General features: G+C 42.3%; 2 protein-coding genes, 1 long non-coding RNA gene, 1 other non-coding gene and 2 pseudogenes across 8 annotated transcripts; 1 reads left to right on the top strand and 5 right to left on the bottom strand.

Annotated features, from left to right (window-relative positions):
* Positions 1–45,034: 45,034 nt before the first annotated feature.
* LOC141425911 (plexin-A4 pseudogene) lies at positions 45,035–58,045 on the bottom strand (annotated as a pseudogene).
* LOC141410560 (U8 small nucleolar RNA) lies at positions 51,669–51,798 on the bottom strand. The gene has a single exon (XR_012435405.1). It is a non-coding gene; the product is annotated as a U8 small nucleolar RNA (small nucleolar RNA).
* Positions 58,046–65,615: 7,570 nt separating the features above from the next.
* On the top strand, positions 65,616–81,568 carry LOC109701404 (MANSC domain-containing protein 4-like; annotated as a pseudogene).
* A 2,980-nt stretch (positions 81,569–84,548) lies between these two features.
* On the bottom strand, positions 84,549–127,002 carry LOC141425756 (uncharacterized). The gene is made up of 3 exons (XR_012450842.1): positions 126,759–127,002; positions 110,174–110,356; positions 84,549–86,693 (listed from the first exon to the last, which is right to left on the bottom strand). It is a non-coding gene; the product is annotated as an uncharacterized lncRNA (long non-coding RNA).
* Positions 127,003–127,635: 633 nt separating this feature from the next.
* On the bottom strand, positions 127,636–131,654 carry Smim41 (small integral membrane protein 41). The gene is made up of 2 exons (XM_074083430.1): positions 130,708–131,654; positions 127,636–130,444 (listed from the first exon to the last, which is right to left on the bottom strand). Exon 1 carries the CDS (start codon positions 131,083–131,085, stop codon positions 130,807–130,809), a length of 279 nt encoding a protein of 92 aa, XP_073939531.1. The 5' UTR covers positions 131,086–131,654; the 3' UTR covers positions 127,636–130,444; positions 130,708–130,806.
* A 1,364-nt stretch (positions 131,655–133,018) lies between these two features.
* Positions 133,019–139,516, bottom strand: Atg101 (autophagy related 101). Of its 5 annotated transcripts, none has more exons than XM_020186931.2 (4): positions 139,359–139,516; positions 138,966–139,114; positions 134,648–134,974; positions 133,019–133,716 (listed from the first exon to the last, which is right to left on the bottom strand). In XM_020186931.2, the coding sequence occupies exons 1-4, from the start codon at positions 139,495–139,497 to the stop codon at positions 133,312–133,314; spliced, it is 1,020 nt and encodes a 339-aa protein (XP_020042520.1). In that variant the 5' UTR covers positions 139,498–139,516; the 3' UTR covers positions 133,019–133,311. The 5 variants fall into 5 exon arrangements, with proteins under 5 accessions (XP_020042520.1, XP_020042521.1, XP_020042523.1 ...); XM_020186932.2 differs by having other exon boundaries at positions 139,007–139,114; positions 139,359–139,389; XM_020186934.2 differs by lacking the exon at positions 138,966–139,114 and having other exon boundaries at positions 139,359–139,479.
* Between the last annotated feature and the right edge of the window lie 4,663 nt (positions 139,517–144,179).

Genomic DNA, 144,179 nt, shown 5'->3' with positions numbered 1-144,179 from the left:
CTTTAAAAACTAAATTCTCCCAAAACTAATGAACCAATAAAGAAATGGGCAAGTGAACTAAACAGAACTTTCTCAAAAGAAGAAATTCAAATGGCCAGAAAACACATGAAAAAATGCTCACCATCTCTAGCAATAAAGGAAATGCAAATTAAAACCACGCTAAGATTCCACCTCACCCCTGTTAGAATAGCCATCATCAACAACACCACCAACAACAGGTGTTGGCGAGGATGTGGGGAAAAAGGAACCCTCTTACACTGTTGGTGGGAATGTAGACTAGTACAACCACTCTGGAAAAAAATTTGGAGGCTACTTAAAAAGCTAGACATGGATCTACCATTTGATCCAGTAATACCACTCTTGGGGATATACCCGAAAGACTGTGACACAGGTTACTCCAGAGGCACCTGCACATCCATGTTTATTGCGGCACTATTCACAATAGCCAAGTTATGGAAACAGCCAAGAGGCCCCAGCACTGACGAATGGATTAAGAAAATGTGGTATCTATACACAATGGAATTTTATGCAGCCATGAAGAAGAACGAAATGTTATCATTCGCTGGTAAATGGATGGAATTGGAGAACATCATTCTGAGTGAGGTTAGCCTGGCCCAAAAGACCAAAATTCGTATGTTCTCCCTCATATGTGGACATTAGATCAAGGGCAAACACAACAAGGGGATTGGACTTTGAGCACATGATAAAAGCGAGAGCACACAAGGGAGGGGTGAGGATAGGTAAGACACCTAAAAAACTAGCTAGCCTTTGTTGCCCTTAATGCAGAGAAACTAAAGTAGACACCTTAAAGCAACTGAGGCCAATAGGAAAAGGGGACCAGGAACTAGAGAAAAGGTTAGATCAAAAAGAATTAACCTAGAAGGTAACACCTACGCATAGGAAATCAATGTGAGTCAATGCCCTGTATAGCTATCCTTATCTCAACCAGCAAAACCCCTTGTTCCTTCCTATTATTGCTTATACTCTCTCTACAACAAAATTAGAGATAAGGGCAAAATAGTTTCTGCTGGGTATTGAGGGGGGGAGCGGGAGGGGGTGGAGTGGGTGGTAAGGGAGGGGGTGGGGGCAGGGGGGAGAAATGAGCCAAGCCTTGTATGCACATATGAATAATGAAAGAAAAATGAAAAAAAAAATATATAGTACCAAAAGAAAAAAAAAAAGAACCAAACAACACCAGAGAAAACAAAAGAATAAATTATTTTCTTGTTCTGTTAAAAAAAAAAAAAAAAAGAATGATCACATTTTAACACGAACCCAACTCATGTGCCAAAACATTACATGGTCCATAATTTCAACTGCTGAGACTCAAATTTGACCTTAACTTTTCATCATGAAACAAGGTCATTCATATGGAATTACAAACAATGATCACACAAGTTTTGCCACAGATCTAAGGAAAAATTTGAGCTATAGTTTACTGTTGATTTAACAACATTCTGAGATTTATATAACTAGTTTAAATGCCTTAAAATATTAAATTATGATCTATTGAATTATGATCTATTATAGTTCATATATTGGGTAGTCAGAAAGATAATTTTCTTTGTTAATTGTATGAATAGGTTTCACTGTGTTATTTCTGTACATCATGTATTATGTTTTCATCAAGTTAACATATCTAGAGGGGTGGAGGATTGTGGGGGATTATGTCTGTGTATGAACATTATACCTATTTGTGAAGGTGGCACAATGAAACCCACTACAAACTGTTAAAACTGTTTAAGAGGGGACCAGGGGGAAAGAAAGTACAAATGGCTCCTTTAAGTGTTTATCCCCCTTGCTCCTGGAATGGAGGGGACAGTCTTTTAAATCAACTTTGTTTAGAAATTGTATTTTATTGAATAATCCATTGTTTATTGTATTACTGATTTATGCTGGTCTGGGATTTATAGACTGTGAGTGAAAGGTTTCATGGTGACTTTTCTATTTCCAGTGCCTGACCCAACATTTAAAAAGTGGCATCAGGCTTGTAGAGGGCAGAGAAGAGTGAAAGCATAAAATACTGTACCAAAAGAGGAAGAGAAGTATTAAATGGTGTATTTGTTTTCAAAGATGTAGTGATTGGTGAGGAGAGCATCACCAGCAGACATGTTTCTACTGGGCCAGAGAAAAGTGTAGACAACAAAAAGAACTAAATATGGGTAGTTGGGCAGAAGTCAAAATATGACAACACTATATGTAACTCAGCGATGCTTGGACATCAGTGTTTTAAACAGTGGTTCACATTCATATTTGTATTGTAGATAGAGCACTCTAAATATGGTGGTGGAAGAATGTGAGGGTGTATTAATAAATGGACCATGATGAATTAGTAGAAGGCAGCATTGCAAAATAAAGATGCTGCTGCACTGAACTGAATGTTTTCAGAAGCAGTTAGGAGATAGAGTTGTCAATGTCCTATACAGAGTGAATGTTTGTTAAATGAAAAATGTACAAAACTTGGTCCCTGGGGAACTAGACTCTGCTTGTTACATAACCTAACGTATCCAATAAAATGTGAAGGGAACTACCAAAACTTTAGTTGTTAGTGTTTATTTTTAGATTTTCTGCTTCTTAATTTCAGTGTTGAAGGAAATCATTTAGATATTTGAAATGTTTGTCTATCATCTCTATTGAAGTCCTTAAGAAATAAGAACAGGGGCCTGGAGAAGTAGATTACTGGTAGTGTTTGTGCTTATTATAAGGGAGAACCTTGATTCAATCCAAGAAAGAGAGAGAGAGAGAGAGAGAGAGAGAGAGAGAGAGAGAGAGAGAAATAAGAAAGGAAAGAGGAAATAGGAAGAAATGAAAAGAGCAAACACAACACTTTTAAGAATAAGTAACTTTATTTATAGCTTGTAGTCATTATATCACATTCTAGGACTTATTGTTAGAGTTCAGATACATGACTGATTAATATCATTGAATTAAGATGGTACCTAAAGAAGAGCCCTCCTTATTTAGATGCACTTAAGACTGGTTGACCTAGTGGAATAAAAGTGCATTATTTTCTATAAAGATGTAGTCTCCTATGGGCCAAGTCTTGTCCAAAACTCATGGGCTTAAGGAACCTAATTGCCTCAGTTTGCCAAGTGTGTGTCAAGGAACCAAGCTCTCCAATAGACATTTTTAAAACATTGACTAAATCCCATAAGCCTCAGAACTCACTTCTGTAAATCCCCTAACATGTATAGGGGATTCCAAAGGAAGGAAATGAGGATAGTAAAACATAAAAGCAGAAACTCCCATGGAGAATGTTACATTTAAAAACTCTTGTTCTTGAAGTTCCTTTAGAAACATATATGCATACATTCCTAAGTAATGCAGAATCATACATAAGAAATTACAACAGGGAGATGGCAGCAAGATGGCACTTTCTGCATCAGGCTGTGTGAATAAGAGTTTGGAAAACAAGAGACTGCATACAGAAAAACCAAAGAGAGGAAAGCACGGGAAAAACATAAAAGAATAATTGGATATCTGGAAAGTACAGCAAATCAAAAAGACACCACAGAAACAGGTTGCAGAATCCCTTGCTGCTCCCCCTGAGGGAAGACAAGCAGAGGTTGAAACAGAACAGCAAAACTAGCTCTGAGACAATATTTACAGTTACTCACAAATCCTAACCCCAGTGCAGGGATTTCACAAACTAATTCCCCCCTATGAGGAAGGCCAGCAGCAAAATGTGACAATCACGCATTTTTTTTAAAGATGTCACAAACTACATTGTAACTTTAATAAGGAAAATACAGAAAAAGAAAACAATATATTTTCTCGATGAGATTGCAAGATCAGAGTGAAATTAGTGGACTTTCATATATATACAATAAATTTGTGTGGGATAAAATATTAAAAATTGTCATTGAATTTTAATGAAAATAATGTAAAAACAATTTGAGACATGTGAATGAATCATTGCTACAATATAAACAAAAAATCACAAATAAAAATAACACTAACTACATAGGCTCTATTTTATCTTTCAAAGAGAAGGAAAAAAAATACCTAGAGACTAGAATCAACTGAAAATACTAAAGAAATCTAGAAATTGTTATAAAAATATGTGGAAATGGTAAAATATTGGAGTGGTTTCAGCTGGCTGCTTAATAAGGTAAAAATTATGATTTGATGATGACTGTATATGCTAATCAAGACATACAATATTTCATAAATTACTCCTGAAATATGGAGAATTCTGGAACTATAGTTAATACTGCAAATGAAAATTAAAAATGAAAAATTTAAAAGTACTCACTTATAAGAATACAAAGTGCCATCTTGAGAGAGTCTATGGAGTGAGTCTGACTTCCCAAGACACCTGGTGGCACAGTCCTTGAACTTGCAGCAAGCTAAGCAGTTAGAGTGCTAGGATAGGGAACTGAAGACTCTGTTAACTGCCTGAGGGAATTCCCCAAAGCAAAACAGCTAGCCAAAGAAAAATAAAAATGGTGTAAACCTGAACTGAGAGAATGCTTTCAGATATATGATCAGATAAAATGATCAGTGCCCAATAAAGAATGAAATTGTATTAAATGAACAAAACTGGGCTCCTGCAGAACTAGATTTCTGGCCATTGGTAACAAAGGTGTCAAATGAAGGATGGGAGGAACTGCACAAACTGTTTTGAGGCTTGCGTTTATTTGTAGATTTTCTGTTTCACGTCTTCCATGTTAAGGAAGCTCATTTAGATGTTTTTTAAGTACTCTGGTCTAAATGCTCATGAAGAAATAAATATGAGCAGGGCTGGGGAGTATCTCAAGGGTAGCAGGTATGCTTTGCATATGGGAAATCTTGGGTGAAACTAGCATGAAGAAAGAGCAAAGGAGAGCGAGAAAGAATAAAAAACAAAATGAAGGAAGGAAGTGAGACAGGGAGGAAGGGAAGGAAGAAAGGAAGGAAGGAAGGTGGTTGAAAAGAAAGGAGGGAAGGCAGAAAGGAGGGAGGGAGGAAGGAAGGAAGAAAAAGAAAAGTAGTGAAAATAAGAAAACAGCAAGCAAGGTAGTTATATGGACAGGTACCTTCTGCTTTACACCTTAAAGTCATTTATATAATATATTCTGTGATTTCTGGTTACGGATCACTTACATGAATGATAAACATCACTCAATTTTTTTGTTCATTAAGCAGAACACATCTTTGATGCACTTAGAAATACATTGGATTTCCCAATGAATTAATTTATTCATTTATGTATGTATCAGGCAGTACTTGTTCTTTTCTAGGTAAGCACTCTACTACTTTAGTCATTCTGCCAGCACTGTTTTCTTCTAAGTAATCTTTGTTTCCATATTATTGTTGTACTGGGGTACATTGTGACATTTACAAAAGTGCTTACAATATATCATAGTTGAATTCACCCCTTCCATCCTTCTCCTTTATCCTCTCCCCATTCCTGGAATAGTTTCAAAATGTCTCATTTTCCATTTTCATACATAAGTACATAATATTCCAATCATAATCACCCTCCTAAACCCTTTCTTTCTATGTTCCCCCCTCCCACTCAGACCAACCCTCAGACAGGCCCTGTTTTATCTTCCTGTTCTCTGTTTTTTTGAAGAAAAAATAACTCTTTATTTGTTTAAGATAGCTATACAGGGAGTTTTATTGGAACATTTCTGTGTATATATGTATTATAACCCAAATTAGTTCATCTCTATTTTTCTCCTTTCTACCTTAGTCTCCTCTTCTTATGGTGATTTCAGCATGTTTAAAAATTCTATATTCATTCTGTACAGAATTTATGCTTTTCCCCAGACTGGCCTTCTACTTACACTTCCCACATACTTGGCAGTCCAGGCATGCACCACCAAGCTTGACTTACTTGTTCAAATTGGGATCTCACTAAGTTCTTTGCCCAGGCTGGCCTCAAATCATGATCCTCCATATCTCTACTTCACAAATAGCTGGGGTTACAGTCATGAGTCCCTGTGCAAAGCACGAAATTGAGAAATAAATTTTGCTTTGTGTCCAATCTAGTCCATAACATCTAGGGACAAGGAATTTCTTGCCTCCATCCCAAGTAGCTGGGACCATAGGTATGTGTCAAGGCATCTGCTCTCCAATAAATATTTGTATAAATCCCTACATGTACAGGAGATTACACACTGAAGATTTGATGGGTCAGAAACATAAAAATGGAAACATCTGCTTATAAATGGCTTTTTACAAAAGCATGGCCAACAACATTGACACTGCCATTATTTATGTCAAATCATCCCATCAACTTTGGGAAAAAAAGAATAAAGCTTGGTAGAGACTGTGGGGATTTCAAATATTTAGATATAGTTCTTTTCAGAGTAATTTTTATTGGAAACTTAACCTGATTCAAATAGCTGTACATCTGTCATTTCTACTGCTGTTTTCATAACAGAATCTTCTATGTTGTTGAATTTGGTTTGCCAGTATTTTATAGAGAATTTTTGCATCCAAGTTCATTAGAGATGTTGGCTTATATAGTTCTCTTTTTTCTTGGGTCCTCGTCTGGTTTTGGAGTGAGTGTCATACTGAATTCATAGAATGTGTGTGACAGTGTTCCTCCTCTTTCTGCTTCATGGAAAAGTTTGAGAAGCGTTGCTATTAGCTGTTCTTTAAAGGTCTCTCAGAATTCAGCAGTGAATCCTTCAGGTCCTGGACTTTTCCTTTCAGGGAAGTTCTTTATTGCTGCTTTAATTTCTTTATTTGTTATTGACATATTTAGGTGCTTTATACCCTCTTGGTTCAATTTTCGCTAGTCACATGTGTCTAGAAATTTATCCGTTTCTAATATTTTTGAATATAGGTTTTTGAAATATTCTGTAATGATCCTATATAATATCCTCTTTCAGCTTCTGACTTTATTAATTTGGGCCTGTTTCCTACTCATTTTAGTCAGGTTTGCTAAGGGTTTATCAGTCTTGTTTATCTTTTGAGGAACCAACTTTTTGTTTTGTGACTGTTTGATGCATGACCCATATTTTATTATTGCTCTCCTTCTACCAATTTTGGGATTAGCTCGTTCTTATGTTTCTAGGAGTTTGAGGTGCAGTATGAGCCTGTTTATTTGAAATAGCTCTGTGTTTTTTTTTAATTTTTATTTTATTCATATGTGCATACAATGTTTGGGTCATTTCTCCCCCCTTCCCTCACCCCCTCCCTTACCTTCCACCCCCAACCCCCTCCTTCTCCTCCCAACCTCCTCGCTGCCCAGCAGAAACTATTTTGTCCTTATCTCTAATTTTGTTGAAGAGAGAGTATAAGCAATAATAGGAAGAACAAGGGTTTTTGCTGGTTGAGATAAGGATAGCTATACAGGGAGTTGGCTAGCACTGATTTCCTGTGCATGTGTGTTACCTTCTAAGTTAATTCTTCGCAAACTAACCTTTTCTCTAGTTCCTGGTCCCCTTCTCCTATTGGCCTCAGTTGTTTTAAAGTATCTGTTTTAGTTTCTCTGCTTTGAAGGCAAAAAATGCTATCTAGTTTTTTGGGTATCTCATCTATCCTCTTACCTCCCTTGTGTGCTCTCACTTTATCATGTGCTCAAAGTCCAATGCCCTTGTTGTGTTTGCCCTTGATCTAATGTCCACATATGAGGGAGAATATACGATTTTTGGTCTTTTGGGCCAGGCTAACCTCACTCAGAATGATCTTCTCCAATTCCATCCATTTACCTGCAAATGATAACATTTCGTTCTTCTTCATGGCTGCATAAAATTCCATTGTGTATAGATACCACATTTTCTTAATCCATTCGTCAGTACTGGGGCATCTTGGCTGTTTCCATAACTTGGCTATTGTGAATAGTGCTGCAATAAACATGGGTGTGCAGGTGCCTCTGGAGTAACCTGTGTCAAAGTCTTTTGGGTATTTCCCCAAGAGTGGTATTACTGGATCAAATGGTAGATCAATGTTTAGCTTTATAAGTAGCCTCCAAATTTTATTCCAGAGTGGTTGTACTAGTTTACATTCCCACCAACAGTGTAAGAGGGTTCCTTTTTCCCCACATCCTCACCAACACCTGTTGTTGGTGGTGTTGCTGATGATGGCTATTCTAACAGGGGTGAGATGGAATCTTAGTGTGGTTTTAATTTGCATTTCCTTTATTGCTAGAGATGGTGAGCATTTTTTCATGTGTTTTTTGGCCATTTGAATTCTTCTTTTGAGAAAGTTCTGTTTAGTTCACTTGCCCATTTCTTTATTGGTTCATTAGTTTTGGGAGAATTTAGTTTTTTAAGTTCCCTATATATTCTGGTTATCAGTTCTTTGTCTGATGTGTAGCTGGCAAATATTTTCTCCCACTCTGTGGGTGTTCTCTTCAGTTTAGACACCATTTTTTTTGTTGAGCAGAAGCTTTTTAGTTTTATGAAGTCCCATTTATCTATGCTATCTCTTAGTTGCTGTGCTGCTGGAGTTCCATTGAGAAAGTTCTTACCTATACCTACTAACTCCAGAGTATTTCCTACTCTTTCCTGTACCAACTTTAGAGTTTGGGGTCTGATATTAAGATCCTTGATCCATTTTGAGTTAATATTGGTATAAGGTGATATACATGGATCTAGTTTCAGTTTTTTGCAGACTGCTAACCAGTTTTCCCAGCAGTTTTTGTTGAAAAGGCTGTCTTTTCTCCATCGTATATTTTTAGCACCTTTGTCAAAGACAAGTTGGTTATAGTTGTGTGGCTTCATATCTGGGTCCTCTATTCTGTTCCACTGGTCTTCATGTCTGTTTTTGTGCCGGTACCATGCTGTTTTTATTTCTATTGCTTTGTAATATAGTTTGAAATTGGGTATCATGATATCCCCAGCATTGTTCTTTTGACTGAGTATTGCCTTGGCTATTCGTGGCCTCTTGTGTTTCCATATAAATTTAACAGTAGATTTTTCAATCTCTTTAATGAATGTCATTGGAATTTTGATGGGAATTGCATTAAACATGTAGATTACTTTGGGGAGTATCGACATTTTTACTATGTTGATTCTACCAATCCATGAGCCTGGGAGATCTCTCCACTTTCTATAGTCTTCCTCAATCTCTTTCTTCAGAAGTGTATAGTTTTCCTTGTAGAGGTCTTTCACATCTTTTGTTAGGTTTACACCTAGGTATTTGATTTTGTTTGAGGCTATTGTAAATGGAATTGTTTTCATACATTCTTTTTCCGTTTGCTCATTGGTAGTGTATAGAAATGCTAATGATTTTTCTATGTTGATTTTATATCCTGCTACCTTGCTATAGCTATTGATGGTGTCTAGGAGCTTTTGAGTAGAGTTTTTTGGGTCTTTAAGGTATAGGATCATGTCGTCTGCAAATAAGGATATTTTGACAGTTTCTTTACCTATTTGTATTCCTTTTATTCCTTCTTCTTGCCTAATTGCTCTGGCTAGGAATTCCAGTACTATGTTGAATAGGAGTGGAGATAGTGGGCATCCTTGTCTGGTTCCTGATTTTAGAGGGAATGGTTTCAGTTTTTCTCCATTAAGAAAAATGCTGGCTGTGGGTTTGTCATATATAGCTTTTATAATGTTGAGGTACTTTCCTTCTATTCCTAGTTTTCTTAGAGCTTTTATCATGAAATGGTGTTGGATCTTATCAAAGGCTTTTTCTGCATCTATTGAGATGATCAAGTGGTTTTTGTCTTTGCTTCTGTTAATGTGGTTTATTACGTTTATTGATTTTCATATGTTGAACCACCCCTGCATCCCTGGGATGAAGCCTACTTGGTCATGGTGAATAATCTTTTTGATGTGTTGTTGAATTCAGTTTGCCATTATTTTATTGAGGATTTTTGCATCAATGTTCATTAAGGAGATTGGCCTATAGTTCTCCTTTTTGGAGGTGTCTTTGCCTGGTTTTGGGAGAAGTGTAATACTGGCTTCATAAAATGTTTTAGGCAGTTTTCCTTCCTTTTCTATTGCATGGAACAGTTTAAGGAGGGTTGCTATCAGTTCTTCTTTAAAGGTCTGATAGAATTCAGCAGAGAATCCATCAGGTCCTGGATTTTTCTTTTTGGGGAGACTCTTGATTGCTGCTTCTATTTCGTTTTGTGTTATACATCTATTCAGGTGATTAATATCCTCTTGGTTCAGTTTTGGATGATCATATGAATCTAGAAATCTGTCCATTTCTTTAAGATTTTCAAATTTATTTGAATATAGGTTCTCAAAGTAGTCTCTGATGATTTCTTGGACTTCCATGGTGGTTGTTGTTATGTCCCCTTTTGCATTCCTGATTCTACTAATTTGGGTTTTTTCTCTCCTCATTTTAGTCAGGTTTGCCAGGGGTCTGTCAATCTTGTTTATTTTTTCAAAGAACCAACTTTTTGTTTCATTAATTCTTTGTATGGTTTTTTGGTTTCTATTTCGTTGATTTCAGCTCTTATTTTTATTATTTCTCTCCTTCTATTTGTTTTGGGATTTGCTTGTTCTTATTTTTCTAAGAGTTTGAAATGTATCATTAGGTCATTGATTTGGGATCTTTCAGTCTTTTTAATATATGCATTCATGGCTATAAACTTTCCTCTCAGGACTGCCTTTGCTGTGTCCTATAGGTTCCGGTAGGTTGTGTTTTCATTTTCATTGATTTCCAGGAACTTTTTAATTTCTTCTTTTATTTCATCAAATACCCATTGTTCTTTAAGCAATGAGTTATTCAGTTTCCAGCTGTTTGCATGTTTTTTGTCTTTATTTTTGTTGTTGAGTTCTAGTTTTATTTCATTGTGATCAGATAGTATGCATGGTATAATTTCTATTTTCTTATATTTGCTGAGGCTTGCTTTGTGTCCTAGGATATGATCTGTTTTGGAGAAGGTTCCATGTTGCCCACATTTCTTACAGCAGTGTTCATGTTTTAAACAAAAATTCTGTTAAATGACTTCTAGAAACTTTAGTTATTATCTCTTATGGGTCTATTTACCATATGTTGTCTTTATTTATCTGAAGCTGCAGGTAATTGGATATCATACTTTGTAGATGACTCTGGGATCCTCTGTTAAAACTAATATAAATAAGGTACTGCATACAATTTTCCTAAATGTTTTTAAGAATATATATACATTTTGAATTTGTAAAGCAATCTGACTTATAAATAAGAATGTTTTAAAATCAGAATATTTTAATACAGAACCTCATACATTGTCTCTGAATCAAGGGTACCTTTCACCTTCACATAGCTACTCATTCTCCAACTCGACCATGGAAGTTGACAGGAAGCATAATCCAGAACAAAATACTTCCTAATGTGCAAATTTCAAATGAGAAACTAATTTCATTCGCACTCTTGTATTCCATACCTTCACTAGTGTGGTTTTAAAAAAATATATATCTAAACAAATTATTAAAAGCAATTGTTACAGGGTTAAAATAATTTATTTTACTTGAGAAGAGAATTGATATGTCATATTCAGATTAAAGGGAACAAATTAAAAGATACTTCATTTAGGTAAACAAGGACATTATTTTTTTTTTACAAAAAAAACTAATTTTTTTGTAAAGAATTACCCACAGGAAAAAAATGTTTGAAAAAAATGGCAAAAATAAGAAAAACTTTTCTTCAGGTTATGTTTAAATAAGGACTTGAAAATCTTAGAAATGGGTAACTCCTTCCCAATTAGGAGAGAACCACATAAAATTACAGTGAACAAAAATTAAAGGGTAAACATAAAAACATTTATTTATCAAGTATCAGGAAAGTACCATGCACTTTATTTGTCTATTTTCTTGTGTATACATTACAAGAAGATAGATGGTTAACAACTAGGATTTCTATCATAATTCTGGCTTCCTGTACACTCCAGGATGTTGATAGCAAAATGATGAAGAGATGTGATCCACTCTTCATTTTTGTTCAGTGTGTTCTTCCCAGACGTCCACATGGCTCACACATTGTCATCTTGTAGTTGAAAGCTTGCTTTCACACAGTGAAATGTTCTGACTATAGTGTTATGTGCTGGTTTAAAGTTTTGCGGGCTGGTGTCAAGGGTCCTTGCCTTCACAGGCCAGAGAACTGGCACGTGAGGCAGCTGATTGACTTGTGAGCCAAAGCCGGGATATGAAGTAGGACTTATTAGTGGGGAAGGAAAGGCTATAGTTACAGCAGTGCAGCAGAGCCTGGAAACCAGTAGCTCGCTGCTCAGGAGAAGGCTGAGGTTTTTATGGAAGTTTTTACTCTAGGTTAGGGAGGCTCTTTTCATTGGCTGTGGATTCTCGGGCTTTCTTAGGTGAACTGGTCTGTTTGCCCCTTATTGGGGGAGGGGAAGCAATCTTGAGAGCATTTTGCTCATCAGCCCTGTGGCAGATCTATCAGACCTGGTATCTCCTCTCAGGATGCAGGAATACAGATTTATAACTCCTCAGGTTGTAGGAATCATAGTGCTCTCCAGGGGGATGGGATACTCACTCATCTGCCTTAAGTCTCCAGACCCAATTCCACTTCCAATCCCATCCTCATCCTAACTACAAAGTCTCTCAATATTCTAACCTATCTTCCTGTATTTTATTTACATAAAAGAACTTTCTGTTCATTGGTTATTTTTATAAGACTATAGCAGAATTCTTTATCTGGGTCTGAATGATTAGAGCACACTAGATACTCAATAGTAGAAATTTATTCCAAGTTGAATCATGTAAAATCTCATCAGCAAGGCCTCGAGCACCAAGGCACAATATTCCTGGAAGATATTTCCATAAATAGGTTCCTGAAACTTGCCACATTGCAAATTAGAAATCTATTTGTTCCTTTCATCTTTTCCATTGTTTTTGACACTGCCAACATTTTATTATTCTCAGGTACAACAAAATTTTCTCTTATGTCTATTAGGTTACTTCATACTCCTGGGATAATTTTGTCTTATATCATACACATGTTTTATATTACACAAAATAGTTTGACTTTTCTCACTCCACTTCTTCATTATACACACATAAGAGGTAGACATTACACCATCTTGAAGATGCAATATCTACCATGATATTCAAGTTGGTTAAATAAATTTTACACAACTCCACAGGCACTAAATGACTGAACCAGGATTTTTTATTTTGTTCAAATGGGTTTTTACCGTGTGTTTCACACATGAACATATTGTACGTTAGTTAGATTAACTCCCTCTATTACTCTCTTTCTCTATGCTACTACTCCCCCATTATTCAACAGTTTGCAGTAGGTTTTATAATTCCATATTCATAAACCAATGCAATGAATTTCAATATTATTTACTCTCATCCATTCTCTTTTCCTCTTCTGCCTCCAACTAGTCCCCTCAGTCCCGCTATTACAAACATGTTAGATACATATACACATAAGTGAATATATATGACATATTTATACATATATCTACATATATATCTGACATGCTTATCTTTTAGGTATAGCTTCCACATATGAGAGAAAACTTGATCTTTGTCCTTTTGAACCTGGCTTGCTTTGCTTCACATGATGATCTCCACTTACATCAATTCACCTGCACACAATATAATTGCATTTTTCTTTATGTATAGTCCATTGTGAATATATACACACTTTCTTCATTCATTCATCATTGTAGGGCATCTGCACTGTTTCCATAGCTTGGCTATTGTGACTAGTGCTATAATAAACATGAGTGTGCAAGTGTTTCTATTACATTTCTTTAGATATATGCCCAGAAATGGTATCACTGTAATGCTGGGTCATGTAACAGTTCTATTTTTTGGTGTTTTGGAGGAATCTCCATACTTATATCAATAGTGGTTGCACTAATTTACATTCCCATCAGTAATGTATAAGGGTTCCTTTTTTTCCAAATATCATCACTAGCATTTGTTGTCATTTGTGTTCATGATAATAGCCATTCTTACTGGAAGATGATTGAATACCAATAATGAAAAGAAATATACTAATAATACACACAGTGAACTGGGTGAATCTTAAGATTATTTGGTGAGATTAAAAAAAAAACTCAGACAAGAAAGTACCTATGAATCCATCTGCATAAAATTGTAGAAAATGCAAATTAATTTATAGTGACCGAAGGCAGGTCAGTAGTTTCCAGGGGGCAAGGGAAATGAACTGCAAAGGAATTCAAGGAAATTTGGGGGGAGCAAAAGATATACTATTTACCTTGATAATATTGATGCCTTCTGTAGTCATCAGCTTTCCATTACCATAACAAAATTCCTCAGGCTGGGTACATCGTGAAAGGTTCTTTTAGCTCATTCTTCTGGAGCTTAGAGGGTATGGTGCTGGTATGGTTGGTTTCTGTTGAGAACACATAGTTTCACAAAGGTAGGAGCATGTGTGAGAGGCACGAAAGGAAGCCAAAGCAGGATGGCAGGGTTGCTGACTTATAACCACCCTCTCTCGAGAATTACCATGCAGGTCCCATGGTAACTACATTACTCCTTCAGAGGGCAGTAACTACAGTGACTTAGTTACTTCCCACTGCACCATGCCTCTTTAAAGTTTCCACGCCACCTCAAACTTCTTTACATAAACCCTGCGGACACCAAATTCAAACCATGACATATTCCAATGTCAACCTTATCCAAGTTCACAATTAAATATGTATAATTTATTGTACACTACAAAACATTAATAATGCAAATTAAAACAACCAAATATGAATAAATGAATGTTAAAACCCCAAAAAAAACAGATATCACTACCCATTTACGAAAATGGCTTTTAACATTACATAAATATGTCAAAGAGTACCAGCAACTGGAACTCACATTTGTTGATAGTAGCAATGTAAAATTGTGCATAGACATTCTTGAAAACAGTTCAACAGCAGCTTCCAATGAAGCTAACATAGACATCCTGTATGATCTAGAAATCTCTCTTTTAGGTATTCACCTGAAAAATATGGAGTGTAAGCCCACATAAAGAACTTACATTAACATTCATAGTAGTCACAAGTTGAAAATGTTTCAAAGGCTTATCAGTAAGTGAATGACTAAAGAAACTATGGCACATCCCCTTCTAAAACAACAAACAACACAATAAAAACACTCAAGAGACTCTTGTGAGACTAGAAAAAGGAAATGGGAAAAAGTTCTTGGGAATTTATAAAGGATAAGAGTATCACATTAAATATTATTCATGGAAGTGAAAGTTATAGTGGTAGAAACACCTAAGTCATTTAGTACATAGCTCTCTGTTTCTGACTTCTTTCATTTGCAAGAGTGCTTTTGAGTTTCACTCTTGTTATTGTATATCTGTAGTTCATTCCCTTTATTATGGAGTGTTTTAGTATATAAAACCAGAAAAAATTAAAATTCAGTAATATATAGCAAAATGATAATTTTCAGCCAACTTTCAAAAGTATCACTCTAACCCTTTAGCATATTCTTATTCTGCTGGAGTAAAAAATAATAATAATAAAATAAAATAAAAGAGCACGGAACACAGGATAAGAGACCTGAAATCTAATTCTATGTTTTGCATTGATCAGTTCTCAGAACCTGGGCACCTTATTGGTAAAACAAAGGAAACAATGAAACTCTCAAAAGAACTTTGTGAGAAAAGAAAATGAAAAAGAATTTTATGAACCATAAAACATGGCATAGAGTTTCCATATTTCTCACTGCATATTCTAGAAAGCAAAAGTTGTAAGGACAGAAAAATACAAATACAGTGATCACTTCATGAAATTAATCACTTCTCAAACATCCTGTCTCTTGTTAGCTATGTGACCTTAGTCAAATCATTTAAATTCTTTGCTCCCCCACATCCTTAGGCTTTTCTGTCTGCAAAATGGAGCTTGTTCATGGTGTGTATCACATTGACAGAATTAAATTAGTAAATGTGTACTTACTATAGTGAATGCTTTGCAAGTTTTAGCTCTGTGGCAAAAATACTGTTATTATTACCCTAATAGACTCAATGCCTAGGTTCCACCCTCCCCAGCTAAGCAGCAGTAGGGTGGGTGAGTCATTACTGATCCAAATCACTGATTCTTGTTCTTTCTTTGAGCAGTGGAGTCATCTGAAGAAAATCTTTTAGAAATAAACTTCTTTGAAAGAGTTTAAGATTTACAGAAGTACTAGAAAGGAAGTCCAGACATGTCCAGACTCCTGGGGTCTAGTTTCCCCTGCTATTAATATCTTACATCTATGGTACATTTGCTATATACAATGAATAAAAACTAGTACATAAAAATGCCCATACTTTATGCAGATTTCTTGTTATTCTGTGGTCTGACACAGAAAGTTAGGAAACCCAAGGGGAAGAGGACGCATAGCTTTGGGCTATTTAAATCCTCTTTCCACATTGGCCAATGGACCAGTGAGCCACCCCTCTCCAGCAGATATGCACCCCATGTCTAACCCTTGCCTAATCTGGCCTCACATGCTACACAGATGAAGCCAGTTAGCACTGTTAACATACAGCATTCGCCACTGGTGAAGATCTGAGATAATCTGACATCTATATTCTCCCAGAAGAAGTCAAAGATCTGAGAGAGATGTTGGATAATCTGTATTAATTTACCATGATCACCAGAGGATTTTCTCAGATTCTATTTAATATATTTGATATCCTCACTGAAATAGAAAACTGTACTTTGGTCAGCCCAAATTTGAATCCAATAGTTTGTAGAGGGAGGCACCTATCATTGTGATTATTTCTTAATCCTGAATCAAGATGATTAGGATCAGAACTAAGAGAGAAAGGAGTCAAGGAGAAATAAAGAGGGGTGGAGAGCTTTCTGATGGAGCTGCAGAATGTTTTCCCTGGATTCTTCTTTTATTGGAAGGGGTTGGAGAGGGAGTTGGTTTTACAGATTTCTGTAAACTGCAGAGATTAGTCTCTACAACAATCCAAAGAGCATTATTCATATGGCACTGTTTACAAAGCTGATTTTAGTCCTGAAAGAAGCAGAAAGCCTGTACACAATGTACATCAGTCCATTTAACCTCCCCTTTGCAAAAACAGATTTAGCTGAAGAATAGTGATATAATGTAACACTATTTACAGGTCAATGTTCCCCGCCAACCAATTTATAGTGTGGTCAAGCAGTATTGCAAAAGAAAATTAACCATCTGTATTTGAGGGCCCCTGGGTCAAACCTGTCCCAGTTTTCCAAGATGCCTCTCAAGGGAAAAATCTGTCAGTATGGATGATGTTTCCAATCTGAAAAAAAGTCAAGGGAACCAACCACAAGTTGCCCACCACACAAAAAGCATCTCCTGGGAAGCATTTCTATCCTATAGCCATGAGAGGGCACTGCAGCTCAGTTTCTCTAGTTATGAGCGAGTGAATCTCTGAGATGACCCTCCAAGATTCTGGATACATGGTATAGCAGGACTCTAGGTTTCATTCCTAGCATCTCTGTTTTTCAGAGCTTTGTATTTGTCCAAAGTGAAATGTGAAAGAAATTCTAGTAAAAACAAGCTAGCCAATTCTTACAAGAATGGACAGGTGTCATCACAGAGGAGCAGTGGGTGTTTCTGATAGCTTGTGGAGTTTCATCTAACTGATATGGGAATAAGACAAAGGGGAGACCTGTGAACTGACTAGGCATTCGCCAGCACAACAAAAAATGTCTGTGGAGAGCAAGCAAGCCATATTGCATGAAGGTTTTCCTTTGGAACAAGGGGCAGAGTGGCAAAAGTCTATCAAAAGCATTAGAGGAGTAAGGACACAGAGTAGAAAGTTTCCAGAGGAAAGGAAATGAGGAGAGGGATTCAATTATTAGGGTACATATTGGAGAGTCAGGATGGGATCTATTGGGTCTTTGTGGAGTCCTAAACAAGGAGAAGAGCCCCATCAAAACAGATCATGAACCAATTTTCTGACTACAGACAGGCAAGCCCAGTCCTGGAATGTAGACAGGGGAAATCACATGTGCAGACCTGGAAGGAGGAGTGGCATTACTCTGACTCTGACTCTGCTCCATAAGATGTCATAGAAAAAATCCAGAGACTTGACTTTGCACCCCATGGAGAAAGGGAGAATGCAACATTTGGCTATGTAGTATGCATAGGAAAGGCAGCAGCATTGTGAAACTTGGTTTCAGATCAAGGTACTCAGAGATAGGGGTGGGTTAGAAATGATAAGGAACAGGGATCCAGGTAGTAAACCAGGGCTTGCAGAGGAAACTCAGGTGGCATTGTCTCAATGCTGATAGGAAAGGGGAGATACAAAATTACCTTCCAGTCATGGATCTGAGTCATGGCAAGAAATGATGTTACCAAAATGCAGTGGAGCAACTTTGATACTTGCATCCAATATGAGAAGAATTCAGGCAAGAGGCAAAACAGAATAACAAAAAGTATAATTAGAATTAAAGTACACTTTTAGAGGTGAAAGGAGGTCATCTCAGAAACAGGTCAAGAATGACATGTCTGCAGGGTGCTATAATCCTAGCTAGTTGGGAAACTGAGATCAGGAGGATTGTAGCTTGAGGCCAGCCTGGAAAAAAAATCTTGAGATCTCCCCCCCATCTCAACAAATGGTTGGACACAGTGGTGCATCCTTTCATTCCAAGCTATGCAGGAGGCTGAGATCAGGAGAATCATGATTCCAGGCTAGCCCTGGAAAAAAAAATGTTATGAGGTTCTATCTGAATTGATAAAAGCTGTTTGCAGTGGTGCATGCCTGTCATCCGAACAATGGTGGGAAGCTTAAAATAGGAAGGTCACAGTCCAGGCTTTCCTGGACAAAAAATAAGATCCTATGTCCAAAATAATCAGAGCTAAGAGGACTGGAAGCATGGATCAAATGGTTGAGTACCTGCCTAGTAAGTATGAAGCCTAATATCACACCCGCACAAAGAAATGACAAATCTACATCAACCAAGGCTTTACTGAAGTTTAAACGGCTTTGAGCCTCAAGTCCCTTCCTTGGAGCAGCCTTCAGGGAGTGGTTGACATGGAAGTTATGAAAGGATTATAATGTCTTAAGAATGATTTTGCATGTGTGATTACACCACCTGAGAAAAACCCACAGCATGAGAAGAAAATTTTTAAATGAGATTATAATGAAATGGTAATAAGAAATGAGAGTTCTGTCAAAGTAGGCCACTTGAATGGTTTAGACCTGAGCGTGGTTGTTTGCTTTTTTTTTTTTTTAACTGTTCTGGTGTTATTTACTTCCAGAAACAGCCACAAGCACAAGCCACCCTGTGAACAAAGACACTACATGAAGGGCAAAAAGCAGGTCAGAAAGCCTTTCTTGGGGCACTGGAAAAAGCTAGGCAATGTCTATGCCCCGCTACTTAGGGTAAAAAAGCTGGCATGGAAACAAGCCAGTGAGGTGAACCAGTTTCAGCTCTTGAGTGCTATTAAACAGGCCAATCCAGAATGCAGACACAAAAATATATGACTGCTGAGCAAACTTTTGGCTAAGCAGGCTGATTAAAGCCCCCAATGTGTGGGCCTGGAGTGGTGGGAGATGAAGTCATTCAGCATCAATGTCTGTATCCAAAAGAAGGGTGCAAGAGCAAGCAGACTGGCTAGCTAGACATTAGTATCTTGGTCTCATTAAGAAAAGAAAGTGGAGGGATTCCAAGATGGCGGATAGAGGGAGGAAGCAGAAAGCGAGCCTCCTATAGTGAAATCTTGGAGAGACGCCAGAGACACACTTTGCAGGCATAATCACTGAGAAAAGGCATAACTTTGACCCCTCCACACCTCCAGCCAGTGCAGAGAATCTCCACTTCATGTTAAACGGAGAAACCAGCAGGGTCCCCAGGCCGCCATTGCCGGCACCCAGATGGCTTGGGAAGACACAGACCAGGTGAGCTTCACAGTACCACGGTACTCCCACAGACAAGCCTGGGCCAGAGCAGCATAGCCCCCTGGACAGACCGACCTCCACCCGGGGAAAAAAGAGAAACTGACTAATAAGCAATAAGAACAATAAAGACATGCAGGAAAGAGGGTGGGGCGCACTGAGCGCCAAAGATTGGGGAAAGAGAATCCTTCCTGGGACTGTAAATAAACAAGCCGGGCGGGCCGGAGAGCCTCTGGCGGGAGCGGGGGCATGCACCCAGCAACCAGGAGCAGGAAAGCTTGTGAGAGTGGCGGAGGGAGGAAAACTCCACAGGAGAGGAGGGAAGACCCACTTCCCACATGAACTGAAAACAAACATGGCGGCCGGCAGGAGCAGCAGCACCACCCAGTAATCAGGAACAGGAAAGCTTGTGAAAGCGGAGGTGGGAGGAGAGCTGCACAGGAGAGGGGGGAAGACCCACCTCCCACATGAACTGTAAATAAACACGCAGGCCTGACAACGCAGATGCAGTGTCACCTTTCCCAGTGCTTGGAAAGGGGAAACCTTGTAGCAGAGGCTCATGCACAGGAGAAATCAAACAAAGCCTGCAGGGCCAGGTGAGTGCTAAGCTCACCCCAGAGATCTGCATAAATAACGCCTCCAGCAACAGCAGGCTGACAGCAGCAGTCAGGCAAGCCACAGTTGCAGATACCATTCTCAGAACTGTCTCCAGACTCTTTTTTTTTTCTTTGTCTCCCTACCTTTGATGAGAGAACAACCGAATTACACCTGCAAGCTGAAAAACTTACTGAAACTGTATTGCATTTGAACTTGGGACACTTGGTGGGTTTTTTTTGTGCATGTGTGTGTACTTTTGTTCTACTTTATGTGTCCCCTTTGATGAGACAACTACAGAACAACATCTGAGGCACCATCTCCAGAATTGGAGACTGAGACTTCACTGCATTTGAACTTGGAGGTTTTTTGATTTTTTGGTTTTTTGGGTTTTTTTAATTTTCTATTTTTTCATTTTATTTTAATACATTTTTATAAATGGATTTTTCTTTCATTTACTTATTTTTTATTTTTATTCTTACCTTTATTTTTTTTTTATTTTTGATTTTCAATCCTCTCTCTATCTCTCTAATGTCTGTTCTACTTACTGTCGATTAGTACACTAAAGCTCCCTGTTTATACCTTTGAAATCTTCTTGTCTGATACCTTGTTCTGTTTTCTCCCTCCAGTCTGTGTATTTGTTTTTCCCATTTCTTTAACTTCTTGCTTTCCATCTCAGCTCACCCTTCCATTCTAAATATTACCATTGCTATTATTACAAGCTAGAAAATACTTAATTGCACACAGTACAGGGACAGTAACAACACCAAAGACAATGACAGGAAGACAGAAAAAACAAGGAAACCAGTTTCCCCACAGCAAAAAATTAGTACAGGAACCAGAGGGGAATGAAGAAAACAGGTACTCAGATCCAGACTCCAACAAAATGAAGATAAACTATGCCAAAGGACCCAATGAAGCCCACAAGAGTAATTTAAAAGAAGACATACTACAGGTACTCAATGAGAATTTTATAGAGATGATACTGGATAGGGTCAACCAAAATGTACAGGAGACACTCAAGAAATTTGAAGACAACAAAAATAGAGAATTTGAAAAAACAAAAGAAGAAATAAAGGAAACCATAGAAGCACTGTATAAACCCCAAAGTGAAAGAGAGAACACAATGAATAAACAGATAAATGAACTCAGGACAAAAATAGACAACATTAAAGAGGAAACCACCCAGGATATGGAAAACCTCAGAAAAAAGAACGAAACAGAACTGCAAAACAAAACGGAAGGCCAATCCAGCAGAATAGAACAAACAGAAGACAGAATCTCAGAACTTGAAGATGAAATGGTAATTAAAAGAAAAACCAAAGAACTATTAATTAAACAACTCAAGATCTGTGAAAAGAAAATGCAAGAACCCACCGACTCCATCAAAAGACCAACTTGAGAATCATGGGCATCGAAGAAGGAGAAGAGGTGCAAGTGAAGGGAATGCATAATATATTTAACAAAATAATAACAGAAAATTTCCCAAATCTAGAGAAAGATATTCCCATACAGATGCAAGAGGCCTCCAGGACACCAAACAGACCAGATCAAAATAGAACTACTCCACGACATATCATCATTAAAACAACAAGTTCAGAAACTAAGGAAAGAATATTGAAGGCTGTAAGAGAGAAAAAACAAGTAACAATCAAAGGTAAACCCATCAAAATCACAGCAGAATTCTCAACAGAAACATTAAAAGCAAGAAGAGCATGGGGTGAGATCTTCCAGGCACTGAATGAAAATAACTTCAACCCCAGGATACTCTACCCAGCAAAACTATCATTCAAAGTAGACAGAGCAATAAAAGTCTTCCATGATAAGCAGAAACTAAAATAATATGTGACCACAAAGCCACCACTACAAAGGATTCTTCAAGGGGTTCTGCACACAGAAAGTGAAACCCAACTTAACCATGAAAAGACAGGCAGCACCAAACCACAGGAAAAGAAAAAGCAAGACAGTAGAGAGTAACCTCAACTTAGGTACACACAATCAAACCTTCAAACATCTAAGACAATTAAATGAGAGGAATCACCACATACCTATCAGTACTAATGCTTAGTGTTAACAGACTTAATTCACCCATCTAAAGGCACTGCTTGATGAAATGGATTAAAAAGGAAGATCCAACAATTTGTTGCTTACAGGAGACCCATCTCACTGACAGAAATAAGCATAGGCTAAGGATGAAAGGCTGGAAGAAGATTTACCAAGCCAATGGTCCCCAAAAACAGGCAGGAGTAGCAATACTATCTCTAACAAAGTAGACTTCAAACCTACATTGATCAAACAAGATAAAGAAGGACATTCCATACTAATAAAAGGGGAAATAGACCAAAAGGAAATAATAATTATCAACCTGTATGCACCCAATGTCAACGCACCCAATTTCATCAAACATACCCTGAAAGACTTAAAGCATATGTAAACACCAACACAGTGGTTGTGGGAGACTTTAACACCCCATTATCATCAACAGATAGGTCATCCAAACAAAAAATCAATAAAGAAATCCAAGATCTAAAATATGCAATAGATCAAATGGACCTAGTTGATGTCTACAGAACATTTCATCCAACCTCTACACAATATACATTCTTCTCAGCAGCCCATGGAACCTTCTCCAAAATAGATCATATCCTAGGGCACAAAGCAAGTCTCAGCAAATATAAGAAAATAGAAATTATACCATGCATACTATCTGATCACAATGCAGTAAAAGTAGAACTCAACAAAAGTAAAGACAAAAAATATGCAAAGAGCTGGAAACTAAATAACTCATTACTTAATGTAGAATGGATCATCAATGAAATAAAAGAGGAAATTAAAAAGTTCCTGGAAGTCAATGAAAATGAAAACACAACCTACCGGAACCTATGGGACACAGCAGCACAGCAACTAAGATAGCATAGATAAATGGGACCTCATAAAACTAAAAAGCTTCTGCTCAACATAAAAAAATGGTCTCTAAACTGAAGAGAACACCCTCAGAGTGGGAGAAAATATTTGCCAACTATACATCAGACAAAGGACTGATAACCAGAATATACAGGGAACTTAAAAAACTAAATTCTCCCAAAACTAATGAACCAATAAAGAAATGGGCAAGTGAACTAAACAGAACTTTCTCAAAAGAAGAAATTCAAATGGCCAAAAAACACATGAAAAAATGCTCACCATCTCTAGCAATAAAGGAAATGCAAATTAAAACCACGCTAAGATTCCACCTCACCCCTGTTAGAATAGCCATCATCAACAACACCACCAACAACAGGTGTTGGCGAGGATGTGGGGAAAAAGGAACCCTCTTACACTGTTGGTGGGAATGTAAACTAGTACAACCACTCTGGAAAAAAATTTGGAGGCTACTTAAAAAGCTAAACATTGATCTACCATTTGATCCAGCAATGCCACTCTTGGGGATATACCCAAAAGACTGTGACACAGGTTACTCCAGAGGCACCTGCACACCCATGTTTATTGCGGCACTATTCACAATAGCCAAGTTATGGAAACAGCCAAGATGCCCCACCACTGGCGAATGGATTAAGAAAATGTGGTATCTATACACAATGGAATTTTATGCAGCCATGAAGAAGAACGAAATGTTATCATTTGCTGGTAAATGGATGGAATTGAAGAACATCATTCTGAGTGAGGTTAGCCTGGCCCAAAAGACCAAAAATCATATGTTCTCCCTCATATGTGGACATTAGATCAAGGGTAAACACAACAATGGGATTGGACTTTGAGCACATGATAAAAGCAAGAGCACACAAGGGAGGGGTGAGGATAGGTAAGACACCTAAAAAATTAGCTAGCATTTGTTGCCCTTAACACAAAGAAACTAAAGCAGATACCTTAAAAGCAACTGAGGCCAATAAGAAAAGGGGACCAGGAACTAGAGAAAAGGTTAAATCAAAAAGAATTAACCTAGAAGGTAACACACACACACAGGAAATCAATGTGAGTCAATGCCCTATATAGCTATCCTTATCTCAACCAGCAAAAACCCTGGTTCCTTCCTATTATTGCTTATACTCTCTCTACAACAAAATTAGAAATAAGGGCAAAATAGTTTCTGCTGGGTATTGAGGGGGTGGGGGGGAGAGGGAGGGGGCGGAGTGGGTGGTAAGGGAGGGGGTGGAGGCAGAGGGGAGAAATGACCCAAGCCTTGTATGCACATATGAATAATAAAAGAAAAGAAAAGAAAGTGTACAGAAGTGATCTGGTCAGTTGGCTACAGCTCTTAACTCACAGGCCAGGAGCTATGTGCCCCTCACCCTCCAAACAACACAGTAAACAGAAGACCTGTGTGGGAAGGGGAAAAATTCATCATGGACTAGCAAAAGCTGCCACTGGACTCCCTGAGTAGCAAAAGAATGGGCTTTGGAAGCAGCAGAGTGCTTCTGACACACTAGCTGTGCTCAGAGACCCACTACCCAAAAGTGCTACCTCAAATACCTAGAACTGACCCACTGAACTCTAGCAGAGCAGCCCAACCCCTGGGAATTGCTGTTAGTTGACAGGAGCAGCCCTGCCTATCCCCCTATTCCAGAGCCTTTCTCCCAGGATACACCTGGTCAATTCAGGGCCCTTAGAGAATACATAAGTAAACACAACAGGACAACTACAGACAGAATATTAAGGACCAGACACTGGAGGAGGGCATCAATTTTCCTGGTAGAGCCCAACGGACATACACACTTCTCCCCAACATGGAACAAATACTGGCTTTTAAAAAATGCTTATCTCTTTTAAATATTACCATTTTTTCTCTTTACTTTTGGTTCTCACTTTCCTGTCTCTTATTTATAAAATATTCTACTGGTGGTTTATTCTAGCTCTTTCTTATATTATTCTTAACCTTTCTATCCTTGGGACATTCTAACAACAGCCCCCTTCTCAACAATAATCAAAATATAGTATTGCACACTAGTATTTTATTAACCTGCAGCTCTCACATTTCACTTCCCTTCTCCCCATATTCTTCCTTTCTTGCTTCTTCCCTAAAACTCTCTTGCTTTTACTTGCCTAAGTTTTAATTCTTACGTAAATAAATTTTATTTTTCAAGCCCCCAAATATACCATGTAAGAGTGCTAGTTCCCCTCATATATAGGTGATTAGTTCTGTAGATAATGTTGCCAATGGTAACATAACATAACTATCTCATTTGGTATTGAACAGGGGAATTTGTTATTTTTGAGTTATACCTCCAGGCCAGTGGTGAGAAATGGCACAGCAACCTGTCAGAACATACAGAATAATTCAACAAATTGACTACAGATGAGCAAATCTTAATGTGGAAGCACAAAAAATATGAAAAAGTGAGGGAATATGACACCTGAAAAAGGCCAACAATAGAAGAACAAAGGATCTGAATGGTAGTGAAGGGGATGAAATCTCAAATTATGAGCATAAAAGAATGATGTTAAGAATGATTGAGACAGAAGACATGTATAAACAACTCAATGATATCAAAGAGAACATGAACAAACAGGTAAATTAATATAGAGTTAAAACATTAAGTACAGCAAACATGTATAGAATACTAAAAGCTGCAAAGGAGAAGTGCCAAGAAACCTATTTATAGGCAAACCCATCAAAATAATTTCTCAACAGAAATTTTAAAAGTAAGGAGGCAATGGAATGATGCATTTCAAGTGCTGAAAGACAATAACTAGGCACAGATTATTCTATCTAGCAAAGCTATCATTCATAACTGAAGGAGAAATAACAACCTTCCATGAAAAAAAAAACTAAAGAAATTTATGAACATTAAATGAATGCTGGAAAAGATATTCAAAGAATACTACACATAGAAAAGGAAAATAAATGTTGCCAAGAAAATATGGGAACAAAAAAATCTAACCAGATGAATAAATAAGCAAATAAAGAGTGTGAAAGAATCAAACAGCAAAATAGCAACAAAACAGCATAAATTACTAGATACCATTGAATATTAACACTGAATATTAATGGCCTCAATTCTCTAATCAAAAGACAAAAAAAATGACAAGTTGGATTAAAAAGCAACACCCAGCCATATGCTGCCTGCATGAAACACATCTCACTGACAAACACAAATATTGGCTTAAGGATGAAGGGGTGGAAAAAGATTTTCCAAGTAAATGGACCCAGAAATAAACCAGGAGTATCTATACTTATATCTGATAAAGTAGACCACCAAAGTTACACACAAGAGACATCATTAATAAGGGGAACAATCCACTGAGAGGAAATCACAGTTGTTTACATGTATGTGTCCAATGTTGATGCACCCAATGTCATTAAAAGTACACTACTAGTCTTAAAAGCAGAGATATATACCAACATAATAATAGTTGGAGACTTTAGTATCCCACTGTCACTAATAAATAGGACATCCAGACAGAAATTTTAAAAATAACACTATAGAAAAGATGGACAGCATATAAACAAAAGCAAGGACAAAAAAACGTATAATCATCTCAATTGATACAGAAAAAGCCTTTGACAAAAGTCAAGATTCTTTTATGATAAAAAGCTTAAAGAAACTAGGAATAGAAGAAAATCACCGCAATGTAATAAAGGCTAAATATTGCAGCCCTGTGGCCAACATCATATTACTGGGGAAAATCTGAAATCCTTTCTTCTAAACTAAGGAATGAGACAATGATATGCACTCTGCCTAATCTTATTCAATAGAGTACTTGAATTCCCAGCCAGAGCAGTAATGCAAGAGAAAGAAATGAGGAGTCCAAATATTGAAGGAAAATGCCAAATTATCCCTATGTGCAGACGATATGATTCTAATGCCTCTATGAAAAACTCATGGAACTGATAAACATTTTCAACAAAATGGCAGAATATAAAATCAACATACAAAAATCAGTAGCTTTTCTATATACCAACAATAAAAAGGCTGAGAAAGAAATTTTTTTAAAAAGCAATTCTCAATAGCCTCAAAAAATAAGATAGCTACATATAAACAATCCAGGTGAAAGAACTACACAGTGAAAACTACAAAACCTTGAAGAAAGAAATTGAAGACACCAGAAGATGAAATACCTCAATGTTCATTAATTGGCAGATTAGTATTATAAGTGTGGGTATACAACCAAAAACAATCTACATTTTCAATGAAATGCCGATCAAAATTCCAATGTCATTCTTTGTAGAAACGTAAAAGTCATTCCTAAAAATTCATATGGAGCATAAAATACCCTAAACAGCGATAATAATTCTGAGTAAAAAGAACAAATCTAGAAGTATTACAATACCAGACCTCTGTAGTATACAGAGCTATAGTAATCAAAGTAATATGTTACTGGCACAAAAACAGAAATGAAGACAAATGGAAGAGAATAGAAGACCAAGATATAAAACCACACAGCTACAGCCACCAGCCAGCTGATCTTGACAGAGGAGTCAAACATTTACTGAAGAAAAGGAAGCCTCTTCAACAAATAGTGCTGAAGAAACTGGTTTTATACATATAGAAATCTGAAACTAGAACCCTATCTCTCACCATGTACAAAAGTCAAATCCAAGTGGATCATACATCTTATGTAAGACCTGAAGGTTGAAATGACGCTGGAAGATACAGGGATAGATATTTATTTTTCTAAATAGGACTCCAATTTCCCCCAAATAAGAGCATGAATTGACTAACAAGATGGCATCAAATTATAAAGTTTATGCATATCCAAAAAAACAATTAACAGAATCAGGATATAATACACAGAATGGTACGGGGAAAAAACCCTTCACCAGTTATTCAACATAAGAAGGATTAATATTCTGAATATGCAAAGATCTAGAAAAAGAACAAATAATCCTATTAATAAACGGGCAAACTGAACAGACAGTTCTCATAAAAAGAAATACAAACACCTAATAAATATGTGAAGCAATATTTTCCATTCTTAGCCATAAAGGAAATGCAAACCAAAACTACACTGAGATTCCATCTCATGGTAGTCAGATTGGCAGTCATCAAACTAACAGCAACAAACGCTGACAAGGATGAGGGGGCCCTCGTGCAATATTGGTGGGAGTGTAATCTGCATGCAATCGCTATAGAAATCAGTATAGACATTTCTCAAGAAACTTTTACCAGACCTACCTTATATCCAGCTAACAAGATTGGGCATATAGCCAAAGGAGTGTAAGTCAATATACAAGAGAAATGCCTGCACATCCATTTATAGTCCAGATCTCTTCACAATAGCCATACTGTGGAATCAGCCAAGGTATCTAACATCTGGTGAATGGGTAAAGAAAATATTATATATACATGCCTATATGTATGCATGTATCTATATATATCCATATATGCACACATATACATTTATGTTATGGAATATTACTCAGCCATAAAGAAAAATTAAATTATGTTATTATCAGGAAAATAGGTTGAACTGGAGATCATGTTGTATAAATTAGCTGAGCTCGAAAAGCCAAATATCACATGTTCTTATTCATTTGCGGAAACTAGATCTAGAATGATGGATGACTATGATAATGATAATAATAATGGGACATGAATGTGAAAGGGGAACACTCTTGGAGGGATCAATAGGTGGAAGAGGAGGAAAGGAAAGGATACCGAAGGGTGAATAGCATTGACATTTACACTACAGATAGGTGTATATATATGTGGGTGTGTGTGTGTTTGTATGAATATATATTCATATATATATATATGAGTGAAAGAGAATTATATATAGGCACACAGAGATGATAGATAGAGAGATGATAGATAGATAGATAGATAATGCATGTACAAAGGCAGCACAATGAAACTCGACAGACACTGCTTGAAAAAGGTGGAAGGAAGTCAGATGCTGGCTCACACCTATAACCCTGGCTACATGGGACCCTGAGATGGAGAGAGTCACAGTTCCAAGCCAGCCCCATGAAAATGGCAGGAAGACTCCACCTCAACCAATAGCTGGACATGGTGGTGTGTGCCTGACATCACACATTATGTGGGAGGCTGAGATCAGAAGGTTCATGCTTCCAGGCCAGCCCAGGCAAAAAGTTTGTGGGACTTGATTTCAATGGAAAACAGCTCAGCCTGGTGGCACATGCCCATCCTTCCAGCTAAGTGGGAAGTGAAAAAAGTCAGGCCTTCCCACTATGTCCATGCTGGCCTGGGTCAAAAATGAGATCCTATTTCCACAGTCACCAGAACCATGGTGCGAATAAGGTTGAGATTAATTGATAGTGAGAAATTGGTGCTAGTTTGGTCCAACTAAGAGAATCATTTTAGAAGTAAGTGAAATAGTTCTGGTTCTCAGATGTAAACTAGGACTAGGCCTAATTTAATAGCTAGTACTAATGATGTCATGGATGATGTCAGTACTTTTTGTTTATATGTAAGTGACCATTGTGTCCTGAATCAAGTGCATTAAGTATAATAATTATAGATAATATTATAGATGCAATTGCATATTGTATAAGGAAATATTTAGTAACAGCTTCTGTGGATAGTGGGCTTCTTTTATTGAAAAGGTAAGTAATAATATCTGACATGCTCATTGCTGATCCTACTGACATGAGTGGTCAACGAGAGCTAAGTATGCCATTTATGGTGCCTGATAAATTTGTTAAGATAATTTTAAAGGTGAGGGGCTTAATAAGTGTGGGAAGAGTAAAAGTCAACATTTTCAGGACAGGGGTCTGCTAGCTTATTTGGCTGACCTTACTATAGAATTTGGTGGATAAAGATAGCACAGAGATTTTTTATTCTTAAGATTAGGTTCAAGTACTATAATTCTAGAATTAAGAAGATTGAAATCTATATTCCATACTATCAATGTAACTATTTTATCATCATATTTCTGCTTATGTGAAAATTTCTGATATGATAATAGAGAGATAATATACATAAAGACAAATATAAGAAGTGCTTTTTGATAGTACATGTGTAAGTTAATCATAGAAAAATACAGCAGTTAGGCAAAGAGCTCTGAGAGTGAGTTGGATGTGTATAATTCTGGTGCTCAAGAATTATGGAATTCCTATTCCTAGGAATATGGTAGTAGTTAGTGCTTTTATTATAATGTTTATGTACTCTGCTATAAAATTAGTGCAAATGCACTGGCAACAAATTCAGTGCTAAATTCTGATGAGTTCAGATACAGCTTCGGTACGGTGAAATGTGGCTTGATTAGTTTTTGCTAGTGTTGAGATAAATTACATGAGAGCTGGAGGTTGTGACGATGTATTAAGTCACAAGGACTCTTGAGCAAAGGTAAGTGTGGAGAGGATCGGGATCCATTTAGTAATAGAATGACTAGAAGAACAATAGCTAGGATTCCTTCATAAGAAATCCTTCATAAGTTTGTGCTACAGTTCAACATGCCTCAACTGAAGCATATTTTGAAGCATATTTTTGCATGCTCTTCCTGATCAAAGGATAGAGGAAATGCATAGGCTGGATGAATGCCTACATTTATATTGATAAGGGTTTGAAGTATGGGCAGGGGAACTCATATAGTTAATGCTAGAGTTAGGGTGTGGGGAGATGCAATAGTAAACAGAAGGAGGTTCTTCAGTGAATAATTTTTATGCCAACAATAAGTTGAAGTAGTTTATAAGGACCAATAATGTTTGGAAGCTGTATATATCCCAATAAATTTCAGTCAATTAGAATTAAGAATGCTATAGCAAGGAGAATTGAGATTAGTAATGTAAGATATTAACTATAAATATAGTTGTTAAGAAGATGAATTGAATCTCTGAAAATAAAGTTTAAAGTCTTATACAAATTTCCGGGTACTACCACTTTAACAAGCCCTGTTCTTAGGAATCACATATTAGATTAATAGTGTACATTATTTATTAGATTGTAGGCACTTTATGAAGCTGGCCTCATTTCTCTTGTTCTTTTGTGCTGGGATCTGAGCTCAGATCTTTAATAATAGAACTAAACATGAGTAGCAGTTATACGGTTAGGTTCTCCTCTTCCAACAGCAAGACAGTTAACCACACTGTTAATGTGGACTCTAAAACAGGATCGTGCTCATATACCTAGGGTAATTTGGTCTGTGATTCACGTCTTTGTGTCAATTAATGATCTTATTACTTCAACCAGATGAGAACCTTCTTCTTGTGTAAACATCATTAAATATTTATTATTGTGGATTAGGAATATTCTCACCATTTTTTGCATTTCTACCTCTTCACAGACTGAATGAAAGTAAGAGACAGATAAACCCTCTTTGAGTAATTCACCCAAATATCTATTTTTTAAGGAACAAATGATCATGCAACTTTTGCCCAACCAGAATAACATGTTCATTGAACATGTCACTGGTAAGTCAGTGCCTTTAGTGCTGGAAATGGTAGTCGTGATGGTTTTGTTTGCTGAGTACCTTTTACTTTTTCAAATCTTTTTGGTTTGTATTCTTGTGTTCTATGTGTTTAGTTTAAAATTTGCTTAACTGATCCTTCATATGTGGACATTAGATCAAGTGTAAACACAAGAGGATTGGACTTAGATCAAAAGATAAAGCAAGATCACACAGGGAGGTATGAGGATAGGCAAGACACCCAAAAAAACTGGATAGCATTTGTTGCCCTCAATGCAGAGAAACTAATGCAGATACTTTAAAGTGACTGAGGACAATAGGAGAAGGGGACCAGGAACTAGAGAAAAGGTTAGTTTGAGAAGAATTAATTTAGAAGGTAACACACATGTACAGGAAAGCAATGCGAGTCAACTCCCTGAATAGCTATCCTTATCTCAACTAGCAAAAACCCTTGGTCTTTCCTATTATTGCTTATACTCTCTCTACAACAAAATTAGAGATAAGGGCAAAATAGTTTCTACCAGGTAGTGAGAGGGTAGTGGGGGAGAGGGAGGGGGCGGGGTAGGTAAGAGAGGGGGTAGGGGGAAAGGGGGGAAAAATGACCCAAACATTGTATGCACATATGAATAAAAGAAAAAAATAATGATAATAAATAAAATTTACTTGATTGACTGTTTGGTCTGATATGAACTTCAAGGAGAAAATATTTCTTATTACTAATATTAACATTGTTACTTATATAGAATTAGTTGATTCATCCAGTTTTATGAAACTCATATTGTTGAGAGTGATCACTTTCTTGATTGATCACTGTTCTTGAACTAACCATGGGTATAAATGAATTTACTCTATTTAAGTTTGTATTCTAATCTAAAGAACTGTCCCTCTTTAAATAAACAAATTTGCAATATGAGTTACGTTCCTTAAGGAAAATTTAAGGTAGCACTAAAGTTCCAGTTTGGATGACCAGTTATCGTGAGATTAGTTTGGCTAAATGCCACCCCACTCTTTTGCTACATAGATGGGTTCATTTTTAAAGTTATGTTCAGGGAACTCGTCTCATTTTGGGATATTTAACAAAGTACTCTTTGCTAAGTTTATTTTAGTTAATTCATTATGTAAAGGGTAAAAAGTTAAATCTTTGTTTTATTGTATGTTTCAGTTCTTCTTTCATCTTTCCACTGTAGTACTCTCTGTTGCAGGAAAATGAAGTGTGGGTGGCGACAGCTGCATCCATTACCAGGCTGGATGGCAGAGAGAATCAATGGAACTGTTTGAGAAAAGATGAACCATGAAGCAAACAGTAAATCAAGACCAATAACAATTCCTTATTCCTCAATCATGATAGAACATTTATGAACATTGTATGACTAAGGGAATTAGAGGTCTATCTACCATTTTATCATATGTTTTATATTTACCATGACTTTTCCCTATTTTTTCTTTAGTGTAATAAGATCTTAACTGCTCTTTTTAACTTCAAAGGTTTTGACCTTTTCATTCTATTGACATTATTTTACAGGTTAATTTAAATTTTTTTTAATTAATTTTTAACATTCATAATTGATTAAAACTATAACAAGAACAATGACAGTCTTATTCTGAATAATTCAGGGATTTTGGAACTTTTTTTTTTCATTTTTCTTTTATTATTCATATGTGCATACAAGGCTTGGCTCATTTCTCCCCCCTGCCCCCACCCCCTCCCTTACCACCCACTCCGCCCCCTCCCTTCCCCCCCCCAATACCCAGCAGAAACTATTTTGCCCTTATTTCTAATTTTGTTGTAGAGAGAGTATAAGCAATAATAGGAAGGAACAAGGGTTTTTGCTGGTTGAGATAAGGATAGCTATACAGGGCATTGACTCACATTGATTTCCTGTGTGTGGGTGTTACCTTCTAGGTTAATTCTTTTTGATCTAACCTTTTCTCTAGTACCTGTTCCCCTTTTCCTATTGGCCTCAGTTACTTTAAGGTATCTGCTTTAGTTTCTCTGCGTTAAGGGCAACAAATGCTAGCTAGTTTTTTAGGTGTCTTACCTATCCTCACCCCTCCCTTGTGTGCTAAAGCTTTTATCATGTGCTCAAATTCCAATCCCCTTGTTGTGTTTGCCCTTGATCTGATGTCCACATATGAGGGAGAACATACGATTTTTGGTTTTTTGAGCCAGGCTAACCTCACTCAGAATGATGTTCTCCAATTCCATCCATTTACCAGCAAATGATAACATTTCGTTCTTCTTCATGGCTGCATAAAATTCCATTGTGTATAGATACCACATTTTCTTAATCCATTCGTCAGTGCTGGGGCATCTTGGCTGTTTCCATAACTTGGCTATTGTGAATAGTGCTGCAATAAACATGGATGTGCAGGTGCCTCTGGAGTAACAGTCTTTTGGGTATATCCCCAAGAGTGGTATTGCTGGATCAAATGGTAGATCGATGTCCAGCTTTTTAAGTAGCCTCCAAATTTTTTTCCAGAGTGGTTGTACTAGTCTACATTCCCACCAACAGTGTAAGAGGGTTCCTTTTTCCCCGCATCCTCGCCAAAACCTGTTGTTGGTGGTGTTGCTGATGATGGCTATTCTAACAGGGTTGAGGTGGAATCTTAGCGTGGTTTTAATTTGCATTTCCTTTATTGCTAGAGATGGTGAGCATTTTTTCATGTGTTTTCTGGCCATTTGAATTTCTTCTTTTGAGAAAGTTCTGTTTAGTTCATGTGCCCATTTCTTTGTTGGTTCATTAGTTTTGGGAGAATTTAGTTTTTTAAGTTCCCTGTATATTCTGGTTATCAGTCCTTTGTCTGATGTATAGTTGGCAAATATTTTCTTCCACTCTGTGGGTGTTCTCTTCAGTTAGAGACCATTTCTTTTGATGAACAGAAGCTTTTTAGTTTTATGAGGTCCCATTTATCTATGCTATCTCTTAGTTGCTGTGCTGCTGGGGTTCCACTGAGAAAGTTCTTACCTATACCTACTAACTCCAGAGTATTTCCTACTCTTTCTTGTATCAACTTAAGAGTTTGGGGTCTGATATTAAGATCCTTGATCCATTTTGAGTTAATCTTGGTATAGGGTGATATACATGGATCTAGTTTCAGTTTTTTGCAGACTGCTAACCAGTTTTCCCAGCAGTTTTTGTTGAAGAGGCTGCTATTTCTCCATCGTATATTTTTAGCTCCTTTGTCAAAGATAAGTTGCTCATAGTTGTGTGGCTTCATATCTGGATCCTCTATTCTGTTCCACTGGTCTTCATGTCTGTTTTTGTGCCAGTACCATGCTGTTTTTATTGTTATTGCTTTGTAATATAGTTTGAAGTCAGGTATTGTGATACCTCCTGCATTGTTCTTTTGACTGAGTATTGCCTTGGCTATTCGTGGCCTCTTGTGTTTCCATATAAATTTAACAGTAGATTTTTCAATCTCTTTAATGAATGTCATTGGAATTTTGATGGGAATTGCATTAAACATGTAGATTACTTTGGGGAGTATCGACATTTTTACTATGTTGATTCTACCAATCCATGAGTATGGGAGTTCTCTCCACTTTCTATAGTCTTCCTCAATCTCTTTCTTCAGAAGTGTATAGTCGTGGTGAATAATCTTTTTGATGTGTTGCTGAATTCGGTTTGCCATTATTTTGTTGAGGATTTTTGCATCAATGTTCACTAAGGAGATTGGCCTATAGTTCTCCTTTTTGAAGGTGTCTTTGCCTGGTTTTGGAATAAGTGTAATACTGGCCTCATAAAATGTGTTTGGCAGTTTTCCTTCCCTTTCTATTTCATGGAACAGTTTAAGGAGGGTTGGTATCAGTTCTTCTTTAAAGGTCTGATAGAATTCAGCAGAGAATCCATCAGGTCCTGGACTTTTCTTTTTGGGGAGACTCTTGATTGCTGCTTCAATTTCATTTTGTGTTATAGGTCTATTCAGGTGATTAATTTCCTCTTGGTTCAGTTTTGGATGATCATATGTATCTAGAAATCTGTCCATTTCTTTTAGATTTTAAAATTTATTTGAATATAGGTTCTCAAAGTAGTCTCTGATGATTTCCTGGACTTCCATGGTGTTTGTTGTTATCTCCCCTTTTGCATTCCTAATTCTACTAATTTGGGTTTTTTCTCTCCTCATTTTAGTCAGGTTTGCCAGGGGTCTATCGATCTTGTTTATTTTTTCAAAGAACCAACTTTTTGTTTCATTAATTCTTTGTATGGTTTTTTTGGTTTCTATTTCATTGATTTCAGCTCTTATTTTTATTATTTCTCTCCTTCTATTTGTTTTGGGATTTGCTTGTTCTTGTTTTTCTAGGAGTTTGAGATGTATCATTAGGTCATTGATTTGGGATCTTTCAGTCTTTTTAATATATGCACTCATGGCTATAAACTTTCCTCTCAAGACTGCCTTAGCTGTGTCCCATAGGTTCCGGTAGGTTGTGTTTTCATTTTCATTGACTTCCAGGAACTTTTTAATTTCCTCTTTTATTGCACCGATGATCCATTCTTCATTAAGTAATGAGTTATTTAGTTTCCAGCTGTTTGCATGTTTTTTGTCCTTACTTTTGTTGTTGAGTTCTACTTTTACTGTATTGTGATCAGATAGTATGCACGGTATAATTTCTATTTTCTTATATTTGCTGAGACTTGCTTTGTGCCCTAGGATATGATCTATTTTGGAGAAGGTTCCATGGGCTGCTGAGAAGAATGTATATTGTGGAGAGGTTGGATGAAATGTTCTGTAGACATCTACTAAGTCCACTTGATCTATTGCATATTTTAGATCTTGGATTTTTTTATTGAGTTTTTGTTTGGATGACCTATCTATTGATGATAATGGGGTGTTAAAGTCTCCCACAACCACTGTGTTGGCGTTTATATATGCTTTTAGGTCTTTCAGGGTATGTTTGATGAAATTGGGTGCGTTGACATTGGGTGCATACAGATTGATGATTATTATTTCCTTTTGGTCTATTTCCCCTTTTATTAGTATGGAATGTCCTTCTTTATCTCGTTTGATCAATGTAGGTTTGAAGTCTACTTTGTCAGAGATAAGTATTGCTACTCCTGCTTGTTTTCGGGGGCCATTGGCTTGGTAAATCTTCTTCCAGCCTTTCATCCTAAGCATATGCTTATTTCTGTCAGTGAGATGAGTCTCCTGTAAGCAACAAATTGTTGGATCTTCCTTTTTAATCCATTTTGTCAAATGGTGTCTTTTGATGGGTGAATTAAGTCCATTAACATTAAGCGTTAGTACTGATAGGTATGTGGTGATTCCTGCCATTTAGTTGTCTTAGTTGTTTGAAGGTTTGATTGTGTGTACCTAACTTGATGTTACTCTCTACTGTCTTGCTTTTTCTTATCCTGTGGTTTGGTGCTGCCTGCCTTTTCATGGTTAAGTTGGGTGTCACTTTCTGTGTGCAGGATCCCTTGCAGGATCTTTTGTAATGGTGGCTTTGTGGTCACATGTTGTTTTAGTTTCTGCTTATCATGGAAGACTTTTATTGCTCCATCTATTTTGAATGATAACTTTGCTGGGTAGAGTATCCTGGGGTTGAAGTTATTTTCATTCAGTGCCCGGAAGATCTCACCCACGCTCTTCTTGCTTTTAATGTTTCTGTTGAGAATTCTGCTGTGATTTTGATGGGTTTACCTTTGTATGTTACTTGTTTTTTCTCTCTTACAGCCTTCAATATTCTTTCCTTAGTTTCTGAACTTGTTGTTTTAATGATGATATGTCGTGGGGTAGTTCTATTTTGATCTGGTCTGTTTGGTGTCCTGGAGGCCTCTTGCATTTGTATGGGAATATCTTTCTCTAGATTTGGGAAATTTTCCATTATTATTTTGTTGAATATATTACGCATTCCCTTCGCTTGCACCTCTTCTCCTTCTTTGATGCCCATGATTCTCAAGTTTGGTCTTTTGATGGAGTCAGTGAGTTCTTGCATTTTCTTTTCACAGGTCTTGAGTTGTTTAATTAATAGTTCTTCGGTTTTTCCTTTAATTACCATTTCATCTTCAAGTTCTGAGATTCTGTCTTCTGTTTGTTCTATTCTGCTGGATTGGCCTTCCATTTTGTTTTGCAGTTCTGTTTCGTTCTTTTTTCTGAGGTTTTCCATATCCATGCAGTTGTCTTCTTTATTGTTGTCTATTTTTGTCCTGAGTTCATTTATCCATTTATTCATTGTGTTCTCTCTTTCACTTTGGTGTTTATACAGTGCTTCTATGGTTTCCTTTATTTCTTCTTTTGCTTTTTCAAATTCTCTATTTTTATTGTCTTGGAATTTCTTGAGTGTCTCCTGTACATTTTGGTTGACCCTATCCAGTATCATCTCTATAAAATTCTCATTGAGTACTTGTAGTATGTCTTCTTTTAAATTATTCTTGTGGGCCTCATTGGGTCCTTTGGCATAGTTTATCTTCATTTTGTTGGAGTCTGGATCTGAATTTCTGTTCTCTTCATTCCCCTCTGGTTCCTGTACTAATTTTTTGCTGTGGGGAAACTGGTTTCCCTGTTTTTTCAGTCTTCCCGTCATTGTCCTTGGTGTTGTTACTGTCCCTGTACTGTGTGTAATTAAGTATTTTCTAGCTTGTAATAATAACAATGGTAATATTTAGAATGGAAGAGTGAGCTGAGATGGAAAGCAAGAAGTTAAAGAAAAGGGGAAAACAAATATACAGACAAGAGGGAGAAAGCAGAACAAGGTATCAGACAAGAGAGTTTCAAAGGTATAAACAGGGAGTGTTAGTGTACTAATCGACAGTAAGCTGAACAGACATTAGAGAGACAGAGAGAGGACTGAAAATCAAAGATAAAAAAATAAAAAATAAGTAAATGAAAGTAATATCTATATATAAAAATGAATTAAAATAAAATAGAAAATTAAAAAAAAAAGACCAAAAAACTTCCAAGTTTATATGCAATGCAGTTTCAGTCTTAATAATTTGGGTGTCCATCTCAATCTCCAGTCCTGGAGTTGGTGCCTCAGATGTTGTTCTGTAGTTGTCTCATCAAAGGGGATGCATAAAGTAGAACAAAACTACACACTCACACACACACACACACACACACACACACACACACACACATACAAAAGCCCCACCAAGTGTCCCCAGTTCAAATGCAATACAGTTTCAGTAAGTTTTTCGGCTTGCAGGTGTAATTCGGTTGTTCTCTCATCAAAGGTAGGGAGAAAAAGAAAAAAAAGCGTCTGGAGGCAGTTCTGAGAGTGGTATCTGCAACTGTGGCTTACCTGCCTGCTGCTCTCAGCCTGTAGCTGGCAGCGTTATTTATGCAGATCTCTGGGGTGAGCTAGCACTCACCTGGTCCCACAGGCTTTGTTTGCTCAGAGTTCTCCTGTGCGGGAGCCTCTGCTACAGGCTTTCCCCTTTCCAAGCACTGGGAAAGGTGACACTGCCCCCGCGTTGTCAGGCCTGCGTGTTTATTTACAGTTCATGTGGGAGGTGGGTTTTGCCCCCTCTCCTCTGAAGTTTTCCTCCCACTGCCACTTTCAGAAGCTTTCCTGCTCCTGCTTACTGGGCGGTGCTGCTGCTCCTGCCGGCCGCCATGTTTGTTTACAGTTCACGTGGGAAGTGGGTCTTCCCTCCTCTCACAAGCTTCCCCGCTCCTGGTTGCTGGGCGCGCGCCCTGCTCCCGCCAGAGGCTCTCCGGCCCACCTGGCTTGTTTATTTACAGTCCTGGGAAGGGTTCCCTTCCCCCAATCTTCAGCGCTCAGGGCGCCCCACCCTCTTTCCAGCGTGTCTTAACTGTTCTTATTGCTTATTACTCAGTTTCTCTTATTTCCCCTGGTGGAGGTCAGTCTGTCCAGGGAGCTATGCTGCTCTGGCCCAGGCTTGTCTGTGGGAGTACCATGGTACTGTGAAGCTCACCTGGTCTGCGTCTTCCCAAGCTGTATGGGCGCCGGCCACTGGCGACCCTGGGGGCCCTCCTCGTTTCTCCGTTTATCGTGAAGTGGAGATTCTCTGCACCGGCTGGAGATGTGGAGGGGTCAAAGTTATGTCTTTTCTCAGTGATTATGCCTGCAAAGTGTGTCTCCAGCGTCTCTCCAAGATTTCACTATAGGAGGCTCGCTTTCTGCTTCCTACCTCTAGCCGCCATCTTGGAATTCCTCGATTTTGGAACTTTTAATTCTGATTTTTCTTTTCCCATATCCATGTTTCATTTTAATAGCACTGTAGTTCTAATGGCATTAAATCTTCTAGATAAACTGCTTCTGTCATTGTCAATATTATGTTCTCATCAAATTCCTGTACAACTTTACCCCATAAATTTGTCATTGTCCCTACTTACCCTTGTTTTTAGCATCCCATTCCTGCCCTGAGTGCTCAGTTTTCTTTCTCTTGCAGTATTTCCTCTAGTAGACACTCCTGTTACACATGAGTCTTCACTTTCTCGGCCTTTATTTGAAAGTGGCTATTACTCCCATCATCCTTGAATCATGGATTAGCCTAATACAGAATTCTGGGATGATGACTCCTCTTCATTTATTTTTTTAAGATATCAATCTATTGTGTTAGGGCTTCTCTTGTAACTAGTGAGAAATCAGTTTTACTGTATTTGTAGATAATCTATTTTCCTGAGATCCCTTTCATGGTGTTTCTGTTGACTTTAATGATCTATAGTTTCATTATATGTAACTAGGAGCAAAATTTTAAAATCACATCATTTCAGAACTCATTATTCTTGTCTTTTATTAATCCTGGAGAGTCTACTATCATTTGGAATATTATTTTCTTTGCTTTCTTCAAAGTATAGATATCATTATATGTATTTGTGCTGCTGGGAATTGATCTCAGGGCCTTGTCCTTGCTGGGCAAGTGCTCAGTCACCTGAACCTTGCCTCCATACTATTTGACTTTTTTAATCTTTCTTTTGTTAACTTCATCTCCCTCCTCCAATTGACTAAACTTTCACTTGTATTTCATTTTTTGTCTTGTGCAGTGAAATTTCAATAGTAATGACTAACCAAATTATTAAATTCATTGCTGCTTCTTTTTCATGGCTCTCTGTTCTTTCCTTATAATGTTATTCTTCTTTTATCTCTTTAGCCATTTTAAAGATAATTACATCAAAGCCTTTTCTGACAGGTTCTCACTATGTAGCCCATGCTGGCCTTGAACTCTGTATGTAGCCCAGATTAGCTTCAAACCTCAAACCTGCTTTCTCAGCCTACCTGGGATGAGAGGTAACACAAATAAAGCATCAGCAGACTAATTGGCTAAATTATAGAACATACTGTTTGTTTAAAATGTGAAAAAGTCGTAGTCTTCTCTGAATAAAGTGAAATAAAATGGTAATAGAAATATTACCAAATTAAATATTGTGTAATTGTGAATAGAAAGGAAAAGCATCATTGGCAAATCAGTTTAGGAAAGCTGTACTGAGCCTGGAGTATGGCAGTATGCCCTGTATAAGAGAAGTGTGAAATAGATGATTGGTGCTTGGGTTCCTCCGATCTGCCTTTCAGCAGCATTTTTATGTCTGCATTCTCTTTCCAGAGACCCAAATGCTTCTTCTGTAACTGCCAACCTATCAGGAATTACAGGGCAATGATGAGACAGACACTACTGTAAGAAGAAATACGAGAGAAGCCTATAATACCCAGTAGGTTTTAATAGCAGCCAAACTTGGGTGAACAACTACCTCTGTGAAACTGAATTTCCTCACATACAAAACATGAAAAGGGTGTACCTTGAATAAGATAATGGTTACAAAGCATTCAAAATATAACAGTTGTTTCAAGTATTAGTTGCAGAGACAAGGACAGTGTACATGAAATAGGGCAGAATCAGGAAGACACTGTCATGATGTGCTGAGCTGTGGTTTAGACTCTTAATTCTACAGAATGAAGAAATGGAGACTGGGCAGCCTGAACAAGGTGAGTTTTCAGTTCAGCCTAGCAATTGGGTGGCAGAAAGTATCAAGGGGCTGCTCATGGAAAGACTCTCGTAAGAGAACGTGTGGAGTCTGAAATGGGTTCATGAGTGGACACGAGGGAGATTGAAATAATTTGCATGAAAGATATGGTGACTAGTGCTGGGATCACATCCTGGAGGTCACGAAATTGAGGTACAGGAATGGAACATATGTGAGTCTACTCATCAAGCAGGCTTAATCTCCTGATGACCTTCAAAAATCATGTATTGCAAGTTATTTTTGTTTTGTGCGATGTACCTCTTTTTCTGAATCCACTTCAGTTTCCTTTTCTCTTTTTCCATGATTACACTGCCATCTTCACCTTTACTGTACACTGTTTACTTCAAATTGCAATGAGAGGATTGGGTCAAAAAGCAAATGGAACTCATCTTGCAAATTCTTCCTACAAACTGTGGTTTAACTGTAACTCAGATTTGGAACAACCTGGAAAGGAAAGGAAAATGAAGTATGGGTGGTGACAGCTGCATCCATTACCAGGTTGGTTGGCGGAGAGAACCAATGGAACTATATGAGAAAAGATGAACCATGAAACAAACAGTAAATCAAGACTTATTCCTTATTCCTCAGTCGTGATCTGCAAATGTTTAGAACACTCCCACGTAGTAACTCGTGTAATTATTAGGAGCAGCCTATGAGGTTTTTCAGTAGAATGTTGTGCTTACTTTACATATGAGAGCGCAGAAATGAAAAGAAAAGAAGGGCAAGAAAACAGGGGAGATGAGTGGAAACCCAGGCCACTATTTCACCAAACATCTCTCTGTGTTGACTTTGCCAACTCCCCAGTCCCCTTTCCTTGCTCCAGTGATAGATTAGAGCAATCTGGATTAGGAATTCAATACAGGAGAACTACTCTGGAGACTCTGGAGACTCTTTTCATAAACAAGACCTCAGACATAGAGGAACTCACAATCCCATGTCTTCAATCTCTCCCATGACTACTATTGTTTCCCACACTTCCATAGGGCCCCTTTTCTTTCAGCCATTCCTCAAGCAATGGCTTTTCTGCGTTTGGCCTTATGGTTCGCATAGGCCATACCATTCTCCTCTAAAACTTTTATCTTCAGTTCTGAACTCACATCTCCACCCTCACCAGTCTCTCAATAGCAAGATTGCTTTCAGGTTCATCTCTTGACTCACTAGATCCCACTTCCCTTTGTCTCAGGGAGAGATAAAGGACCGTCCTTAGGTCTTCACTGTCCTAAATTTAAATTTTGCATCTTCAGTGAATCTTTTGCCTCAGTATTTAAAATGCTCAAATTTCTCTCATGAAAAAGTTAAAACTGACATGCCCCTCACCAAATTTTCTTTAAATACTTGATCCTCTGCAACTACAGCCTGTTTCTCTTCCTTCCATCTCATGTAAGATTTTTGGAGTGTTTTGTGAACTTTGTTTCCATGTGTCACCTCCTATCCACTCTTATCTACCCATTCCAATCTGACATTTGTCTCCATCAACCTGCCATATTAGCTTTAGGCACCTCAGTGACCTTGTTATCTCTAAATCCAGTGGCATATTCTGCACTCAGCTTATGAGATGTTTTAATACTGTGTAATGCCCTGTTTTGGGTCATAAAAGACCAGGCCACAGCAGGCGACCACCCAAATTTCCAAGGGACCTCTCTTCCCATTTACTAACATTCCCCATTGAAAGTAAGTATTGAGCTGTTCTGAAGGTGCAGGATGAGTGGATGAGCAAAGGGACAGAGAAAGAAACCACTTCAACATAGGAGAAGAAATCTTTTGGAGCTCTCTGCCTATTCCCTGGGCACATGCATACAGTACACATGCATACATGTCCTTAAATCTGTGCACTTTTTCATATTCCAAGGGGCTAGTGATCTTAAAAGAGCAGGATGCTGCATTGACTTTGCTGGAAATGCTATGGTTCCTTCCTTCCCCATGTTGTACTAATTTTGAGTGGATGGCAAGAAACAATGTCTGATGCCCTTGTCCAATCAGCTTTCCACAATATTTCTTTCCTCCCCAAGTGGTGGAAAATGAAATCAGACCTGGCCCCTGAAGAGATCTCTGCTTAGGGGGGAGACTGGGCCATATAGCATCTAAGGTCCTTTTCAGGTTATAGATTCTTTGGATTCATTACTAGTCCTCTTGGCACAACCCCTGCTCACTTTGTACCCATTTCTAAGCACACGTTTGTCTGACTGGATAAATTCGCATATCCACAGATGGAAGAACAGGTAGAGAGATGAATGACAGGGCTGCAGTCACTTCATGTGCCTCCTTTCATTTCAAGCCATGTTTGTTGAGTTGTCTCTCCAGTCTCTCCCAGACATGACAATCTGGGGGCTGAGGATGTCTGGCAATTTGTTTTTTCTGGGTGAGACTGGGCTTCAGCATATGTATTCCAGTGATGACTGCAAAAGGAATGAAGATTAATGGCTAAAGAGACAGCTGAGCTGTTAATGAAATAATCCAGTCCACTGACAGAATCAGCTGCAACAGCTTCAGAGTCTGCAGAACGGCTGTCTTCCCTGGCCTCTTATGAATTCTCAAAGACAGTGGGGATGGAGCCCTGGAGATGGCTGGAGGTAGAATCTCCTATATGCATTCTGCACTTCACACTGATCCTGATGAATGATGACACAGAGGGCAGAGAAGCCTTCTCTAGTCATCACTTAAGGTTCTGGCAATGGAATAGATCTATAAGAATGGACATAGTGCACTTGAATCAGGGGTCAATGGAAAACAACAAATCCTGCTTCCAGAATAGATGTACCTCTATTCTTTTCTGCTGTTTAAGGGCCAGATTAGGAGGTGAGGAGGATCTCCATGGTAGAATGTAACTGCCATTCTTTCTCTTGCCTTGCTTTCCACAGGCAGAAGAGAAGTTGGGCAAGAAGGTCTAAATGGACACTTGGAAGGGCTCCAAGGAAGGGGACAGAGGCATTGGATGCCAACCCAAAAGATAAGAGGCAGCCTGCAGGAACACCTCCCAACCCCTCACATGTTCTGAGCTCCAGCCACATGGAGGATATGAGGCCTTTTTTCTCACACTTGCAAACACAGACAACTGACAGCTCCTTTGGAGCTGGGAAGAGAGAGCCAGGTAATGTCTTCCCAGTGAAGGTAACACTGATGCATGACTGTTTCCTTGAGCCAAGTTTTGGATCTACATGAGGATTCTCCAAGTGGAAGATGAAGTAGCAGCATAGGATTGTCTTCTGTCTAGAGTTCCTCATCCATATTTCAGTCCTGATGCTGACACTTGGGGTCAGGGGCAGCTGGTCAGAAAACTTTGCTCTGACATCTGTCAAGTCCCAGGCTGTGAGCCTGGCTGAGGATCAGTGGCTTGATCCAATTGCACTGGCACAAGAACTGAAAGATCCAGGAAGGAAAGAGAGCCAGAAGAGGTAGAGATAGGGAAGAGAGAGACAGTGCCACTTAGGGAAGCTGCTGATACCTGTCATGTGGTAACAATGACAATCTACACTGAGGCACAGCGTGATGTGCCCCTCCCTAGGGGGAAGCCCCAGAAGGATGGTTTTCAGATGTCTAAGCCCATGAGGGATATGAGTTTTTCTAGTTTGCAGGACAGTTTCTGCTCTACACACTGGCCATTATGGTCCAGGGATCCAAGGAGCTCCTCACTGTAGTTGCCCACATAGGACGTCTCCAATAGCTTGCTCACAGTGGTGAACTCATTCCTGCACATCTGAGATTGTTAAGCCAGGCAGGCATTCATGTCCTGGTTATAGACTGCCAACATCTCTACAATATCTGTGTAATATCAACCTAGTTCCTACAGCTGGGAATGTCCACGGTATAGAGAAGCTTATTAGAGGGTGAGTCTTTTCCCAGACACTGCTCTGACATGGAGCAGGAGTCCATAAAGGTCTGAACCCCCACGGGAAAGCAGGTGTCCATAATGCTGTTCTTATGGATGTCAAACACAAAGTGTCGTTTCTTGACTGTGTTCATCCAAAACTGCGGAGGTGTTGTTGATCTTCCAGGTGTGTCAACCATGCACAGTGTGAATGCCATACTTATGAGCCTGCACATCCAGTAAGTCAAACACTTGATGTTAGCAGGTTAGAGCCTGAGAGAGCTGTGCTAAAGACAGTCTTAAAGAGGTTATCCACAAATGTTTGCAGTGTGCCCTTTCTGGCCAGTAATCTTGTTAGATAGAGCCCACACAGCATTTTTGCTCCCCTAGTCGGTCTGCTCCTGGTTCCTACATCATGATTGTTCACTAGATACCATGGTTTGACTGTCCAGGCAGTGGGTGATCATGGGTGTTTAGGAGTGAAAGTTGTTGAGGCTACCTATGTACAGAATTAGGTTTCATATTTACTTTCTGAGGACTACAGACGGTGTACTTGCTCACTGTGATATAGGCCATTATCTGCTTGATACAAAAGCTGCCCCACTGCCATGTGGCACCTGGCAGGGGCCAGGGTGTTGAGTCTCTTCCAGTCATTCTCATTCTCGGTGGTGATGTCTTCAATCTTATAGGATCATCGGTGCCCCACTTCCTAGTCATCAATTCAGGTGCATGGCTGTATCCTTGGGCTGGTAGGAGCCAGGGCACATTCTAAAAGATGGCATCTAGGATCTTCTCTTTTAACTGAAGGAGAAGTCACAGATCTTCACTGGGATCTCAGAGATGTTGGCATTGTCTTGTGCTGACACAGCTCAGGGCCAGGCCTTGTACTCTATCTGCTGCTAGGTGAACTTATCCTTGCTCAGGGATTAGATGGTGTCGATAGTGCCCTTTCCATCTGCTGTTTCTTGACACAACAGGGAGAAAGGGTACTTCTTGGCACCATCCTTCAGGAAATTGTAAAGGAAGAAAGTGAACCATTGGGTCAGCATCTTCTCAGCCACTGACTGGCCTGTGCAGCAGCTGGATGTGGTTCTTGTTGATGAGGTTGGCCAAGAACTGCTTGAGCACATCAGCGGTATACTCCAGATTGCACTGTAGCACTGTCCATGATGAGTGAAGCTGTGTGGCCATAGTTGCACACAGAGAAGTTCGAAGCTCTGCTGGTATTTGAGCATGTGGGAGAAGGACAGCAGGAACACATTGGTGTTGATGGGCTTCAGGCCTTTCTTCACACGTGCCTATGAGTATTTCAGGACTTTGAACACTCAGACACAGAGTGGTCTCCAATTCTGGAGAACAGCACCTCTATGTTGCAAATTTTATAGTCCAGGAAGGGAATCTCAGCTCCAACCAGCTCACCTGTCAATTCATGGATTTCTTTCTACACCTGCAGCTGCTTCAGCATGAGGTCGTTTTTGTGGGACTTGCATATGTAGGCCATGAGCACAGCCACAATGAAGATGTTGATGGGGCTATCAGCAGTATGATGTTGATGATGGTAGGCAGGCTGAGTGAGCGGTCTGGGGCAGTGCATCCTATACCTGGGGAGTACACTAGGCCACCAATATGAGCCATCACTTTGTGCCTGCCAGTGAGGTTGGGGGTGTCTCACTGAACAGTCGGTCTTGTTGAAGATTACCAAGGATTGGACATTGCCCAGGATGAAGCCAAACTGTTCAGGCAGTTTGCAACATAAATAGATAACATCAAGTGGATTACTTACAAATGAAAACAGGGTTTCCTCAAGGAGTAGTACACACACACACACACACACACGTGCACACACATTTTATACTTTTCAAGCTTTCCTTGAAGAATGAATTGTAATTAAATAAAAAGAGGTGATGGCATCCCAAGAGAAGAAAATGATTTGAATAAAAGCTCAGAAATGAGAATTAAGCAGTCAAGCAAAGGGGACACTGATACATGGTCTGTCTTGGGAAACAAGAAACTGATGGGTGGGTACCAGGGCAAGGGCTAGAATCTAACAGGTCATGACAGTAATATTCAAGCCCTCACAGATGTTGATGTTTTCCTTCTGTCCATGCAGGGCACAATCTGGGGGTTCTGCATGAGGTCCAAGTGAACACCCAAATGGAGAAGAACATTTTCCCACTGACAATACTCCACTCTGCCTCAATGGCACTGTGCTGGAGTCTTCCACACACTGGAAGACCAGGCCCTGACAGATCCTGTGCCTGTCCACCTGCACTATCACTATCTCTAGCACGTCATCTGAGGATATGGTGTTGCAGAGGGAGTAGGCTGTAGATCACTTGTGGAAGAGACAGGGCTGCATCCCAAACATCACCACAAGACTGTTGCCTGGTTGGGGCCTGGGATGATCAATTGGGTGTCCTCAAATACAGACCCCCCAGCTGGGATTCAGGCATGACAATGTAAGAGTCTACATAGGAAAGGAGGATGCTTAAGACTCATGGAAGTGGGTGGTTCTGGGCAGGTTCACATGGCCCAAAAGCTCATTCTGGAATCTTTAGTCATAGTGGTCTCCCAGGAGTCACTTTTCTTATTCTTGTGCAAATAGACAATGGCCTACAGGCCTGAAAATCAATACCTCTATATTTGCTGCTTCTGTACATGGTAGAGATAGACCAGAATTTCCTATTTTTGTAAGTCCAGCAATAATTTTTCTTCTTTTCCTTTCCTATTCCTGTAAAGATTATCTTTTTAACATTGGCTTTGGTTCCCTTTAGGCATTTCCACACAACCTTTACCACCCATCTCCTATTCTGGGTGTCCCTCTATTTTATCCAAGAATTATTTAGCATTTCAGAATCATCACACATTTCACAGCCCTTTTAACTTGTTTCCAAGTTAAGTTATAAACATATCACAGAAAACCAACATTAAATTTAAAACACAGTCTCCTTGTCTCCAATACATTGGTTACAGCTGTTGAAATAAACTATAGCAATTTGTAGTCAAACAAAAGGTAAAATTAACATATTTTATGGGTTTTGGTGTGTTATTGAAAGCATGTAGAAACCTGTGAGACTGCAACACCAGTCTTCTGGTAAATACATTAAATAATTTATTTACTTTTCATTAGGAAATTACTAACCTAGCTTTACAATTTGAAATTTTCTCACAAGAAAACAGATGACAATTTCTATGTCAATATAGAAAAAAAGAAAAAAATTCAAGTGTCTTTCACTAACAACAGAAATTCTTTGGTTTTGATAACACAATATTGGCTGGACCTTCCCTTGTAGAACTGAGTATTTACATTTAATATTATATGAGCTAAAGTTTGAAAAAGTGTGAGTGTGAGAGGAGCAAGTGGTTTCATATTGGCTCGGTAAGTTTTGGAGGAAATTGTGCTTGAGTTTAGTCTTGAACCACAGGTAGGACTGAAGCTGGTAGACAAGGTTGGAGTTCTGGTGAGGGAATTAGACACTGAAATAAGTAGGGGGAAAACTTCAAGGTGACAAAAGGAGAGGAGGGCTTCACCAATGAGTACAGAAAAATGTGGTTTTGTACCATCAATGACTGGAGGAGGCATTATGGGAGATAAGATAGCCAGGCACTGGACAGTGCAGGGTTTGGAATTTATGTACAGACTATCAGGTTGCAGGCCTCAGAGAGTATAGCTACTTCAACCAAAACTGGGTGAGATGATGTATACCGGCAAAAGAATAGGAGACAAATGGCAATTAGGTTTCCAGTTCCATGTAAAAAGAAATAAAGCCTGGAACCAGAGAATGTCACTGATAGGACAGATGGGAATGACACTTTGGAATTAGACCTGACAGGACCTAATGGCTGACTGCATGTGAGGAGTGCAAGGGAGAAGTTAAATGTGACTCAGAGGTTTTCCATCTGAGTGACTGAGAAAAGGGAAATGTCACAAGTGACTAGTGCAAATGTTGCAGGATTAAAGATTAGTTCCCCCTTTTTGCAGGCAAAACAAATAAAGACTACTTGTTTTATAAATAAAAGGACTTACATCAATAACAATTTTGTAGGCCCCTATTAAACTTCATATTCTCCATGAATGCATTCTACCTTGGGAGAGTACACAGAGTGTGACCTGCTCACTGATTTTATATGGTATCATTCATACTGGAATGAACGTTTGAATCTGGAATTATTGTCTTCTAACCCTCTACATCCTAGCCTTGGGCTAGGTGAACAGAGGGCCTTCACTTGGGTAGTTCACCTGAATCCTCACTTGGGTAGTTCAAATGATTTAACAGCAGTGTTTACTGCTGAAGTTTGGAGCACAGGCTCTGGAATGAGCCTGCCTGGTTTCAAATCCTACCTTCACCATAGTGGGTATATGCACATGGGTATCTAAGATACTTCTCTGTGCCTCAGTTGCCTCATATTTAAAATGGAGATAGTATAGTTCTTTATAAGGTTTGTGATGGTTAAATGCACTCCAAAAACTAGAATAGAATAGTATATAATTGAAGTACTTATTGTTATCAGAGTTGCTAGAGAATCAGCCTAGAGTGAAAATGAGACACTCTCCTGCTTTAATCTTTATATATAACTTAAGTTGGTGGAGACTTTAGGTGTGTGCTCTTTTCCTTTGTGATGCTCTCATATGGAAGGGTCCCCCTATTGTGCTACAGAGTCTTCTTCTCAATGGATTTCTCTAAGGAATCAGAAAAGAAAGCATATTGTAGGGAATATAATATATCATGCCATAGAGGTACATGACTTTTTCTATTTACTTCCTTTCCATTAACTTTCCTAAGGTAATTCCCTGAGTCCAGTTCTGAGTCTTTCTTCTTCCTTGAGTAGTTCATGGCTATATTCCCTTGTCACCAAGGCCTACTAGTTTCTCTGTCCTGATCTCTCTCCCATCCCTTTTATTTGAAACCACTGTCATTATCCTTACTATTATTAACCATGTTTTGTCTATTTTAACCTTCTAGTAATTAGCCTCTTTCCAGGAATGCCATATTTTCATTCCTTATGTATACTTCTGACAAATTCATTATCTTGAAATTGTCCTTTAAACTCTATAACTTTATCCTTTTATCCACCTTCTTAACTTTCTTCATTTGCCCTCCCTCTCCTGTTAGTGACCTCCCTTTGGCATGACCCATTTTTCATAGTACTGGTTGTATTTGTATCAGGTCTATATTTCACATATGAGAGAAAACATGCCCTTCTGAACCTAGCTAACTTCACTTAAGTTGATGTTCTCCAGTTCTGTCAATTTACTGCAAATGACAAAATTTTATTCTTCTTTATGGCTTAATGAAATTCCATCATATATAAATACCACATTTTCTTAATTTATTCACCAGTTAGTTGTAGGGCATCTTGGCTGTTTCCAATGCTTAGCTAAAGCATGTAGGAGGATGAATATGGTGGAAATATTATGTATTTATGTATGAAAGTGGAAAAATGAGATCTGCTGAAATTATTCCAGGAGTGGGGGGAGGGAAGGATAAAGAAGAATGGTGGAGGGGGTGAATTCAACTGTAATGTAAGAACTTTTGTAAATGTCACAATGTACCCCCATTTCAAAAATAATATGACAGTAAAAAGAGCAAATCTATTCCAAAGAATAAATAAATAATTTAATTTATAACTCTAGCTTCAGATATTTTTATGTCTTCCTCAGAGCAAAATGGGTCTCTTGAGGATATACATGAACTGGCCTTTTGTAGGTTTACATTTCCCAACTCCTTTGTAAAATATGTTTCTCAAGACAGACCATGTATCAGTGTCCCCTTTGCTTGCTGCTTCATTCTCATTTCTGAGCTTTTATTCAAATCATTTTCTTCTTCTGGGATTCCCTCACCTTTTTATCTAATTACAATTCATTCTTCAAGGAAAGCTTGAAAAGTATAAAATATGTGTGTGTGTGCGTGCGCGCGTGTGTGTGTGTGTACTACTCCTTGAGGAAACCCTGTTTTCATTTGTAAGTAATCTACTTGATGTTATCTACTTATGTTGCAAAGTATCTTTTATGCCTGCCTACCTGGCTATAGATATATCCACCAAATCCATGTATCCATCCAGGCACTTCATATGTTCTATAATTAAATTATAAATTATCCAAAAGCAGATTCTATAATTTGTGGAGTTTCCTTTCTCATTCTCTAGTCTAGTATAGTACTTGGTTGTGTTCAATATATATTTTATATAACTAGAGAAAAACAACAGTAAATGGTGTGTATATACATATATATGTACAAACACACACATATACATACACACACACACATATTGTGTTAAATATGATAAAACACCAAGTATTACTGGCTCTAACATGCTTTCCTGGCCTCAGTTTTTTTCTTTGCTCGCCAGGAGAATCAGAAGTAACCAGGGTGTTGTAAGTCCTCATTATGGAGAGATGTTAATCGTGTATCAGGCAAACTCTAATCATCATGTCCTATCTTCTTCCAAAACGAGGAACAAATAAGGATTATCCCATCTGATGATTCAGTTTTTGAGTTATATGTCATTTCTGGTGTTTTGATGGCAATCTGTAAGCTCTTTCATAGCCTTATTACCACCCTGTGTTATACTGATCTCTCTTCTTGTTATTCACCTCAACTAAGTTACATCTACTTAATTATTTATGTCTCTAATATTTTATCAGTGAATAAAAGTGAATGACATGCAAAATATGTGCTACATGTGTGGGTCATTTGAAAATTATGGCAATCAATGTTGTTAGAAGTTAAGACATAAAGGTCTGCTTCAGCATGTCATCCCTGCATTTGTCTACCCAATATCCTCAATCATACATTACTAGTAATGCTATCTAAAGTCATTGAAGATAATCCAGACATATTTGCAATGATAAATATTTGTTATAAGCATAACAGCTGAATTCATTCATTTGTCTATCATCATAATTTTCACTAGAAGCCACCCTACTCTGCATATTTTGGCCAAGGTCTGGGGCATGACCTTTTCCTTTTACTTAGTACTTTCTTTCTAATCAGTACAGAAGCAGCCAGAGGGTACAAATTCTCCTTTGGCCCTTGGCTCCTGTTTTTACAGAATGCTCTCTTTTCCTGACACAGGTAGAGTACTCTGAACAATGGACTCTGTAGAAGAGCAGAGGAAATAGCAATAGTTCACGGGCTGGGCTGTGAAGCTCGGCAACTTTGTAAAAAATAACAATATTGCCAATATTTATTCCCTTTTGCATCCTCTATACAGGATTTTTGAAAGAGCAGTCTGACATAGTGATAGTCACATTAAATTTTTGACCTAAAGAATTTTCATCCCTCCAGGGACCAGTGGTTCTAAATCAGAAGAGAATGTTGAAATGGTTAAAAGACTTAGCCAGAGGGAAGCCATCAATCAGGTGCCATTTTAGCTTTCAAGCTGAAGGAGGTTCATAAAAAGGTCTGGTTCCCATATAAAAAAAAAAAGTGAGAAAGAACAAAAGGAACCGAAGCCAGAACATACAGGGAACTTAAGAAACTAAACTCTCCTAAAATCAATGAGCCAATTAATAAATGGGCAACTGAACTAAACAGAACTTTCTCAAAAGAAGAAATTCAAATGGCCAAAAAACACATGAAAAAATGCTCACTATCTCTAGCAAATCAAAAACACACTAAGATTCCACCTCACTCCCGTTAAAATAGTCATCATCCAAAACACCAAAAACAAGTGTTGGCAAGAATGTGGGAAAAAAAGGAACCCTAATTCACTGCTGATGGGAATGCAAACTGGTACAACCACTCTGGAAAAAATTTTGGAGGCGTCTTAAAAATCAAAACACAGACCTGCCATATGATCCAGCAATCCCACTCCTGGGGCTATACCCAAAGGAATGCAACACAGGTTACTCCAGAGGCACCTGCACACCTATGTTTATTGCAGCACTATTCACAATAGCCAAGTTATGGAAACAACCAAGATGCACCACTACTGAACCAAGAAAATGTGGTACTTGTACACAATGGAATTTTACCCAGCCATGAAGAAAAATGAAATCTTATCATTTGCAGGTAAATGGATGGAACTGGAGAACATCATTCTGAGTGAGGTCAGCCAAGCTCAGAAGACCAAAAATCATATGTTCTCCCTCATATGTGGATTTTAGATCTAGGGCAAAATGCAGCAACATGGTTGGACTTGGATCACAAGAAAAGGGGAAAGCACATACGGAAGATATAGGAATAGGTAGAAAACCCAAAACATGAAAGCGTTTGATGTCCCCACTCCAGAGGAGCTAATACAGAAACCTTAAAACAACAGGTTATCATGAGCAGGGGACCAGGAACCAATGTAACAATCAGTTAGAGTTGAATCAATATGGGTCGTAACACATGGGTACATGAAAGTAATAGTAGGAATCTTCCTGTATAACTATCCTTAACTCAGCTAGAAAAAATGCTTTGTCTCTCTTATTATGCTTATGTCTTTTCTTCAACAAAATCAGTGATAAGGGCAGAACAGGACCTGCCTGAAACTGAGGGGGTGGGGGGGAAGGGTGGAGAAATGACCCAAACAATGTATGTACATGTGCATAAGCGAACAAAAAAAATAAATAAATTTTTTAAAAAAAGAATTTAAAAAAAAAGGAACTGAAATAGGAGGCAGATAAACGATTGTGTTGATTGTGTTCACTCATGCTTATAGCTAACCGCTATTGTTTTGCTTCTGTACCTGGCCTAGCTTGAGTCACAAAGATTGCCAAACAGGATATGGTTTTTGCCTTTATAAACCCTGCTAAAAGTTGAAGGGGGCTGCTCTGAGACCCAACGACCTATTGGTCAGAGCAGCCGCCAGCTGGTTAATAGGGACTCTCCCTTGAAGACTCCCTTGAAGTCCTTCTTGGGTGGTCATGCCTCATTCTAACTCGTAACATTTGGAGGCCCCAGTGAGATTCTTTTAATGACCCCTAAAGATGCTGATAGAGTCTTGATCTCTTAGGACTCTGAGGAGCCCAGTGGGGTGGAGGCCTTAGGAGGCAGCCACTGAGAGATGTTCCTCAGCTGCAGGACATACCTCCTTACCCTCACAGGCAACAAGTGGAGTTGGGAGATATCAATCCTCACAGCTGAGAGTCATCTGGTCTGGAAAACCTCTGGAGGTAAGGGGGATTCAGTGGAAGGCTGGACGCAGCATTACTTCCCAAATCCTGGGTGGTGGCGAGACATTGCCCCAACCCCTGGTCTGTCTGGTTAAATTCTGTGTGGCCACAAGTCCTTGTCTTTGTTCTGTGTGTCTGTTTTGTCATTCTGGGTTTAACATTTTTAGACCACCCCAGGAGACCAGAGGACAATTGGAACTGCAATATGGGACAATCTTCGTCTACCTCCAGTCCTTTGCAATGTATGCTGACTAACTTTTCTTCTTTCCAGCAGAAGGCTTCAGACCTGGGGGTCTCTTGTGAGGCCTTTACACTGAGAAAACTCTGTGAATTAGATTGGCCTTCATTCGATGTGGAATGGCCCACTGAGGGGACCTTTGACTTGCCTACAGCATAGCAGGCAGAACAGGTCATCATGGGACGGCCTGGCCACCCTGACCAGATTCCTTACATTCTGACTTGGATTGAAGTCTTATCTGAAAAGACTTCCTGGCTACACAAGTGCATAAAAAGAGGCATAGGCTGCTCAAAGTTTCTCCTATCCACTAAGCCCCCCAAACAATCATCATCTACACATCTGGAAGATAAAAAGGTTGTCCTTCAGGATGCCTCACCAGACAATGATTTTCCCTCACTGCCTCTTTACCCCCCTGCCAACTTGCAGAACCCAAGCCAAGACACACCAGGAAGGGGTCTTCATATCAGGGTCCACCCAGAGCAGGGACGCTCGGCAGAAGGCCCTTCATCTGGTCCCTCAGCCCCTATTCTCCCATTATGACAAACTCCTGGAGATGGGGCCCCTTTCATGATTTATGTGCCCTTTTCAACCACTGATCTTTATAAATGGAAACAACAAAATTCGTCTTTTTCTGACAAACCCCAAGAGCCAATCTCTCTTCTTGAGACCGTGTTTTTCACCCACCAGCCTACCCGGGATGATTGCCAACAGCTCTTACAGACTCTCTTCACAGCTGAAGAGCGAGACCACATTCAGCAGGAAGCCAGAAAACAGTCCTTGGCCCAGACAGGACTCCTACCAGAAATCAGGACCTTCTGGGGACTGTTTTTCCCTTAGTTCATCCTAACTGGGATCCAAACTCCCATGCAGGTAAGGAGGCTCTCACCAACTATCACCAGCTCCTTCTTATGGGAGTCCAAACTACAGCCCAGAAACCCAAAAATTTGTCTAAGGTGAGCAAGATTATTCAAGGCTCAGATGAGCCCCCTGAAGCATTCCTGGAGTGCCCTGGAGGCATATAGGACATACGCTCCTATAAACCCAGAGGCAGCAGAGAATAGAAGGGCAATAAATATTGCTTTTACTTCCTAGTTGGCCCCGGACATTAGAAAGAAATTACAAAAGCAAGGGGGATTTGAAGGAAAATTATTATCAGAATTAGTAGAAATAGCACAATGTGTCTATAATAATAGAGACACACCAGAAGACAGACAGGCCAAAAAGCTTTCAAAGGTGATGGTGGCAACTCTGCAAACTCCTGCCTCCAGGCCCTCAAGAAGCTCTGGGCTTCTTCCCAAGTGACAGCTTACAATAAATCTTAGGGCCCTGCTCAAAAAGGACCAATGTGCTTATTGTAAAGAAAAGGGACACTGGAAAAATGAATCCCCTAAAAGAAGAGAAGGGAACCAAAAGGTCCTCCAACTGGAGTGATAGGGCTAGGGCTCCCCCCACCCCTGGAGCCCATGGTTACCCTTCAGCTGGGGGGCAAATCTGAAGAAAACGTATCTATTCAAGGAGCCACAGGAACTCCAAAGACTACCACTGGTCAGAAGGCTGAATTACTATCCTAGGAGGAGGGACTATAACCCATTTTTTTCTGGTGATTCCCGACTGTCCCTACCCCTTGTTGGGCTGAGACCTCCTACACAAGTTACAAGCCACTATCTCCTTCCGGGAAAAAGGAACTTATCTGGACACCCAAGGCCAACCGCCTATCAAATTGTTATTGACTAGTCCCTTAAGTGAAGAATATCTTCTGCCAGTGACAGAACAAAACCCTCCAGAGACCCCCTACCTGTCTGAACTCAGAAAAAAGATTCCCCACGTATGGGCAGAATCCAACTCATCAGGGCCAGCTAATCATCATGCCCCAATAGTGGTCCAACTCACGTCACAGGCAATGTCTATACAAGTTAACCAGCACCCTACTAACATGGAAGCAAAAAGAGGCATTGCCACTCACATCAAGAGGCTAAGGGAAGCAGGAATTTTGGTTCCATGCCACTCACCATGGAACACACCTCTCTTACCTGTCCAAAAGTCAGGCACTAATGACTATCATCCTGTCCAAGATCTAAGAGAAATAAACAAGAGAGTAGAAATAATCCATCCCATGGTCCCCAATCCTTACACTCTCCTCAGCCTCTTACCTCCTAGCCACCAGTGTACACCATCTTGGATCTGAAGGATGCCCTCTTCAGTCTCCCACTGGCAGAGGTGAGTCAACCCATTTTTGCCTTTGAATGGACTGATCCAGAGGAAGGATTTTCTGGCCAATTAACCTGGACAAGACTGCCACAGGGTTTCAAGAACTCCCCTACTCTGTTTGATGAAGCTCTTAGCCAAGATCTATAGCATTCAGAGCAGAACACCCAGGGGTAGTCCTGTTACAATATGTAGATGATCTCTTATTGGTGGCTGAAACCAAGACTGACTGTAGGGAGGCCACTGAGGACTTACTTAAAGATCTGGGAAACAAAGGGTACCGTGTCTCAGCTAAAAAGCCCAATTGTGTACCCCCATGACTACTTACCTGGGCTATGATCTGGCCCAGAGAAAACATACTCTCAGCAAGGGGCATATTGAGGCTATCCTCAAAATTCTGCCACCAAAAACTAAACAACGAGTGGGGGAATTTTTGGGAGCCATTGGATATTGCCAGCTGTGGATCCCAGGCTTCTCAGAGATAGCTAAGCCCTTATGCGCAAGCACCGGGGAGAAAATGCCCCCCTAGAGTGGACAGAGACAGAACAACAAGCATTTGAGAAGCTGAAACAGACACTGGTGTCAGCACCGGCACTTGCCTTGACAGACATCCAAAAGCCCTTCTACCTATATGTAGCTGAAGTAAGGGGCATAGCGAAGGGGGTGCTCGCTCAGACCTTGGGGCCATGGAAAAGACCAGTTGCATACCCCTCAAAGAGACTGGACCCAGTCACGGTGGGATAGCCAATATGCCTGAGAGCCATCACTGCCATGGCTATACTGGTGAAAGAGGTGATAAACTGACTCTGGGACAAGAGCTCCACCTAGTGGCTCCCCATGCAATAGACGCCCTTTTAAAAGCCTTGCCAGACAGGTGGATGACAAATGCTCGTATAACTCAGTATCAAGCTCTGTTGATAGATCAAAACATAGTAAAGTTTTTAAAGACTGCTGCTCTTAACCCTGCTACTCTTCTTCTGGATGATGACCCTGAGGAACCCATTCATGACTGCCTAGAAATCCTTGAAAACACCAGGAGCCTTCAACCAGACCTGATGTTCCCTGGGATGAACCAGATGAGGTACTGTTCAGCGATGGCTCCAGTTTTGTAACCAATGGAATAAGGTATGCAGGGGCAGCAGTAGTCACCCTGGACTGGACTATCTGGGCCCAGGCACTTGGACATGGACCCTCAGCCCAAAAGACTGAACTAATTGCACTGACCCAGGGTCAAAGGTATGGAAAAGATAAAGTTATTAATATATAGACAGACAGCTGGTATGCATTTACAACAGCTCATGTACACAGAGCCCTATACAGGGAGAGAGACTTCCTTACCTCCAAGGGTAAAAATATTTAAAATGCCCAGGAAATTCTAGCTCTCTTAGAGGCCCTCTGGCTTCCTAAAAAGGTGGCCATCATTCACTGCCAGGGTCATCAAAAAGGGAACCACCCCGAGTCAAGGGGAAACTAAGTAGCCGACCAAACTGGAAGGGCAACTGCCATAAAAGCAGTGGGGCCTCTAGAGATTTTACTGGCTCACCCTCCAACCCTGCCATCAAGACTGGATTACACAGAACAGGACCTAAAATTAGGAGGGCCCCTCCAACTAAAAACAAGCCCCTTTTTGATGGAAAATGTTACCAGATGGAAGAATATTTCTCCCCTGGTCTCTGGGACACACACTTGTAAAGGACCTTCATGACACCACTCACTTAGATCCACAAAATTAACTGAACTTTTAAGAAAACAGTTCTTTATCCAGAACTTAGAACTCCTGACTTGAGATTTCACTGTAAGGTGCAGTGTATGCCAATGGGTTAAACAAAAGGGACCACCTTGGTTGAGCCAGGGATGAGAATGCAAGGTTCCTTCCCTGGAGAACAATGGGAGATCGATTTCACAGAAACCAAGCCTGGCCTGTATGGATACAAATATTTGTTGGTGATGGTCGATATGTTCTCTGGATGGACTGAGGCTTTCCCTACAAAAACCAAAACAGCTCAGATTACTGTAAAGGAACTCCTACAGGAGATAATTCCCCGATTTGGCCTCCCCTTAATACTGGGGTCTGACAATGGCCCAGCTTTCACAGCTAAAATATCTAAATTAATAGCCAAAACATTACAGATCGAGTGGCTGTTACACGGTGCTTATAGGCCTCAGAGTTCAGGACAGGTAGAGAGGATGAACTGGACTCTAAAAGAACTACTTACTAAACTCTCCTTGGAGACTGGCGATGGCTCGGTGAACCTCCTCCCTGCAGCCCTATTAAGAGTTAGATTTATCCCTTATAGACAGGGTTTCACTCCATTTGAGATCCTCTATGGGCGACTGCCTCCCATAATCCCCAGATTGGGGGATGAAGTCCTAACAAAAATTTCTCATCATGACCTTCTCCAGTCTCTCCAGGCTCTTCAACAGACTCTCAAACAAATTCACTCAGCTGTCCAGCAAGTCCAAGGAACAGCAAAACCTGACAGCTCCCTTGGGACTCCTTATGAGCCAGGAGACATAGTGTGGGTAAAAAGACATCACCCTAACAGCCTCAAGCCCTGCTGGCAAGGTCCCTACACTATGATCCTGTCCACTCCCACAGCCATCAAGGTAGCTGGAAAACACCCGTGGATTCATCATACTCAGCTCAAGAGAACCTTCACAGAAAACTCTGACCAGCATTGGACAATCGTCAGACCTGAGGCCAATCAAGACCCCCTCAAGATAAGACTTAAATGTGTTCCTGATTAATTGTCCTTTCTGTTCCTCAAAGATGTTACTCCAGTATCTGTTTTAAATGAGCTTGCCCTTAAAGTTGCTTGTTGCCTCATGCACACTCTAACCCCCATCAGCCCCAAAATGTTACATGGGAACTTTGGGATTCCATTACAGGACAAGCAATATACAAAGACTTATAACCTCAGACCAGCCCACTTTTTCCATAGATATATGTGATCTCTTTGGAAAAAGCTGGAATTTAAACATGTATAGAGGAAAGAGGGAAAATCAATATGGATGGGGTCTCCACAATTTAGAAGAAGGGCTGCAGACTAGACAGTGTTATGTTTGTGCAGCCAATGCACCTGGCTGCCAGGGCTCAGGCCAATACCATTGTGCCAGTTGGAGCTGTGTAACTGAAGCCCCCTGGATGCATACTGACCCCTTTATCTCCATCACAGATTCTTGCATAGGCACCCCCAGCAATAAATGTGGAAGGGAAACTTACAACCTTCTAAAGATAACCTGAAAGTCATGGCAACATTGGTCAAAGTCCATGTGGGAAATGGGGAGAACATGGGGCTTTCAGTTATATGTAATTGGTAGAGATCTAGGGACAGAGTTCACCATCCAGTGCATGGAGGAAATAAGAGAAGAGGTCCCTATTGGCCCAATGCCTACAACCCCTACCAGATTCCTCCTGATCCATTTGCCCCTGGAGGCCCAAAAATAAAAAAAATTTTAAAAAAACCCACAGTTCCCCCTGCCCAAACTCCTCCCACTTTGAGACCTACTCAGAGAGGCCTATTTAAGACTATAGATGCAGTTTTTAAAGCTTTAAATGCCACTAACCCTAATATAACACAAGATTTTTGGCTTTGCTTAAATCCTGAGCCACCTTACTATGTAGGTCTTGGGGTAGATGCCACCCTGGGCTTCAGGAAACAGGATGTTCAGAATTGGACACAAACTGAAATCACCAAGAATAAATCTGTCTGCCTATGAGGATTTAACCCCAAACTCACCCTTGGGGACCTTCAAGGACAAGGTCTCTGTATCAGGACTCCAGGCTATAATCTTAAACTATCCCCTTATCAAGATCATCCTCTCAGATCTGGGTGATGCCCCCTCCTTCCCTGTGCCCCCTCCTGGCACTTGGTTTGCCTGCACTATGGGAATAACTCCTTGCATTAATTCTCATGCCTTTACAGGACAAAATCATGAGGAACTCTGTGTATTAACCTATATCATTCCACAGGTTTACCTGTATGAAGGAGAAGCAAGCACCTACAAATTCCCCCACCTTTTTCTAATCATGGAGCAAGGTGAGCAACACTATCCTGGTACCTGTCCTAACAGGCATAGCTGGATCAGCCACCATAGGAGCTTCTGCATTAATAACTGGAGATATAGAGAATTCCAAGATGGCAGCTAGAGGAAGGAAGCAGAAAGCGTGCCTCTTAAAGTAAAACCTTGGAGAGATGCTGGATATTCACCTTACAGGAAAAACCACCAAGAAGAGGCAAAACTTTGACTCCTCCACACCTCCAGCCTGCGCAGAGCATCTCCACTTCATGTTAAATGGAGAAAACAGCAGGGCTCCCATGCCACCGCCAGAAGCCAGCGCCCAGACGGCTTGGGAAGACACAGACCACAAGGTGAGCTAAGTGGTACATGGTACTCCCACAGACAATCCTGGGCCAGATCAATATAGCCCCTTGGACAGACTGACCCCCCACCCAGGAAAAAAAGAAAAACTGAATAATAAGCAATAACAAAAGAAAAAAAAGACACGTAGCAAAGAGGGTGGGGTGCCCTGACGCTGAAGGGTGGGGGGACGGGAATCTCTCCCAGGACTGTAAATAAATAAGCTGGCCGGAGAAGGCAGGAGCAGTGGCACAAGCCCAGCAACCAGGAGCGAGAAAGCTTGTAAAGGCAGTGGTAGGAGGAAAACTCCACAGGAGAGGGGGGAAGATCCACTTCCCACATGAACTGTAAATAAACACGCAGGCCTGAGAAAGCTGGTGCAGTGTCACCTCCCCCAGTGTGCTTGGAAAGGGAAAGCTTGTAGCAGTGGCTCGTGCACAGGAGAACTCTGAGTAAACAAAGCCTGCAGGACCAGGTGAGTGCTAAGCTCACCCCTGAGATCTGCATAAATAATGCCTCCAGCAACAGCAGGCTGGCAGCAGCAGGCAGGCAAGCCACAGCCGCAGATAGCCATTCACAGAACTGTCTCCAGACTTTTTTTTTTCTCTCTCCCTACCTTTGATGAGAAAACAACCGAACTACACCTGCATGCTGAAAAACTTACTGAAACTGTATTGCATTTGAACTTGGGGCACTTTGTGGGGTTTTTTGTTTTGTTTTGTGTGGTTTTGTTTTATTTTGGATTTCCCAGTCTTTTTCCCCTTTGATGAGACAACCACAGAACTACTTCTGACCATCTCCAGGATTGGAGGCTGAGGGACGAACACCAAAATTATTAAGACTGAAACTATTGCATTTGAACTTGGAGATTTTTTTTTCTTATTTTTATTTATTTTATTATTTTTTTATTTTTTAATACATATTTTTTATTTATTTATTTATATTTATATTTATATATAACAAGATATAAACCTCAAAACCCTAAGTAAACAGATTGATCAAGATCTTCACAAGTTAGAACAATCTATCACCAATTTAGAGAGTTCATTAGATTCCCTAGCTGAAATGCTGTTTCAAAACCACAGGGGTCTAAACATCCCATTTTTAAAACAAGGAGGACTATGTGTGGCTCTGGGGGAAACCTGTTGTTTCTATACAAACCATTCAGGGGTAATTAAAAACAGCATGACTTTGGTAAGAAAAAATTAAAGAACAGAGAAGAACTTCATAAATCATCAGGAAACTGGTACCAAAATCTATTCTCTTGGTCCCCCTGGCTAACTACTCTAATAATGGCAATCTCAGGGCCTCTAATTCTACTTATCTTGGGACTAACAGTGGGGCCCTGTATTCTCAATGCCTTACTTAACTTTATCCACAAACGCATTTCTTCTGTAAAACTGATGGTCTTGAGAACTAGATATGATCCTATCCAGGGAATGAAGTAGCTAAAAGTCATAGCCAGAGGGAAGCCATTAATCAGGTGCCACTTTAGCTTTCAATCTGAAGGAGGTTCATAAAAAGGTCTGGTTCAGACAAGGATGCCCACTATCTCCACTCCTATTCAACATAGTACTGGAATTCCTAGCCAGAGCAATTAGGCAAGAAGAAGAAATAAAAGGAATACAAATAGGTAAAGAAACTGTCAAAATATCCCTATTTGCAGACGACATGATCCTATACCTTAAAGACCCAAAAAACTCTACTCAGAAGCTTCTAGACATCATCAATAGCTATAGCAAGGTAGCAGGATATAAAATCAACATAGAAAAATCATTAGCATTTCTATACACTAACAATGAGCAAATGGAAAAAGAATGTATGAAAATAATTCCATTTACAATAGCCTCAAACAAAATCAAATACCTAGGTGTAAACCTAACAAAAGATGTGAAAGACCTCTACAAGGAAAACTATACACTTCTGAAGAAAGAGATTGAGGAAGACTATAGAAAGTGGAGAGATCTCCCATGCTCATGGATTGGTAGAATCAACATAGTAAAAATGTCGATACTCCCCAAAGTAATCTACATGTTTAATGCAATTCCCATCAAAATTCCAATGACATTCATTAAAGAGATTGAAAAATCTACTGTTAAATTTATATGGAAACACAAGAGGCCACGAATAGCCAAGGCAATACTCAGTCAAAAGAACAATGCAGGAGGTATCACAATACCTGACTTCAAACTATATTACAAAGCAATAACAATAAAAACAGCATGGTACTGGCACAAAAACAGACATGAAGACCAGTGGAACAGAATAGAGGATCCAGATATGAAGCCACACAACTATGAGCAACTTATCTTTGACAAAGGAGCTAAAAATATACGATGGAGAAATAGCAGCCTCTTCAACAAAAACTGCTGGGAAAACTGGTTAGCAGTCTGCAAAAAACTGAAACTAGATCCATGTATATCACCCTATACCAAGATTAACTCAAAATGGATCAAGGATCTTAATATCAGACCCCAAACTCTTAAGTTGATACAGGAAAGAGTAGGAAATACTCTGGAGTTAGTAGGTATAGGTAAGAACTTTCTCAATGGAACCCCAGCAGCACAGCAACTAAGAGATAGCATAGATAAATGGGACCTCATAAAACTAAAAAGCTTCTGTTCATCAAAAGAAATGGTCTCTAAACTGAAGAGAACACCCACAGAGTGGGAGAAAATATTTGCCAACTATACATCAGACAAAGGACTGATAACCAGAATATACAGGGAACTTAAAAAAGTATATTCTCCCAAAACTAATGAACCAAAAAAGAAATGGGCAAGTGAACTAAACAGAACTTTCTCAAAAGAAGAAATTCAAATGGCCAGAAAACACATGAAAAAATGCTCACCATCTCTAGCAATAAAGGAAATGCAAATTAAAACCACGCTAAGATTCCATCCACCTCACCCCTGTTAGAATAGCCATCATCAGCAACACTACCACCAACAGGTGTTGGCGAGGATGCGGGGAAAAAGGAACCCTCTTACACTGTTGGTGGGAATGTAGACTAGTACAACCACTCTGGAAAAAAATTTGGAGGCTACTTAAAAAGCTGGACATCGATCTACCATTTGATCCAGCAATACCACTCTTGGGGATATACCCAAAAGACTGTTACTCCAGAGGCACCTGCACATCCATGTTTATTGCGGCACTATTCACAATAGCCAAGTTATGGAAACAGCCAAGATGCCCCAGCACTGACGAATGGATTAAGAAAATGTGGTATCTATACACAATGGAATTTTATGCAGCCATGAAGAAGAACGAAATGTTATCATTCGCTGGTAAATGGATGGAATTGGAGAACATCATTCTGAGTGAGGTTAGCCTGGCTCAAAAGACCAAAAATCGTATGTTCTCCCTCATATGTGGACATTAGATCAAGGGCAAACACAACAAGGGGATTGGACTATGAGCACATGATAAAAGCGAGAGCACACAAGGGAGGGGTGAGGATAGGTAAGACACCTAAAAAACTAGCTAGCATTTGTTGCCCTTAACGCAGAGAAACTAAAGCAGATACCTTAAAGCAACTGAGGCCAATAGGAAAAGGGGAACAGGTACTAGAGAAAAGGTTAGATCAAAAAGAATTAACCTAGAAGGTAACACCCACGCACAGGAAATCAATGTGAGTCAATGCCCTGTATAGCTATCCTTATCTCAACCAGCAAAAACCCTTGTTCCTTCCTATTATTGCTTATACTCTCTCTACAACAAAATTAGAAATAAGGGCAAAATAGTTTCTGCTGGGTATTGGGGGGGGAAGGGAGGGGGCGGAGTGGGTGGTAAGGGAGGGGGTGGGGGCGGGGGGAGAAATGTCCCAAGCCTTGTATGCACATATGAATAATAAAAGAAAAATGAAAAAAGAAAAAATAATAATAAAATAATAAAATGACAATTTGGTTTAAAAAAAAAAAAAGGTCTGGGTCCCATATTTAAAAAAAAAGTGAGAAAAACAAAAGGAACCAAAACAGGATGTGGATAAATGATTGTGTTGATTGTGTTCATTCATGCTTATAGGTAACCACTATTGTTTTGCTTCTGTACCTGGGCTAGCTTGTGTTGTAAAGATTGCCAAACAAGATGTGGCTTTTGCCTTCATAAACCTTGCTAAAAGTTGAAGCGGGGCTGCTCTGAGACCCAACGACCTGTTGGTCAGAGCAGTCACCTGATGGCTAATAAAAACTCTCCCTTAAAGTCTTTCTTGGGTGGTCATGCCTCATTCTAACTTGTAACAATGTCAGGATTTTAATCACCTAAACAGATCTCTAGCATGTAATGCAATTGAAGTAACAATAAAGAGTCTCCCACTCCACTGAATTCGGCCACACCTTTAAAGAGCCAACACCAACATTCCTCAAATTTTTCCATGAAATAGCAAGGGAAGGATGTTACGAACACTGAAGGTCCAATCGAGTGCGGGTAGGCAGTACTCAGGAGACTCTTACTTCAGAGAACAGGATTTTATTCAAACAAATCCACGCGGCACTCTCCCACATATCCTAATGTCTTGTCCTCCTTCACCCCAGCCAGCCAGGAGTTTACTCAGGCCTTCCCCAAGCCTCTCTCACCGTGTTACATCTTCTCAGCTGATGAGGGGAGTCCAGCCAACCTCCAGGGAACCCTCATGGCCAATCTCAGTTGCAGGTCTGGTCTCCCAGTTCAGTAGTGACATCAGGAGAAGGGGCGCACTCTCAAGCAGTGGCTGCCTCTATGTCAGAGCCTTGGGACAGGCTCCAACAGCATGGTCTCCAGCATTCGGGAGGCAAGCAAGGTTTTCAGCTCTGATTTTATATACCCAGTGGTGACCTCATAGCTTCTGCTATTGGCACGGCCACTTTAGGGTTGGCTCATTTGCATATCACCGCCACCTTAGGGTTGGCTTATTTGCGTATCAGCCTGTCATTCTCTGGCTAATAATTCTTATTACAACAATTTTCCATATTTTAACACAATACAATCCAGCAATACAATAGCAATCTTATATATGTTCACCACAAAGGAACATTGCCAAACTCATTCTATGAAGCCAATAATACACTCATCCCAAAACTGAACAAGGACACAACAAAAAAAGAGAAATACAGACCAATCTCTTTCATGAACACTGATGCAAAAATCCTCAGTAAAATACTGGCAAACCAAAAGATCATACACCATGATCAAGTTTGTTTCATCCCAGGGATGCAGGATGGTTCAACATATTGCAAATCATTAAATGTAATACAGCTTATTAACAAAAGGAACAACAAAAACCACATGATCATCTCAATAGATGCAGAAAAAGTCTTCAGTAAAATTCAACACTCCTTCATGATAAAAGCTATGGTGAAACTAGGTCTAGAAGGACTATACCTCAACATAATAAAGGCTACATATGACAAACCTACAGCCAACATCATACTAAATGGGAAAAAATTGAAATCATTTCCTCTAAGTCAGGAAGGAGACAAGGGTATCCATGCTGTCCACTTATTCAACATAGTCTTGGAATTCCTAGCCAGAGCAGTGAGACAGGAAGAAGAAATAAAAGGAATGCAAATTGGAAAGAAAGTAGTCAAACTATCCCTATTTGCAGATGACATGAGCTTATACCTAAAAGATCCAAAAACCCCAACCCCAAAACTCCTAAACACCATAAACAGCTTCAGCAAAGTAGCAGGATACAAAATCAATTTACAAAAATCAGTAGACTTTCTATACACCAACAATGAACAGATTGAGAAAGAATATAGGAAAATAATTCTATTTGCAATAGCCTCAAAAAAAATAAAATACTTAGGAATAAACTTAAAGGATGTGAAAGGCCTCCACAGGGAAAACTATAAACCATTGAAGAAAGAAATCAAAGAAGACTACATAAAATGGAAAGATCTCCTATGTTCATGGATTGGTAGAATCAACAGTGAAAATGGCTATATTACTAATAGCAATCTACACATTTAGTGCAATTCCCATCAAAATTCCAGTGACCTTCATTACAGAGACTGAAAAATCAACCCTAAAGTTCATCTGGAAGCACAAAAGACTGAGAATAGCTAAGGCAATATTGAACAAAAAGAGAAATGCTGTAGGTATCACAATACCTGACTTCAAACTACACTACATAGCCATAGCAATAAAAACAGCATGGTACTGGCACAAAAACAGATATGAAGACCAGTGGAACAGAATAGAAGATGCAGATATGAATCCACACAGCTACACCCATCTGGTTTTTGACAAAGGCATGAAAATATGATGGAGAAAAGATGGCTTCTTCAAGAAATGTTGCTGGAAAAAGTGGATATCTGCCTGCAGAAAACTGACACTAGATCCATGTCTTTCACCCTGTACAAGCATCAACTCAAAGTGGATTAAGGTCCTTAATGTAAGACCTGAAACTTTGAAGCTATTGTAGGAAAGAGGAGGGATACACTGGAATTAATAGGCATAAGTGATGACTTCCTAAATAGAACTCAAATGGCTCAGCAACCTAGAGAAAGGACTGACAAATGGGACTACATGAAATTAAAAAGCTTCTGCACAGCAAAAGACATGGTCTCCAAACTAAAGAGGCAGCCCACAGAATGGGAAAAAAATCTTTGTCAGCTATATATCTGACAAGGGACTAATAACCAGAATGTACAGGGAGTTCAAAATTTAAACTCCCAATAAGTCAATGGCCCAATGAAGAACTGGAGAAATGAAATGAGCATAGCTTTCTAAAGAAAAGTCCAAATCACTAAAAAAACACATGAAGAAACGTTCAACATCCCTGGCCATAAAGGAAATGCAATTAAAACCATATTAAGATTCCACCTCACTCCTGTTAGAGTGGAGAACACAATGACAACCAATGTTGGTGAGAATGTGGGGGGAAAGGAATCCTCATACACTGATGGAGGGAATATAAATTAGAACAACCATTATGGAAGACAGTATGGAGGCTCCTCAAAATACTAAAAATAGAACTGCCATATTATTCAGCAATTCCACTGCTAGGGCTACACCCAAAGGAATGTAATTCAGGTTATTCCAAAGGCACCTGCACACCCATGTTTATTGCAGCACTATTCACAATAGCCAAGCTAAGGGAACAGCCAAGATGCCCCACTACTGATGAGAGTGGAATTTTATTCAGCTACAAAGAAGAATGAAATTTTGTTGTTTGCAGGTAAACAGATGGAACTGGATAACATCATCTTAAGTGAAGTTAGCCAAGTTTAGAAGGCCAAAAGCTTGATGTTTTCTCTCATATGTGGAAAATAGATGTAATACAAATCCAGGCAATATTGTGAAAAACAGGTCATGCTAAGGGGAGGTCACATGTGAGAGGGGGAAAGTAAAAGAAGAAGTTAAGAAGGTGAATATACAATAGCCAAGTTATGGAAACAGCCAAGATGCCCCACCACTGATGAATGGATTAAGAAAATGTGGTATCTATACACAATGGAATTTTATGCAGCCATGAAGAAGAACGAAATGTTATCATTCGCTGGTAAATGGATGGAATTGGAGAACATCATTCTGCGTGAGGTTAGCCTGGCCCAAAAGACCAAAAATCGTATGCTCTCCCTCATATGTGGACATTAGATCAAGGGCAAACACAACAAGGGGATTGGAATTTGAGCACATGATAAAAGCTTTAGCACACAAGGGAGGGGTGAGGATAGGTAAGACACCTAAAAAGCTAGCTAGCATTTGTTGCCCTTAACGCAGAGAAACTAAAGCAGATACCTTAAAAGCAACTGATGCCAATAGGAAAAGGGGACCAGGAACTAGAGAAAAGGTTAGATCAAAAAGAATTAACCTAGAAGGTAACACACACGCACAGGAAATTAATGTGAGTCAACTCCCTGTATAGCTATCCTTATCTCAACCAGCAAAAACCCTAATTCCTTCCTATTATTGCTTATACTCTCTCTTCAACAAAATTAGAAATAAGGGCAAAATAGTTTCTGCTGGGTATTGGGTGGGGAGAGGGAGGGGGCAGAGTGGGTGGTAAGGGAGGGGGTGGGGGCAGGGGGGAGAAATGAACCAAGCCTTGTATGCACATATGAATAATAAAAGAAAAAAAAGAAGGTGAATATAGTTGATGTACTCTCTATACAAAATGAATATAGAATTTTTAAACCTGTTGATATCACCATAAGAAAGGGACTAAGGTAGAAAAATAGAGGAGATGAACCAATTCAGGCCATAATATATATATACATGGATGTGCCACAAAGACACTTCCTGTGTAGCTATCTCAAACAAGTAAAAACGTCATTTTTTTTCCTTTTTCAAAATCAGAGAACAGGAGAGCAGAACAGTTCATTCTGGGGGGTCGGTAGCAGTGGGAGGGAGGAGGAAGTGGGGAAAGGGTGTGGAGGTGAATATGGTGCAAATACTCTGTACACATGCATGCAAATGGAAAAATGAGACCTGTTGAAACTATTCCAGGAATGGGGGAATAAAGGAGAATGATGGAGGGGGTGAACTCCAGTGTGATATATTTGTTATATTGTAAGAACTTCTGTAAATGCTACAATGTACCCCACCCAGCACCCAATAAAAAAATAAATAAAAGTGGTAAAATTTAAGAAAAAAACATTTTAGGGACTCTTCTGGGAAGAAACAAAAGAAAAATCAGTATGCAAAGAATGGTCTCCTTTTTCCTCAGGCTGACTCTCCAGAAGCCTTCCAAGGAAGCTCACTCTTAGCCCAAAGATCTTGAGACTGTCCTAAACCCGAAACCCTAATGGTGAGCTTCAGTGTCAGTCTGGAAGTCACACTGTCTCTGAGTCTGTCTTCATACCAGAGCAATACCGGTGGCTGTGGTGGCAGCAGACCTGCTGTTGCTCCTAAGCTTGGCGTGGTTGTCAGACTCTCTCTGCTCACCCACCATTTTCTACAGAGACTGCTGGATCCGCCGACTCCCGGGTCTGCTCATTGAGCTGCAGGAACCTCAGAAGCTGGGAGCCCAGTTCTTGAAGTATTACTCTGAGAGCACTGGCCAGAAGTGCAGCAGGAACTGCTGTCTTAGGAAGGACGGCAAGTATTAATGACATACCTTAGCAAAAGTAAGGGGGACGGCCAAGACCAAAGGCCTAGATGAGGAGGTGAGGGAAGAGGTGAAAATGACCAGAAAAGCACTGGGATGAAGGAGGGAGAGAGAGGGGGAGAGGGAGAGGAAGAGAGATTGAGACTGACTTTAGCACGCTGTATTTACAAATATAATAATGTCTTAGAATGCAACAGGACCTCCAGAAACCAGAATCTTATTTCCTCCAGGGTTAGCTAACAACATTTTTATAACCCCAGGTATGACAGAGATGATTTTAAAAATGTTTGCAGTATTTTCTTTTTAAAGTACTTTTTGGTGATATTAGTATTGTATCATACTAATTTTTTTAACTGTGTTTGCTTGGGTTGACAAAATACAGAATGCATTGGCCAGGAAGACTGTGAATCATGTTTGAAACATATAGGGATAGCAAAAAAATTAAATCAATATTCTCACATTTCCATAAAAGACTATTTCTCTGCAGTATGGAATCTGGGTGCAAACACTATCTATATAATATGATAAGGCCTTCAATTAGGAAAACAGTTCATTCTTGCAGAATTTCAGGTCGCAATTGCCTAAAGATTTTTTTCCATTTACTTTTCATTTTCCTCGTGATTTTAAAGGTTCTTGGAAAGAAACAACAAAAGCAATAAATGCTTTAAAGTGATTCCTGGGCAGGTGGAGTGAACCAAGTGGTAGGGTGCCTGCCTAGGAAGTGTGAGGCCCTGAGTTCAAAACCCCAGTACTGACAAAAAAAATTCCCTTGTTTGCTTCACACATTTTAAAACCATGATCTGATACCAGTTTGTTAATTGCCAGTGTCTCTAGTCCAATTATGCATGTACGATTCCTGAATGTGAGATGAACTTGGAGCTACTTGGGCAGTTTAACCAGGATCACAATGTGAGAAGCTGTCATAGACCAGTTCCTCAATAGTTAGTCAGGCACAAAGACAGCAACTAACTTAATAAAGGGGAATCTTTCTGAAAAGATAATCAATCCAGATTTCCACCTCCTGGAGGCTTCTAACTCCCATGAACCTTCACTGAGGAGAGCTGGGGGAGGGGCCATGCTTTTTCCCAGTTTTCCCAGGATTAGAATTTACCTGACTCTCCACACCAGAGAGGCTGTGGTGTCTGGGTTTTCAGTGCTACTGTAATCACCTAGGGCAACTCCAGGATCTGACCGTCTCTGTAGCTTCCAAGTTGTGGCTTTCTCTCTGCAGATCAGGAAAAGGCAGGAAGGCACAATCCAGTTTTTAGCTGGAAATCAGAACTTTAAAATGCCACACTCCTGCTCTGAGCAGAGGCTCTTGAAATGTACGTAAGGAATATAAAGCTTTTTGGGTTTGGTTTTGTTTTGTTTGAGACAAGGTCTCGATATGTAACACAGGCTGGTCTCTAATCACAATCCTCCTGCCTCAGCTCTCAGGTGCTGGGATAACAGGCATGTACGACCTGTCTGGCTAACATGAAGCATCTTTAAGCATCAGCTACTTTATCATAAATTTAAACATATTAAATTTGAACCTTTTAAAGTTCCTTTCCCTTAAAACTTTACAGCTCAGTCCTCGGGACTGTAATGTGCAATCTTTAATGTATTAGCAATGCATTGTTAGCTAACTTTTGTCTGTTTTCTCTTTCTGGAAAAATAAGGAATGCAGAAACCTGAGGGTGTCCCAGAAGTAGCGGTAGAGATGTAGCTCCCACAATGAACCTGCCAGAGAAGCCAAACAGGTTCTGCCAGCATAAGTCCACAGCAGACTCAGGCATGCTGAGGCCTGGGAGCCACATGCTCACCTCTCTAACCTTACTTTATTAAAGAAGGTATTCCCAAGGGATACATCACATGGGTCTGACTGCTCTGCAGTGGACTAAAATCTGTGTTGCATTTCAGAGAAGGTAGATTGAAGGTTTGCATACAACAAATCTGACTTCAGGTTTTCCAGACTGTTTTAAAGAGCAAATTTGATTAGAAAGCAAAGACAGCATGAGCAAGCAATGTGCCCCCACCCAGTAGAATGCCACCTGCCAGCACCCTTGCCTGGTTCCTGTCTGCCTCCTTATATAGCACTGATGATGTTTCAGTGGGATGTGGTTTGTACACGGCACTAGCGCACACCTGCAGACAGAGACAACTGGCCTGCTGCTTGGTCTGCCTTCTACCATCTGGGCTTCTCCTCCCAGTTAGGCTGTCATTCTGCCCTTCCCATCATTCTCTTCCCTTTGGTTACATTTGTCCCTTTATTTTCCTTTCTCTGGTGCTAACACCTTAGCATTCTGAGAAGCTATTGCATCTAGAAATCTGATGCACAGTAGATGGTTGGTACCCACAGGCACATGGTTCCAAGGAGCCCGCGTGGAAGAAACCCTTGTACGCTCAGGGTGGAGAGAGTTCAGGGCTGTCCTGTGGAGGCTGGATTCATTTTCCCCGTCACACCACCCACTTCTGCTAAAGCCATGCTCTTTCAGCAAATCCCAGATTTTCACTTTTTCGCTTCAAGTAAGCACACTTACTTTTATCTTGCTTTTAGGACAGCATTTGCTTTCTGGAAAGCAATACTTTACAAAATCAAGGGCAGGGAACACTCGGCAGATGCCACAAAGATTTAACACAACTGATGGTTATCATCCACAGAGCTTCTCCACATCCAGTGACTGCAGAATGTGCATGAGAACTTAAAATGTTTTTGAAATTTTGATTAAATTTTTGATTTTTTGACCTTAGTTGGTCGAAAATACTTGTAGTAAACCCACAAATAAGGCAAACTTATTGTATAGAGCTCCAGATTTTGTAGCCAATTGAATTTTTCATGAACATAAAATGCTGAGACTAAAATATAATGATTGCAGGTATTTTGGTGGGAAGGAATATATAAAAGATTACTTAGAGAAAATCATTAGATGTGTGATTGTAAAAGAAAAAGGCATTACAATAGTTCATAATGTTCTATAAAATGGCTAAATATAGCCCTACAATATAGTTTTATTCCAGTGTTCCTGAAAGAAATGTAAATCACTCAGAATCATCAAACTGGGAGTGGAGCTGGGCATGGTGGCCCACTCTTGCACCCCAGCACTTGGGAGGCTGAGGCAGGAGGATGGTGAGGCCAGCCTGGGACACATAACAAGACCGTCTCAAACAAATAAGCAAAAACTGGTGGAAATCAAGATCCTCTGAAGGTGTGCTTTGTCTGTTTCCTTTTCAGTTTCCTGTAACCTGGCTGTCTTCTTCCATGATCCAATTCGTGATAAGGTCAACTGACTCCATATTCACTGCCCAGCATTGGAGAGCTGCATATTAGAGCCCAGAACTGGTGCCATTCTGTACAACATAACAGATGGTAATGATTCTGCATTTTGAGACTTTTGAAGGATGCTGGCTGGTAATGGCCATGGATAGGCTCTAAATCACTATTTTCCAGTGACCTCTGTCTAGAGATGGTTTGTACATCCAGGAAATAAAACTGAAAGGAAATTCCCTTTAGTTTGGCACACTCAGCAATGACAAGTTCATTCCAGATGATAAATCATAGGCCAATGGACAAGAACTTGAAGTACCATATATCAGGAACCCACAACAAAAGCTAGGTAGGCATTTCCACTGTGGTAGCTGAAGGCGCCACATGTAATCCCAGTACTAGGGAAGCAGAGGTTGGAGGATCTTGAGTTTGAGGCCAGCCTAGGATATAGAGCAAGACTTTAAGGTAAAGAAGGAAGGGAGGGAGGGAGGGAAGAAGGAAAAAAGAAAAGGAAGGATGGAAGGAAAGAAGGCTGGCTAATGGTCTATGGACAATGTATACAATGATTCTACAAAGATGGAAGTCAAGGACCAAGAAACACACCATGGACATGTTGGGTCTGGGGACCTAAAGGACAGATGAGTCAGTATCCCATCCCCCATGGAGAGCACTATGAGCCCTGCACCCTGAGAAGGAGATACAGGGTCTCATAAATCTGTCCTGGGGCTGATAGACAGGATGCTCTCAAGGTCGTTCCCCCCGCCATAGAGGGCAAACAGACCAGCTCATCAAAGACAGCCTTCATGCACAAATCCACAACCAATGGAAAGAACTCACCTAACCCTTACCCTAACCCAGAGTTAAAGCATCCATAAAAAGCCCCAGCCTTCACCTCAGCAGGGAGCCACTGGTTTCTGGGCTCTGCCACATTGCTCTAGTTGTAGCCTTTTCTTTCTCTAATAAATCTACCTATGTGTGCACTATCTGTGTCTCATGAGCTTATTCCTAAGCCCAGCAAAGACAGGAACCCCTGGAGTGAGCCCCCTGTACCTCACAACAGATATATATCAGCCTCTCACTAGTCTCAAGATAACCAGTGTATTTTATTCTAGAAAAATGCATCTTTAAGGGTCCTTTACCAATGTACAAAAGAATAAGGTTTGCCATCAAAATACAAAAGAGATAAATTTCTTTATTGATTTGTATTCATTGAATATCTAATATTCCAGGCTGGGCTCAATACCTACTCCTCTGCCCTCATGTTTCTTATAATCTAGTTGATGTAATGAGTTAAGACAATCCATATAGAACATATAACTAAACACAAAAATGTGTGATGCAGCCTCGGTCCAAAGGCTGTAAGAAAGGGAGACTGAAGGAAGCCAGCTTATTCAGGGGAGGCTTCTTGGAAGAGGCAAGGTAAGGAGTTGTATATCGCACCACAGGAAAATGAGAAAGCTGGTCTGGCTACAATAAGGACACATTTGAAGTTACAATGGAAATATGGCAGAGAGAGGGTGGGGCTGGCCTTCCAAAAGTCTATGGATAAAGTTTTGGAATGACTTTGCCAGAAGTAGAGAATCAAGCCAGGTGCAGTGTCTTACATCTTTAATCCTAGCACTGTAAGGCTGAGACAGGAGGATTTTGAGTTTAAGGCTGTCCTGTCTCAGCAACAATAGCACCAAAGAAATATGGAGTTAACGAGGCCTTAAAGAAGACACTGCAATTTAAGTGAGAACCTTAGTCTAGGAACATTATATGTGGGATACACAGTAGAAAAATCTAGTCGAGAAAGCATTTGATTTACACAAAATGATGGTAGTTGTCATGAAAAGGATAATTACCAGAACACTGGAAAGGATTAATTACCTTTTTGTGTGTATGTGTGTGTGGTTCCGGGAACTGAACCCAGGGCTTTGAGCATACTAAGCAAGTGCTCTACCACTGAGGTGCAGGGCCAGCTCTTAGCTACCTTTTAAATGAAGGAAATGAAGAGAGAGAAGCCAAAAATCATTCTGTGGTAGATTCCAGAATGGGTGATGGGGTGATAATGCCACTGGCTGAGACAAGGAGGAAGAATGATTTTGGCTTAGACATATTCAGTTAGAGATGACGTGAGCTGTCCAGGCAGAAGCCTGCAGTGAAACCCCGAGTGCCATCACTGTAGTGTGAAGACTGAGGACAATCTCCTTGTATATGTGGAAGGCTGGGAAGCAGTGAAAAGAAAACACAGCAGAAGCTCAAGGACCAAAGAATGTGGAAATGCCACCAGTTAACTGCAAGAAGAGAGCCAGCAAAAGAAAGTAAAAATGGGAAACAGGGAGTGGGGGTAAAATGCCAGGGAGTCTGGGGTCCAGGGAGTCATGGGAGAAGAATTTCAAGAAAAGGATGGTCAGCAGTATCGAAGGACAACAGAAAAGCCAAAGCAATGAGGTACAACTGATTAGGAAACAGAAAGGGCCTCAGAAGAATAATTTTGACAAAAGGGTGAGGAATGAATCAAGGTAACAGGGGTAAAACAAAGAAAGGAAATGGAAATTGGCATGCTTTCAAAGAGAGAGAAATGTTTGTGTATATAACTAAGCTTTTTTCTTCCCCTTTAACGACAAAGCAGTTTGGACCATGTGATCCATTCTATGTCATTAGTAAATTCTCTTGAAAGCTTTTGATAAGTATGGACTGATGAGGAGATGCCCCAATCCCAGTATCTATTCCAGCTGCGATCCCCATGGCTATCAATGGGGGAATGATTTGGATAGCTCTCTTTGATTAAGTGTAGGCCACTAGAGGAATAGGAAGGGAATGGTTACCAGGAACAACATCAATTTGTGGGGTTAGAAGAGCCTTAGTACAGGTTCTCTTCCAGCCGGGAAGTAGGCAAGTGTAAGCGGCAGTTCTGCAAACAAAATAAATTCCAGGAGAAAACAAACACTGAGTGTCATTTGTTGACTGTGTGATGTTGATGCAAAGGTTTTTGGAAATTTCCCCCAGTGGAACTGACCCCTGTAAACTTTGGAGGCACTGAAGAGCGGGATGGGTTAGTTTTATATTGGTAATATTAGGTCTTGTTACAGGAGGGTTTATTACCTGGTGAGGTCTGAAGTGAATCCACAGGGATTGCCAGTACCTGTGGGAGGCTTGGAGAGAGACAAGCCAGCAGTCTCAGCCAAAGTGGGGTTTGTAGCATTTAAAAGATGGTGGGCAGAATTGAGTAAACTGTACAGCTGGAGATATAGATCCATGGGTGGCTGAGGTTACGGGAGTTTTATTCTTTTTCTGGAAGGGGGAGTGGGAAGTGGGAGTCTCCATCGTACATAGTTTACATATCCTCCTGTGACATGTCAGCCAATATTTCAACTTTCGTTTTTATAACCTCTTTTTTTTAATCCTTTTTTCTATTTTTAGTGAGATCCCGGTTATAGTGTACAGACAGAGCTAGTTACATTAGTTGGTCCAATGACTTCTCCCCTTTAGCCACAGACTTTGGAGTTTTCTATGGATATCTGGGGCTGACTGGGGTAGAAATTTATCTTTGAGGAGAACCTCTCCCACTGTGACTCTGAGTCCACTGTGGTATGCTTTCAGATAGTGTCCTTAAGGCACTATAGAAAGGTAAGGGGGTTTTCATCAGGGCCTTGTTATACGACAGTCACCTGGGAATAGTTTAGAGTTTGATTTTGGCCCTTTTTAGCCCTTCCACTATAAGATGGATGAAGTGGTGTCGATGCCATTCATCCCCCTCATCATTTTGATCCCAATGTGGATCTGCAAGGGGACTGCCTGTGCCCTGTGGGCATGGACATTTTATTCTCTCATTTCCAGTGCCACGGGTATTGGGGCTTGTTGTCAATGGAAATCATCTCCAACTTGAGTGGTCCGGGCCAGGACCCATTGCTTTTCTAATGAGGAAAGAGTCTGGTCCAGGAGAAGCATAATATCCTTCCATGCCAATTCAAAGGTTTGGATCACAGAGATAAAGGCCTGGATATATTGGTCTGGGGCATCAGTACAGCTACCCAGATCCTTTTAAATCTCCCCTAGCTCTGATAAATGGTAGAGTACATAGACTCACCCTCTTCCTACCACTGCCTGTTGAAGGGGAACATCCATTTGGAGGTTCTGAATATTGGGGTGGCTTAGAAGGTGGGGCAGAGGGTGGAGCAGTAGAAGGAGCAGTAGGGACAGGAGCCTTGTCACTAATAAGAGGCTTTTCTGGTCCTCCTTCCCCGTGTTTATCCTGTGGCTTAAAAGAATGCCAGTGTTTGAGTATCTAGATAGCAATTATGGAGCCATTCTGAGTGGTCCTGGAGATAAAGGAAAAGCTGTATATAGGGGACCTCAGTGCACTTTTCCTCCCTTTTACAGAAAAGATCTAATTGGAGTATGGTATTATAATTTAAGGAGCCCTCTGAAAGCCACTTCTCGGTCACCCAAGGAATATTGAGGCCAGGCCTCAGTACAAAGAAAGATGAGGGGTTTTTTTCTTGAGACTAATAGGGTCAAGGTCCTTTCAACATTTCAGTAGTCACGCCAGCAGAGATTACTTGGGTACTGAGGCCAGAAGACTGGAGGGGGCAGGTCCCATGTAGAAAAACAACAACAAAAAAAACTAGGTCAGTTCCCCTCCTGTCAGCATCAGGACTGGGGACTGACCCTGAGAGCAGGCATCCCTGTCTCATGATTTCCTTCTGCCATCTGTGTCAAGGATTGAAGGAAATGAAGTGGCTGGTCCGGCTGGGCCACTGTATTGACACAGTGGTAAAACTCTAGGACCCTGCCTTTTAGCCTTATGTTACCAAAAGCAGGCATCCTCTTTAACAAAGGATGCATCACCTGGAGAAGTGCCTGTAAAGTTAGAGAAGAAAACTCAGAGGGAGTCCCAGGGCAATCACAGTGCCACAAAGGGACAACTAGTGTCAATATTTGGAGGAAAATTTTTTTATGCCTTGACCAAACATGTGAGAAGTTTTAAATGAGAAGTCTAGAGACCATAGCAATGCTCCTTTTTTTTTTTTTTTTGGCTGTTCCCGGAAGGTTACATTAGTGCTTCTTGGGGTCCCTAACTTTGAAATAAGAATTGGCTCCAAGGTCTGGTCGGTCAGTCTCAGGCAAGAGGTAGGGCTGTCGCAGGGCTTGGGCAAGGCGCCCCCGCCCTCCCTCACACCTGGGAGGAGTGACCCTGTCTGCCAAGGCCTGCCCCTGTGGCCTGTTGCCCCTCCTCCCATGTACACTTGCCTGCGTGCATTTATTTTTCCTCCTATCCCTTTTTGGGGGAGTTGTGCTGTGCATGGCCAGCGGCTTTGGATGCACACTGGGCCCTTTTAATGGATTGTCTTAGCTATGGCAGGTGTCACCATTATGCCTGGGGAGTCCAGTAGGACAGGCTGGCTTCCCTGTGCACATGCACGCTTTTCCCTCCTCCCCTTTGGGGATGGGGTCGTTTCACTCCTCAACCCCACTGGGTCTGCTCCTGTGGCCTGGTGCTCCTCCTCCTGCGCACATGCACGTTTATTTCCCTCCTCATCTCTTTTTGGGGGAGTGGCGGCAGGTCGCAGGTCGCCGCCACACAGCTGGCAGCAGCGGTGGTGACGGTTCTGGATGCCAGCCGGGACCTTGCATGGATTGTCTTAGCTGCAGTGCGGACTGTGTCTGGGGGGGGGGGGTTGGGCCGCGTGTGTGGCTTGGAGGCCTGTGTCAGTCTTTACCCCTGCCGGGTCTACCCCTAGGGCCACAATTTCATGAGGTACCTTTTCCTCCACTGGTGCCCAGCAGCTGATTTAAAGCTGGTGTGACCAAGGGGCATGATAAACTGGGTGTGGGAGTAACACAAGAACGTCATAAGGTACTATAGCACGAGTTTCTCATGGGAGGCCAGGGTCCTAGTAAGCACAGGGTGGGGAAGGCAGACAGAGATGAAGGACAAGGTGGCGGGAACAGGGAGGGAGTGTGTGAGTAAAAGTATGTCTGCTGCTTCTGGCCGGGACAGAACCTGATGTTCTAGGTGAGGGAGGGGGGGAACAGAGCCAAGAGACAGGACACACGCTTGAAGGATTAGCAATTAGGTGTTTTTTCAGGTCACTCCCACTAAGTGGTACTGGAACACTGTCAGCCACACAAAATCTCCACTCTCAGGTTGCTGCCTCTGGCAGAAGTAGGTATTGACAGGTGGGAGAAGAAGATCGCCAGGTGGCAAAACCAAACAGGATTTCTCCAAAGTAGTATAAGGCGTACTCAAATAAACCCTGAGCTCAATCTTGGCTCACAGGGAGGGAGCAGAAAGCACCCCCAGAGCCAGAATCTCCATGAGGCCAAAGTTGGCTAGGAGCTGTTGGTCCAATACCATGACAGGAAAGTCCCTCAGGAAGACAGGAACAGAGGGAGAGAGACAGAGGAGTGGCATAGGGAAGTCTGCTTTTGGCTTGTCCTCAACAGGGGCTTACCCCCTGCAGAAGTATCCGGCAGCACTTTAGACAAACTCTTGCTGGTTTAGTGCTCACTCATACTGACTTTGGTCCAGGAGAGATGTCCCTTCGTGGTCACCAGAAATGTTACCTGCTGGCATGAAATGTTTTGGGCCGGTGTCTAGGGTTCTTGCTTTCACAAGCCAGAGAACTGGCTTGTGAGGCAGCTGATTGACTTGTAAGCCAAAGGTGGTATATGAAGTAGGATTTATCAGAGAGAAAGGAAAGGCTACAGCTAGAGCGGTGCAGCGGAGCCCGGAAACCGGTGGCTTCCTATCAGGCAAAGGCTGGGCTTTTTATGGACACTTTAACTCTGGGTTAGGGTAAGGGTTAGGTGTTTTGTTTTTTTCCATTGGCCGTGGATTCACATGGGCTCTCTTTGATGAGCTGGTCTCCCCTTATTGTGGGGAACAACCTTGAGAGCATTCTGTTTAGCAGTCCTGTGGTGGATTTATGAGACCATGTATCTCCTCCTCAGGGTGCAGGAATGCAGATTTATAACTCCTTCTCAGGTGCAGGGTTCAGAGTGCTCTCCATGGGGATGGGACACTCACTCATCTGTTCTTTAGGTTCCCAGACCCAACACTAGGAAGTTAAGATAAGCTGAAATTTAGATGGTATGTGTCTAAGCTTTTCAGAAATTTTCAGTGGTAGAGTCCTGAATTTAGCTTAGTTCAATAACTCAGAGTGGGAAAACCTGACTCTCCAAACTGTGACTTTCTCTTTGAAATTAAAAATAAAATAAATGATATTGTTACTGATGCTGATGCAGTCTGTGATCAGAAGATCCTGGTTTTGTGCTCCAAATGGAGCACAAAACGTGGATGGGGTGAGGTAGGATAGCTTTATTAAGAAAAGGGGAGTCACCTGTTCCACCAGGTGAGGAAAGGGAAGAAAAAGCAGAGAGCATGGTGGGTGCAGGTGGAGTCTGCCGGCAGAGAGAGTGCTTTTCTTTTTCAGGTGCCTTTAAAACCTACACTACCCCCATGGGAGGGCAGGCCCAGGAGGTTCCCACCCAAAAATGACCAAGTGGGGAGGGGCATGGGGGGGTTCCTGGGCAGGGGAGGGTGGTCTGCCCATCCCCGGGCAACCTACATGCTCAATATCTTATTTATCTTTCAGGTAAAGATCCAGATTTGCTGGTTTTTGAGCAATCAGCTCCCTCTGATCTAAATACCCATTCTTCGTCTGGTAGGTGAGATGGACTAAGAATCCTAAAAGCTATGAACTTAGACAAACAACAGACCACCGTGGTCAACCATGTGCCATCAATAGAGCCTCCATCATCAATTACACATCAAGATTTGGTTGCAAACACAAACAATACTGTTATTCCAAGGAATTAACCACAGATTTGGGGGCAAAATTCATGAATGACCCCATTACTACCAAAGTAAATAAGGAATCAACAAGTACTGACTTCATCAGCAATCTAGACAACGAAGCTATTTCTCCTTTCTTTGTGCCCACAGACACAAAATCCCATCCCGACTCAACAGTAGCAAACAATTACTGAACAAGACCAAGGGGTCCAACAGCAGAAATCACACATCTGAGAATGAAGATGAGACACCTGGTGGGGCATCTGTGACCTCAAAGACCTGACTGGCTTCTGTGGCCTTGTGTACTGCTGTCATCTTCCTTTGCTGTTGTGTAGTCATCCTGGCACCTGGATGCTGTCAGAAGCAACAGGGCCAGTACACACTAGGTCAGAAAAAAATCAGGATCGAGACAAAGTAAAAACTGTAATACATTGAGGCAGAACTCTTTAAAAGTTGTAGTGAGGTTATAAGCTTGCAAGGGTTTCATTTTCAGTTTTCTGTAAGCCATGGGGGATTTGGTTAAAAACAATTAATTATCTAGGATGTCCACTCCTACCAACCTCTAAAAAGGCCAATGCTTAGTAAACACAAGTCTCACTCCAGCAGTTGTCATTTAGCCCCATGTCAGAGACAGTTCTAAGTGCGTCAACTACCTGCACACTTACAACTCTGCAAGATAGGTGGATTGTTATTAAACATTACCATTGCGTAATACTGTTATCACACAATTACTATTGCATTTGACAGATGAGGAAACGGAGATGAAGAGCGGGTAGGCATCTTGGCTGAAGTCACACAGCTACAGTGAGGCCAGGATTTAACCACAGGCAATCTAGTTCAAAAGCCCAGACTAAAAAATCACTGTTTTTGCAAAAAACATGACATAAAAGATGTATCAACGAGGTCAAATTCTTGTCACGTATCGCTTTACTGGTTTGAGCCAGCGAGCATTATTAGCTACCAACTAATCCAGAAGCAAATGGTTCTGGATTTTTAAATTCAATTGATTAATCCTTCTCAATCCCAATCCACCTTCCTTATTTTCTAAATCTGAGATGCCTTTCAGTAACCGTGGTACTGAGCTCCTTGAGTTTTCTGTTGATTCTGTTGAATAAAGTTTGAGAATTTTAGTCTGCATTCTTCTCTTTTATAGTTTACCCCGGTATAAATATTATCTCTAGGCATTTTGCATCCATCCAAATCTTTTGTTGTTGTGGCAGTGCTGGAGATCACGCCTAGGATCTCCTGCATACTAGGTGAATGCCACACCAACCAAACCCCATCTCCAGCCCTGCTCTGTCCACATCTTCTAGCCCTTCATCTCATTCCTGAAAGAAAGCCATTAAGCACAAAGGGTAAGGGAAAATCCTATTACAAGATGGACAAATACTGTTTAGTATGGATAAATACCGGATAGTATGAGTTCATCAAATGTTAAACTGTCCAGTGTCTTAAAAGATGTTTTTCTTTAAATGTATTGAAATTAGGTGGAAAAGGAACTTGCTATTTCTTTTAATATAGAAGTATACAAAATCTCTAGCAATGGATACCAACAGCAAATAAAAATCTGATTAAAAATTTAGTAATTGAGAGGCTGAGATTGGATTGCAGTTTGAGGACAAATAGTTCATGAGACCCTCATCTCCAAAATACCAGAGCGAAATGGACTGGAGGCGTGGTAGAGTGCCTGCTTTGCAAGCACAAAACCTGAGGTCAAAACTTCAGTTCTACCAAAAAAAAAATTAATCAGTGAAACTTAACTTGTTAGTGATTCATAATATTAAGTATTACAAAACTTTTTGGCACTGAGGTTTGAACTCAGGACCTCACACTTGCTAGGGAGGTGTCCTTACCACTTCAGCCACTCCACCTGCCCTTTCTTGTGATGGGTTTTTCAAGATAGGGTCTCACAAACTATTTGCCTGGGGCTAGCTTTGAACCCTGATCCTCCTGAGTAGCTAGGATTACAGATGTGAGCCATCAGTGCCTGGATCCTAAATCTTACTGATTTATTTCCTAATACATTAGAGAAACAAAACTATTTCATGGGTGGAGGAAATATCAAGATTTAAATTATAAATAAATAATTATAAATTATTTATTTTTTTGCAGTGCTGGAGATTGAACCCAAATCCTTGCACATGTTAAGAAAGTTCCCTACCACTGAGTTGCACTCCCAGCCCCTTAAAATTATATTTAAACAAATAATTCAGGAAACTGTCTTTATAGGTTATTTGTACATTCATTCTCTTAAAAACCTATGTACTTTTAATTATGTACAAATTGCTTATAAGTTTTCCAAAAATTTCTATGAAGGGGGAAAAAATGTTGCCCTCCTTGGGGTTTCTTAGAATTTTACTCATTCCTTCAAGTTCACTTGAGAAAACTATAACTACCCTTGCAAGGAAACAAACATACTCCATTTCTTCCTCAGCCCCTCTTCTATTCTTCAGATAAACTCAGTAAACTTGGCCTGAAAAGGCAACCTTGACTACAGTCAGGCAAAAAGCACAAATAACTGGGGCTATAAGGCTCCATAATAACTGGAATCCAAAGATAACCAAATAAAATTTACAGTTTTATTAAGAAACAGCCAAAGACTTCACGGCCCAATCAATAACTAAGGCCAATGTCGTTACACCTTCGTAGGAAATAACCATGAAATCTCCCCAGCATTGTAACTTAGGCCCTTTCTAATACGTCTGTAACTATCCAGTATTATGAAATACCAATACTGGAACAAAAACAGGTAAAGCACCTTACAATTAATAGCACAGATTTGACCTGTTTCTCAGTTGTGTGTTTAAACTTCTGAGCTCCACTACTTAGGAATTTGAGGTCAAAAATGGCTGCACTACCAATAAAGAAAAAAGTATTATGAGGATCCCGTAGAATCTTCATAATGATGGATGACGATGTTCATTGTATATATTGCAACAATTAATGGATTTTAAAAGACAAAGGATCCATTAATGACAAAGAGTGCTGCTTAATTATTGCTAAAATTACAGTAACAGCAACTATCTTTTTGAGACATTTCTGTATTAACCTTATAGCACTTAAGGTTTTGCCACTAGACTTCAATGACTGCAACCTAAGTTTTCAAGTAATTTCTTGGAATTGGCTAAGCTGCTGAAGCAAAGGTGGCACAAGACTGTCCTTATTTCTGACACCACATGTAAATTGGGAGTGTTTGCATACCATCTCCAGGTTAGATAATTCACTAGACGAACTCACAGAACTCAATGAAAGCTACTATTTGCACAGTTATAATTTATTACAAAGAAAAGGTACATCCAAGGGAAAAAGCAAATAAATTGAAGTCCAGGAAGGTTTCAAATGCTTAGCCTCTGGGGTCCTCTCTGAAGTCAGGCCACTACTGCACAGAGTATTACTAACCAGAGAAGCTTGTCTGAGTCTAAAAGTCCAAAGTTTTTACTGGGGCTCCATCACACAGGAATGACTGACTCACTGACTGCCTGGGTACTTGATCCCAGCTGCCAGGTGGACTGATACCATGTGACCCAAAGCCCCCACCCTGAATCATATAGTTGGTTTTTCTGGCATGTCTGGGTCCACCTTCAAATCTTTTTGCACTGGCTCCCACCCTACACAAAGACCCTCCTATCAGGCATTACATAGATTGCCTCTCAGAGGCTGAGCATAAAGGCCAGACCTGTCTCTGGGCAAGGATGAACTTTTTACACACCACAACCTCTGCTTTCACCTGCACTGTTAGTACACAACAGACTGCCCTTAACCCAAATGATGTCCCCTCAGCTTCCAGTGTTTTCAAAATGTTCCTTTCTTCAACCCCATTTTGTATCTATTTTCCTTCACCCCATATTTAAAAAAAAAAAAAGAAACAGGTTCTTCCTATTTAGCTCAGGCTGGCCACAAACTCAGAATCCTCCGGAGTGCTGGGATTACACACGTGCACTGCACCTGTACTGACATACTTCCTAAGTGCTCTAAACATGACCAAAAAAAAGTCATTTTTACTTGTTTGCTTTTTATTCACTATCTGCATCCAAAGAAACACAACATACTCCCTTTTCTCTTTTATACTCAAAGCCACATTTTTGTCTTTTAGAACCTGTAGACTTTGGCCTTGCTAATACCAAATTATACTTCATTTTATACAAATGATTTAGACAACTGATTTGAGATAGCTTCTTACTTTCAATTATATTCTCTAATTCTGTTAGGCAAAATATGTCTATTAGGCAAATGACCTCTCAAGAATTCCTTTGTTGTGATTGTAAATGAACCACCTGTCAATAACTTGGGAAGTGTTAAGAAATGACTTGCAAATACACTTAAAATCACTGACTTGGGCTAGGATTCTAGCCCCAAGAGCAGAGTTTGCACCGAGTAAGCCTGAGGCCCTATGTTCAATCCCCAGCACTGAAAAAAAAAAAAATGTTTTAACAGCTAAACTCAAACTCAATGGGATGCTTCTTAGGACAGTTTTCACTTTGTCATTTGCTTCAATTAAATTGAAGATCTTTACACCGCACTCTTTCCCGAGCTGTGGCAGCTCTACCTGGGGCATCCAGAGGGGTGAACGCCAGGTATCTACTTGTACTTTTCCTCCAGCCTGGGTTTGCAATATGAGCTCTAAAACAGAAAGCAGGATGCTAAGCAGAACTGAATCAACATAAAGTGCCCCTAAAAGGGAGGAAGGGAAGGAACAAATTTTTAGATTTGAAAATATCCCTGAGGACCTGATTCAGCCCAGAACTGGAAACGAGTCAACAAAGCACTGAATTGCAAGTCAGGGAGCTGGGTTCTGAACCTGGCTTTCCAAATAACCAAAGTCTGTTTAAGAGCAAGCACTAAATGCCAATCTGGGAGGAAAGAAATATGCCAGTGACAAGCAATCAAACATATATAAAACATGAATATTAAAGTTATATAGAAATAAAAACACCTTAGAGTCTGAGAAATCAGTGATCTTCTAATTAACTGTTCTAATGTATAAATTAAAACACTCTGAAATAATCACTGTCACTGTGCATTAGTAAGAAAGAGTATTTTAATGACATGAAATGATAGTTTTAAACATTTTCACTTCTGTAAAATTAGATATTGGTTACATGTATCATAAAATTAAGTCAGTCAGAGCAGACTTTTCTACTTCATAATTCATGTCAAATTTTCACTGATTCTTTGTATTGAGAAAGGTTAATTTCATCTTCTCCTTCATTTTTAAGACTAACAACACGTTTTTGGTAATCTTCAACTTCTTTAGTACCAAGGAGCTCTTCTTTATTTGCTTCCAAATTTTTCTCAGCAGCTTTAATTTGAAGAAGTGTTTCCAAGATACTTTTTTCTGAGGAGCTATTTATCCACACATACTCTTCCATATCTGCTTTGGTCTTTCTTTTTTCCCATTCTTTAGTTTTCTAAAAGAAAAAGAGAGAGATCTGAATTCTGGGAAACGTTACTAAAAGACAAAGTATTTTTATTTGTTTTAGGGGAAGCGAATTCTGCAAAATGTGGAGTCTCTGGTTAACACTTTGTATGCACACTCTGATTCCCTCATCTGGCCTGGGTGTCCATCTGGGCCAGCCGTAGGGCTCACACTCTATTCTGTGAACACCAGTTATTCAAGCTGTGCTACTTCTCACTAGTTCTAGCTATAGTTTACAATTTGTCTACTTTGCAAATTTCACTTATAATATACTTTTTTCCAACAAATACAGAGAATTTGCAGTGATCTATTCCCTAAACCTAAAAACATCAACACTTTACATTACTGAGGTTAAAAATAATGAGCTGAGACTTATTTATCTTTGCAACATGCTTGTGGGAATAACAGGAGAGAATAATTGTAATAATAAAATTAAAATGTCAATATATGTGCACATTTGTATGCAATGCATGGTTTCTGTCATGACTCCATGTCTTCTAGAATTTTGTTATCTTTGTTTCCATAATGCAAGGAATTTTCATCGGTACATCTTTTTTCTTTCTGTTTTTTTGTTTGTTTGTTTGTTTGTTTGTTTCTTTTGTTCTTCTGGTATTTTTTTTAATTACAAAAATTATTACCATGCTATTTAGGGCACACTGGCAGGCTTAAGAGTCATATAATTCAGATCTGTGATTTAATGGATATGTAACATTCTGTGAAAAACCAAACAACATGACTAATAAGTAATATGTTCTAGTTCACAGAAGTCCTGGATCCATATCACATTCTTTCCAAATTAACATAATATTCTGAGCTGTGTGCTATTAAAGAATCATCCACTATAAAGGTGGAAAGATATTACCAAGAGGTATATTTGTAGGTGGGCGTGGTGGAACAACTCACCTGCCATCTAGCTACTTAAGGAGGTGGAGATAAGAGGGTTGTGAGTTCAAGGCCAGCCTAGGCAAAATTAGTGAGACCCCCCACCAGCTTGGAAACAAAATAAAAAAGCAAAAAAAAAAAAAAAGACAAAGGAAAGAAATAAATAATATACTACCTCTGAAAAATTCCATTGAAAAGGCCCCAGCTTGAGCAGAGAGAGCTCCAAGGCTCCTCAGAGCTAAGTGTATTGAGTGTCAAGAAGGTAAACAGTTTCCACCCATGCAACTCTCTTATCCCTACCCTCCACAACAGCCCACTGGCAAACAGAGGAGGACGTAACCCAATGGTAGAGCATTTGTCTAGCATACGCAACCACTATGGTTCAGGGAAGAAGCTCCCTTACCACACACAGACCAGTAAGAAGAAATCTTCCCCTGAATCCTTTGAAAGAAACCAATACAGCTGGGAGTGTGGCTCAAGTGGTAGAGTGTCTGTCTAACATGTGCAAGACCCTGAGTTCAAATCTCAGTACCATCAAAGAAAAAAGAGAGCGAGAGAGAACAGAAGAGAGGAGAGGAAGAGGAAACCAATAAGATATACATTGTCTTCTCTGACCCCAAAATATGGGGTATTCTGCTCTCACAATTGCTGCACGTTTTCCCTACTCTCCTAAAAACTGAATTGATAAATGGAGACAGTGTCCTAGCACATGTTCTAGAAATAATTTATCCAGATGACAATCAACCCTCTGCCCCCCTTTTATCTGGCAGGGAAGCTTTTAGTTTGGCATGGGGAGATGCAGACATGTGAAACTGCTTCTTATCGTACCCCTCTCTAAACCCATCGCAAATAATTTCTAACAGTCAAACTGAATTTGTTTTGTTCTGTACATTAATTTCTTCATAATTCTAACTTACAAGTGAAATATGCTTAATTTAAGAAGCCAATGAATTCATTTTATAAGGCATTAAATAACATGTCACTCCATTTTGTTTCTGACTGCTAGAAGACAACAAATTAAGTGACCTAGCTGTTTAAAAAATTCTGCATTTCATCCAGGTATTGTCTGGACTTTCTACAATGCTTTAAAGTAGACATTTACAGGAAGTAAGTAGCCAAAGTAAACCCACTAATAATTTCTATTCCATTTATCCTGCCCCTACACCTGACATATATAGACTTTTGCCAAGGTAGTACAGGTGTGCCATAATGATCCCCTCAGTTCTGGATTCTCCAGAAGCAGAGAGAAACACATTCTCCGCTAATTCATTGCAGTAAGAGATTTTCCAAGTGCGCAATGGCATGAAAAGGTAAGGAAACCCTGGACTACAGGAAATGTACGTTTACAGGAAGAAATCACTACTGCTCTAAATAGCCACATTCTGTAATGTGAGAAGCATGGCTTCTCACTATCCTCTTACCACCACAATACAGCGCTGAACTACAGCTGCAAGCTGAACACAATTCACATTTTCTACATGCACAAGCTTTCACGTCCAAGCCCCGTACAGCTGAATATAAAATGCAAGAGAATGATCCAACAATCCAAACTAACCCAATGCTTCCTGTTACCAGGTATCTCAAATACCTACGTGTATTAATTACTTCATACACTGTAATTCTTACTAAGATAAGAAAACGATGCGGTATACAAGTTAAATAGAGGGCCACGATCTCTTACAGGGTTTCAGATTTTACAATTTCCTGTATTTTAAGAAATTAAAATTTCCCAAATTTGTCCTGTATTTTAGAAAATTAAAATATATGGCAGTGCATATGCCATATATTTTGTAACTCCTCCAGAAAGGGTCTACAGCAGCACCTCCTAATCTAACCCATTACTATTTTTACAGCAAGATATCAACTGTTCACATTAGACGGGATAAACAGAAACACAAATATCCAGGGATGGTGGCATACACCATAGTCCCAGCCACCTGGGTGGCTGAGGCAGGAAGATCACAGGAGCCCAGGTATGTGAGACCAGTCTGGGTAACACAGTGAGATCCCCATCTCAAAATAAATTATAAATAAAATAGCTCCGCAGCCATTCAGGTCCCATTCTTCCTACCAAGTAAGTTATGAAAAGACTATCAATTTCCAAAGTATTCTGGGTTTCAGAGTACAAATATAGAGCTGTATGTCAGAAATTTGCTCAATGTCACAGAGGAGGGAGGTGAGATAACAAAACACACACACACACACACACACACACACACACAGGCTCATGTTTCCCAGACCTGAATTCAAATCCTTGCTTTACCTGTGATAAGTAAGTCCCTTGAGCCTGCATCTCTATCAGCTCAGACTTTACGGGGCTATTCCAAGCATTGAGAGTAAAGGATGGCTATATACTGACAGCACTTGGCTACAGTAAACACTAACTAAATATTACTTATTGATAACATAACTGCAAATAAGAGTGGACTCAACCCCACATTTGCCTACCTCCAAAGCCTATGCACTTAGGCCAAGGGTTTGGGAGGAGTATTTATGGGAGAGTTTCTACGAAACATTTTGGAGAACGTCTTCAAAGTGAACATGACATGTGCCTACCACTGCCACTATCAAGCAGTAAGTTGAAACTCTAAAGGTAAACACACCTAGCTCTCAGGAGGCAAAAGCAGGAAGATCATGAGTTTGAGGCCAGCTTAGGCATCAAACAACAACAAAATAAGGTAATACGAATTCACACATACTTGCCCCAAATGTTTTATCATTTCATTCCCACTCACAAAATGACTGGTATCTTTAAACCTGATAGAATGTACACAAATGAGAGGTTTTAATTCTTTGTCACTGATCTAAAGGTGACATTTTTCTTCTTTTTGTTTTTTCTGCTGCAGTGGAGATTAGAACTCAGGGACTCATGGATGTGAGGTAAGAACTCTACCACTTGAAAATGGAAAAATGAGGCCTTTTGAAACTATTCCAGGAAAAGGGGGGAAAGAAGGGATAAAGGAGAATGATGGAGGGGGTGAATTCAACTATGAGATATTGTAAGAACTTTGGTAAATGTCACAATGTGCCCCCAGTACAACAGTAATAAAAATAAATAATAAAATTGTCCAAGGTGATATTTTCATAACGCTGTTACTTCCTATCTTCCTGATAAATGAACCTCAGATGAAGATGATGTTATTTTTGCAGTGCTCTGGACTGAGCCCAGAACCTTACACATGCTAGGTCAGCACTTTACCACTGACCTATACCCACAGCCAGAATTCATTTTCTTACACACCTCTTTTTAAAATAACTACGTTATCTTCAGTTTTCAGGCCTTTGGGTATAAGCTTTTTTGGTCTAAAAAACTCAGATTACAATACCCAAACACGTGGAGATACCATCTCTAAACAGAAGGGATAGATGGATAGATAGATAGATAGATAGATAGATAGATAGACAGACAGATAGACAGACAGATAGATCTTCATCCATTCAGGTCACATTTTATGACCAATAAGACCAAAAGCAAGCCTCTCTTAAAAAGATTTTATACCAAGTCACTGTTAGTATTAAAAAAGAAATCTAATTTCTAAAGCCCCATGATAAATATTAAAAAAATTTACAAAGGAATAAAACTGTCACTTCCAGCAAAATGCATAGAACTCAGGGATTAATGTGTTACATGAGATAAGCCAAATAGTGTATGTTCTTACATGGAAGCTAAAAAAGTTGATCTCATGGAAGAAGGGAACACAGAATAGCAATTACTAGAGGCTAGAAAGGGTAAGGTAAGGAGGGAATAAGACAGTTCAAGAAATAAATTCTAGTGTTTTACCACACAGAAGGGTGACTACAGCTTACAGCAACTTGTTATATTTCATAAAGGAAAGTTTGAAGACACAAACACAAAGAAATGTAAATGTTTAAGGAGATGGAAATACTAATTACCCTGATCTGATCATTGCACATCATTTATCAAATTATCATAACTGTACTCCGTAAATATGTACAATTAATGAATCAATTTAAAATACATTTTTTAGGCTGGGCACTGATGGTTCATGCCTGTAATCCTAGCTACTCAGAAGTCAGAGATCAGGATGATTGTGGTTTGAAGCCAGCCTGGGCAAATGTTCGAGAGACCTATCTTGAAACAAAAAAAAGGGCTGGTGGAGTATCTCAAGTGGTAGAGTCCCTGAGTTCAAGCCCCAGCCATTTTGCTCCTTGAGGACATTTTCCAATTCTGTACAATAATAAGACTGAATTCGTCCATGCGAAAGGACTCTATTTAGTAAAAGAGAAATGAGTAAGGTCTGATCTATCAGCTAGGGTTTACCATGACAGATTAGAATTTGGGAAGCCACAGATACGACCAGTTTTAGTGCTGGGCTACATAGAGGAATTGGAAGTCAGGACCAGGCTTCTAAAAGGCAATGTATAAACTCCCATAATCTCATAGTATTTGGAAGAGATAGGAAGTCCTCTTCCAACTAATCTCCCTCTCAAGACATTTGCTAGACTGTGAAGCTGTAAGGGGCTAAGCAATTAACAGATTAAGCCCAAAATTTCTGGAAGGAGCAAGTGACCACTCAGCAGTCTTTCAAAGATGTAGAGTCAGACTCACTAAGTTCTCATCGCAAGCCTGGAAGGCTGTGCCTCAGGAAAAGGGACAACCCAGAGGTAGACTAGATCTTACAAAACCTGCAAACTACCCCTAACCCAACTCAATCATGAGTGAGTTAAAATGATAAGACCCTGACTGCTATCTGCTCAAGAGAAAAAAGAGGAAATCCTTTCTGATGGTCAATATCAAGTACAGCTTCTATGGGTCTTTCAAGGCACAATGTATGAGCAGAGTGCTGTGGCTCACACCTGTAATTCCTGCTACTCAGAAAGTGGAGGCAGAAGAATCATAAATTTGAGGCCATCCTGGGTTACATAGTGAGACCCTGTCTAAAAACACTAAAACCAAACAAACAGAAAACCCTCCACAATGTCTGACATGTAATAAAGATTGGAAGGAAAGAAAATAATAACCAAAGAAATGTAACTAAGAACCAAGGAAAACCAAACGACAGCAGCAGACATTCAGTTGATCGTAATAACGGAGTTACAACACTTTAAAATAGCCATGATTAATGTGTTAAAGAAAACAAAGGCTAGGTGTGGCAACACATGGCTGGAAGACCAGCACATGGGAGGCTGAGGCAGGACAACTGAGATAAAGGCCAGCCTGGGCTATGAAGCAAGACCCTGTTTCAAAGAAAAAAAAAAAGAATGCAGAGAAAAAGATAAATACTGTGAATTTTAAAATGAACAATTTTGGGCTGGAGGGGTGACTCAAGAGGCAGAACACCTGCCTAGCAAGCACAAGGCCAAGTTCAAACCCCAGTACAGCCATAATAAATAAATCAATAAATAAAAATGAACAATTTTAACATAGAACTGAATGTACATGTAGAATTGAAAAACAAAATGTCTAAAATTAATAAATCACTGTCTGGGTTAAAAACGGTCTGGTATAGCAGAAGGCAGGATTAATGACCTCAAAGAGCAATAGAAAACTATATTGTTATATATATTAGAGCTACTTAACATAACTATGAAATCTGTACTATGGGATTATAACTAGGAGATTCTGAAGTCTTTTTAAAAATATTGTACTAATTAACTTCTCCTAAGGTTTATGGTGATTCTGTTTAACAAGTTCAACAAATGTAAAACTGGGAGAACAACTCTTATATGTCCTATACAAAGAGGAAACTGTAAAATATTTAAGTAGGATTGCAAAAACATATTTTGAGGAACTTAGTCTGCGTTAGTAATTCCTGAGTTTACACAGTACTTGTTACTACTATAAAAACATATAGGTTTTACTTTCAAGAGCCCATAATTTTTCTCTAATTTCTGACTTTAAAAAGCTATGGTACCAAGTTCACAAAAAAGAGAAACAGATATTCTGTTTCCTAATGGAAGTCTACAATACCAATTACAAAGTAGTTTCCCTAAAAAAAAAAACCCCAAAAAACTCAAAAACCTAATTAGGGCGTGAGTAAGCCTCTAGATCTAAGCATCGATTTACAGGAAACACAGAACAGTGGGATGTGTGGTACTGTGATGCCATCAGCAAAATCCAAATGATAGGAAAGCCTACAAGGAAACATACACCAAGATTTCTCCAACAAATAAATTGCAAAGAAAAGCAGTTTGTTGTCGAGGGACAACAAATTTCAAGACACAACACAGCTCCCTTTTGGTTTGTGACCATTCTGGAACACATCATCATCATCATCATCACTGTCATTATTATTATTAGCAATACTGGGGTTTGAACTCAGTGCTTGCTGGGCAGGTGCTCTACCACTTGAGCCACGGCCCTGGCCCAGGATGTTCTTTAAAGAAGCATTTACAGAGAGCCTACCACATGCTCGGGCAATATGAGAAGGCAGACATCTAGGACACCTTGCTTTAGCATTTTTAAATGAATGCTTCAGATCTTAGAAATAGGTATGCTGGCTTTTCATATTAAACAACTGCTGAATTTCCCTTCAGGTGAAATAAAAAATAAGAGTTGGCTAAAGCAAAAACACCTTATTATCCAAACATGAAAACACAGCTACTATAACAAAACTAATTTATAAACCAATCATTTTATACAGGGCTATTAACTCTATTAAATATAATTTTGTTTTTTATGCTTTATAAAAAGCCTCTATTAAAAAAGTCTCAACAACATAGAAAAGTAAAGAGAACAGCAGAATGAACTCCCGTGTACCTGTCACCCAGCTCTAATGATTCACTCACGATCGATCTTATTTCATATATGCCTCTACCACTGCCCCCTTCCCAAACCCTTACTAAATCCTGTGAAGGAAATTCTAAGCAATATGTCATTTCTTGTGTAGCGTATCAGTATCTGTCTTTAAAAAATAGGTATTTTGTTTAGGACAGTTATATTCAGCTCCTTATTCTGGCAAACCGTAATTAGCATTAAAGATCAAAGGTTTTTGCATGAATTCAGAATACAAGCTTATTGGAGTCTACGTCATGGAACCACAGAAAGAATTTGGTAAGTCAGCTTTCACTGAATTTATTTATACCTGTCATTTCCTTTGGGGCAAATTCACTTTATAGGCTGCTGGCAAAATAAGAGACTCAAACTGGATGGCTTTTATTGTTGGCTATTTACTCTTAACAGCAGCTAGGGAGCTGACTCAAAAGAGAGCTGACTCAAAAGAGAGCTTAATCATCTTAAACCAAAGGCATTTCTTTTTTTTTTTTCCTTTTTCTTTTATTATTCATATGTACATACAAGGCTTGGCTCATTTCTCCCCCCTTCCCCCACCCCCTCCCTTACCACCCACTCCGCCCCTTCCCTCTCCCCACCCCAATACCCAGCAGAAACTATTTTGCCCTTATTTCTAATTTTGTTGTAGAGAGAGTATAAGCAATAATAGGAAGGAACAAGGGTTTTTGCTGGTTGAGATAAGGATAGTTATACAGGGCATTGACTCACATTGATTTCCTGTGCGTGGGTGTTACCTTCTAGGTTAATTCTTCTTGAACTAACCTTTTCTCTAGTACCTGTTCCCCTTTTCCTATTGGCCTCAGTTGCTTTTAAGGTATCTGCTTTAGTTTCTCTGCGTTGAGGGCAACAAATGCTAGCTAATTTTTTAGGTGTCTTACCTATCCTCACCCCTCCCTTGTGTGCTCTCGCTTTTATCATGTGCTCATAGTCCAATCCCCTTGTTGTGTTTGCCCTTGATCTAATGTCCACATATGAGGGAGAACATACAATTTTTGGTCTTTTGGGCCAGGCTAACCTCACTCAGAATGATGTTCTCCAATTCCATCCATTTACCAGCGAATGATAACATTTCGTTCTTCTTCATGGCTGCATAAAATTCCATTGTGTATAGATACCACATTTTCTTAATCCATTCGTCAGTGGTGGGGCATCTTGGCTGTTCCCATAACTTGGCTATTGTGAATAGTGCCGCAATAAACATGGGTGTGCAGGTGCCTCTGGAGTAACAGTCTTTTGGGTATATCCCCAAGAGTGGTATTACTGAATCAAAAAAAACAAAGGCATTTCTTTTTTTTTTTTTTTTTTTAATGGAATTCCTATCTTTTAATAAAGCAGTTTTACATCAGAAATTAATGAATGATGTTTATATTTTTAGCTCTTTATATGAATCAATTATCCAATGAATAGGCAACAAAGATTTTCTTCCATCCTGTAGGTTGGTTCTTGACACCGATTGTTTCCTTTGCTAACAAAGGCATTTCTAAAGTCAAATGACAAGAAAGAGATTAACTGCTGTTATGATGTTGCTCCTGATACCAGAAATTAGAAAGTCTAGATAAATTATGACAGGGAGAAGACTGCAAAAGAAAAGAGCTAATAGCTAATTTTTGTTGTTTACTACCTTGAAATAAAACTTCTTCCTCACCCTCCTCCTTCACTTGTTACTCATTCTCTTGTGTTAAAACCGTTTTATTAGCCAGGCACAGTGGCCCACATCTGTAATCCTAAAATCAGGAGGATCAAGGTTCAAGGCCAGCCTGAGCAAATAGTTCTCCAGACCCCATTTCCAAAAAAACCTGAGCAAAATAGACTGGACACATGGCTCAAGTAGTAGAGTGCTTACTTTACAAGCATGAAGCCCTGAATTCAAACCTCAGTCTTAACAACAGCAACAAAGTTTTATTATGAACACCAATGAAAATGCTGTGAGCAGTTTGAATAGCAGCTGCATGTGTTCACAGAATCACAGGATCTCAGGGCCGGAAGGAGGTTCCAAAGGCAATTTAATGCAACTACTAAATCTCAGGAATATGTTTCTTTTACTGTACGTTGGCTAAGTGGCCAATACATGAAACATTTTCTGCCCACTGCATCTTTGGATGGATCTTAGAAATGTGTTAGTCAGTAAACTGAAGTCTTGTTGCATCTCTAAGAGTCATAACAAACAAATACAGGGCAGAGTAAGGTGGTGCTAAAAAGGCTAAAGCAGGAGGATCATGAGTTCAAGGCCAGCCTGGACTACATATCAAGATCCTGTCTCCCAAAACCACTGCCCCTTAAAAAAAATCAAAGTTCTATTGATATGAAGTTCTTTGAACATCTAAAGAGAGTGCCTCTCTTCTCCAGCTATCTCTATTTCTTCAAATGTTCCTATTATAAAATTCTACTGAGTCTTCTATGTTGGGCAAGCTATAAAAAAAATTTAGTTTGAATGCAAATTGATAATTATTTTAATTTTAAAAACAATGCTTGAAACTTTGAGTTACCTAAACATATTGGATACCAACTTGAACTCTGAAGTTTGTGCTTAGCCAGGCATCAGTAGCTCATGCCTGTAATCCTAGCTACTCAGGAGGCAGAGGATCAGGAGAATCGAGGTTCAAAGCCAGTCCTGGGCAAAGAGTTGGCAAAATCCTATCTTAAAATAACCCACCACAAAAAAGGACTAGCGGAGTGGCTCAAGCAGTCAGAGTGACTAGCAAGCATGAGACCCTGAACTCAAACCCCAGTGCTACCAAAAACAAAGAAAAAGTTGATGCTTAAGTATACAAAATCTCCCTCAAAAACATACATACTTCTACTTAAAGTAATACATTTAGACACAACACAACTTTTAATATTATTTAAATAATGAATTGTTCTTAACTGTTCCTAATGTATAATAGTCACTATGTTAAGTGTTAACCCAAATTTTCAATAAACATTTAAAATACTTTTCTACCAAGTTTTAGAAAACAGGGAAAAAAATCATAAATTCTCAAGTTACATACACGATGGTTACTCTTCCATAACTGAGAATTTTCATTCAAACTCAAACAACAAAAACAATAAAATCAAATAAAAACTCCAAATTTTTCAGAAACGGAGTTTTAAAGGTTTAGACATATGATTTCAGTATGGTCCTATAACTGATTGAAATCTATTTCAAGATCTTCACTTTAGGCCTGGAGGTGTGGCTCAAGTGGTAGAGTGCCTGCTTTGCAAGTGCAAAGCCCTGAGTTCAAACCCCAGTCCCACCAAAAAAAAAAAAAAAAAAAAAAAAAAAAAAAAAGATCTTCACTTTAGGTATCAATAGGAGATTCGTACATGCTCAGTTAGTAACTCACCAAATACTCAACTGAGTATTCACCACAGAATATTCTGAAAGACTGACATCATCTAAATTCCACTGGCAAAGTCCAGGAACATTCACCCACACTTACCCAAGACTCATGGTACAGAACTGTTAGTAGATACACTGCATAATCGTAATTCTGCCTCTTTAAAAGAGAAAGAGGGAGGAAGTCAAAATTCTAGAAGCTCAATATATAGAATAATTTGCAAAATATACAATATACTAAAACAGAAGATAACATTTTCAGTAATTCTCTATCCACTTCAGAAAATTCTGCTCTTAGAATAGTCTGTGTTGCTCATTAATTGAGTACTGGGGTTACTTTTATCTTTGCTTTCATTACTAATGGAGTTATTTGTATATGATAATAGCTTTAAGCTATTTTTTAACAGGACTGTGTTCAATCCAAGTTCTTTCCACCATCTCAATGCTGAGAATCTGCTGGATGGCACGAGCATATCTGAGTTAACTTAAAAATGAGCTAGACAGGTGATACATGTTAATCTAAATGTTAATCTTATTTCTTCAGAGCTGATTCTTTTTAAAATGAACTACACACATATACTGTTGCTGCTACATTTATATTTAAAATAGAATTAATACAGGGGGAAAAAAGAATTTTAATACCCTAAAATTAAGCAAAACTTCTACATATGTATGAGATGGTATACTAAGCTTGTAGGGTAATAAGGTAATATAGAAAAAGAAACAATCGTTTCCAGTTTCTTCAAATATAAAACTATTACATGACAAATGACTTTAAGTGTACTGATTATTCTTTACTTATATTTAATAGTCGTCTAACTCTGAATAGCTATTATATGAAACGTGTGTGTACTGATGTTGTCAACCTAGAGATAAAGCAACCTTATCAGAACTTACAGAATTTCAGGAAATAACATGTTAAAGGTATTTTAAAAGTTGGATAAATTAGAAGTGCAACGTTACCTTGCATTTTCTAAAGATACTAAAAGGATTATTCCTAATATATTTCAAATCTATTTCCCTCTTAATATCAGAAACCATGGCTCCTGTGCTTTTCCTGCCTCCACACTCCTCACCATCTCTCTCTGCACACTGTCCTGAGCCTTCTTCCCACCACTAAGACACAGGGTATGAGACCTGATTCTGATGCCTCCAAATCCTTTGAAACTTAGGATGGGTGGGGAGATCTGCCACTCACTTTTCTCTAAAGAGCTGTTTTATATTCTGACACAATTTAGAGGCAACAAGAGTAAATTCTAGAAATAAAATACCCACTTAGTAAAAACATACCAGTAACCTTTCTTTATATCAAATGAAAATCATCTAACTTATAAACTCATAGTTGATAACCTTAATACTCTTTTTATAAATGACTATCCTAGCTCTGAAATTCTGCTTATTTACAACAATGCCTTGACAAATTTTCATATATGCAACTTAGCAATTTAATTTTGAACTACATACATTGACTTTGTTTTTTAGGATAGGACTAAGGTTTGAACTCAGGACCTCTTGCTTGGTAGGCAAGAGCTCTACCACTTGAGTTACACCTCAGCCTCCATACCTCAACTTTGTAAAAACCTATTTAAAGGAACACTTATTCTATTTTATAGAATAAAGTGCTGTCCCAGTCTAGAATCACAAATAAAGCCAATTAAGACAACAAAAACCCCCACGTATTTAAGCATTAATCACTAGCAAATCATACTTTGCCTTCTTCTAACATCTTCCAAGTTTTACATACACAGGTATACGAAAGCCAGGACTAAAAATAACAACACAACTAAGCAAGCCTTTCTCCATACATAAAGAGAATAGTAAAAGTAGGTTAGTTTGAGGATTTAAAAAATATGAATTGGACAACTTCTCTAATAGAAGTTGATGTAATAAAAGCTACTCCTATCTTTTTTTTTTTTTTTTTGGTGGGACCAGGGTTTGAACTCAGGAGTTTATGTTTGCGAAACAGGCATTCTATCCTTGATTATTTTGGAGGTGGGGTCTTGCAAACTATTTCCCTGGGCTGGCCTCAAACTATGATCCTCCCAATCTTAGCCTCCCAGGTAGCTAGGATTTTGCCTAGCCACCATTCCTATCTTAATATGATTTCTCAAAAGAGGCCTACAGGGATGGAAGACAATAAAGAAACATATGTGAACTGTCTTTCCAATTTTTTTCTTTACCTATCTGTTTTGATGATCAGTACATCTGTGATCTTGCAGTATTGTTCTCCTACAAGTTTAATAAATTTCTTCTTTGCATGATCATCTAAATTCAAACTGGACAGTTTAACCTTAAAAATATAAGAAAAATATTATTGAAAGCATCATTTCATATAATTTAATTTTGAAAAAGGAAGCAATGTTATCAATATTAACATCAAGCACACTTTTAGAGACCTTTCTAAACTCCTTTCTATACAAAGTCAGCAGTTAGTACATTATGAAGTACTAACATTACGATCTTACTTATAGAAAAAAAAAGGAAGTGAATATACTGTTTGGAGTTCTTTGAAAGTTCTAAGAATCAGTACCTTCTCTGAAAGAACTGATATATCACTTAAATAAGTAAAACTATGATGCATCAATAAAATTAAACTCCATTGGTGTTAGTAAAGCTGGACTACAGAAATAACTAGATAGACTACTACAGTAGCTTTAAGGACCTGTAATCCCAGCTACTTGGGAGCAGTGGCTGGAGGCCACTCCTGACAAAGTTAGCAAGAGACCCTACCTGAAAAACAAATTAAAAATAAAAGGACTGGCACGTTCTCAAGAAGTAGAGTGCTCACCTAGCAAACACAAGCCCCCGAGGTCCATGCCCACTAGTATCTTTGCCATGCAATGATAAGACCTGCATCACTGCAACTGGTTTCAGGGGCATTTATTTATTTATTTAGAGACAGGGTCTTGCTGCGCAGTCTAGGCTGGCCTCAAACTCTTGATCCTCTTGCCTCAGGCACACGCCGCCACATCTGGCTGGAACATTTACTTTTAAAAGCTACAGCTATCTCCTGGAGACTGAAGTATCACATTAGAGAAGGATCAATACATTTGAAGTCAATTTTCAAAAATTAATATTAGCCACACAGACTGTTAAGAATTTTTTTAAGGCTATGGACACAGCTCAGTGGTAGAGAAACTTGCCTAGCATGTACAAGGAATTGGAGTTAATCCCCAACACTGCCAAAAACCATTTTTAAAAAGAGCTGTTTTTCAAAACACAGTTAGAATATGCTCACTTTAACTAGGTTCCTACATTTGCTTATTTTTTGAGAGAGGGTCTCACTGTCGTTCAGGCTGGCCTTGAACTCATGATCCTCCTGCCTCACCCTCCCAAATGCTTAGACTGCAGGTGCATGCCACATCCAGCTCTAAACTGGGTTCTTTACAGAGGTATTTCTTGGAGAATTTTAAATTTCAAGATGTAGTATGCAAGTGATTCTCAAATTTATTTGACCTTAGATTCCACTTTTCAAGGACAACTCATACAATTCATCTTCATTAAGATATGTTTGGGGAACATGCTGGCCTAAATATGCACATTATTTAATCTGAAGAAAATTACAGCATGGGGCAAAGGTATATTTAACTAGAGATGAACAGATTTGACACTAGAATACAGTTAAATAAAGCAAAGCATTGTATTAGCCCACTTTTGGTTACTATAAAGAAATACCTGCAGCCGAGTAACCTTATAAAGAAGAGTGGTTTATTTATTCACATTTCTGGAGATTCAAGGGTATGGCACTGGCATCAGAAAGATTGAAATTCATATAGTAAGTAATGATCATACTGCAAGACAGGAAGCCAGAGAGCAATTCAGGGGTCGGCTTTGCTCTTGTAACAACTCATTCTCTAGAGAATTAGATTAGGATCCACAAAAACTGCCCAAATCCCATTCAAGAATAGCACCCCAGTAGCCAAAGTATTTCCCACCAGGCCCCACCTCTTTTTTTTTTTTTAAACTCAGGGCTTTGTGCTTGCAAAGCAAGCTCTACCACTTGAGCCACTCTTCCAGCCCAGTTTGTTCTGGTTATTTTGGAGATGGAGTCTCACAAACTTTTGCCCAGCCTGGCCTCAAACTTGGATCCTCCCTCTCTCAGCCTCCCAAGTAGCTAGTGTGGAAAGCGAATTATGAGAAGCCTATGAGAACTGGACATAGCAAGGCGAGATGCAGCTCAACTGCTTTTCCTAAGATGTTTATCTGTAGGCTGAGATTGGCACAGTCTCAGCCACAGACGAGGAAAATGCAGAACAGCTTCTTCTAAGTTGTTTACCTTCAGAGAAGCAGGAACACGGGTTTCTCCTGTTACAATGTCAACCCTCCCCGCTGCTCCACCCTGTTTACCACTGGATATAAAAGACTCCTTGAAGGAGGATTGCTTTGGGGGCTTTTGCTTGTTGGCTTTTTGATGTGAGAGGCTTTGGAAGGGAAAAGAATTGCTGAAGGGAAAGCGCTAGAGGGAGATTGCTGAAGGGAAAAGAATTGCTAAAGAGGGGTTATAGAAAGTCTGCACCAAGAACTTTGTACATAGGCTTTAGAAAGCTAAGCTAAAGAAAAGCGACAGAGAACATGGGACAGTGCAAGTCTGGGGGCAAAGACTTTAAGAGAGATTATGCTAAAGAACAGCTAAGAGAAGACATGGGACAGTGGGAGTCTAAGGAAAGAGACTTTAAAAAACAGAAAAGAATAGAATGCCTGCCTAGCAACTGCAAGACCCTGAGTTTGAACTCTAGTTCCACCAAAAAAATAAAAATAAATAAAATAACCAGAGCAAAAAAATAAAAACAGAAAAGAAGACTTTAAAAGCAGGGTTTTAAGGAAAGACTTTAGAAGCAAGGTTTTAAAGAATTGTAAAGGAGTAAGGCCTTAAAGAATAAAGACAGAGAGAAGCGAGTAAATGAAGAGATTAATAGAGAAAAAGAAGCAATGAGGGTTGTGGGTCTCCAACCGAGCACCCAACACACCTGGCCCCACTTTCTGTCTGTCTGTCTATCCTGTGTCCTTTCTGCATCTCCAGCCGCCCCTGGTTAGGTTCGGTAATAACAAGGAGTGAGAGGAAAAAGCTCGCTCCAGCTAAGATTACAGGCTTGAACCACCAGTGCCCAGCTTGGCCCCTACCTCTTAAAAGTCCCATCCCCTTCCAACATCACCACTCTGGGGACAAATGCAAACCGTATTCAAATCACAGCAAGCATAAATTAATTTTCCATGGACAGTGTCAAGAATAAGAAAGTTGTAACTCCATGAAGAAGGAAAAAGACTGAACAGGATTTTTAAATCCCATCTGGTTCTTGTCTCTAGCTTCACTAACTCTGCCCTTCTCAAGACACCATAGCACAGTAGCCTATTTACTTGCCCATTCTCCCCCACTGAATTGCAAGCCTTTGAGAGTGAGAATAATGTCTGTTTTGTTCTTAGCTATGGCCTAGAACTAGAAAAGCATTCAATAAATATTTGCTGAATGAATATGTAAATTTTTAAAAAGATGTAATTTTAAGTACTGATTTTCAGCCTGACAGCTAAAATAATCCATTTTATGATAACTGACTACTAGTAACATGGACAATTACTGCTATGAAGATAACAAAATGTACCAACCTTAAAGTTACATGTATACATACATATACATGTATGCAGACAGAATATAGAAAAAAATGACAATTTTTACATTGGAATAGTGAGAAAGTAGTGATTTTTCCTTTTAAAATTCTCTTCAATGAAATCAAAATATTTAACAATACATTAAATTTTTTTAATTTTTTGCATGTCCCAGGTTTTTATGGGACATAAAAATTTTTATTGTAACAACTGCTTTACCTCTCGTTCACATTAACATAACTGCACAGTTTATGCCAGAAACTCATAAACAGCTCAGACACAGTCGTGTGGTACACTCAACACCACCTGCTAGCACTCAAAGGCACTGCAAAATTGTAGTCTTTAATCTGGACGAACACTCTGGCTCCAAAGTTGAGTAGCATTCATTGTCTTTCTGTGTTGGAGACCAATACCCTTACAACTTTTAGATGCTTAAGGATGGCACTGATGCCATCCCTCCAGGATAAAATACTGGTTTTGAGTTACACTCTTGCCTGAGAGGTGATGGGGAGTGAGGAGGGACATTTCAGGTTTCCACTTGGTCTTCACCACTCTGATAGCCCTATCCCACAGCCAGGGACTCAGCACAAGGGTTGCACTCACTCTAACTAAACATGTCAACCCCAATCACACATTTGGGGATCAAGGAATGACCACTAGGTATATGCAGTGAATTATAAGCCACTTTAAGCTAGACCTTAGATTGAACACCTAGACCCCACTTGTCTCCAACATATTATCCATTGTTCTCCCTATACACCTTGCAATAGTAGGCATTTGTTCTCTCACAGTATCTATGGGGCAGGAATCTGGGAGCTGCTCAGCTGGCTGGTCCTGGCTCCATATCTCCTGAGACCACAGTCAAGCTGATGGTGGGGTGGCTGGCATCTGAAGGCCTCAGGGAGCAGCTCACTTGACTGTTGACAGGAGGCCTCAGGTCCTGGGTCTACCCACATGGACCCCTCCATGGGCTGCTCTCGTGTCCTCCTGATGGGGCAGTTAACATGAAAGAAAGAGATAAGAGAAGGTCATAATGCCTTGTAGGCCCTAATCCAGTAGCCAGCAAACTATAGCCTGCTGGGATAGCTCAGGATCACACGGTGTCTGTGCCTTCTTCACAGTGGACCCGTGCCCAGTTCCTTCCTCCTTTGGGGCTCTGGTTCTAACTCTTCATCATTCCAGGGACTAACTGATCATGTCTACCTCCCCCTCCAGACCAGAAGCTCCTGAGGGCAGGAACCATTCACCATCATGTTCTCAGTGTCCAGCAATGTCTGCTATGTGACAGTGCTTGGGAAAGGGTTATTAAAGATGAATCAGCTAACCAACCTCTACCCAACAACAGAACCAGCATTCTGGCCAAAAAGCACCAAGGCCACAGCCGAGGCTGCCAGCAAAGTGGAAGCCGGCAGGGGAGTGGCCTCATGCTGTCCTGGTCCTGCCCCAGATGGCCTTCTGGGCTGTGTCACAGAGAGGCTGAAAGGAGAGGCCTTTGTGCAGGGCTACCTGAACTCACTTGCAGGAGCTGGAGGAGTGACCGGCATGGGGCATCAGAACTGGGCAGCTGAGTGCTATGGGCTTAGCCTAGCACTAGGATGCAGGCTCCCCCTTGTCCACAACCCCCAGGAAGACGCCAGGCTGCTGAGACCCCCCTCCCTCCCCAAAAAAAGGTGGACAGCTGCTCTCAGGCTCATAGACAGATATAGATATATAGAAATCTTCTTTTAACATATTTATTAAGAAGTAGAATACACAGAAGAACACATATGCATGCATTTATATTTACGTGTGTATATATATGTATATTTATATACATATATATACACAAAAGTAAATGTGCTCCCTAAATTACATCAAAGCAAGCATCCATGTGACCCCCCAAGCACAGGCGGAGGAGACCTGTGGTGACCCAGAAGGCTGTCGGGCCCACCCTCCATCTCCATGCCAGACTCTGCTGGAGGCTGGCCATGACTTGACTTGTCATGTTACAGTTTAGCTTTTCCTGGTTTTGACTTTAATCTAACTAGAACCATACAGAGTTCTTTTTTTCCTTTTGTGCTTGATTTCTGCCACTCATTCATCTTGTTAAATGTCTGCAGTTCATAAATTTCATTGCTATATAATATTCCACTGTTTGTTTAGACCGTAGCTTATTTCTATACCTTACTGGGGGGTGGACATTTAGGTTGCTTTAGTTTGGAACATTCCAAATAAAGTCATTATGAACATTCTGGACCCATCTCTTGGTGCTCGTAGGTGCCATTTCCATTGGGGATAGGATGAGTATTTCCATCTTTAATATTGAACATCATACTATTTTCCACAGGGGCTTATGCAATGACCAGAAGCATAAACTTACTGCCAACACAAGTTCTGCTGCTCCAAGCCCTCACCAACACTAAGGATTCTCAGTCTTGTTAGTTGTAGCCAGGCTGACAGGAGTGCAGAGCCAGCCCCTTCTGTGGCTCAACTTTGCCTCTTCTTGATGACCAGGGGAGGCACCTTGGCTCCCTCACTGGCCATTTGGGTGTTATCCTTTGTAATGCTCCTGCTCAAATCATTCACATTCACCTTTGGGCTATGTGTCTATCATTTTCTTACTCATTTACAGTTCCTCAAAAAAAGCCAGCTAATAAAGGGTGTGATTTACACACAAAAAAAAAAATCACTGCACATGCTTAATACATGCACTGTGGTGGGTTTGTGATGCCATTATCACAATCAGGATGATAAGCTTTCATCACCTCCAGAAGTGTCCCCGTCCCTTCCTCTCAGCCTGTCTCCCTGATCTTAAAGGTCATAATTTCTGTAATCTCGAGAGCTGCTGTTGCCTGGGTCTCACATTCCAATAACAGTGCAACAGTCACATGTGGTTCACAGGAGGTCTGGCCTTTGCTGGGCCCCCCCCACCACCACCACCAAAGTCCCCTGAGGATTTCTGAAGGAACACTTCATTCCCAGTCTGTCCTCACATCCAAACGGCCGGGCCACCCTCCTTCAAAGCTGGACCCAGTCCCATTGAGGTCAACCCAGGCCCTCAAGGCCAGACAGCCAATGCATACCCTAAATCCAGCCCTGCCTCCCAAGGAGTCAAGGAGGAAGCCAGGGTGCACCTCTGCTCCCAGGAAGGCCAGCCTTAGACATGTCTGTGCAAAGCAACTGCACTCCCCCTGGATCGCTCCATTCCTGTGAATCCACCTGCAGAGACACAGAACTCAGCTGCAGTTTTCCATGAGGTCTCCTTCCACCCGCACTGTGCCCTGGTGGTCCATCAGATCCATTCCTACAGAGACCTCCCAAGTGCTTGTTCCCTCCTCTGTCCATACTTGCTTAACAGAAACTCATGTTTATTGAGCATTTATCAAGCGTCCGACTCTATTCTTACCCTTTGCGTGCCTTAATTTAAACATCTAACCTTCCCGAAAACCCATGCTCCAGTTACTATTACTATAAACTGATGCACAGAGAGTCTATGTGAGTCACCCGGAGTCACACAGCTTCCAATCGGGATCAGTGCCCAGGTTCCCTATCTACCTGCACTCTGAACTGCTGCAAGGGCCCCTCCCGCCGGCTCAGGGCATGCTGCTTTGTGTCACTCACTACATTGCTCTGCTTCCTTCTTTCTAGAAATGATCTTTTAGCCCTTCCCTTTCTGCCCAGCTCCTGGGAAACTCAAGTCGGCGCTGATGCACGAATATTGCAATGGTACCAAGCCCTTGGGGCCACTGGTTTTGTTTTCTTCCCAATTAGAGGGCTCTCGATTTCTATTTTGTCATTAATGATAGGCTGCTTCTTTCCAGAGACAATGTAGGAGGCAACACGCTTCAAAATCATAACCAACACATAGAGCTAAAATGCTAGGCCCTCAGAAACAGAGCCCAGAAAAGGGTGACCTGCCTGCACTAGATATGATTATGCCTCAAGGCAGCCAGGGAGGAAGAAGAAATCTGATCCCTTACTATCTGCAGGAAGCAGGCTGTTTGCTCTATGGGGACAATGTTTTCCTTTACAATACATTCTTATAAAACTTGCTTACATGGGTCTTGATATGACAAGTGCTGAGTGATGCAACCCATTGGCTATGTCCTAAAAACAACATTTTTGCAGTGAAAGGAAAGTATATTTCATGGGACTGTTGACCAGTGCTGGGGACAATGTACTAGCAACACCCAGGGACGCAGAGTCCTCCAGAAAAGAGGCCCACATGATCCAAGGACAGATTCTCCCAGGCCAGGATGGTCCAGTCGGGGCCAGGACTTGGAGTTCCCGGAGACTGGCAGGACAGTTCAGCCCTTCCAGGCATGGGCTAAACACCCAGCACCAGCTCCAGGTTGCTGAGCAACTGATTGCACCCTGAGGGTGGGGCCAAGCCTTCCATCTCCTAACAACACCCCTGGTTTGACACCCTGGACAGTCAAGATGACTGCAAACAAACAAAGGAGGAATGGATGGTTGAGGGCACCCCACGCCTCCTTGCCTAGCGTGGCAGACTCTTCTTTTGTCCCTAGTATCTATAGAGGCAATGAACCCAAATCCGTAGTGGGGAATATGAGCACCTGTGTTTCCCAGTGCCCCTTGCAGCTGAGGCAGTCATGTGACTGAGTACTGGCCAATAGTGGGCAAGTAGGAACACACTTCTTGCCTTGTCCCTCTCTGCCTGGAAACTAGAGGTGGAGTCTGGCCAGCCTGGCTCAAACTTGACTGCCAGCCTATGGGGCAAGATAGAACCAGCTTGAGGCCTGATTCTATGGAGCCACATTCCAGTCTAGAGAGAAAAATTAAGGTTATATCTTGTTTAAGTCAGTGACATTTTGAGTCTAACATAATAGGCAAACCCACCAAATAATGTCCTTCTCCCCTCCTCCTCCCTCCCCCGCACTGGTCCTGTCCCCAGGAACTACCTGTTGAAATGTCATTGCTCTTCCTGCCAGGAGCCACCAGACCAGCAACTAGGCCTTGTATATAGCTGCATGGAGGTCTCCTGAAGCCGTTTCACCTCTAGCAGCCTAATAAGAAGGACAGCATCCCTCCCAGGCACCTAACACTGCCCCTGTTTTACAGATGGGAAAATTGAGGCTCCAGAGTTCCTTGCCCCACCCCCACCCCCACCCCTACTCCATCCTGAGAGAAATGAATACTGTTGTCCTCCTACTCAGACAAGTGAATACCAGTGATTCTGCCTATGAGGAAGTGCCCCAATGTCTACATGACAGGCAGGAACTGGATTTCAGAGGGCCATGACCCTGCATGATGGCAGGCTAGCACTGGGGGTGGGCGGGAAAGAGGCTGAAGTGTCCCAGAAGAGGGGGAGCTTGGGAAGTGAGAACAATGGCCAAATACTGCCCCCCACACACAGCCACTGCCTTTCAGTAAGGTCTTCCCCATATCCCAGCACTCTGAGAGTCCTTGTGTTACTTGAGGACACATAGAGGAAGACCCTGAGCCCTGTGACAAGGCTCCAGCTGCCTCGTGGGGGTAGCACACCAGATGGAGGAGAACAGTCTGTGCCTGTTATGTCACCATGACCCTCCAGTGTTAGCTGTCAGTCAGCAGATCTCACAAGGTGCACACGGGCTTTGTGGAACTGTCCCCACCACAACTCACCGTTAGCTTTGGCAGCGATCCACAAAAGGGCCTGGTGTGGACAGCGACCCCTTGTGACACTGAGTTACTACTATGCTTCCAGCCCCTCCAACTTAGTGGCAAACTCTAGCAAGCACGCTCATGTTCAGAGGCAGTGGGGGGCTGGAGAGTAGGACCTCGGATGGGCATAACGGTGATGGAACCTTGGCTGGGAGGACTCTATCTGGAGATGACACTGGGTGGAACGGGATGGGGATGGATCATACTCCAGCTTCACTTACATCAGAGTGGGATGCTGGCTCAGCTGGGTTTGTCACTGCAGCATCCACATGGGGGTTCTTCCTGGGTTTAGGCTTAGGCTGCTGTGTTCCCAGAGAAGATTTCCAGGGACGCACAGCCAAACAGCAGCAGATTCCAGCAGATTCCCCATCAAAGCTGCCTGGCCTTTTGCCACCCAACCCTGCAAGTCACATGGCCTTGCTTCCTCTGTGCTCTAATAGGGGCAGCAACCTCAAGCTTACCCCATTTTGAGGTAGAAGGGACATAAACTCCCGCTTCCATGGGAGAGTGTCAAAGAATTTGTCTTAAACTGTCACTCCCCACACCACCCCCGTTAAGTGAAGCCCTGATGGCATATCAACTCAGCCGGCTTATATATATGACTTTGGAGTGTTCCAACCTCAAAAATAACTCCCTTCCCACAGCTGAGGCCTGGAACTCCCAGGGAGTTTGTCCTTTAGAGGATTTTATTCTGTTTTTTTTTTTTTTGGAATAACTTTTTTTTTTTCATTTTCTTTTATTATTCATATGTGCATACAAGGCTTGGTTCATTTCTCCCCCCTGCCCCCACCCCCTCCCTTACCACCCACTCCACCCCCTCCATCTCCCCCCCACCCCCTCAATACCCAGCAGAAACTATTTTGCCCTTATTTCTAATTTTGTTGTAGAGAGAGTATAAGCAATAATAGGAAGGAACAAGGGTTTTTGCTGGTTGAGATAAGGATAGCTATACAGGGAGTTGACTCACATTGATTTCCTGTGCGTGGGTGTTACCTTCTAGGTTAATTCTTCTTGAACTAACCTTTTCTCTAGTACCTGTTCCCCTTTTCCTATTGGCCTCAGTTGTTTTTAAGGTATCTGCTTTAGTTTCTCTGCGTTGAGGGCAACAAATGCTAGCTAATTTTTTAGGTGTCTTACCTATCCTCACCCCTCCCTTGTGTGCTCTCGCTTTTATCATGTGCTCAAAGTCCAATCCCCTTGTTGTGTTTGCCCTTGATCTAATGTCCACATATGAGGGAGAAATCTGATTTTTGGTCTTTTGGGCCAGGCTAACCTCACTCAGAATGATGTTCTCCAAGTCCATCCATTTACCAGCGAATGATAACATTTCGTTCTTCTTCATGGCTGCATAGAATGAGGATTTTATTCTGTAACAGCTTCTCCTTGGGACTGGCACTATGGCCTGAGTTCTCTCATACTGCAGTGTGTCATGGAGCCCCCAGATCTTTCCAGAGAGCTGTGGCAAAGAAAAAAGGAGGGAACACTGGGTTATTGTGTATAATCAAAGTCTCTCCTGAGCAGATGCCAGGGAAGGGGAGGGAGGATAAAGGGAGTCTAGGGTCCTCAAGGTCAGCTTGGCCAGGTGTCACCATTCAACCAGAGGCTGATCCCTCCCAGGAGCTTCTACATCACCCCTCATCTTCACTCTGGCCACCACATTGCACTGGCTTCTGTCAGGCAAGACTCTATCCAGCCCTGTACCTCTGAGGATTCTTCCTTTGTCTACTCCCCAGTCCAGTGTGACCCTTCCTTCTAGAGCCACTGATCCCAAAGATCTGATATCAAAGCAGATTCAACATTCTGTTCCATTCACTCATGGTGACTCTCTCTGTATGCCCACTATACCAGACCATCCTAGGTAAAAAGAGATTCCACACAGGGACTTGAGTGCTTACAAAGTCATGGGTGGGGACAGCAGGTGACAGCTGGAGAGGCAGCAAACAAGAAACTTCCTCCCAAGGAGACTGTTGAGTTCAAAGGCATAGCATAATGGCTCTTTCCATGCATCAGGAATTTCTGAGGCTGACACTGCTGCCACCGTGACTGCCACCCTATGCCCAGGACACTTGTGACCAAGAGTTCAGTGTGAGTTGGAGGAATACTCAATTCTTCAAAGAAAGTAACCCAGGCCAGAGCACCTCTCTCCCCTGATTCTAGCAAGCCCTGGGGACCAGGAAGAATTAAAGGACTCTGGACAGAATAATGGGGACCTCTGGAGCAGGACAAGGTGTCTTGCAAATGTGGAAATGTGTTCAGCCACCTGACACAACCTTGCTGGTCAGCAGAAACAGCAGCAGGAAGATGGCACCCATTGCAGCTCCATCTTCCATGTCCTACATAAGCACAGCTGTCTGCTGGAACTTAACGCACTCCAGATACAAGTGGCTAGAGAAGTACGGCATTTGGCTTTCAGGTCGGTGCAGCATAGAGAGGCACACGGAAGTGAAAGGGGTGAGGCTGAGAGTCAACACATTGTACTCAGCACAAATGAGCAAGGCAGGAGTTCACGGGACTTGTCCCCTGGGGCAGAATTCTCTATCCTCTGGGCACCATCAGAAGATTTGGCTTCTAGTATCTCCAGCATATGTCCTCTTGTTTATTTCTCATTTGACTGCTTTGATATCTCTGCAGCTGTAAATCGCCTCCATAAGCCTCTTGATCTCCCTCCCAGTAGGCTGACATCTTCTCTACCAGAAAGGGGAGATGGGTGACAAGGGTTCCCTTTGTCAGTGTATCTCTTAAATCTCCCCAAAATCACCTTTACCACATATGCAAATTTCATTACTGAAGTGTTTGAGCAATTTCAAAAAGGAATTACCCCTTCTGAAAGGAAACAGTTTAAGTCCCAACCAACTTGGATTTTCCCTTGAGTTTTCATAAAGAATGTACCTAAAAGTGGGGATTTTCCAAGGATGGGATTCCCCTCACACAATTCCCCACTCCTCTCAGCCCTCCTGCTCTCTGGGTCCCACAAAACCCCCAGCCATGCCTTCCCTGTCTCGCTGGCATCCACCCCTACCTTCAGGAAACTATCTTGTTCCAGCATCCCTCCCCTTCATCTTCCTGAGCAACATACCTCAGGTCTGAGCCCTGCAGCCCTAAATATCATTCCAGATTTGGGGGATGGAGGTGTAACACCTTGCTGTCCACCATGGGGGAAGGGACTTTGAAGTCTTTACATATAGTCTCAGATACAACAAAAGGGGATCCTGGAATTTGGGTCCTTTTCAAGATTCTCCACTAGATGGTGCAATAGATCCACCAGTTCCTTCCCAGGAGGCTCTAGCCTAGTTGGTATCTGAGCATCTCCCAGGGAAGAAAAGTTGAGACTGAGATGGAGAAAGAACATTTCCACATTTGCAAGATACTTGTGCTGCTCCAGAGATCCCCATTATTCTGTCCAGAGTCCTTTAATTCTTCCTGGTCCCCAGGGCCGGCTAGAATCAGGGTGAGAGAAGCTCTCTGGCCTGGGTTACCTTCTTTGAAGATCTGAGTATTCCTCCAACTCACGCTTCCAGAGGGCCTCAAGGGCTTGTGCAAAGATGTTTTTTTGTTGTTGTTGTTTTGTTTTTGGTGTAGGGGTTTGAACTTGGGGCCTTGTACTTACTAAGCTGGTGCCCTACCGCTTGAGCTATACCTCCAGCCCTTGCAGAGATGCTTAAGCTAAGGCAGGCTCCCCTCCCAACCCACTACATAAATAAGGGCTCAGTAAGGGAAGTGTCCCAGGCCATAGGTTCAGCTGTGACAAGACCCTGCAGCTGGCAAGGGCTGAGGCTCAGAAGAGACAGAGTGCAATGTGTCTGGAGCTGGAAGGGGCGAAAGCATGGCCCTTTGATCTGCTCCCCAAGCACAACCTCCCCAGACTTCTCCATGAAGTATCAGTAGACAGAGATTGTCCCTCCCCGTGGCTGGGGGAGAAAAGAATGCTAGATGAGGGAGGGGTACTACCCTCTTCCTTGCCACTAAGAGGGTGTCAAGCTGAGTGAGCCTTCAGATTCCTCCTTTTTTTTTTTTTGTCATATCCCTAATTTTATTTCAGCTGTGTGTGTGCACACACACACACACACACGTACAGGCCAGGTGCTTTGTTGTGAACTGACTCCTCCATGGGTTCTAGGCTGGGCACGGCTATGTGATCAGGATGGGCCCATCACCCCATCTGGGCCCAGGAGAGTTTTGCTGAGGACTTCTCAGAAAGTTACTTCCTCAGCTTCCTGGAAGATCCCCACAAAGCCACCTCTTTCCCTCCAGGGCCTAGACCAGGAAGCCATAACCCTAGGAGCAGCTGTGCTCTTTAGGCCACACGGGGGAGCCAGTCTCAGGCGCATACCACACCACACTGCCTACAGAAGCCCACAGCACCCCAGCAGGGTCAAACCAACTCTGAGGCCCCTCCTCAGGGGGCCTAACCAGCCAGCCGAACTCATAACCCCTTTACTGCTTAACCCTGTGTTAGTGAGGCATTTCTATGCAAATGAAAGCCTACTACCAGACCTGGTCTCCAACATCTCCCTACCCCATCTCCATCCCACAGGAGGGATATGGGGAAAGGATTTACTGGACTAGGTCTGAGGAATGCAGGGAGAAAGAAACACAGCTGGACCTCCCACAGAGGCAGACAAGTTAGGATACTAAGTGTCTCAGCAAAGCTCTATCCAGGTTATTGTGCAGTGTAATGGAGACAGGTGTGTGGGCCTGAGTGAGGCCTATAAAACCTGAACAAGAGCAGTATTTGATCTGAGCCTTTGGTGACCGGGTAAATGAGGTGTGGGAGGGGCTCCAGGCTGCAAGCTCAAGAAGACCCAAGCATGCAGGTAGGGAGAGTCTGTGGAGTCAGGGAGCCTCCGGAGCCGGTGTGGCTGAAAGGGAAAGGTAAAACTGGAGAGGTGAGGTAGGAATGCAGGTGTAAGTGAGGCTGAGCAGATGATGTACTCCAGAGAGAAATGAGAGCCAGACAGGGGGTGGGGAAGTAAACCTGATCACATGGCTACACCATCCAACAGTTCTTCATCAAGGGAAATGGTCTGTATTTGCACCGTCTGACATTCAAGCCACTGGTCATTTGTGACTCTTGAGCCCTTGAAATATGGTTGGTAAGTCTGAGGATCTAATTTTTCCATTTTGTTTGATTTTAAATGATTCAAATTAAATAGCCACGGGTGGCTAGTGTTTTGGACAGTACCACTCTCGAAGAAAGATGGGAGGGGGGAGATTGGAAGCGGGCAGGTGTGAGCTTGGGAGCAGTCCAGGTAGGGAAGGGAAGGGCCTGAGTCTGTGGCCTAGAACTGGAGATGAGGCATTGATGCTGAGCACTGACAACTGGAGACAAGAAGATGTAGAAACCAACAGAAATGCGGAGATGGAAAGCAGAGGGTCCAGGAGGACCCCAGGTGTCTGGCCCAAACCATGGAGTGATTCCTGCCTCAACTCTAAAAACAGAACCCAGGGTCAACCAGCTTGGAGGAGGGGATGAGTACAATTTTGGACTGTGGAAACTGAGACGCCTCTGGAAGACCATTCTGTACCTGGCACTAATGCTCAGGGGAGAATGAGACCTGGAGGCAGGCTTGCCAGTCACCAGAGGTCACATTCTGGCTACCCAGAGCCCTGCTTAAGGTCACAGATGGAAGTTTGAATTTACCATTGAAGCCTACATTTTAAAGTGAGTGGAACTTATGTAAAAAATCTGTATTTCCATCTTCTCTTTAAAAATCAGAAGACCTGACAACTTTGGACCTGAATTTCCTCCATAACGGTCATTGTGAGTAGTTTAGATGCTTCTCTTTAAACCACTTTCTGCTGCTATAACAGATTAGCACAGACTAGGTAATTTATAAAGAAAAGACATTTACTTCTCACAGATCTGGAGGCCAGGAAGTCGAAGAACCTGGCACCAAGATCTGGTGGGTGCTTTATACTTCATTATCCACTATGGAGGGCAAGAGAGCTCACAGACAGATAGCTGACTTTTATAACAAAGCCATTCCCACAAGAACTAGCCCACTTCCTCCATTGTGGCCATAATCCATTCTTGAAGGTGAAGCCTTTAGGCCCTAATCACCTCTTAGAGGTCCCAGTGTCCAATACCATCACTGTGGCACTTATATTTCAATATGAGAGCCAGAGGCAGTGGTGCACACCTGTAATCTCAGCACTCAGGAGTCTGAGGCTGAAGGATTAAAAGTTCCAGGCCAGTTTGGGGAGGGGGGTGGCAGGTAAGGAGGGGGCGGGGGGAAGTGGGGAGAAATGACCCAAACATTGTATGCAAGTATGAATAAAAAAAAAAGTTCCAGGCCACCCTGGGCCTGGAAACATAAATACCTGACTTTTGGATGGGACATTTGTACCATAAGCAGACACTCAGCCACCAGCAGAGTTTACTATGGATACTACATGGACTGCCATGTATTTTTGGGAATCATGGTAGGTTGTTTCAAGAGACTCAACATGCACACACACAGGTACACCACTCACAGCCACTTCGCCATGCTCAGGAGGGAATGCCATGCTCATCTAAAATAAAGGTGCAGTCTGACCTCCCTCTCCTTCAGTCCAGACTGGCCTTGTGACTTGCTTTAACCAACATACTGCATCAGGAAGTGGCACCGAGTAACTTCCTGGGCACCTGGCACCACGGGTGGCAGCTCAGGCTAGATTCTAGAATAAGAGACCGAGAGGACAGAAAGGTACCCCAGCCCCTCTAGTCCCCCCAGCCCCTCCAGCCCCATGAGAGTGAAGGCACCTTGGCTCTTCCAACCCCAATGTAGTTGCCACAACCCCTCTCGAGCACTGCCCAGAATTGTGATCACAGAACCTGAAGCACATCAAAGTGGGGGTTGTCACAAACTGTGTGTTCAAGGCTGACTTGTTATGCAGCAATAGAAAACTGAAGCAGGCTAGATCTTGGTGGCTCCTATCAGTAATCCTAGCTACTTGGGAGGCTGAGATCAGGAGGATCAAGATTTGAGGCCCAGCCTGGGCAAGTAATTCTTGAGACCCTATCTCCAAAATAACCAGAGCAAAATGGACTAGAAGTATGGCTGAAGCAGTACAGCACCTTCCTGCTTTGCAAGTGCAAAGCCCTGAGTTCAAACCCCAGTCCCAACAAAAAAAAAAGAAAAGAAAACTGAAACAGGTGTTAAGAACATGGAATGGATGCAAGATGCTCCAAAGAGAAGATACCATGAGGTCAACATAGGGTCATGCAAATGCAAGGCCAAGTCCATCTTCATCTACAGTTTTGGTAATCGTTCACCACAGGGTATGTTTTTATATTCATTTTTATTGTTTCAAATATTGCATAAAAATATTCTTGATTACCAAGTGTTTTATGTTCAAAGCAAGTGCTTGCCTTGCTTCACTTTAGTCCTGGCTCTGGAAGAAGGGACCACGCCCTAAACCCCAGAAATCACCCACATTGGCAGACCACTGGAGGAGGCAGGTCAGCAAACACCCCAGGAAGTGGGAGTGCAGGGCCCAAAGGGAGGAGTGGTTAAAGGAAGAGTGGGTATATTCAATGTCAGTGGCGTTTGGAGGGGGAGCCACACTTGGCCAACATTCCAAGGGGTGGCAAAGGCCCAGATTCCTCAGACATGCCAAGGAGAGGTCTCTCTTTCAGTGAACTTTAACAAGAAAAAAGCTTTGTGTGATAGGAATGGGGTGCACACACCTGTAAACCCAGCACTTGAAAGGCTGAGGCAGGAGAATTGTGAGTTCAATGTCAGCCTGGGCTACATCTATATGAGACCTTGTCTCAAAAAGAGAGGAGAAGCAGGGAGGAGAGGAAAAGGGAGAGGGGAAAAGCTTTTCTTTTTTTTTTTTTTAAGTTAGATTTTTCCAAAAATAGCTTCATAAAGAATCTGTTCATTTCCATTATGTCTGTCCTGCTACAGAGCCAACATGACAGCCTCAGTCAAAACCACAGAGGCCAGCCTCACAACTCAGAAATTAAAGTTCAGAAAGGATATAAGGTGATAAGACCTATCAAAGTAAACCCAGATTAACCTAGTAAAACATTACCAGTCTCTCAAGCAATGCAGCCAACTTCCCTGCAGAGCAGGCAAGTCAGGCCTCGGCTCCCTCAACTTGGCCCCCAGTCTCTGTGCTCCGGCCAACAGCCCAGGCCATTGAACCTTGGCTCTGGATCAGGTCATTTTAGGCAACAAGGTTGCTGGGCTGCCCATCTTCACAAGGAAAGGGCTTCCTTCGTGACCGCCACGCTGACAAACACCAGCCAAGATCTACCGAGCTGCTGGCACCATGGAGTACAAGGAACTTTGAGTAAAATAGTTGTGGCAAAAATGAAATTCCAGGCCACATTTGCATCCTGCATAAAATTCTTGAACTTATTTGGTCATTGCTCCACATAGAAGTTTGTTTCATGCAAGTTGTAGTTTAGAAATATGTTTTTGTTTTTTTAAGTACTCTTTAGGAAAAAAGTAAATTTAAATTTAGTAATATGGCATTACAATCTTTGGAGATAAATCTTTGGAGTTTTATAACAAAAGAAGGGAAGTGTATTTTCTAGGCAGTATCTAATTTTTTTCTAAATTTTTTCTTCTGTTCCAAAGGGAAGGTTTTTAGTACAAAGTTTTCCCAAGCTTATTTGTTAGAATGCAGGTCCCATGAGATGCTCCTTTAAAAAAAAAAAATACGGGGCTGGTAGAGTGGCTCAAGTGGTAGAGCACCTGCTTAGTAAGTGTGAGGCCCTGAGTTCAAACCCCAGTACTGCCAAAAAAAAAGGAACATGGGGTTGTAGAGTGCTTGCCTACTGTGCACAGATATTCCCTCCCCATTGGATCCCCAGCACCAGAAAAAGAAGGAAAAAAAAAAGGGAGGAGTCTCTCTCTCTCTCTCTCTCTCTTTCTCTAGAGTCTCACTGTGTTGCCCAGGCTACTGTCAAACTCCTGGGTTCAAGGGATTCTCCTGTCTCTGCCTCCTGACCTCTTTTAGATTCATCATAATCGCATACCAATGCACCTTAAAAGCATTGCAATAAAGAGGCCTGTTTAACTTTGCTTAATGCAGTAGCGTGTGCGTGTGTGACACCCACTCGCATCTCTTGGGCTAGAGGAGCCTGGAACCTACTTGAAGAAACACTGCCTTAGCCCCTGGGGGAGGGAAGGTAAGACATAATCCCTTGCTTCCTGCCAAATGGTTTTGAAATATTCATCATTTCTCTTAAATGACAAATGATGAAATATTGTTTCTACTTTTAGTTCACTTCCCCTACAATTCCTGTAACATTTGGTATGTGATAAAGATGTTTTAAACAAAAAGATACATTCAAAATTGGAAACCAACAGGCGCAACTGTTCCATTTACGAACCACCTGTGCCTTTGAAGTGGCTAATTGCACTCCCAGTGTTTCCATAACCTCTGGGACGTCCTCCCAGGTACAAGAACAGGCTGTCACATTTCCAACCAATCACACAGCTGTGTCCATCTCCACCCAACTCACACACTTGGGAAAATGTGCTACACTGCTTTTGCAAATCCATGAAGAGTGGCGTCTAAAGAATTGACAGTACTGGAAACATTTTGGAGTTACTTGATTTCCTCACAAAACTTTGCAATTGCTAAATCCTTGGATGAGCATGACAGTTTCTGCAAGTCTACCAACTGTCCTCTTTAAACTGTGCTGTGACATTTCTCTAAGTTTTCTGGTCACGCCAGCAGCATATCCTATGATCAAGTCCAATGTGCCTCTGTTAGGTTCTAGCACATTCTGGGAGGTGACACTATTTTTGCCTGACAAATCTAAGGGGCTATAACACATTTACAGCCCCCCCTCCTCTCCACCCTGTGATCACAGGAGAAGTTTAAAAGGCGTTATCATTCCCTCAAAACTATATTTCCTAATGGCCCTCTACATGCAGGATACAAAGCAGCAAAAGTTCCTTCCTGATGAAGCTGGCATTTGAGCAGATGGCTCACGCAGAGAAGTTTCCGGATAACAGAAAGGCTCTTACCATGGAAGTCAGTCCAAGAAGGAGGCACATGTACCCTGAGCTGTGTTATTTTGTAAGCAATGGGTTGAAGTCATGAAAATGTGACAGTTCACATAAACTGTCAACTTCAAATGAGGAGTGGCTTTCCAGAAGGGTGTGGAGTCTGGGCGGCTCAGGAGAAAGGCCTGGTAGAGAAAGACAGAGGCAGAGTTGAAGCCCAGGAGCTCCCCTTGTGAAAGCAGTGAAGGCCCCAGCTGAGGACCCACCTATGGATGGTCTCCTGAAGCCTGGGGGAGCAGACTTGCATGAGCCCTGGTGTCTAAGGCGAACAGACACTGAGCAGAGGGACAGTGAGGCCAAAACATTAGGGAAGCTTATGTGGCTGGAGGGAGCTAGTTGGCTAAGTTGTCCCTCTTGGCTTTGGAAACCTTACTTGATCCTTCTCTAAAATACACTTTAGTGTGGGGTGAAATTCAGTGTGTATTGGGCCAGGGGAGGCAGCAGTAAGGATGAGGACAGTGTCCAAGAAAGAGTTGCCCCACTTACTGGTCATCTGTGCATGCTTGGACAAGAGTCCCCCAACCAACAGACATTCCACCAGAGAGCCCATGAAACTGGCTGTGACATCCTTCTTTTCTTCCAGGGTACCTTCATTCCAAACTCAGTCTCTACTTTGGGTAGAATAAATCTTCAGGGGATTCCTGGGAATACACACAAAAGAGGCCAGGGCTGGGGATGTGGCTTGAGTAGCTGAGCACCTGCCTAGCAAGTGCCAGGCCCTGAATTCAAACCTCAATACTGACAAAAAAAAAAAAGTTCATACAAGAGGCCAATTTCTTTTCTAGCCATCCAAAAAAGAGCCACTTGGCCAGCAGCCTCTCACCCATTCTCCTGGCCTAGGACTGAAGCCCCAGGGGTCTTCACATCTATCAAGCTTCCCTCTCTTATGGTCCCTGTTCTCACCATTGTCCCCTCACTCACGCCACCACCTCCCTGGGCATCCCTCTGCTCCTTAGCCCTAGCAGACCACCACCACCTCAAGGAGTCACACTTGTCCTGTTGCCTAGAGCACTGTTCTCCAACTCTATAGTTTTCACTCTCATTCAGATTCAAATGTCACCTTCTCAGTGATACCTACCCTGGTGACCCACTTAAAGGTCCAGCCTTCCTCTCCTCTATGCACTCTCCCTTTAATGCTTTCTCTGTAGCACGTATTCCTACGTATTCCTACCCATAACAGGATGAGTTGTGTCCCTCCCCCTAAAAAACATGTTCAAGTTCTAACCCCTAGTACTTCAGAATGTTACCTGATTCAGAAATAGGGTCATTGCAGATGCAATGAGTTAAATTAAGATGCGATTAAATTAAGTCATCCTGGATAGTAATGAAGTGGGCCCTTAAATCCCAAATGACCAGTATCTTCATAAGAAGGGAAAAAAATTGGAGAGACACACCCCAGTGATGACAAGGCAGAGACTGGAGTGAGACAGCTCCAAGCCAAGGAACACCAAATATTGCCACAACCACCAGAAGGTAAAAAGAGGTGAGGAAAGTTCCCCTCCAATTTTAAAGGGAGTGTGGCCTTGCTGACACTGGGTTTTGGGCTTCTGGCCTTCTTTAGGAACGTTTCTGGTGTTCATTATATTTGTTAAGGGTGCTCTAGGCCACTGACACACCGTCTGCTGTCAGCTGCTTAAATTATGTGTGCAGATTGTCATCGGTCCTACCTCACATGGATGTAAGCAGCACAGGGTAGGGATTCCTAGCTGTGTTGGTCACTGCTGCATCAGAGCAGAGCATGGCACATGCGAGGTGCTTTATAAATAGCAGAAGACTGAAAGAAGCACAGCATGCTTTCATGTCCACTGGAGACTTGGTGCCTGGCTGCAATTCAATTGCCAGTCTCGCGACCTCTCTCCACTCCCGGGGACATTTGATAGAGGACAGGTGACTCCTCCAGCAACATTGCCTCTCTTAGTCCATTTTCTGTTGCTATAAACTGAATGCCACAGACTCAGAAATTTATAAAGCATAGAGGTTTCGCTGAGTATGGTGGTACAAGCCTGTAAACGCAGCACTTGAAAGGCTGAGGCAGGAGGATCCCAAGTTCAAGGCCAGCTGGGACTACATATCGAGACCCTATTTCAAAGTTTCAGAAGGAAGGAAGAGAGGGAGGGAGGGAGGAAAGAGAGAGTAAGAAAGAAAAAAGAAGGAAGGAAGGAGGGAGGGAGGAGAGAGAGAAAGAAAAAGGGAGGGAGGAAGTAAGGGAAGAGGGAAGGAGGAGAAAGAAAGAAAAGGAAGGAGGAAAGGAAGGGAGGAAGAAAAGGAGGGAGGGAGGGAAGAAGGAAAGAAGGGAGGAAAAGAGGAAGGAAGGAACGGAGGAAGGAAAGGAGGGAGGGAGGAAGGAAGGAAGGAAGGCTGGGAGTGTGGTTCAATGGTAGAGCGCTCATCTAGCATGTACAATGGCCTGGTTTTGATCCCCAACACCACATAAATCAATAAATATTGGTTCAGCTCACAATTCTGAAGGCTGAGAAGTTCAAGGTAGGACATTTGGCAAGATCCATCTTGCTGATGGGAACTGTCTGCAGAGTCCCAGGGCATCACAGATCAGACAGAACATTCCAGCACATGTCTCTTCTCACAGAGCCATAGTTCTATCGGATTAGGGCCCTTCTCTTATGGCCTCATTTAGCTTTAATTGCCTCCTAAGGTCCCTCCAAATACTGGATTAAGTTTCTGCTCTCTTAATACCTCATAATAAAAACTCCACATGAGTTTTGTTGGGGGCATTCTAACCATAGCACATCCCTCCACTACAAACACAGTCCTCCCCTCTAGTGCACTCTGCTCAACCCCTTGAATTTGGCTCACCTGGAACTGGCCACCCAGCCCAGCTTTGTGACTGGACCCAGGGCCTGATATCTTGTGTACAGAAGTCTCCCAGAAGAGCTGGAAGCAGTTATCCAACAAGTGAGAACAAACAGTAGACAAAGAAAAATACAAAGACCTGTACCCAAGAGCAGTATCATTCACCCACAGGTCTGAGGGACAGATGAGTCAGGTGGAGGAAAATAGGAGGAGCAGGATGGATCCTGAGCTAAAGTGTGGCTAATTCCAAATGGTTCAAGACAGAGGCTTCTGGAGAGTCATCAGGCAGTCTCATCTTCAAGGGTGTGGGTTGATGATCAAGGGTGGGTAAGCCAGCTGCAAGGTGCTGGCAGGCCAGGAAGATGCTGCTCCATCTTCCCTTCCCATGGCTCACTGTAGAACTCAACCATTCATTCAACACATATTTGTTGAGTACGTACTGTGTGCCAGGCGCCACTAGCGAACAAACACAGTCATAGACTCTGTTCTCCTGGGGCTTACATAATATGGGAGAATGCACACGTATGTATAACTAAACACATGGATGGAGACTCGAAGGCCATCCAAGGGTGCTATGGCAATGCCTGATAGGGACCTCAGTTGTTTAGAGCAGGTCCCTGAGGAAGGGATCTCCTACACCTGAAGGAGGAGGAAGATCCACCAAGCCAGTAGGCAGCAGGGGTCGGAACAGCATTTCCAAAGGCCCAAGGTCAGAAGATGGTAGAGGACACAAGAGGCAGTGGTGAGGATGCAGGAGAAAGAGCAGGGACCCAGAAGAGCCACAGCTTGGAGGCCACAACAAGACTCAGGAGCTCTCTCCTATGAGCATGGGAGGCTACTGCAGCAGGGGTGTGGGTTAAACAGAGAAGTGGCTTGACAGGATATTCCCTTTTGTGTGTGTGTGTGTGTGGTACTGGGGTTTGAACCCAGAGCCTATACCTTGAGCCACTCCACCAGCCCTTTCTTTGTGATGGGTTTTTTTCAAGATAGGGTCTATTTGCCCAGGCTGATTTTGAACCATGATCCTCCTGATCTCTGCCTCCTGAGCAGCTAGGATTACAGGTGTGAACCACCAGTGCCCCACTAGGATATCCCCTTTTTAAAGACCACAGTGACATCTGAAGAATGGGTGGGATCAGAGGCACCCATGGACCAGGTGAGAGGTGAGGCTGGTGGCTGGCCAAGGGAACAAAGTCTCCTAAGAAGTGGACTGGACTCTATTTGAAATGGACTGACTTGGGAGGTAGGGGGCCCAGAGGGAAATCAGGGACAGCTGCTAAGGAAGATGTGATACCACTCTCACTGGGAGTGAAAACATGCAAGAGAGATGGTTTCCCCATGAAGAAGATGTGCTTGGAACCAAAGCCATGCATCACTGTCACTGTGAGCTCCTCTGGCAAGCATTACTGTCCCTCTTGCTCTATAAGTCCCTGCTACACTAGTCTCTTTCTATCTCTCAGACGCGACAAATTCATTCCTACCAAGGACCTTTCTACCCTATGTCCCTTCTGGCAGGAACACCATGCCCCAGCTCTTCCTTGGCTGGATGCTCCTCAGGAGTCAGGTCTCAACTCAAATGTCATCTCCCAGAGAGGCTTTCCCTGACCACGCTCACTAATGTTTACCTATAGCAACACAGTCACTATCTGCAGTTACCATATGTCTATGTTTACAGGTCAATGGAATTTCCCCCGGCACCAGAACAGAGGGCTATTCTTTAATGGCCAGACAGTGGCTACCCAGAATAAGTGCCCCATGGTGCTCTGCAGAAAGGGCATTCAGAGCTGTGGACAAGGAGAAAGGAGTCAGTCCAGCATGGCCTGGAAGGGAAGGGAGCTGGGTAGAAGGATAGTCATGGGGACCTGAGCAGGAACTGCTGGGAGGAAGGAGAAAATGCTGGCCTGGCCTCTCTCAAAGTGGAAAAGACAAGTGGGAGGCAAACAGAGACTTCCCAGGGCCCTAACAAGGAATCAGGGTTGCTGGTAGAAGCGCTGGCAGGCATGCCAGAGGCCAGGTGCCCTACCACCAAAGCATGCATAGTCTCATCATGACTCTCCCAGGCTGTCGCATCATCATCCTGCTTTCCGAAAGAGGGGGAAGAATTTGGGCTCCACAGTAAGGGGTAGCTCAGGGGTTAGGTCCCAGTGTTGTTCTGGAGCCGAGAGTACTATGAGGAGGGAGGGGTCGGCAACAGCAAAAGTGGCCAGGAGCACACAGAGGTAAGGACGGAAAAGTAGCCTTTTGGAGCAACTGCCCTGGTCTTGGTGATTGAGATGAAAGGGCGGAGGCCAGGCTGGGGAGGACTGAGGGAGAGTTGGAGGCCAGAGAGTGGCAAGAGGGGCAGCTCCTCTGAGAAACTTGGCTATAGGACAGTAACTGGAGGAGGTGGGGGGGTAACATGACTATTTTAAGACAGAAGAAACCTGAGCGTGTCTAATGCCGGAACCAGCAAAGAGGCAATGAAAGAAGCCAGGGGCAAGGAGGGTATTGACCATGCAAGTGCAGAAGTGCAGCCCTGTGGGCTTCTCTTTTTCTGGAAGCAGGCAGAGAGGACCCCAAGCAAGACTCAAGAGGCTTAAGGTCTGAGAGCAGGGAAGGCTTGAAGGAAGGCAGCATGAGGGGAAAGGGCCAGCTGGAGCAGTGATCAGACAGAGGCCCAGGGACGGGAGCCTGGTGACCATTCTTAGTACCATCTGCTCCCCACAGGTGAGATGATTGTCCAGGGCACCCAGCAACCCAGGTGCCAAGGTCAAAGAACAGAGCATTTCGGTTACCTGGAGCTGAGCTTTACAGGACAGTTCTATGGAAGAAGTGAAGTTAGGATGCAGACAAGGGAGTGACTGGGGTGACAGGCTGTGGAGTATAAACCAGAAAGGTCTGAGGGACAGAAAGTAGAGGCAGTGAGTGGGGGACCTTAGTGAACATGTCCGTGTGGGGTGAGCACAGGCCACAGCAGCTGGAGCAGCAATCTCAGCAGTGGAGGGGTTCTGAGCAAAGCAGTGGTAGGCAAAGCCTTAGTGATCCTGTACACTTACACTCAGCCATAGAGGAGGAGATGTTGTTTTAAAACAACAACAAACAACAAAAAAAATGAAACTCCTTCCCCTACAGCAGGTTCTCTGCCCCAGGGAAACCAGGTCACCACTTTCTTCTGGGGGGGTGGGGAGAAGAAGCTTCCTTGGTCAAGGCTGAGAAGCAGTGGCCGGGTAACCGGTAGGCTGGAACCTTTCCCACTGCCTCCCTCCAAGGTCCCCAGCTGCAGATCCCTTCCCAGCACCCCAGAACTTCTGGGCATACAGGTGATCCAGCCCCTCAGTTTCCAAAATGCCCTCTTCTCCAACTCCCAAGAGAGCCTATCCTTGGCTTCCCCACAGCTGTCTGGCACTGCTCCCCCATCACACCTTTATTTAAGTGGTAAATAAAGTGGGGGAGTGGGCCCACTTCCCTCTCACCTCAATCTGATCCATCCCTCACCTTCAATTTCTAATAGCATCAGGGCCCAGAATTCTCTCTCTCTGCTGAGCTCCTATCCTATATACTAATTGTCCACCTGAAAGCTCACCTTGGATATCCCTGAGGTGCCTCAGAACTGAATCTCTCAGCCACCCTTGTGCCTGTGCCCCCTCATCTGCTGCACCCATGGATTGTTTTATGGCCACACACCCAGCATTTATTTGCCCTGAGACTAAAAGGCCTAGTTTTGATGAATAGACATCCCCGTTTTAGGTCCTATAGTTTGAGGTACCCACCCCCAAGTCTCAATCCAAGTAGAGCATGTGACAAGGTCTAGAACATTCCACATTCTTGGCATAGCACTGCTTTAGGTTAGCACAAACAGGCTTATTAACAGCAGATCCTGGGGGTTGGCATGTGTGACCTGGTAAATTTGAAGCCTAGTGGCTGTAAAGCCAACATCCACACTTATAGCCTCATATTGAGTCTGAGACTAAAAGCATCAATGTGCACTGTACACTTGCACCCTGCAAGTTTGTCCTTTCATCTTAACCAAAAAAAAAAAAAAAGGCATGAACTATGTCCAATTTCCCCCAGTCCAAAGATGGGGGAATTAATCCATAGAAAGTTAACTATGTGCTCAGGCCACAGTACATGTGGTGCCAGAATTCAAAGCCAGGAGTGTGGCTCAAGAATCCTGGTTCTTGACTGCTAAGCTATACTGCCCGAAGCTGACACAGGTAAACAGAACCAATGAAAAAGGAGAAACAGGCCAGCTCTCGTGGTTTGGGCCCTGCCCAGTCTCAGGCCAGAATTACCCCTAGACTTTTCACTTATATAGGCCAATAAATTCCCTTCTGCATAAGTTTGGGTTTGTTGTAAAATCAGTCTGAAGTCCTGATAACTCATCATCTCAGTGATGGGACATCACCACCCACCTAGTTGTTCAGGCCAGAAACCAGGACATGCTCCTCCCCTCCTCCCTTTTCAGCATCCTGCAGATCCAACTAGCCACCAAAGCCTGGATCCCAAGCTCTAGCATCTACCACTTGCCTGGGTTTTTTGTTGTTGTTTGTCTGGGGGAGTAGAAGGGTTTGAATTCAGGACCTCACCATTGCTAGGCAGGCACTTGAGCCATGTACCCAGCGTTTTTTTTGCTTGGTTTTGTTTGGTTTTGCTTTAGTTGTTTTTTAGGTAGGTTCTCATGTTTTTGCCTGGGGCCAGCTTTAGACTGCAATCCTTCTACCTACAGCCTCCCACATAGCAGAGATCACATGCTTGAGCCACCATCCCGGCTTGTTGGTTAATCTGGGGAGTCTTGCTAACTTTTTGTCAGGGCTAGCCTCTAAGATCCTCCTAATCTCTGCCTGCAGAGTAGCTGGGATTACAGACGTGAACCACTGCATCAGCTTTTCCTAATTTTTGACAACCACCTTCATACTGTTCTTTTTTTTCCAGTTGGTCCCACCCTCAAATGTTCTCCCCACTCCCCTAAGATCCAGAGGTTATCATGCCACTTCCTGGCTGGACAGCTACCATTACTTGGCTGCCCCCAAATAAACTGCAGCTCCCCCACACACATACCTCTGGGGTCTCTGCTGCCCTCTTCTCTCTAAACAGCAGCTTCTGAAGCCCCCTCTACCTGGGGGCTCCTGCTCCTTCCTGCCAGGCAGAGGCTCACACATTACCACCACTTCTGAGTTGGCCTTTGCTGACCCCCAGCCAGCTACTCTCTGCCCTTGGCTCTCTCCACTTGGGCACATTTCATTGGTCTTTCAAGTCCTACTGTCTCTCAGGCTGTAAGCTCTTCAAGGGTAAGGCTGTCTCATTTGTCTTCTCATGCCCAGTTCACAGAGCACTCATAGAAGGGACAAAGAAATCAAGTACCTCCAGGAATGGGGCAGGCAGCTCACATCTCTTCTCATCTATTCTCTTTTCTTCTCTCCGCTCCTCTAGTGACAGTCAAGTTGAGGGAAAACAACACCAATGTCATAATTTCAGTGCAAAAAGCCTTTTATCGATGGACAAGCACATTACTTATTGGATTCTCAAAAACGACATTGTTGGTTCCATTTCCTGAAGAGACTGAGGTTCAGGAGGACTTGCAACCTGGAACTCAGTGCACACCCACAAAATCCACTCATCTCCTGGCACCACTCTCAGGCTGCACTCTGATGAAACCCTCGTCACCACTTGAATGGTGTTCTTGCCCACACTGGCCACAGGAGGGCAGCTGAGTGCTGACATGAGAGTCACTTTCTGTCCCACCCTATATCTACCCTCAGAAAGTCTTATCTGAGGGTAGGGGAATGGCCACGACTGAGAGGACCAAGGAAGGGGGCCATGGTTAAGGTTATTTCAGTGTCTGTTGGAATCACCACAGATCAAACTGGAGGGGAGTGAGGGAACAAATCACAAATTCCAAGACTTAAGGACTAGAAACAGACTGAACACCCGAAACTTACATTACCAGAGTATTTAATAGCAAGAGACAGGAAGTGATGGAGCATTGGATTGCTCAAAATGGGTGGCACAGACCCACAGCCCTCTGCAGGGACAGGTCGCTAGCCTGTCAGATCTGCTGGGCCCCAGGCTGAACAGGGGTTGTACTCAGGTTCGCAGAGACCTGGGGCACAGGGGCAGAAGGCACAATCAGTGTCTCCTGCACTGAGTACTGAGGGTGAGCCCACCTCCATGTGCAGGGCACACAGCAGTCACCAAGCAGGCTCACTCATTCCGGGAGCACAGACTTCCTGTGGAGGAAACCTTTAAGAGGTGGAAGGTTGCAACTCAAAGAGAGTGGGTGCCGGGATCTTAGGATAAGGAATCATCACAGTCCAGGTGTCTCCCAGTTGTCACCTGCAGCAGGAATGGGTCAAAAGTGGCAGGGTCCCCAATGTGTCAACTAGAAAGAGAACTCTCTGAAAGGCAGACTATGCAAAGCTCAAAAATCTGTAAGAGATGACTACCCTCATCTTGGCTGGATGGAAGCTGTGTTGTTGGAGGCTGAGGAGGAGATGAGATGAACCCTGGCATCCTGTTCCAGCTCAGCCTGAACCCTGAGGCTGGAGGAAAGTTAAGGCAAGATCTTGGCCCATCATTGGCCCCAGCCCTATCCCATGCACAAGTGCAGGCTAATGGAGCTTATGGGAGCCCAGATGCCCAGCTTCTCCTGGGCACTCAAACCTGCACCCAGCTCCCACCTCACTCCCAGCTGAGCCTGAGAATGGGTAACAGCAGTACCACTTTCCCATTTTCTAAGTCCTTTTCCACCACATGCAGTCTGACGGCCTTGACCAGGCCAGAGTTCCACAGCAAACGTCTCAGTATCTATCCTGGGAACACTAAGTCCTCAGCACGCCCCACACTCACTCCAAACACAGAACTGAAGGGACATCAAAGGCAGAAAGTTGAAGAAAGCCTTTGCCCATCCCCTCCATCCACCCCCAGACCTATCCCGGGTGTGAGCAGACATGATGATGCTGGGGACACAGCCCTTCCCTCCAATGAATCACAACCTTACACCCCTAGCACCCCAAGGACTTGAACCCAAAGGTCACCCCTTCAGCTCTGATCCCTCTTCAGCTCTGACCACCTGGATCTTTCTCCTCCATGTTTACTTCAGCTAACCTCTGTGCCCTTCCCCATTCCTTAGGTTCAGGCCAGAAAAGCTAAAAGCCTAGCTGGGGAGCAGCTGCCTGGCATCTGGAAGATTGTTCTAGCAACAGGAAATATCTGAGGGGCTGTAGGGGAAGCAGGGACAGAAGGGGCAGAGACACAGGGACTTGGGCTCAAGCCCTGACTCAAGCTGCATATCAAATGTGTGTTGTGAAGACTTCTTCTAGGGGAGAAACCAGATTTTGCACTGCATCTTAAAGAGTGGTAGTAAAGCAGGGGAGAGAGGAGGGACAGAGCAGTAGGGGCACCCAAAATGGAGGATGAGCTCCCAGCTTGGAATCAGGAGCCTTAGGGTCCAGTTCCAGCTCTGCCATTCACTTGAGCATGTATGTCATTTGCTTCTGTGAGTTTCAGAGCTGTTATCTGAGCTTCCCCATTTGTACAATGATGGGGCTTTCAGGGGTTTGGAGACCCTCTATCCCACTGGAGACAGAGGAGAGCACAGCATGAAGAGGAAAGAAAGGTGATGTACTGGGCAGGCCAGGAGAAACTGGGTACAGTAAAGTTAAGAGTTCTCTCCTCCCCCGGGGTCCTGCAAAATGAAGTGGGAAATGGACCCCCTAAGCCCAACCCACTGCCCTGGTGCCAGGACCAGTCCCACACACCACCCGCCACTGCCCTGGACAGCTCTCTGTCCAAGGAGCTAGGAGTGGCACCCCTGTGGTAAGAGGTCGGCAGTTCCCAAGGCCAGTGTGGCACAGCTGCCCGGGATTAGTGCAAAACCCTGAGCTGCTTGGCAGAGATCACACATCGTGATAAGACTCGAATCAGCTTAGCTCACCTGCCCACACCCCTCAGCTGCCCCTTACCAGCCCCTCCTCACAAGCACCCAGCAGTCTCTCTTCTCAGAGGAAAACTGGGACCCTGCCCCTGCCCAAGCAAGCAAAGGGAAGGGGGATGTGAAGGAAAGGGGCAAACAAGGTCAGAGTCACCCCCAACAAACACCTAACACCCTCAGAAGCCCCCAGGAGCTCCTACATACACAGCTGAACAGAGGGGCGGGACAGTACAGACATCCCCCACTCTCCCACTTATCCCCTGGGGCTCCGCCTGAGGTGGCCTTGGCCTGGTTTTACCTTGTGCTCTGGGCCACCCAGGCCCTTCCCTCCAGATGGTTCCTGTCCTTGGAGAGACAGAGGCAGGAGACCCACACAGAGCTCCCACAGCTGGGAATCCTCAGCTCCACTTCCTGGAGCAAGGCACTCCTGAGGCCCCCCAGCTGTGGGAATCTTGCCATCTTCACACCAACCCACAGTACAGAAGGCATCCTGCTCTGGGCTACATTTGTTTCCAAACCTAAGCAGGGGCCCAGCGCAGGCAGCCCCCAAGTTCACTCAGACATCCAAGATGCCTTAGGGAGAGGCCACACTGGGCAATGTTACTCAGATCCCCGTCCAGGGAAAAAAGCTTCAGGAAGGACCAGCTGTCTGCGTTCTTGTGGCTGTTGTTTCTCCTCAGTCTTCAGCACAGAGGGCAGTGTTGGGCCTTAGTACCTGGTGGGGAGAGGCCAGCACTAGGGAAAGGCTTCAGACTCCTTCCTCTTTGATCTGTGTGCTGTGTCCTGTCCCATGTTAAACAATGACTGTCTGTTCCTACAAAAAGGACAGAAGGGGAGGGGGAGGCTTAGAGTGGGAGGAGAGGCTGGCTGCTTCAGAGGCCAATTCTCAGGAGGAAGTCTCATCTGTCCCACCCCTCCCCGAGTTGCAGAGGAAGGTGGGGAAAGCAGCCTTGCTGAAGAACTGATTCCGTAAAGAAAGTTGCCCAACTGCACCCAGAGAGGTGCCCTTAACAAGGGTAAAAGGTTTTGCCATGCCCTCCTCCCTTTCTCCCTCTGGATGTACCCTGGGCCTCTCACCTGTGTGAGGCACTTTCGGAAAGGCCTCTGCTCTGCAGCTGCCGCAGGGTACACTCTGGGAGACTGCGACTCTCCGGCACTGCTTCCACTGCTTTGCACTTAGGAATCTTCATCACCTTCGCTGGAGCCACCAGGCTCAGCCTCATGGGATGCAGGACGTTCTCGGGCCAGCAGCGCACTTAGGCCTTGGGCACGGAGGAGAAGGCCTCCACCCAAGAAGAGGATTCCACAGAGCACAAGCAGGGACAGCACGCCCAGCACCACAGCCTGCACTATGCCAGCTCCCCCTCCCTTGGGGAGCTCCAGAGGCGCCCCGGACTGGTTGCAGCAGCTCAGCCAGGCGGCCTGGGCCGCAGAGCCCACCTGTGAGCTGTTCATGCTCCTGTGCCACCAACTGCCCAGATGTGCGAAGTACCACCAGATGTGCAGGGAGCTTGAGAGACGTGCGGTGGGTGGGCAGAGGGATTCAAGGGGCGGGTCTCAGGAGCAACACTAGCCACTCTGCTTGCACATAGCGCTTAGGCCCCTCCTAGGCAAGAGGGCTCCTACAGTGTGGTCTGTGGTTCCCTCTCCAAGGCCAGGCTCCTAGGCCTGGTGTATTTCTTCTCTTCATCCCCAATGCCCACACCCACCTTTACAAATCCATCCAGTCCAACCTTGGTGCCCTTGTCCCCAAGGCTCTCCTCCTTTGGCAAAGGGCAAGAGCTAGCCCTCAGGGTTTCTCAAAGTCCATCCAATGTGCTGACTGAGGTGCTGCACACTCTGAGCAGGACACAGTAAAAAAATCTGTCTCTGGACCAAAGTTCAACAATGCTAGGTGGCCCCAGTGGCTTTAAGAAGGCCTTAAGAATCTAAGTGCCTCCTCTAGACTCCAGGACAGAGAAAGATGGAGGATAGAGCTGTTGCTCTCTAGATTTCGGGCCTACCCCCCATCCTTTTCTCCTGCCCCTGGCCAAGTAGTCCTATTTATCAACAGCAGAGCACAGATCTGACCCATCATGTGCCCCACCCCTAACTTAGAGGATCAGGATGTCAAAAGGGATGGCGACAGTACTGTACTGTCCACCAAGTGTAGCCCACTGCCAGCTGGGCATCCATTCTATGGCCAGCCAGGGTAGAGAGTGGAGTGGAGTGGAGTCTGCATGCAGAAAAGCAGAAAGTCTGAAAAGCAGGGAAGGAAGCAAGACCTCCTTCCCAGTCTCCAGGGAGATTCTGCAGCAAGCTTTGAGTGCTCTTTTCACAAATAAAGTCTCAGACTGGAGACATGACTCAAGCACCTGCTTTATAGGCACAAAGTCAATTCAAACCTGGTCCCACAGGTGATACAGGCAAGCACCTATATCACCAATGCCTCAGAGGAAAACAAGAATTCCAGACTGCAGCTGGTGGAGTGGCTCAAATGGTAGAGTGCCTGTCTAGCAACCATGAGGCCCTGAGTTCAAACCCCAGCACCATCAAAAAAATAAAGAAAATAAAGAATCCCAGACTGCAGCGAGTCAGGTAGACTTGCTGAGCAAGTGCCTTCCCCAACTCCATACCACCTCAGGAATCCTCTTCCTCCAGGATGTCCAGAGATCATGAAGAGGACATCACAAAACCCGTCTGGAAACAACCTGATGTGGCCTGGGAAAAACATGCAAACACTTCATAGCCATCCTGGCTACCTACATGCTCCAAGACAATGAGCAAGACCCCCTCCCCCTTAGTTCTCCTTCCTATATACAATTCAATTAGTCAGGTTAACACTGCCCCAGATGTGGCAAAAAAAAAAGCATTGCAAAATATGGACTAAATCAATAAAATCAACTACACAAAGCTGAATGCGCTTGTGTAAAAATGAGTGGAGTTACCAAAGCAATGTCCTAAGAATATGAAGGAAGCTCAACCTGGAAAAAGTGATCACCAGACACCTTAAGTAAGTTTTAAGCTGACCAATCTCTCCTCAGACACCCCATATCAAATGACTTTCTGGTATAGACAGGGACTTAAATGTGTTCTAGTAAGATAAGGAAGGTATTTTTCCTATATAGAATAAAGGCCAGGGATGTCATGGCTTCCTTAAGAAGACAAACTGCTCAGTCACATACAAAAGCAACAGACCCTCACCCATGGAACTAACCATGATAACATATGGGTGGTAGTACCTGCTTTTGTGAATGTCCAACAAAGTGCAAATTCTGTCAGTTTTAATCTAACTTTAGTCCCATCCATCCACTCCACTCAGCTGTAATAATGCCCTTGACATACTCCTGTGTCAAGAATGCCAAAGTGTTAATGCTGTAGGGAAGGACATAGGCCAACGGAAAGCTGGTTGAACTCAAATCCACATCTCAATTTTATTCACCATCCTCATGGTAGCTTTTCTGTACATGGGAGAAGGAAAGGGGACACACCCCAATGGTGTGGAGAGACTGTGGGCTGGACTTTATCCTCAGTCAAGGTTACAGGGGTGACAGTGGTTGGCAACCACAAAACAAGGAAGCCAGGGCTGCCCTTCACCAAGTCTCACCAAGGACCCAGAACAGGTTCCACAGCCTCAAAGGCCTGGCAGTGCAATTCCCAGAAGGCACGGTCTGGGAACCAAGATCAAAGCTCCAGCAAGGCCTAGAGGGCAAGGGTGTCTTTGATAAGCCTGCGCATGGTGGTAGTGACCGAGGTGCCCAGGGCATCAGTGATCTGAAAGGAGATCTTGTACAGGTAGGGCTGCACGTCCCGCAAGCCTGTGTCAAACACGTTGTCCACCTCTGACTGCGTGGGCATCTTGGGCAGGTACTCATGCCGGTTCATCACCTCCACAATGTTGATGATTTTCTCACACAGCTTCTCACCCACTTTCTCCCGGCAGATCTGCCGCTCTTGCTCTGTGGCCAGGGCTACCACGTGAACCTTGACTGTCCACACTTCCCAAGGAATGCACTCATCTGAGAAAGGCCAGCGAGACTTCTTCTTCTGATAGAACTCCAAGGATATCTGGCCCAGCCCATCACCACCTGAGTTTCGCAGTGCATCCTGGGGAAGAAAGAATAACAAGGTGAGCAGGCCAAGGCCTTTGAAGGGTTCTCCCCCTGTGAGGCCTCTCCCAGCTCTCATAGCCCTTCAGGCAGAGCAGAGAAGGAGACTCAGAGAGGGTAAAGGATTTATGTGAGACCTGGCTGCTCTTTCCTCAGGCTGCAGGCATGGTTCTCAAGTGGTAGAGCATCTGCCTAGCAGGCATGATGCCCTGAGTTAAACCTCAGTGTCACCAAGAAAAAAAAAATCTTGAGCTACCCATCAGGAATAGTCTCTCCTCCATGGACAAAACCAAGGTCACATGACCCTGACTGAGGGTAACAAAGGTTAACAGTTCTGTAAAACTTACTGTATGTCAGGCTCCTCTGTTCCAAACACTGGACACATCTGTCCCAATTAATCCTTGTAATACACCTTATGAGGTGAGTACGATTATCATTCCAATTTTACATCTGGTGGAGCCACCTACCCAAGGTCATAGGCTCTGTGGATGGTAGGGCCTGGCTCCAAAGTCCATGATCTTAACCACTTTACTCTGTGTTGCCTATCACTTTTTTTTTCTTCTTCTTCAGTACTGGAGGTTGAACTCAGGACCTCCCATTTGCTAGGCAGGTGCTCTACCACTTGAGCCATATCCCCAGCCATAGAGGTGTCAGAGAAAGAGCAATGACACCCACTGCACCGCTCCCAAAGGGACCAGACTACCAGCACTGTTTCCTACTCAACCTTCTTCCCTGGGGATTTATGCATAAATCCCCATCCCTACCACACCCAGACACATAAGCCCTCTCCTCAGAGATCTCAACACACTTGTTCCTTAGAGCCTAAAAGAATGTGACTTACACTCCCAGGAAGAGAAAACTGATCCAACAGCCAGTGAGGGTAGAGAAGCATCCCAGGTCCACCTGCCATTGTTGTATCACACACCTACCTTGAATTCCCCAACAACCTTGCGCAGAGCCCGGTCCAGCTCTTCAGAGGAAACACGCACATAGGTGAAGTCAATGAAGTCACAGTCTACATCTTGGGTGCCCACGGTGCCGATGGAATAGGTACCTTCCTTCTTGTAGTGGAACTTGCCTGTGCTGCGGTGCAGTAGCACCGTGTGTAACACAGCCAGCATGGCTTCCTCCACCTGTCGCCCCTCCACAGACACCTCCAACACCTCCGAGCGACAATTCATTCTGCATCCAGTAACCAACACCAGAGCCAGGAACGAGGATGAAGACAGAGAGATTCGCCCCACCCAGGGGCAGGCCTGCAAAAGGAGCCCAGGTCAAAATGCTAATCCCTTCTGATCTCTGCATGGCCTCTAGTTACTTCTTGCTCAGCCAGCTCGGCTCCTGCCCCTGCTGGCCTTCTCTGCGTTTTGGCAGCACATTCTATCAAAGAACCACAGGCCTCCAAACCAGAAAGGGGCAGAATTTCAAATCACCCGTCCAAACACCGAAACAAAGATCGCATTCCATTTAAGACACTGTCAAGCACTGGCCTCGCAAAGGTAAACACAGACATACCACTGGGAACTGAAGGGACACAGGAAAGACAGGGAGGTAAATGTTCCCATGGTGGCAAGATCACAAGATGGGAGGAAGAACAGACTGGAATCTAATTTCCTAGGACCCTGAATGACCAGGTTAAGGTGTTGGGACTTTACCCACAGGGCAGTGAAGAGTCAACGCATCTCTGTGTCATGATCAAACGTGTGGGCTGAGGGCTGGTGGCTCACACCTGTAATCCTGGCCAGTCAGGAGGCAGAAATCAGGAGCATCACAGTTCAAAGCCAGCCGCAAACAAATGGTTTATGAGACCCTATCTTGAAAATGCCCAACACAAAAAAAGGGCTGGCAGAGTGGTTCAAGTGGTAGAGCCCCTGCCTAGCAAGTCTGAGGCCCTGAGTTCAAACCTCAGTGCCACCAAAAAAAAAAAAAAAAATGGCTCTTAACTCCTTTAGGGCCACAAATTGCTTTAAAAGCCAGTAAAAGCTATGAAGACTGGGCTTTAAACGCTGAATGACACATGCACGTGCACATACACACCAAATCTAATTCATTTCTAGGGCCATCCAAGACTCCAGTGTAAAAATAGGTGGATTTAACCCAGAAAGGTTGGACAGCGAGACCAAGCAGAGGCCACTATAATAGTGACGGTTACAGAAACTGAACAATCAGGTGTGGGATGGTGAAGTGCACTGGGGAGGTTTCAAGTTCAGCAGTCCTGGGTTTGAATCCCAGATCTTCTACTTTTTAAGAGATTGGGTTCTCACTCTATTGCACAGACTGGCCCTGAACTCCTGGATTCAAGCCATCCTCCTGTCTCAGCCTCCTAGTAGCTGGGACTACTGCATCTGGCTCCCCTAGTTCTTGCTCTGCACTATGGTTTGCATCTTTTGGAGATTTTGGCAGTATAGGGGACTTGAACTCAGGGCCTCACACTTGCTAGGTAGGCACTCTACCATTTGAACCATGCCCTCAGCCCTGGTTAAATGGTTCTCAAAGACCATGTGTTGTATGCCTGGTTGCCAATCTGTAGTGCTATGGGAACTGTTGGAATTTTTAAGAGGTGGGCCTAGGGAAGGAAGGAGTTTATTAAGAGCATGCCGTTAAAGAGACTAGTGAGACCCCAACCTTCCTCTTCTTCTTGCTTCCTGACTGCCGTAAGGTGAAATGAATAGCTTTGTTCCACCACATGTTCCCAGCCATAATATTCTATATACCACAGGCCCAAAAGTAAAGAGCCAGTCAACCATGGACTGAAACCGTGAGGCAAAATAAATCTCCCTTCCTTTTAAGTCTAAGTTGACCAACACACTCTGGGACCCTAAGCAAATCATTCAACCTCTCTAAACTTTGGTTTTCTACCTGTAAGATGAGATTGTAGCAAGAATGAATGTATAGCATAACATGCTTGTTAAGACTCAAAAGCCAGGCCGCCTGGATTGGAACCCCAGGTCTGCCACTGCTCCTATATGAACTGCTTAACACCTATGTGCCTCGGTTTCCCCATTGATAAGGAGATGGTAGGGCTGGGGATATAATTCAATGGTAAAGAACTTGCCTAACATGTACAGGCCTGCACTGAAAAACAAAAAAAGATAGTAATAATAGCTGCCTTCAAAGAAGTGTCTAAAGGGCTGAATGAGTTACAGGTGTAAACCACTTAAAACAGAAGTACACTGACAAGCACAATGCATGTACAGGCAAAAATCCCACTGACCAGCGAACGAACACCTGAACAATGAAGGACAAGAATGAAAAACAGGTCATGCTAAGGGGAGGGCACTGGCAGAGAGGGAGGGTGAAAGGAAGAAAGAAAGTGATGTACTTTCCATACAAAAATAAATATAGAATTTTTAAAACTGTTGAAGTCACCATAAGAAGAGAACTAAGGCCAGGTGCCGATGGCTCACGCCTGTAATCCTAGCAACTCAGCCCAGGCAAATAGTTCACGAGACCCTTATCTTGAAAAACCCTTCACAAAAATAGGGCTGGTGGAGTGGTTCGAGGTGTAGGACCTGAGTTCAAGCCCCGGTACCACAAAAAACTAAATAAATAAAAAAGACTAAGGTAGAAAGGGGAAAAAATGGAGGGGATGAACCAATTCAGGATACAATACATATATGCATGGATGGAAATGTCATAATCAAACTCTCTATACAGGTATCTTAAACAAAAATGTCTTTTTTTCCCTTCAAAAACAGGACAGGAACGTAATTCAGGTCCTGTCTGGGGGTTGGTACCAGTGGGAAGGGGCACGATATAAGGAAAGGGTGTGGGAGGGTGAATATGATGGAAATATGTACTCATGCATGAAAATGGAAACATGAGACCTGTTCCTGTTGGAACTATTCTAAGAAATGAGGAGAGAGGGGATAAAGGAGAATGATGGGAGAGGGTGAATTTAACTAAGATATATTGTAAGCACTTCTGTAAATGTCACAACATACCCCCAGTACAGCAATGATAATTAAAAAAAAAAAAAACAGGAAGTACCTGGCAAGTAGTAAACATTCACTAAACATTAGCCAGTGTAATTCATTATATTGTTACTGCCTAGAGATGATGCAAGGCTATGCTAAGACAGAAATCTTCCCTCCTTTTAAGCCCTTTGTGTCAGATATTTTGTCAGACAAAAAGCTGACGAACACACTCTGGGACCTTAGATTTGAGAACCAGAACTTAGTAAGTAACCAAATATGAGCCCAGAAAGAGAATAAACACTCAAGTTTATTGTAGCTGTGTGTTGAGCTTGCAAATGTCCCCTGACAGGGAATTCACTACCTCTCACAGCAGACTGTTCTAGCATTAGACAGTTTCATTGTTCTTCCTTCTACATCTTGTACTTCAAACCACTGGGATATCTGTAGCTACATAAAATAAGTCTCACCCCTTTTTCCACAAATGAGCTTTTCAGATACCTTGAGATGACAGTCATTGAGTCACCTACTCACCCCTTCTACAAGTTCAAGGTACTCAGTCCCCTTAAATAAGTGTACTCGGTATCCCATCTTATCTCCTGGGGTCCTGGCGGCTCTCCTCTAAGTATATTTCCATTTGTCTCCCCCCTCCTTACACAGCAGTGCTCAACACTGGAAACAATGCAGCAGTCTGTGAACTGCTCAGAGATCCGGCTGGCCCTGCCTCTAAACTGGCCATAAGTTGGACCTACCTGTAAAAGCAGTCTTCTTTCTGCCTCTTCCACTAGGCAGACAGTTCCTTGAAGGCAGGGGCCCCATCCTATTCATCTCTGTAAACCCACTTCCTACTACCCAATACCAAGTAACTACTCAAGGCATCCTAACCGAGGAATTCCAAGTCCTTCTGGGGTTACTGGGTTCGTTTCTCTTGATGGAGGCTGAGATAAGTTCTTGCCCATTTCTGTCCTCTAATTTAACTCTTCCGTCCTGCAGTTTCCCACCTAGACTCAACTCTGGCCCAGTCCCCTTTCTTCCAATTGCCCCTCCTGAGTTCCACCACAAACTTTCAAACAGGCCATATATCTCACTTTAGCCCCAAGTTCAGGCTCCTCCCTCAACTTCAGGGCTATTCTTGGAGCCACCCCTCTAGGAAGTCAGTACTGATCAGCCCAGCCTCCTTCCCACAACAGCCGTATTTGGGTGTCCCTCGCTGCGACGGTGAGCAAGGAAGCTCGTCCCTCTGGTCCCCCCTAAGGTGCAGAGACTGACAGGCACCTTCTTGGAGGCGGACTGGAACATGGCTGGAGCCAGGACTGCCCCTTTCCCACCTTACGTGTAAAGGCTGAAGGGCGGGGTCACTCGGGCTCTGCTCACCCTTCCTCCTCCCGCCCAGACACGACCTCTTCAGGTACGACCTCCTCAGGGACGAACTCCGCAGCCACGCTCCAACCTCCGCACGGACACTGAGCAGGGAGAGCCAGACTAAAAGCAAAGACAAAAGGCTACTCGACTCCGCATCGAGAACTCTGGCGGGGCGCAAGAAGCGCGTCCACCAGGCTCGCGTTCTCTGCCGCCGCTGCCCGGGAACCTCCACTGTCCAAGCGAGCCAGGAGCCGGCTCCTCGGACGTGAGACTCGGGAGTTCTAGGCGAGCCCTCGTGTCCGCCACCCCGAGGAGCGCCTACGCTCGCACAGAAGAGGAACAGTCGGTTAAAACGGTCCCTTACCTCCTCGAACTCCCGTCCCGGACCCAAAAAGCCACTTGGCAGCCTCCCGGCGGGCACCAAGACCACCACAGCAAGAACCGCTCCGCGACCGGAAGCCACACGCAGCCCCCGGGAGGGTGGTGCTCCGGGACGGCACCATCTGCGGCCGCGGGCGGGGGACGACCCGGCTCCGGCGAGCCCCGACAGCACTGCACCTGCCTCCCGCGTCCGGAAGCTCACACGAGAGCACGCAGATACATATTTACGAACTTCTCCGTAATCTGAGTGATGATTTTTTTTCTTGATTTTCCGTCGTGTTGTAAGACTTGATGGTAAGAAGTATCCCCCTCTTTTGGACTAGCCCATTCCCTCCCACCAGCGAGAATGTTGTTGTTTCGGCTAGAACAACTCACTTCCGCCATAGAGACGCGAGAGAAGGAGGGGCGGGGTGGACTCTGCGCTGCCTCGCGTGGCGGAAGGTTCACCGCTAACCTAACCCAGGCACGAAGACGTGGTCCCCCAACTCCGGACTGAGAGCCCTGGAGGAAGCACCGATCCTCACAGATCAGGCGCATAGCATTTGCAGATGAACGTACACCGGTGTACTGCGTGACGCTGAATGGACGGCAAAACTTAAGCTAGTCCAGTGTGCATAGTAAGCTGGTTCCTTGGCAGTCGACCCACACGAAGATACTGGAAGAAGGGCCTTAATCTTTCTGATGGTTATCTTACTGCAGTAGCGCTACCAGAGGCTCTACCATGACCGATCCGGTGACAAACAGTTCTTGTAAGGCTAATAATTTGTCTGTTGCTTCTCTGACATCATTTAACGTTTCTAATGTACTTTATAAACAAACGTTTCTATCTCGTTGTTGCAAGAGATAACTCGTGTGAAACACCGTTGTGACCTATAAAGTGTTATGAGAATGTAAGTGCATTTTTAGTGCTGTGTAACTTCTTGGAGCATGTTTGGTTCTCCATGTTACTTTGTAAGCCCAGGGCCCTCAGGGATTTGTCAGCTGTTAATGCCTGCCGAGCCTGGCGTGTCCCCACATCCCAACAGGGGGCACTCCTGAGTTATTTCCTAACACACTTCATTTTCCAAAACACTAATAAATACCTTACATCCATCAATCCTACAAGGAGGGTAGGAAATTGATGCTGGGAGGGGTTAAGTAACTTGCTCAAGGTCACTTGATATGTGGCAGAGCCTGAGATTCAGATCCAGTGCGCTTTACCACTACAGAAATATCCTGTCTGGCTTCTCCAGTAGGACCTTCCCCATGCCCTAGCATTCTCCAATACACTCCACCCACCAGCAGTGTGCTGATAAACCTGTAACACCTACTCTCTGCTAGAGGACTGCCTCGATTTGTAGTGTCTTTTCCAATTTTCTACCATGCCAATTTCAAGCTTCAGAGTATCACTGAATTCAGTAGAATGAATGAAGGATTACAGCTTGATCATTGGTCATACAAAAGGCTCCTGAGTGCCAGAACTAGCTGGCCCCAGCACACTACTATCACCTACTGCACCCTTTAAGCTGCCCCTCCCACCTACTCTTTCAAACCCTTTCCTCTGACTGGCCTTGTCCCCCTCATCTGCTCCCTATCCCCTTTCCTTCCTCCCCATGGATCTGCCCTTGTGCAAGATGTAGGTAACAGACTGGGAGAACCCCCCAAGGCTTAGGGAAAAACAAAGCTGCGTGCCGTACAGATCAGCATCTGTTTTGGAGCCTGCACCAAACCAGGAGGCCTTCGGGAGAAAATACTGAGGGAATGGCCACTGAGAAGCTGAAGAGGTGAGGGAATCCAGAGAAGTTAAAACCAGCCTTGGTAATGAACCAAGCCTTGTATGCACATATGAATAATAAAAGAAAAAGGAAAATAAAATAAAACCAGCCTTGGTGGGAGGGAGGAAGGAGGACCTGACCCCCAGAGCCTGCCAATGTGAGCAGGGAGTGATTGACCTCCATCTTCCCCCCACAAACACTCCAATCTCAAGCCTTTTGCTGCCACTAGCTTGACAACATCATTTAGACTTTGTAGTCACCCTGCCAGCACTTCATAGGCACTACTATGCTACCTGCCCCATACCTTTCAAGGTGGATTCAATTCTATGCCCCCAACCCCAGTGTACAGATGACGAAACGGAAGTGATGGCTAATTTACATGTCAACTTCAAATAGACTGGGACATGGAGAACTCAGACATTTGGTCAAACAGTATTTGGAGTAAATGTGTATATTTCTAATGGAAGTAATATTTGATTTGTGTTTGGTTGTTTTTGGAGGGGGGCAGGTTTTTTGGTGACACTGGGGTTTGAACTCAGGGCCTCACACTTGGCCCCTGCACTCTACCACTTGAGCCACTCCGCCAGCCCCTGAGATTAACATTTGAAATTGGTAGGCTGAGTAAAGCTGATGGTCCTCCCTGGTGTCAGTGGGCCTCATCCAATCAGGTGAAGGCTTGCTAGAACAAAAAGCCTGATTCTTCCCATGAGTAAAGGGAGCATCTTCTCCAATTTTCTAATTCTTTAAAACCTGCCTGTTTTAAGGCTGGGACATCAGTCTTTTCCTGCTCTTTCTGAATCTCAAGACTTCCAGCACTCAGACTAAAACGATTCTTTAAGCTCTGCAGTCTCTCCAATTGCTGACTTCAGAGCTTGGGCCTTCTGGGTCTCCATAATGATGTGAACCAAGTCCTCATAACAAATATCCCTCTCTATCTCCTTCCTCGTGCATGTGTGTGCACAAGTGTGTGTATGCAAGTGTGTGCACGTGAGTGCATGTCCATGTGTCCCTTCAGTACTGGATCCCTGGAAACCCTGACTAAGACACCAAGGCCACATAGCTTCTCTTTTCTCACTCCCCCAGTCTTTTACCACTCTTGTCCCTACTCCCCATGCTGTCTGATGGTCCTTTCACTTCTCCAATCTCACGTACCAGCAAATCCTTGCCTCCTCATACCTCCCTGAACTCTTCCGGGTGGTTCCCACTGCAACTTGGACCCATAGGCCCACCCCATCTGAGTAGTCTAGTCATGGAGAGGGACTTAGCCAAAAAAAATGGGACTGTGTGAGATGAATTCTCCCATCCTGTACCCTTACCCCTGATGATCAAGACGCAGTTATTCATTCATGCATTCATTTGTCCCACACATACGTAATGGTCCAGGTGTCAGCCCCATGTCATACCATGTCATGTGGAATGAGTCACAATTCTAGTTCTCTGAGAGCTCCATATTTTACAGAGAGGAGATGAGCCAGGAGATACATTTGGGCAAAGAACCCCCAACAAGTAGTATGAAAGAAATAACAGCCGGATGCCAGTGGCTCACGCCTGTAATCCTAGCTACTTGGGAGGCTGAGATCAGGAGGACTTCAGTTCCAGACTCTCCCGAGCAAATAGAGCACAAGACTCCATCTCTAAAATAACCAGAGGAAAATGGACTGGAGAGGCGGCACTGGTGGCTCGCGCCTATAATCCTAGCTACTCAGGAGGCAGAGATCAAGAGGATCAGTGTTGAAAGCCAGCTCCCGGTAAATAGTTTATAAGACCCTCTCTTGAAAATACCCTACACAAAAAAAGGGCTTAGTCGAGTGGCTCAAGTGGTACAGCACAGCACCTGCCTAGCAAGCATGAGGCTCTGAGTTCAAACCCCAGTCCTACCAAAAAAGAAAGGAAGAAAAAAAGAGGAAGGAAGGAAGAAAGAAAAGGCAGCAGGTTCTGTGGGGGTTAGGATGGAGGCTATTGCTGTTAGAGATGCTGTAAGTCTTGAATAGAAAGGGAAACATTTGGAGTGAAGAGAGTCCCAAGCCCTGCTCTCAGGAGGTTAGAAAATGACAGGTGCCCAGAGAAAACCAGATGGCTGCAGAGAACACAGGGTAGCATCCTGCAGAGATGGGCAGGAAAGGGAACTGGAGGTTTCAGGGATTTATTCTGGGAAGGCTTCTGAGATAGGAGAGGCGAAGATAGAGGAAGTGGACTTCTTAGCCTGAACCCAGAGCCCTGGCAGCCAGGCCAGTGATTAGGGCTCTGTCAGCCATGCCTGCAGCAAAAGGCCTGGGGAGGGACCTTGAAGGCCAACCCAAGACCTTGGGAGTAGGCAGCTGGCGTTGACTGCTGAGTGTGGCCTCGAATGGCCCCACCTCATCCTGGGGTGTGCCCAGGGGGAGAGTTGAGCCCTGAAGCTGGCCCTGAAGGCCACCCCAGCCGCTCCAGAGCTGACCCCAGTGGCGTCACAGGGAGTGACTCAAGCCCCAGCAACAACAGTGAGAGGGACTGACGTCAGGACAGGGGCTCCTGACGGTGGCCAGCCTGACTGAATAGCCGGCCTCCTGCCTGCTGACCCTCCAGCCCGGGCCAGGCGGTGGGGGCAATGAGGACCAGCTGTCTCCTTCTGACATCTGTACCCTGGGATCCTAGGCAGTAGCTCCTCCACCTCCCACCCTTTTTAGGATGTCACTCCCCACCCCCGCCCCACAGCAGAGGAAATGGCTGGGCAAGCGAGAAAGTGGAGAAAGTGGCAGAGAGCGTGAGAAAGAGGCACCTCCCAGCCCCAACCCGCCAACCTCATCAGGCAGCTGTAGTCCAGGACCAGGCCAGGCTGTGTGACTGCTCTCTGTTCTCCTGATGTCTGGGGATCTGTCCTTTATAGGGACAGGGTTGTGTATCTTGATCTCTGGGAAGGTCTACATGTTTGGCCAAGTTGGGGTGAGGCGAGTCTTTATTTATGTCCATCTGTCCCTAGAGGGTGAGGGGCTGTCCCTCTTCTCTGCAAGATCTGTGTATCTATTCCTTTGGGAGTCATCTGTCATTCCTGGGGAAAAGATTCTGCATGG

Source organism: Castor canadensis, chromosome 8 (genome assembly GCF_047511655.1).
Source record: "Castor canadensis chromosome 8, mCasCan1.hap1v2, whole genome shotgun sequence".
Classification (NCBI taxonomy): Eukaryota; Metazoa; Chordata; class Mammalia; order Rodentia; family Castoridae; genus Castor; species Castor canadensis.
This window is presented reverse-complemented; position numbering and strand designations above follow the sequence as displayed.

What these genes read in the sequence shown, in the direction of transcription:
- Smim41 (XM_074083430.1), bottom strand. Translation starts at nt 131,085, where the DNA reads ATGAACAGCTCACAGGTGGGCTCTGCGGCCCAGGCCGCCTGGCTGAGC.
- Atg101 (XM_020186931.2), bottom strand. Translation starts at nt 139,497, where the DNA reads ATGGTGCCGTCCCGGAGCACCACCCTCCCGGGGGCTGCGTGTGGCTTC. An exon ending in CGGGACGGGAGTTCGAGGAG is followed by an intron (nt 139,115 to 139,358) that starts GTAAGGGACCGT and finishes CTTTGCTTTTAG; the next exon opens with TCTGGCTCTCCCTGCTCAGT. An exon ending in CCGCCCTTCAGCCTTTACAC is followed by an intron (nt 134,975 to 138,965) that starts GTAAGGTGGGAA and finishes CTCCTTTTGCAG; the next exon opens with GCCTGCCCCTGGGTGGGGCG.